Here is a 144179-nt window from a genome sequence, read left to right on the forward strand (position 1 = left end):
TTCATCGGTGTACCTATGGCATCATTGGCCGCTTTCTTGGTCCCTCATCCCCACCGTACCAAAAGCTCACCATTTAAATCAAATCGAGGCTGGTCAAGACCTCGGCCGACCTTGGTACTACGCGAGACGTCCTCCGTTGACTCTCCGTCTCACAGCTGTTACAACTTTATCACTTAGGTCTCCACGACCTCATTCACAAGATGGTCCAAATGCTTGCCCAGCATTCTTGACATAAAACAGTCCTTTAAAAATAGGTCATAAATACAGTTTCTAATGAATTCTCATCTTTCCACATTGTTCCACATCATTTCTCATTATTCCACATTCTTCTACATCAATTCACATTGCTTAATTCACATTCAATCATATGTATTCCCATAGTCCTTCATCCATTCTCATTCAATCACATTATATTACATCCCATCACATCTCATCCACTCTCATCTACCCATAGCCACATCACATTACATCTTATCCATTCTCATTCAATCACATTGTATTACATCTCATCCATTCTCATCTACCCATAGCCACATCACATTACATTACATCCATTCACATCATATCTCATCCATTCACATCTATCCCGATTCACATCACATCCATTTCACATCACATCACATCACATCCATTCACATCACATCTCATCCATTCACATCTATTTACATCACATCCACATCATATCTCAGTCATTTCATCCACATTACATCACATCCAATTCCATCCATATCTCTTCATATCCATACACATTCCATCTCATCCATCCACATCTATCTAGTCATTCACATGCACGTCTATCCACATCCATCCATTCATCCACATCCACATATATTCACATCACATCACATTTCATCCATATCTCATCACATTCACATCCACATCCATCTACATCACATCACATCTTATCACATCCACATCCACATTCATTTGCATCACACCACATCTTATCACATTCATTTGCATCATATCACATCTTATCACATCCACATCCACATTCATTTGCATCACACCACATCTTATCACATTCATTTGCATCACATCACATCTTATCACATCCATATCCACATTCATTTACATCACATCACATCCTATCGCCTATCCTCACATCTCATTCTCATCTCTTCATTCACATCCACATCCACATCCATTTACATCACATCCATCTCACATATCCTCTCATTCTCATCTCTTCATTCACATCTTATTCACATCTATTCACATTTGGTAACATTTTCTATTTTTGATACCGATGAGACTTTTCTAAATTTCTACCAATTGTTTGGCCTAGTTAAAAGTACTTTTTCTCGACAGATATTTTCATATTCTTTCTCAAATTCCTCAAGTGAATTCTATTCAATATTCTTCTTTTGAGTAAAAGATTCATGGGATTAACAAAAATCAATTCTACCCATATTTCCCAATAATACTAAAAATTTTCACTTTTGATAAATACTCATAATTTGAATCGTGCTAAAAATTCCTCTTTTTTCCATTTAATTTCTTGGATCTCAAATATCATGGGAATTCCTCTTTTTACATTTAAATGATTGAATTCCAAATGTAATGGGAATTCCTCTTTTATCATAAAATAAATTTATCTAAAATTTCTCTTTTCTTTAATAAAATATCCATTATTTTAATTTTACCAAGAATTCCACTTTTACTATTTAAATGATTGAACTCCAAATGTCATGAAAATTCCTCTTTTATCATTTAAATTTTCTCATGCATAAATTAAATTTATCTAAAGTTCCTATTCAAATTTAAATAAAAATATCCATTAATTCAAATATGCCAAGAATTCGACTTTCACTATTTAAATAATTGAATTCCAAATGTCATAGGAATTCATCTTTTATCATTTAAATTTTCTCATGCATAAAATAAATTTATCTAAAATACCTCTTTAAATAAAATATTCATTATTGTAATATAATAAAATTTCTCTTTTTTCATTTAATTACATGGATCTCCATTATCATGGAAATTCCGCTTTTTGCATAAAAATAGAAATACAAAAAATTTCTCATTTTTTTAATTAAATATTTATGCATAAAAACTAAAAATTAGTTTTTCATAAATGTACTGAAAATTATTATTTTAGCATAGGATGGCTAATCCTAGAATATTGTAGGAAGTCCTCTTTTCACATTATGTACAAAAATGAATTATGTATTAATTTCTAAAAAATTTTCCATAGCTCTGCTCCTATTACTAATATTTTTTAACATTTTTGAAAAGAATAAGACTTAGTAATATAATTATGATAGAATAACTATCATTAGATCTAAATCCAATTTATGGAATTAAATCATAAGTTTATCATAATTTTATTAGTATAAAAGCATAAAAAGCCATTTTCTTAACCTCTAGCTTCACAAGCCTAGAGTTTGATTTTTGAATTGAGAATTTATCAATGAGAAGCATTATTTGAATAGAGAATTGGTCATAGAAATGACCATTCTTTTGGAGAGAGAGAGATATACATAAAAAACATTCTAAATTAAGCATAAAGATAAACTTTTCTTAATTATTCATTAATTACAACTCTTAAGAAAAACTTGATTTGCATTATAAACACTTAATTAGAAACTTCTTAAGCTTGCGAGGGGTTGAGAAGTGAAAACATTGAGAATAGTAGAGAAAAACCATGAAATTACATCTTGCCTCTTGATTTTACTTGCTTCTCTATCTTAGAGAAGCCCCCAACCAATCAATTGGCTAGTGTGTTGAGAGGAAAGCTCCAAGGATGGTTGAAGAGAGAGAGAAGCTCCACTCTCTCCAAAAGTAGAGGATTTTAAAGGGATAATAAAAAAATATCATTATTTTAATAGCATGGTATAGCTTAAAGATAAGAATACAAAAGAATGAGGGTCTATTTATAGGTGAGGGAGGCCACTAATTGAGTCCAACTAAGTTCTAGAGTTTTCCAGCTCCAGTTTAGCTCCCATTTTGATCCAGTATGATCTAGGAGAGAGGAGAAATAAAAATATCATAATTTTTTTGATTTATAAACTCATTCACATGTGTGAAATAGGTACCAAGGTGTAAAAAATGTACCATTATTTCAAAATATCTCATTTTTTAGTAATATCTCATAGTTTTTAACTAATAAACCTTGTACTCAGTCAACTCTTCATCTTATGTGAGCATTTACTCATTTTTGGGTATTTTCTTTGGATTTATCTCATCCCCACACTTGGATTAATCCTATTGGCCCATAGGAACCTTAATTAGACCATAATCCAAAATTTTCAGAATCTTGACCCTTAGGCTAAGGTCTTTTAAATCATTTTTAATTGATTCCCAATGCACTTTGGAGAATTTATTTTGAACTTGTGTTTTTAGGGAATCCATTTGAGACACTAGGAGGATTTTTATATCCAAAGATATCTCAATTTTGGATTAACTCTCTCTAGATATTTTCTCTCTCTAGGCCAAAACAGGGTAAAACAAGATCTTTCTTTTATTTCAGAGAGGGAAATAATAACAAGAACAGAAGAGGAGGTTCTTACACCTTTACACCTCAAAAGCTGGAGGGAGGAATCTTACATCCTACCCCACTTAAAAAACGTGAGATGGCCTCATCTCGTAGGTGGAGTATAATCTCTTTCATCTTCTTCTTCTTCAATCACTTCTAGTGTTACTGCCTTCTTGGAAGTGGACGGCCGATTCGGAAACGTCTCTCTTTGACTTCCCCTATTCTGGCAGAGGTAGGGTTAGTTAGAGGGTCTACATCTTGGATTTCCCTGATTTTGGCAGAAAGGAACCTGATTACTCTGGAAGGAAGGAGCTGGAGTCTGGAACTTGATTACTCTGGAAGGAAGGAGGTCGAGTCTGGAATCTTGGTCCCTGATTTTCCCGCCCCAAAAACCTTCGTCCAAAAGGAGTTAGGCAATCCATACTGCGATGTCCAAATCCTTGACAGTTATAGCATTTCACTTCCTTGTTCAAGGGTGGAACTTCTGAAGTTGAATTCCAAGGGATCAAGTTCCGAGAAAAGGACCTTTCTTCCATTCTGAAACTTTCCATATTCTGAGCTTGACCTTGTCTCTTAGGCGGTGGAAGGTTGGAATCACCTTCTAGGGCTAGAAATCTTTTGAAAGATGATGGTGCTGGCTTCGGCGGGACCTTGACATCAAAGGCCTTGGCCAAATCCTTCGCCATCCGTACTGCTTCGGCCATGGAAACTAGCTTGGCATTCTTCACTAGGATATTCAAAGGCTAGTTCAGTCCCTGAATAAACCTGACCACCATCAGCTGTTCAGCGCTTGGCAAGTACTTGAGGAGGAGAGTGAATGCTTGATGATACACTTCAATAGTTCTGCTCCCTTGGGTTCACTATGAGAATTCGTTCATCTTGGTTTCCAAAAAGCCGGAAGGACAGAATCTTTTCCTTACGTAAATCTTAAGATCATTCCATGTCTGGGTATTCCGATCCAGATGGTTTGTCTCGTAGTGGTTTCTCCATGCCACTTTGGCTGTTTCTACTATCTTCAGCCTTGCAAGAAACATTTTACTTTTCTCGTTGTACCCGGTGACATCGAAGTATTCTTCCATTGCTTCGATCCACTTCTCCACAACCTCGCCCAAGTTTTCCTCTTTACCCTTGAAAGGTCCAGGCTGCGATCTATGAAGAGTTTTAGTATATCCAAGTCGAGCTCTTCCTCATCGAGTTGGGGTTTATCATTCCTACTACAACGACATGGATCCATGATCCTATCAATACGAAAATTCTTGTTAAGTCCCTTTTTTTATAATTCAAATCCGACTTTAGATCCAACTGATTCTGGGGTTTTTTAGATTGGTCAGTCCCCCACAGAATCTTGGGATAAAGATCCCTTCTAACAGAAGAACATACAGAACTCATTATCAGAGAATACTTCATTCATATTCTTAACACAGTTGGTCCATCAGACCGAAAATTCCATCTGAACATTCCTCCACGAGAATTTCAGTTATGCAGGTTCTGAATTTGAAATCCCTTAATTAGAGACTGGGTCAAGGTCAACAGTAGCAATCTGTCAAGCACAATCCACTAATCTCATAGTGATTTGCTGAAGTCACAATCATCATTCCAGTTACTATCATCATCACTGGGATTCGCCTAATTCATCCTCATTGTGGCTTTGTTAAACCTATCTTCTTTCAACTACATTTCAGGAATCATTATCTTTCAATCAGAATCCAAATCAACTCATCAATTCTTAACTAGAATTCTAAAATCATATCAACCAGCATTCAAATTCATCATCTGGATAGCATTTTCGCTTATAATTTCAAGGTCTTAGATTTACTTGTATATATTGTCTGTAAAGAGCTGCAGGTATACCCACGGTATATACGGGTAGTCACGGTCCTTGGAGTTATAAGGTAAATACCATCATATCTAAAGTCAGGGATTCCATACAATTGCGGTACTTCCATCTAAAGACCCAATTTCCAATTTATAAATTTTTCTTTTGAATATCAATTTGTATGAATTTCATCACACAATTACAATGTTTTATTAGTAATTCATAAATTTTTGACGTTTCTTGCTTCTCTGTTGATCCACTTTAGCCAATTCACTCTGATACCAGTTGAAAGATCCCTGTCCCCTCCGCGCAACGAATTCGGGGGTGCTAGCGATGGAAGTAGCACTTCTTACGCAGGGCAGAGCCTCTCACTCGGGGCCTCGCCACGGATATCCGGACAAGAGACTAATCCCTTGGTTCTTCCAAAATCGAATACGGAAAAACTTCCCTCGCCCAGGAACCCCGGGCGATTCCTCGAGGATATTTTTATTCTAACGTACTCAAGAGCCTAAACTAACTAGACTGATCTGACCGAACCCGTAAGTCACATGGTCAGATCAAGGAAGAAACTTGCACTTGAATCATAGAGACCAACGCTTTTTTCCTCATTGAGAGGCACAACCATTGATTCTTTTCCATAGAACAAGACTATCCGGAATGTGCTTCATCTATCGTACCATAACAGAATTGAGTCTCATTTTAGGGATCCATGAGTCTAGCCTAACCCCATCCACTCCCATGGGTTTGCCAACCGCGCATCCAGTGTAGTGATAGGATCCATTTAGGAATTTGGTTATATTTTGTCCCGAGTACCAGGGAAAAGAGTTCCCAGGCCCCCTAGCTGGTGCTTCATGCAAACTTCAAGATAGTCACACCACTTACACACCCAATTCACACAGATTCAGCTGCCTTTAAAACAATCTTTTAATGAAACCATAGTATCACTGATCATAATCCTCCAAAATATCCGGTTGAATTCTAATTTCCAATCATTCTTTCTTTGGTGTACTTATGGCATCATTGGCAACAACCAAAACGCTCACCACCTGTCCACTCAGGGGCCTTTTCAATAGTTCCTAGCTCATAGTACCTGGAAATATTTTCACTTATAGAAATCTAGATGGACTCTGCATTGAAGATCAGCAAGATCAACCAACAAATCCATATAAAATAGCCATGGACTCATCCGTTGAGGACTAGCAATGTAAATCAACCAGATCCATGCCTGAGTTCAAAAAACAACTCTAATATCTTGTTCCATTTTCTTCCTCAACGCACGCGTGGGGGCGACCCAGAGTCCGAGCACCGTATGGTTAGCACCCTCTAGGATTCTTCGCAGGTCACCTAACGCTTCACTCATAGGCCGCTTCCTTGGTCCCTCATCCACCGTACCGAAATTTCACCATTTAAATCGAACCAAGGCTGGTCAAGACCTCGGCCGACCTTGCTACGCGAGATGTCCTCCATTGACTCTCCGTCAGCTGTTGCAGCTTTATCACTTAGGTCTCCACGACCTCATTCACAAGATGGTCCAAATGCTTCCCCAGCATTCTTGACATAAAACAGTCCTTTAAAAACAGGTCATAAATACAGTTTCTAATGAACTCTCATCTTTCCACATTGTTCCACATCATTTCTCGTTATTCCACATTCTTCTACATCAATTCACATTGCTTAATCCACATTCAATCATATGTATTCCCATCATCCTTCATCCATTCTCATTTCTCGTTATTCCACATTCTTCTACATCATTTCACATTGCTTAATCCACATTCAATCATATGTATTCCCATCATCCTTTATCCATTCTCATTCAATCACATTATATTACATCCCATCACATCTATCCACATATATTCACATCTATCCATTCTCATTCAATCACATCTATCCATTCTCATTCAATCACATTATATTACATCCCATCACATCTATCCATATCTATCCTCATCACATCTCATCCATTCTCATCTACCCATATCCACATCACATTACATCACATCCATTCACATCATATCTCATCCATTCACATCACATCACATCTATTTCATATCACATCATATACATTCACCACATCTCATCCATTCACATCTATTTACATCACATCCACATCTATCCACATCATATCTCATTGATTCCATCCACATTACATAATATCCACATCCACATCCATCCATATCTCTTCACATTCATACGCATTCCATCTCATTCATCCACATCCATCTAGTCATTCACATGCACGTCTATCCACATCCATCCATACATTCACATTCATATCCACATATATTCACATCACATCACATTTCATCCACATCTCATCACATTCACATCCACATCCATCTACATCACATCACATCTTATCACATCCACATCCACATTCATTTGCATCACACCACATCTTATCACATCCATATCAAAATTCATTTGCATCACATCACATCTTATCACATCCATATACACATTCATTTACATCACATCACATCCTATCACCTATCCTCATCTCATTCTCATCTCTTCATTCACATCCACATCTACATCCACTTACATCACATCCATCTTACATATCTTTACATCTCATTCTCGTCTCTTCATTCACATCTTATTCACATCTATTCACATTTAGTAACATTTTCTATTTTTGATACTGATGAGACTTTTCTAAATTTCTACCAATAGTTTGGCCTGGTTGAAGGTACTTTTTCTCGATAAATATTTTCAGATTCTTTCTCAAATTCCTCAAGTGAATTCTATTCAGTATTCTTCTTTTGAGTAAAAGATTCATGGGATTTAAAAAAATCAATTCTACCTATATTTCCCAATAATGCTCAAAATTCCACTTTTGATAAATACTCATAATTTGAATGGTGCTAAAAATTCCTCTTTTTTCCATTTAATTTCTTGGATCTCAAATATCATGGGAATTCCTCTCTTTACATTTAAATGATTGAATTCCAAATGTAATGGAAATTCTTCTTTTATCGTAAAAAAAAATCTAAAATTTTTCTTTTCTTTAATAAAATATCCATTATTTAAATTTTACCAAGAATTCCACTATTACCATTTAAATGATTGAATTCCAAATGTCATGGGAATTCCTCTTTTATCATTTAAATTTTCTCATACATAAATTAAATTTTTTATCTAAAATTTCTCTTTAAATTTAAATAAAAATATCCATTAATTTAAATATGCCAAAAATTTCACTTTTACTATTTAAGTGATTGAATTCTAAATGTCATGGGAATTCCTCTTTTATCATTTAAATTTTCTCATGCATAAAATAAATTTATCTAAATTTTTTCTTTAAGTAAAATATTCATTATTTTAATATACCAAAATTTCTCTTTTTTCATTTAATTACATGGATCTCCATTATCATGGGAATTCATCTTTTTGCATAAAAATAGAAATACCAAAAATTTCTCATTTCTCTAATTAATTATTTATGCATAAATAATAAAAAATAGTTTTTCATGAATGTAATGAAAATTATTCTTTTAGCATAGGATGACTAATCCTAGAATATGGTAGGAAGTCCTCTTTTCACATTATGTACAAAAATGAATTATGTATTAATTTCTAAAAATTTTGCCATAGCTCTGCTGCTATTTCTGATAATTTCTAACATTTTTGAAAAGAATAAGAGTTAGTAATATATTTATGATAGAATAACTATCATCATATCTAAATCCAATTTATGGAATTAAATCATAAGTTAACCATAATTTTATTAGTATAAAATAATAAAAAGCCATTTTCCTAACCTCTAGCTTCACAAGCCTAGAGTCTGATTTTTGAATTGAGAATTTATCAATGAGAAGCATCATTTGAATAGAGAATTGATCGTAGGAATGACCATTCTTTTGGGGAGAGAGAGATATACATAAAAAACATCTTAAATTAAGCATAAAGATAAACTTTTCTTAATTATTCATTACAACTCTTAAGAAAAGCTTGATTTGCATTATAAACACTTAATTAGAAACTTCTCAAGCTTGAGAGGGGTTAAGAAGTGAAAACATTGAGAATAGTAGAGAAAAACCATAAAATTACATCTTACCACTTGATTTTACTTGCTTCTCTATCTTAGAAGAAGACCCCAACTAATCAATTGGCTAGTGTGTTGAGAGGAAAGCTCCAAGGATGGTTGAAGAGAGAGAGAAGCTTCACTCTCTCCAAAAGTAGAGGATTTTTAAGGGATAATAAAAAATATCATTATTTTAATGTAATACTGGTATAGCTCAAAGATGTAATATCATTATTTTAATGTAATACTGGCATGGTATAGCTCAAAGATGAGAATACAAAAGAATGAGGGTCAATGTATAGCTGAGGGAGGCCACTAACTGAGTCCAACTAAGTTCTAGAGTTTTCCAGCTTTAGTTTGGCTGAATTTGGAGAAGATTTGGACCAGTTTAGCTCCCATTTTGATCCAAGAGAGAGGAGAGATAAAAATATCACAATTTTTTTAATTTAAAAACTCGTCCACATGTGTGAAATAGGCCTACCTTAAAGACTCCCCCTCCTTACCAAGGTGTCAAAAATGTATCATTATTCCAAAATATCTCATTTTTTTAGTAATATCTCATAGTTTTTAACTAATATACCTTGTACTCAGTCAACTCTTCATCTTATGTGAGCATTTACTCATTCTTGGGTATTTTCTTTTATTCTTTGGATTTATCTCATCGCCTTACTTGGATTAATCCTATTGGCCCATAGGAACCTTAATTATTGGACTATAATTTAAAATTTTAAAAAAATCTTGACCCTTAGGGTTAAGGTCTTTTAAATCATTTTTAATTGATTCCTAATGCACTTTGGAGAATTTATTTTGAACTTCTGTTTCAGGGGAAACCATTTCAAACACTAAGAGGATTTTTATATCCAAAGATTTCTCAATTTTGGATTACCTCTCTTTATACATTTTCTCTCTCTAGGCCAAAACAGGGTAAAACAAGATCTTTCTTTTATTTGAGAGAGGGGAATAATTACGCGGTACTTCCATCTGAAGACCCAATTACCAATTTATGAATTTTTATTTTGAATATCAATTTGTATGAATTTCATCACACAATTACAATCTTTTACTAGTACTTCATAAATTTTTGACATTTCTTGCTTCTCGGTTGATCCACTTTAGCCAATTCGTTCTAATACCAGCTGAAAGATCCCTGCCCCTCCGTGCAATGAATTCAGGGGTGCTAGCAGCAGGAGTAGTACTTCTTGCGCAAGGCAGAGCCTCTCACTCGAGGCCTCGTCCACGGATATCCGGACAAGAGACTAATCCCTCGGTTCTTCCAAAATCGAACCCGAAAAAACTTCCCTCGCCCAGAAGGCACGGGCGATTCCTCCAAGATATTTTTATTCTAATGTGGTCAAGAGCCTTACCTAACCAGACTGATCTGACCGAACCCGTAAGTCACATGGTTAGATCAAGGAAGAAACTTGCACTTGGATCATAGAGACCAACACTTTTTTTCTCATCGAGAGGCATAGCCGTTGATTCTTTTCCATAGAATAAGACTATCTGGGATTTGCTTCATCTATCGTACCATAACAGAATTGAGTCTCATTTTAGGGATCCATTAGTCCAGCCTAACCCCATCCAGTCCCATGGGTCAGCCAACCGCCCATCCACTGTAGTGATAGGACCCATTTAGGAATTTGGTTATGTTTTGTCCGGGGTACCAGGGAAAAGAGTTCCTAGGTCCCCTACACCGGCTCTTCCTGCAAATTTCAAGATAGTCAGACCACTTACACACCCAATATGAAATTGCTTGTTTCACAGATTCAGCTGCTTGTTTCAAGATAGTCAGACCACTTATACACCCAATATGAAATTGCTTGTTTCACAGATTCAACTGTATTTAAAACAATCTTTTAATGAAACCATAGTATCACTGATCATAATCCTCCAAAATATCCGGTTGAATTCTAATTTCCAATCATTCTTTCATCGGTGTACCTATGGCATCATTGGCAACCAGAAAGCTCACCACCTATCCACTCAAGGGTCTTTTCAATAGCTCCTAGCTCATAGTACCCAGAAATATTTTCACTTATAAAAATCCAGATGGACTCTCCGTTGAAGATCACCAAGATCAACAACTGATCCATATAAAAGAGCCATGGACTCATCCGTTGAGGACTAGCAAGGTCAATCAACTAGATCCATGCCCGAGTTCAGAAAACAACTCTAACACCTTGTTCCATTTTCTTCCTTGACGCACGTGTGGGTATCTTCGGTGACCCAGAGTCCGAGCATTGTATGGTCAGCATCCTCTAGGATCCTTCGTAGGTCACCTAGCGCTTCACTCATAGGTTGCTTCCTTGGTCCCTCATCCACCGTACCGGAAGCTCACCATTTAAATTGAACCGAGCCTGGTCAAGACCTCAGTCGACCTTGCTACGCGAGACGTCCTGCGTTGACTCTCCGTTAGCTGTTGCAACTTTATCACTTAGGTCTTCACTCACGACCTCATTCACAAGATGGTCCAAATGCTTCCCTAGCATTCTTGACATAAAACAGTCCTTTAAAAACAGGTCATAAATACAGTTTCTAATGAACTCTCATCTTTCCACATTGTTCCACATCATTTCTCGTTATTCCACATTCTTCTACATCAATTCACATTGCTTAATCCACATTCAATCATATGTATTCCCATCATCTTTCATCCATTCTCATTCAATCACATTATATTACATCCCATCACATCTATCCACATCTATCCTCATCACATCTCATCCATTCTCATCTACCCATATCCACATCACATTACATCACATCCATTCACATCATATCTCATCCATTCACATCTATCTCGATTCACATCACATCACATCACATCCATCTCACATCACATCACATCTATTTCACATCACATCACATCCATTCACATCTATTTACATCACATCCACATCTATCCACATCATATCTCATTCATTCCATCCATATTACATCACATCACATTACATCTATCCACATCATATCTCATTCATTTATTCACATCCGTCCAGTCATTCACATGCACGTCTATCCACATCCATCCATACATTCACATTCACATCCACATATATTCACATCACATCACATTTTATCCACATCTCATCACATTCACATCTACATCCATCTACATCACATCACATCTTATCACATCCACGTCCACATTCATTTGCATCACAACACATCTTATCACATCCATATCCACATTCATTTGCATCACACCACATCTTATCACATCCATATCCACATTCATTTACATCACATCACATCCTATCACCTATCCTCACATCTCGTTCTCATCTCTCCATTCACATCCACATCCACATCAATTTACATCACATCCATCTCACATATCCTCACATCTCATTCTCATCTCTTCATTCACATCTTATTCAAATCTATTTACATTTAGTAACATTTTTTATTTTTGATGCCGATGAGACTTTTTTAAATTTCTACCAATTGTTTGGCCTGGTTAAAGGTACTTTTTCTCGACAAATTCTTTCTCGAATTCCTCGAGTGAATTTTATTCATTATTCTTCTTTTGAGTAAAAGATTCATGGGATCTACAAAAATTAATTCTACCCATATTTTCCAATAATGCTTAAAATTCTACTTTTGATAAATACTCATAATTTGAATTCTGCTAAAAATTCCTCTTTTTTTCATTTAATTTCTTGGATTTCAAATATCATGGAAACTCCTCTTTTTACATTTAAATGATTGAATCTCAAATGTCATGGGAATTCCTCTTTTATCATAAAATAAATTTATCTAAAATTTCTCTTTTCTTTAATAAAATATCCATTATTTCAATTTTACCAAGAATTTCACTTTTACCATTTAAATGATTGAATTCCAAATGTCATGGGAATTCCTCTTTTATCATTTAAATTTTCTCATGCATAAATTAAAGTTATCTAAAATTTCTCTTCAAATTTAAATAAAAATATCCATTAATTCAAATATGCCAAGAATTTCACTTTTACTATTTAAATGATTGAATTCCAAATGTCATGGGAATATCTTTTATCATTTAAATTTTCTCATGCATAAAATAAATTTATCTAAAATTTCTCTTTAAGTAAAATATTCATTATTTTAATATACCAAAATTTTTCTTTTTTCATTTAATTACATGGATCTCCATTATCATGGGAATTCCTCTTTTTGCATAAAAATAGAAATACCAAAAATTTCTCATTTATCTAATTAATTATTTATGCATAAATACTAAAAATTAGTTTTCAATGAATGTAATAAAAATTATTCTTTTAGCATCGGATGACTAATCCTAGAATATGTTAGGAAGTCCTCTTTTCACATTATGCATGAAAATGAATTATGTATTAATTTCTAAAATTTTTACCATAGCTCCACTGGCTATTATTGATAATTTTCAACATTTTTGAAAAGAATAAGAGTTAGTAATATAATTATGATAGAATAACTATCATCAGATCTAAATCTAATTTATGGAATTAAATCATAAGTTAATCATAATTTTATTAGTATAAAAGAATAAAAAGCCATTTTCTTAACCTCTAGCTTCACAAGCCTAGAGTTTGATCTTTGAATTGAGAATTTGTCATGAGAAGCATCATTTGAATAGAGAATTGGTCGTAGGAATGACCATTCTTTTGGGGAGAGAGAGATATACATAAAAAACATCCTAAATTAAGCATAAAGATAAACTTTTTCTAATTATTCATTACAACTCTTAAGAAAAGCTTGATTTGCATTATAAACACTTAATTAGAAACTTCTCAAGCTTGAGAGGGGTTGAGAAGTGAAAACATTGAGAATAGTATAGAAAAACCATGAAATTACATCTTACCACTTGATTTTGCTTATTTCTCTTATCTTAGAAGAAGCCCCCAACCAATCAATTAGTTAGTGTTGAGAGGAAAGCTCCAAAGATGGTTGAGGAGAGAGAGAAGCTTCACTCTCTCCAAAAGTAGAGGATTTTTAAGGGATAATAAAAAATATCATTATTTTAATGTAATACTGGCATCGTATAGCTCAAAGATGAGAATACAACACCGTTTGTGCATTCTAAAAGAAATATTCTAATTACTCCATGTACATATTCACCTATGAATATGCATGGATATCACTGATATTAATTATTAAAATTGATTTTTATGCATAGAAAGATGCATAATGGAAATTTTTTTCTTATGAAAGTGTTATTTTCATTAAATTTAATTTCTATGCATAGAAAGATGCATAATGAAAATTTTTTATTATTTCAAAAGTGTTATTCTCATTAAAATTGATTTTATGCATAGAAAGATGCATAAAGGATTTATTTTTATTTCAAAAGTGTTATTCTCATTAAAACTGATTTTATGCATAGAAAGATGCATAAAAGATTTATTTATATTTCTAACTGAGTCTAACTAAGTTCTAGAGTTTTTCAGCTTCAGTTTGGCTGAATCTGGACAAGATTTGGACTGTTTAGCTCCCATTTTGATCCAATTTGAATTTGGATAAGATTTTGATCCAGTTTGAATTTGGACAAGATTTGGACCGTTTAGCTCCCATTTTGATCCATGAGAGAGGAGAGATAAAAATATCTTAATTTTTTATTTATTTAAAAACTCATCCACATGTGTGAAATAGGCGTCTACCTTAAAGTCTCCCCCCTCCTTACCAAGGTGTCAAAACTGTATCATTATTTCAAAATATTTCATTTTTTTAGTAATATCTCATAGTTTTTTAACTAATAAACCTTGTACTCAGTCAACTCTTCATCTTATGTGAGCATTTACTCATTCTTGGGTATTTTCTTTTATTCTTTGGATTTATCTCATCCCCACACTTGGATTAATCCTATTGGCCCATAGGAACCTAAATTGGACCATAATCCAAAATTTTCAAAAAATCTTGACCCTTAGGCTAAGGTCTTTTAAATCATTTTTAATTGATTCCTAATGCACTTTGGAGAATTTATTTTGAACTTCTGTTTCATGGGAAACTATTTTAGACACTAGGAGGATTTTTATATCCAAAGATATCTCAATTTTGGATTACCTCTTTCTAGACATTTTCTCTCTCTAGGCCAAAATAGGGTAAAACAAGATCTTTCTTTTATTTCAGAGAGGGGAATAATTACAAGAACAGAAGGGGAGGTTCTTACACCTTTACACCTCAAAAGCTGGAAGGAGGAATCTTACATCCTACCCCACTTAAAAAACGCGAGATGTCCACATCTCGTAGGTGGAGGATAATCTCTTTCATCATCTTCTTCTTCAATCACTTCCAACGTTACTGCCTTGGAAGTGGACGGCCGATTTGGGAACATCTCTGTTTGACTTCCCCTATTTTGAAGCGGAGGTCTTGCATTACTTTGGATTGAAACTGAGGGTATATTAGAGGGTCTACCTTTGGGATTTCCCTAATTTTGGCAGAAAGGAACCTGATTACTCTGGAAGGAAGGAGCTGGAGTCTGGAATCTTGGTCCTTGATTTTGGTGGAAAGGAACCTGATTACTCTGGAAGGAAGGAGTTGGAGTCTGGAATCTTGGTCCCTGATTTCCCCGCCCCAAAAACCTTGATCCAAAAGGAGTTGGGCAATCCATACTGCGATGTCCAAAAACCTTGATCTAAAAGGAGTTGGGCAATCCATATTGCGATGTCCAAATCCTTGACAATTATAGCATTTCACTTCCTTGTTCAAGGGTGGAACTTCTGAAGTTGAATTCCAGGGGATCGAGTTCTGAAAAAAGGACCTTTCTTCCATTCTGGAACTTTCCATATTCTGAGCTTGATCTTGTTGTCTCTTAGGCGGTGGAAGGTTGGAATCACCTTCTAGAGCTAGAAATCTTTTGAAAGATGATTATGCTGCTGGCTTCGGCGGGACCTTGACATCAAAGGCGTTGGCGAAATGCTTCGCTATCCATACTGCTTCGGCCATGGAAACTGGCTTGGCATTCTTCACTAGGATATTCAAAGGTTCGTTCAGTCCCCAAATGAACCTGGCCATTAGCTGTTCTTCATCTAGCGGTGGCGAGTACTTGAGGAGGGGAGCGAATGCTTGGTGATACACTTCAATAGTTATGCTCCCCTGGGTTAACTCTAAGAATTCGTTCATCTTGGTTTCCAAAAGCTGGGAGGACAAAATATTTTCCTTAGGTAAATCTTGAGATCATTCCATGTTTGGGTGTTCCGATCTAGACGGTTTGTCTCGTAGTGGCTTCTCCATGCCACTCTAGCTGATTCTACTATCTTCAGCCTTGCAAGAGCCATTTTACTTTTCTCGTTGTACCCGGTGACATCGAGGTATTCTTCCATTGCTTCGATCCACTTCTCCACAGCCTCGCCCAGGTTTTCCCCTTCACCCTTGAAAGGTCCAGGCTGCGATCGATGAAGAGTTTTACGAACATCCAAGTCGAGCTCTTCCTCATCGAGTTGGGGGTTATCATTCCTACCACCACGACGACCTCAATCCATGATCCTATCCATACGAAAATTCTTGTTAAGTCCCTTTTTTTATAATTCAAATTCGACTTTAGATCCAATTGATTCTGGGGTTTTTTAGATTGGTCAGCCCCCCACATAATCTTGGGATAAAGATCCCTTCTAATAGAAGAACATACAGAACTCATTATCAGAGAATAACTCATTCATATTCTTAACACAGTAATGGTCCATCAGACCGAAAATTCCATCTAAACATTCCTCCACGGGAATTTCAGTTATGCAAGTTCTGAATTTGACATCCCTTAATTAGAGTCACTGGGTCAAGGTCAACAATAGCAATCTGTCACATCATCAGCACAATCCACTAATCTCATAGTGATTTCTGAAGTCACAATCATCATTCTAGTTACTATCGTCATCACTAGGATTCGCCTAATTCATCCTCATTGTGGCTTTGTTAAACCTATCTTCTTTTTTCAACTAGATTTCAGGAATCATTATCTTTCAATCAGAATCCTAATCAACTCATCAATTCTCAACCATAATTCTAAAATCATATCAACCAGCATTCAAATTCATCATCTGGATAGCATTTTTGCTTATAATTTCAAGGTCTTAGATTTACTCGTATATACTGTCTCAGTAAAGAGCTACAGGTATACCCACGGTATATATGGGTAGTCATGGTCCTTAGAATTATAAAGTAAATACCATCATATATAGGCCTCAAGCAAGTCAGGGATTCCATACAATTACGGTACTTTCATCTGAAGACCCAATTACCAATTTATGAAATTTTATTTTGAATATCAATTTGTATGAATTTCATCACACAATTACAATCTTTTATTGGTACTTCATAAATTTTTGACATTTCTTGCTTCTCGGTTGATCCACTTTAGCCAATTCGCTCTGATACCAGCTGAAAGATCCCTGCCCCCTTTGCGCAACGAAAAGCTTGATGAAACACACCTCACAATTGTGTACGACGTGATCGTAGAAAAGCTAAGGTGTAAACAATGGTTTGATGACCAACTTGAAGACAAGAAAATGGGTGAGGGAGATACGGTCCTCCTCTACAACACTAAGAATCACAAAAAGAAACTCAAATACATAGGATTGGGACCTTTCCTAGTCATAAAAATAATCTCGCAAGGTGTAATGCGCATAGAAACCCTTGACAGAGTCAATATGGCATGATATTTTAACGGTAGAAAATTGAAACGCTACTACAGCCCACCCACTCAAAATACATCAAAGGCCATTCACATCAAAAAATAAGAAAAAAATCAACATGAAGAAATGAAAGAATCGGGACAGTGCGAGAATGACAAGAAAAACTTAGAGGCAAACACATTGTAAGTAAACATGGCCCAAGTAGTGGACCTCAAAGAAGAAGACTGGGAAGTGAAACCCGCGCGGTTGTGGTTACGAATGACCACCCCGATAAGTTTCACACAAAAATTAGCGCATGACGATACAGGAGCTAATCATAATCTAATGTCTTATGGCACATGGCACTCCCTTGGGAGGCCAACATTAATGAACACCCCAGCGAGCATCGTCACTACTGTTGCTTCACACACGGTCCAATGTTTAGGTATGATTACAATTCTATTTTACATTGGAAATAACCCCTTGGAAGGAAAGTTTTATGTTATGCCTGCAGGAACAATGCGTGAAGAGATCCTTCTGGGCCATGAATGGATGGGACCCAACCAATGTCAGATTGATTGGGATGCAAGAGTAACTTGCCTCAGGGCAAGTTACAGTCCTGATGGATAGATGAGCCCGAATCACCCAATAACCCTCCCCAAATTCACCACTCTCTTCCACCAACCCCTATCATTCTGCTCCCCGACCAACATAAAACCATACCATCCAAAAAGAGGCCTCTGTCCCTCCTGAATACCCAATCGTCTCAACAAGCCTCATCTACACCAAGCTCTGCAACAACTCAAGCCCACAACAAAGAGGCCATTAATAGTGCTAACCCCGTTAAACAACTAACAAGCCGCATGTACACATTTGGCCCCGCTGTACCCAACTCAATAATCGTCACTGCTGTTGGGTGCCCAAGAAGACCCTTATAGCCCAAGGTTATTATGAGGGTGCTACGACTCTATGGATTCCCCAAAGATCTAACCAAACCCCAGCACGACTTGCCACTCGTGCCTCGTGTCGTCAACCTCCAATTTGCCAACCACGAGTCTGCAGAGTACAGGAGTCCCTCAGGCGAAGACCTACCAAGCAGCAAAACTAGCATAGCCACACGCCCCACCCTCACACCACAACAACCTACAAGTGGGTCCTTAAAACTCTCCTTGGAGCTCAAAAGTTCTATGAGGACAATTGGCACATCTAGTTACTACTCTCGTGATCCCAGCACTGCAAAAAATTCCAATGGCGGCCCAAGGTAGCCTTCGTTGTCACCACCAATACTACTATGTAGGATAAAGGAAAAGTAAAGATTCAGGAGGAGGAAGCCACATGCAACCCCCGCCCACTGTCTCCAAAGGCCATCCAACGGTGATATACCTTCAACCTTGGCTACTCCATCGGCTCTTATCATTCGACTCCCTCGGTGCAACCCCATGCAACTATTCGCGTCTCCAACCCCCATTACCTAGACGCTTCCTTCGATGAAGTGTCCAAGCTTTCGAAGGAGCCACTAACCTCGCCAAAACCTAATTGGAGTCGTCTTATCACCCTCGCAAATTGGGCAAGGAGTCAGTATAAATGACAATGGGGTGCTGGCTCTATAGCCTTGGGGTACAAAATCCATTTACAGGGTGCCTATCAGCCAAAAAAAAAAGAAAATAGAAAAAAAAAATCCACGACCATTCACTCTCTAAATCCATGGCCGTTTACTCATTGAATCCATGGCCATTCACTCTTTAAATCCACGACCGTTCAATCTCTGAATCCACGACCGTTTAATCTCCAAAGCCATGGCTATTCACTTTTAATCTACGAATCCACGGTCGTTCACTCTCACTTTCCTTACCCACAACCATTCACTCCAAAAAGCCACGGCTGTACCTCCACGAAGCCACGCCCATACCTTCGTAGGAAATCTATATAAAGGGCCCACCACCTTCATTTCACCCACTCTTCTCCCTTCACTCTAGCTAAACTCTTGCAGTTTTTCCTCCCAAGCTCTTACACTCTCTTGCCAGCTTTTTATCCTCATATTCATGGCAGCCCCCGCACAATCAGATTCCTCTTATGAGGTCCCACCTGTCGGCCACCACTTTGAGGAGTATGGGAAGCACCCAACTCAGCTATTCCACTTGGGTGAAACCCTCTTGAGTCAGATCAGAGGCCACACGATTCACAACCTTATGAAGAACACCCACAAGGTTGAGCACAAGGTGCTCTATTACACCGAACCTTGTTATTGTGCTATAGTAGACCCTACCATTGTGGCCCCCACCTGGAGCAGATAGGGGTTGGCGGCTTACCCACCCTTCTACCCAAGGGACCCGATCTCCTCAATTGCTTGTATTTCTTGGAGACATACGGTGCCAACTGAGCTATAGGGTAGGTTATTGATAACGAGGGCCATCCCCAAATCCACCTCAGCCTAGACCTCATTCGGGATGCCCTTCATCTTCCCCACATCAAACAACCCTATGTTCGGCTCACCAATGTCATGTGCCATGTATGTGATGCCTACTAGGGGCCGACCAAAAAGGATGGTGTGGAGTGGCAACACATCTCTTGCCCCCGAGCTTGAAATACCAACCAGAGCCTTGACCTTCCTCCTCCTCAACACCCCTGGGGGTTTAACCGCTGCAACATATCCACCCTAGCCTTTGTCCACCAAGGGGTCCAGGTCAATTGGGCACAATATCTCCATAAAGAGCTTCATTCAGTCTGCTCCAACCCCCAACAAAAGCTTGCAGCTTCCTCTCTCGTAAGAAAGGTGATCTACCATGCAGCTAGTTGGAAGGAGCTACGTATTTAGAGCATAGCTACCATTCCAACTTCTCTCCCATAACCTAGACCCTCTCCAACGTCTTTGCCCCGCAAACACCATCATGTTGAGACCCGACAATAAGAGGAAGCATGCAGAGGCAGGCTGCTGTGGCCGAAGCTTAGCTCAAAGCTGAACATGAGGATGAAGCCCAGCATAAAGAGCGGGAAGAGGAGGACATTCGCCAGACCACCAACTCTTCGATGAAAATCTCATCGAAACCCTAGCTCGGGAGGCCACTAACTCCCCTCTCCACCCTTGAATTTTCCCAAATAAGGCACTGCATCACCCTCGTCCTCTCAAAGACATACAATGGATACACTACGCTGGGTCCACGTGGGCCATTTTCGCTCCCAGGCCGCCTATCCACACATGGCGCCATACCTGACTTTGCCAAAGGTTTTTCTGACCTCACCCATGAGCTTGTCACCTTAATGATAGATTACATGCAATGTCAGTAGGAACAAGTGATAGCCACCCAATAACAGATGCTCCTGGCAAAGGTAGACCAGCAGAAACCCTCCAAGAAGCAACCATAGCCAACCAAAAACTACATGCGGCCCTGGAGGACTGAGAAGCCACCCTTGCCACCACGGCCACAGAGCTCCAACAACAACTCCATGTTGCTCACGAAGCTACCCACAAGGCCACCAAAGCCCTTTCCCTCGCGCACTGGGATCATACAATTCAATGATTCCCATGTGGCATACCCTTTTGGCATCTCCGATGATTAGGCAGAAGCAGCCCGCGTCTTCTTCTACTCCAAACATCCCACCCATGGCTCCGACAACAATGATGATGACAATGATGATGGCAGGGCAGGCCCTAGGAAGCCACCCACGATCCCCCCGCCCCCTAGTTTCCTTCTCATCATCCTCCACCCCCGCCGCCACATCACCAATCCCACCCAGGGCCAAAGCTCTCAACCCCCACACCACCCTAGTACCCATCATCATTCCTCGTTCGACACCCCCCCTCTTTCACCACAACCCTACCCCTTTTCCCCTCACCATCCTTAACACCCCCCCTCTTCCACCGCAACCCTACCCCTTTTCCCCTCACCATCCTCAACACCCCTCCCATTCCCTCTCCCCTTCCATTACCACCTCCCACCCTCCATCTTCACTTGGGCCTCCCCAAGCACTTCACAGATAAAATAATTATTTATTTAAGGAGTGGATTGTGCCATCTCTCCACCATACCTTGTGTATGGGCTTAAAAAAAAAAGCACATATAAACACACCCACACACAATATGGAAAAACAAGGTTATTTTGTAATTACTAGTTCATATAACAAGCAGATTTTTTTTCAAGATGTAAAGAATTGTTGGTATATCAAATGGTGCTCAAGGGTGGCCAATTATTTTGCAAGTTACTAGCTCATGACAAGCAGCTTTTTTTCAAGATGTAAAGAATTGCTAGTATATCAAATGGTGCAGCGGATTTTTTTCAAGAAGTAAAGAATTGTTGGTCTGTCAAATGGTGCAGCGGATTTTTTTCAAGAAGTAAAGAATTGTTGGTATGTCAAATGGTGCTCAAGGGTTGCTATAGTTATTTTGCAAGTTACTAGCTCACAACAAGCAGATTTTTTTCCAGATGTAAAGAATTGCTAGTATATCAAATGGTGCTTAACGACCGGTCGCCTACATTCTTCTCATATGAGGGAGTTTCACTCAAAACAATGTGGGTGTACTTATCTTACCACATATTTATACTAGAGTTTTCAAGAAAGAGTCTCCAGTTCTTTCTAGAGCTAGCTTCATTGTTAACAAGCAGTCATATTATGTTATCAGGAACAAGTTGCTTTGATCCATTGCTTCCAACAAAAGCACACTAGTTAATGGAGCAAAAGAGAAAAATCATAAAAACAGTGTAGCAAAGATCATATTGCCATTTATTATATGGATGGATTACTATAGGGTCCTCGGAATCGCTAGAGACGCCCCTGGGGAAGAAGTGAAGAAGGCGTTTCGCCAGCTGGCGCTGCAGTTTCACCCCGACCGCCATTCGCAGGCGCCCAAGTATCAGCAGGAGGCGGCCGCGCGCCGCTTCCGTGAGGTCTCGGAGGCCTATGAGGTCCTCAGCGATGCCAGGAAGAGAGCCATTTACAACAGGGAAGGGCGCGCCGGCCTCCAGAACCCTGGATTTGGCCATGGCGGTGGGCCCCACAGAGATTGGCATCAACAGCGTTATAACTCGGCAGGATCTGCCTCTGCCCGCGCCCGATGGAGTTTTCGTGTCACCCTCTCCCCTCTAGACATTGCATTCCATGCTGTCTTAGCCGGGTATGCTTTGATTTCCATTCTCTTTTTTTGTTTTTTTGTTTTTCTGTGTAAACATGGAACTTATTTCATTATCTACATAGAATAATATTCTTCTTGCATTCAATTTTTATGATTTTTTTCTTCTCTTTTTTTTTTTTTTGGTTTTTTGTTTTTTGTTTTTTTTGGGGGGGTGGTGTGGTGTTGTGTTTTTAAGCTATATTATTGCTAAAACATATTGTCTGGCAACCCATCGTCTTTCGCTTCACGCAGCCTTAGATTGCCTAGCGGATAGTTTGAAATCAATTTTAAAAGAACCTATTCCATCTCCAAGTGTGAATTCCTTTGTTTTTGTAATGGCTTCGCCCCCCCCCTCCCCCCCCCCCCCCCCCCCTCCAACTCCAGACCGCCCTAGCCCTCTTCTTAGAGGATTCTGTCTGCAGATATTACATAATTACTATGCTTGTCATGAAATGCAAAAGTTTCTATGGAATTGGGAAGTAATCTAGGATCCCATTTTATAAATTAAGTCATTGAAGAGCTGTCCAAAGTGTAAGATCTGTCACAAGAAATCCCGAGCGAAGAGTCAAGTGGAAGTCACCAATAGGATCCTTTGTTCAATTCTCAACTGAATGGTTGCTTCCCACGAGAGAGATTGGGATGAAAGACCGGTAGAAGCATTGTGGGTTTACTGGATTGCACATAAGGTAACCATAGGACTGACCCCCTTCCAACTAGTATATGGAAGAGAAGCCATCTTCCCGGTAGAGCTGGAATTACCGTCCCCTCAGTGTAGCCTAACTGAAAGGCTCTTAATAGTAGACTATTGCACCTATGGGTGGACATTGATGGGGGGTGTTGGAAATCAATGCTCCATCCTCGTCACTGTCATTGTGTGGGTGATGGGTTTCTCTATATTTTGTAAGGCCCCCTATGTGAGGAGTAGTCATCGTATTGAGCACTTGGGTGCCCACGAGTCCCCAATTTACACACTAGATGTTGGCCATGTGTGGCCGGATGGTTAGGAGATAACTTATGTAGACTTGGCACCATGCTAGGTAGGATGCATGTTAGTATTGGTTGCACTCTTGGATAGAAGTAGATCTTCCTGAGACACCTTGTGGGACTGGATGCCCAGATGACCTTAGATGGGTCTAGTAGAGTGTAGGTTTTTGTTATAATCTAATATGGAATCTAATACGGTTCTAGTCGAATGATGTAGTCGGTTTGGTCTATTTGGATCAGTCGTAAGGTGGTCGACATTAGCCAAGCTACAATACGACTAATCCTGGATTAGACTGTTTGTCCTTGTCCTTCCGGACAATGTTGAAAATTTGTCGGAGGTGGAGTCTAAAAAGGATAGCTACCCCTCCCAAGTCACGTACTTCATTGATGTGCGGGTCTTGTTGGAATGGATTCTTGCCCTTCGCATCTCATGTTGCCATGTGGCCGTCTATTATCCCACATAGTGGGTTGGGGTCAAATTAACCTCTCTATATAGGGCAAAATGCCCTTGGTCTTGTAAAGCTTTTATAGCTTTATTAACATGATTAAGACTTAATTAATGAACATAAGACAAATATTGCAGGAAAGACTGAGTTATTTGCATTGAGACAGGGGCCTTTCTTAAATAGAGGCCGAAAGGGTATAAGTGAAGAGACACATCCCTGGGAAGGGGTATGGCTCTTGAATCAATGGTTATGTCCTTTGGACTTAGGAGTGTGTCTTTTAATGAATAGACATGTCCTTTGATAGTGACCCATGTGTAACGGTGTGACCCTTCATAGGTGTCCTTTCAGTTAATACGAGATTAAGGAATAATTAAGGAGAGATTAAGAGAGTTAGTCACAATCGTGACATTTTCTCCCACTTAAAATAAGACTCTAGCTAAGAAGAGATGGTTGTCTTTGAAAGAATTTCCGACGAAGTTCTGGATATTCCTGTAAGTCTTCATCACTTTGCCAAGTAGAGTTGGAATCATCAAGATCTCTCCATTTAACCAAAAATTCAGTAGTGAGCTTCTGTTGTGTTTCTTTCTGTGTGACATCAAGAATTGTCTCTAGAATTAAGAGTATGTGTTCATCTTCGATTTCTGGAACATAATCCAAAATATCTAAAATTGGAAAATCAACTTCTTGAGCCAAGAAATATGGAAAGTTGGATGAATTCTACCCTAAGAAGGTGGTAACTCCAACTTATAACTGAGAGATGAGCTCTTCTTAATAATATGAAAGGGTCCATAATATCTTGGGCAAAGCTTTGGGAAGACTGATTTCATTGTCTTGTATCGATGAGGGGCAATATATAATAATACCAAGTCTCCTTCTTGAAATTCAATGTGACGACGACGCTTATTAGCTGTGCGCTGATATTACTCTTGGACGCTGACTATCTTATCCTTAATCTGTAATAAAATATCTTGCATTTCCTGAATAAGTTGGTCTGCCAAAGCCACTTTATGTTGAAGAACAAAGTTGGCAGGAATAAGGGGAGTATGGCCATAAGTTGCTTGAAAAGGTGTCATTCCAATAGCTGAATGATAAGAAAGGTAAATATTCTTCCCATGAAGCTAATTGAGACTGAACATAATGATGCAGCATTTCTTCCAGAATCTGATTAACTCGTTCCGTTTGTCCATCTGTCTGCGGATGATAAGCAGAGCTAAAGAGTAAATTTGTACCAAGAGACTTGAATATCGAAGTCCAAAAATGTCCTGTAAACTTTGGATCTCGATCAGAAACTATAGATTTTGGCATTCCATGAAGTTTGAAGATATACTGTGTGAACAGTACTGTAATATCTGAAGCCTGGGTTGCTTTCTTACATGGAATGAAATGTGCCATTTTAGAAAATCTGTCAATCACCACAAGAATCTGTGTATTACCTTTAGAAGAACGTGGCAATGAAGTGATAAAATCCAAACTAATACTTTCCCAACGTTCATTGGGAACTAGAAGTGGTTGAAGAAGACCAGCTGGAACCCTTTCATACGTTGGCACGAGAGACATGCTGTAGCAAACTTAATAACATCTTGCTTCATTTGAGGCCAATAGTATGTAGCTGTCAAAAGACGACATGTCTTGTTGATACCTGGGTGTGCAGTATAAGTGACCTCATGATGTTCTTTCACCAATACTCTTCGAACATGAGTATCATGAGGTACACAAATACGGTCCTGATAAAATAATAAACCATCCACTATTGTATATGCTCAAAATCACGATCTTTTGAATAACGGTCCTTGAAACTTTGAGATATATCCATTTCAACTGTAGAAATAGCCAAGACCGAAGCTGGCGGCATACGACTGAGGGCATCTGCAACCACATTGGTAAGACCAGGAACATACTCAATTGTCATATGAAAATTGGCTAAGAATTCGACCCAACACGCTTGCCTAGCATTCATAAATGGTTGCGTGAAAATATATTTCAAAGAATGATGATCTGTTTTCACCACAGAATCCGCACCAAGGAGATAATGTTTCCATGCACGATAGGCATGAACAATAGCTAAAAATTCCTTGTCATATATCGGGTATCTTACTTGAATTGCAGAGTGCTTATGACTGTCAAATGCAATAGCACGTCCTTGTTGCATCAAGACGGCACTAGTGGCAATATTAGAAGCATCCGTGTAAACATCAAAGGGGAGAGTAGGGTCAAGAATAGCCATGACAGGAGTTGTTGTCAAAGCTGTCTTTAAATTTTCAAGAGCTTGTGTTGCGGCTTCAGTCCACTTGAATGCAGGAGCGGACTTTAGAAGTTCTGTGAGAGGAGGAGCTATTTCGGAAAATCGATGAACCTTTTTTGATAGAAGTTGGTAAGTCCCAAAAAAGAACGAACGTCATGGATGTTTGTGTAACATGCGGAAGGTTTGGAGAAGATCGGTAACTTCAATGGTCAGAAATCAGCACTCTTTTCGCGACGGAATTAACGCACAAACTGAATGAAGATGTGCAGAAAATAGAGAGAGAGAGAGAGAGAGAGAGAGAGAGAGAGGACACAGTATTGGGTCCCAAATACCCTCTGTAGGGTCCCCACCACGGATGGTGTATTTGCTTTATTAGAATGATGTAAATCTGAAAAGAAAATACAGAAATCTTGACCTTTCTTGGCTGAGAAAACTTTGCCCTTGACCTGCAGTCCTTCACCCCTTTGCTTTAGTAACTCCTTGGCTTGTCTAGCCCTTGTTTGCCTTGGCTCTTGGTGAAAAATGAGATGAAACAATGGGATTGTGGGCTCCCTATTTATACTACTCCACAAATAGCAGTCGGCCAGCTTAAGTCCAGGCGGCTAGCATACTTTCTGTCCCACGACTGAATATTAGCATTTAATGCCAAAAAAATTCAATAAAAGCTGCGCTTTTCTTCCCTTGCTGGCTGGGCTTTATGCGCATGACTCCTTAGGGGCTGGGGCAGAGTCTTTAGGCTGATTGGGGACTGGGCAGCCTGTATGGGTTGCCCCATACTTGCCCTTACAGCCATAACCAGGCTGTACAGCCTGTATGCTTTCCCCTAGTCTGCCCCTAGGGCTGTCCTACAGCTCCTCCATGGCTGGTGGGTTCAGCCAGGGCCTTCCTGGCCCTCATGGGGGTGGTTTCACACCATCCCCATGCCCACACTAAGACTTGGGGTAGCCCTATGGGCTGGCCCCTTTGTTCTAAAAGAAAACCCTAACTAACTACACAGTGATCTGGCATCCGGTACCATACCAGGTACACAGAATCACTGACATCATTCCAGAGGGAGACTCACTACGCGGACTGGCACTGTTTCATGTGCAGGTCAGTGCACACCTGACCTTGGACTCATGTGCAGGACAATGCACACATGACCTCGGACGACTGAGATGGATCCCTGGCTGACTCATGGGCTCATATGGGACCAGTTCACCATCCCAGGTCCTGCACCTTCTGCACAGATATGTCTACGTGGCATCCAAGTGAGGGACGTACGTGACATCCCCTTCTGCTTAACTTGATGGAAGCTACATAGTCTCCATATAATTCGTCAATAACGCGGGATAGCAAACCGGGTGTCGGAATATTTGAGGAGAGAGAGACAGGACCTCTTGTTGAACTCATGCCGAAGTCTTTGGTGGTTGAGGACAAAGGAGACCATGGTATTGGCCTCCTCAATGAGCGGGCTGATCCATGGTAATGCCCTGATGTCCTTGAGGAGGTTGTTTAGGCCATGAGCCATACAAAAGGACACCGTGACATGTCCATACATACTTTGGAGAATAGCTCCCGCCGCCCTATTGGAAGGCTCCCCATCCGCAACAAAGCCCACTACATGCTCGGGGCCAACGATCTCCATGGTGGTAGCCCACTCCGCCGCAAGCACATCCGCGCTCTTCCCAGTGCCGGATGCATCATGAGATGAGATGAAGTACATCTCTCCGCGGGAATATGCAACCATGCCGTGAATACTCCTCTTGCGGGTGTCACTCCATCCATCCACAATGAGGGAGACTCCGTTCCTCTCCCATTGCCGCTTTGTGTTATCGGCCGCTTGCTCTACAATGCGCTTCTCCCTGTCGAGCAATGTAGTGCGCAAGCTCTCGGATGAGGGGGGCGTATAGGTTGAGCCATACTCCCCAATCTTCTTAACCATGACCTTGAAGTATTCCGACCTATTCAAGAAAGTAATTTACTAATGAGAAGGGGACTAGGATGATGAAAACATGAATGATGAATTGGCAATGATCGATTGCACTTACCTAGCCGCTTGAAAGGCAATGTGGTTGTGGAAGAAGAAGCGGGCCACCGCCATATCCACCTCCTCCTTCAACTTGGGGTTCCAATTCTCCCCAAGTGTAGATTGTCGCCGTGGGCCACGTAATGATTGAGAGACCGTGGAGATGGAGGGTGCCAGTGTCGTGGATGGAGTAACATTCCGACTTGATGGTGAAGGTGATGGTGTGCATGATCCCGATCCACCACATGACTCCATTGTAGAGGCTTGAGTTCCTCTCCCCATCGTCGTGGGATCCACGGCCACTCGTGGTGTCCTTCTTGTCGCTTGGACCGCTTCGTAGACGCTAAGCTTGTCAAGACGTTCCCGTCTCTTCTCGGGCGTGACATTCGTGCAAAACCTCACCTCATGCCCACTCTCATGCAAGAGGTGGGCTCGCACTTTGTCGGTGCCACCCGTTCGCCGGTACGGGCAAAGCTTGCATACCCATGGCCGAGAACCGCCTCCATGAACGGATGTCACCATGTCCATCCCGTTGTCCTTCTACGAGAAGCCCCGGCATGTGAGGAGGATGCCATGGTTGAAGGATGGCTTGCCTCTTGAGCCTTGAGGAATGAGAGAGAGAGAGAGAGAGAGAGAGAGAGAGAGAGCCTAGAGCCTTGGAAGTTGGAAGACTCGAAGAGTCAAGACTCAAGAGTCAAGAGGCTTGAGGGAGAGGTGAGAGCCTAGGCCCTAGAGCTTGGAACTTGGAAGTTGGAAGAGAGAAGATTCAAGAAGCTTGAGCAATCAGCCTTGAAAGCTTGAGCAATGAGCCTTGAGAGTTGTGAACTTGTGTGTGCTTGTAGCCTTGTAGAGGCTTGTTCTTATATAGATAGGCAAGAGAGAGAGAGGAAAGCCTCAAGGGCAAGAGAGAGAGAGAGAGGGCCAAGCCTCAAAGAGCCAAGGCCCAATAGCCATAAACGGCTAGAAGAGCCAAGGCCCAACAGCCATAAATGGCTAGGCAGGCGCAGGCAAGCGGCAGGCAGGCGCAACGGCCAAAAACGCAGCACCGGCAGGCGCAACGGCTCTTTGCCGTCCCCGCATAGCGCCGTCCCCTGTGAGAAACGTCCATCGGGGGACATCCGTCCGTCCCCGTCCCTGCGCCGTCCCGTTTCGCGATCCCGACGTTCCAAGGCTCCGTCCCGTCCGTCCCCTGTGACTATGCGTGAAACACATCGTGCATAGTCCAACTCGTAGGTAGCTTTAAATGCCTAGACACCTCATTAATCTTTTTCATGATGGGAAAAGGTCTGAAGCTCATGAAAGACAACTTTGGGCATCGCTTGCCCACCTGTTTCAACCTTTGCTTCATAATCCGAAGATAAACCCAATCCCCTTCCGAAAACTTCATATCCCTTCGGTCTTTATTGGCCTGTCGAGTGTAGGCCTCTTGCGCTTTAGCCAACCTGTCTTTAACTGACTCTAAAATCTCATGGTGAGACTCCGTCACTCTATTCGCTTGAGGTACTGAAGACGAGGTCCTAGTCAACAATGACTGGAAAGGTCTTCCAAACGCTGCCTCTTATGGAGTCCTGCCAATAGCTGAAGAAAAAGAATCATTCAAAACAGCTTGAACTAAAGGTAAATATGATTTCCACTTACCTTGCTGATCGTGGACATAACACTTCAGCACATCAAAGGCCAACTGGTTGTATATCTCTGTCTGGCCGTCTGTCTGTGGGTGGAATGCATTGGAAAAATTCAACTTAGTACCAAAATTATCAAACAATGCCCTCCAAAAATGACTGGTAAACTTGGCATCGCGGTCTGACACTATGGTCCTAGGAATCCCGCCAATCGGGTACCAATGCCGAATGAACAACTGGGCAACATCCTCGGCGGTCACATTGGCCCTGCAAGGAATAAGCATAACAAATTTGCTAAATCTATGAACAATAGTTAAGCACTGCGTATTACGCTCGCTTAGACTGGGAGGCAGATTCGTGACAAAGTCCATTGAAATATCTTGGAAAGGACACTCAATAATTGGCAAGGGCTGTAACAACCCTATCTTCTTTAGCGTCCTGTGTACTCCAGGGTGTCCAGCAGAAGGGGCGTCGTGACACTCCTTAAGAATCTTGGACCTAATGTCCGGGATCTGTGGTACACAAATTTTGTCATTACGGGATAGTAAACCATTCCGAATCATCCACTGGCCTCCTGCAGCCTGAATGGTAGACTGCTCAGTCATTGAGTCTTGGTCAATCAATGAGCTCCCGTTCTGGATCTTCTGCCAAAATGGACCAAAATAACTATCAGTCCTGCAAAGCCCTCTCAATGACTGAAATAAGTTAGTAGAAATCTCGGTGAACGACAAAGAATTTACCTCTCTAATTTGACTAAGCGCATCTGCAACACTCTTCATGGACCCTTTCCGATAACGGATCTCAAAATCAAAATCTTGCATTAACTCCGCCCAACAAGCTTTCCTTCCTCTCAAATCATCCGCATCACACATATACTTGATTGATTGATGATCAGTCAATACCACAAACTTGGAGCCATATAAATAATGTCTCCAAACCTTGAGAGCATGAATCACAGCAGAAAGCTCCTTCTCAAGGGTTGGCCAATGAGATTGAGTGTCGTCTAGCTTTTTACTTTCAAAAGCAACCGGTCTACCATCTTGAAATAGAGCAGTCCCGATAGCATAGTCACTGGCATCAGTTTCAAGAACAGAAGGCCGACTAGGATCAGGTAATGCTAAGATAGATGCTTCCTTGACTTTATCTTCCAAAAGTCTGAAGGTCATATCCAAATCGTTATTCCAAGTGATAGGCTGATTTGACTTACGTCCACGACCTTTCAATAAGTCGGTCATCGGTAGTGTGAGTTGAGAGTACTCATGCATAGATTTCCAAAGAAAAACAACAAAACCGAGAAAAGAACGAAGAAGTTTCACTGTTCGCGGTATAGGCCAGTCCAGAACCTTTTGAACTCGGTCATAGTCAATGCTCAATCCATCTCGAGTGATCTTGTGTCCCAAGTAAATGATGTCGGTCATAAAGAACTCACATTTACTTAACTTAGCATATAGTCGATTCTGTCTTAAAATAGATAAGACAATCGTGAGGTGTCTAACATGATCCTCAAGAGTACGACTATGTATCAAAATATCATCCAGGAACTTCACCACAAATTTTCCCAAATGTTCACGAAAAAGATCGTTCATCATTTGCTGGAAAGTGGCTGGAGCATTGGTTAACCCAAAAGGTAATACGAGAAACTTGTAATGACCATACCTAGTCCGAAAGGCGGTTCTTTCGACATGCCTTTCATGAATACGTATCTTGTGATAGCCAATATGTAAATTGATCTTTGTGAAATATTTCGCTCCTGCTAACCGGTCAATCAGGTCATTTGATCTAGGGAGAGGATAATGGTTCTTAATGGTCAGCTTGTTCAATCTCTTGTAATCTATACACATTCTCCAGGTATTGTCCTTCTTTCTCCTAAGCAACACAGGTGCACCCCAAGGTGATTTACTTGGACGGATCTGGCCCATCCTCAAATAATCTTCGAGTTGTTTAGCCAACTCATCTTCCTCAGCTTGGCTCATCCTGTAAGGTGGAATACTGACAGGATGAGCACCAGGGATCAAGTCAATACGATGATCTACTGCCCGTTCAGGTGGTAAACCCGATGACAGTTCCTTAGGAAATACGTCTTGAAACGAATCAAGTATCTTCTGTAATTCTTTGCTTTCAAACACATTTAATTCATTTACATCCAAGGAAGGGATGAGAAAGGAAGAAAGTGGAATCAATACACAATGGAAAGCGGTATACAAAGAAGAATCCATTATATTTCCAAAATCAATTGTATTTACAAGAGGTCCCTGAGAGGGATGAATACAATCACCTAAAATACTATACTAGGTGTTCCTATGCTGAAAAGAAAAAATTTGACTAGACCAATCTATCTGGACTTGAAGAGTCTTAAACCACTCAATCCCTAATAACATGTCTACATTTTCTAGTGCATTACATAGCATTCCAGAGTATCTTTGTAGCCCTGAATCTGGATTGGAAGCATCTCCACCTTTCGATCCCATACTTGCCTTCCCTTCCCGCAAGTAGGCGTACCTCATAGGTATGATTGCTGAGTGTCTTATCAAGACTCAATTTCTGCACAAGTTTGTAGTTAACAAAGTCGTGTGAGCTGCCATGGTCTAGAAGAATGTGAATCTTATGGCCATTCACTTCTCCATAAACGCGGAGAAGATCATGCAAGCCAAATACTTTAGAGTTGAACAGACAATCAAAACAAGTACTAGGGCGAGAAAGTACAGTAATTGACGTACCTGTCAAAGACAACTGGTTAGCCGCCTTTGGCTTGGGTCCTGCGTTTGTCTTGGCACCCTTTTGCTTTCGGCACTCGTTACGCATGTGTCCTTTTTCTTCGCAGATAAAACAACGTCCTTCCTTCTTGAGCTTTAAAGCCCTAAGGAGTCGTTTCTTCTTCGCTGGTGTCAAACTTGAATTCTTCGAAGGTTGGTCCGAAGACTTTCCTTCTGTCGTGTTAGCCATAGGTGTGGAGAACTTTCGTTTATGCTTGTTCCCCATGCTCGGTAACTGTTTTAGACTTGAAAGAAACCATTGTATCATCATAGATACGAGCTGAATGAATGGCCTCGTTCAATGTTTTACATTTGTTATTTTTAACCTGTAAACGGTATGAGTCTGGTAAACCAGCTACGAAGAACCCCAAAAGAGTAATGGGATCCATCTTTGTAGCTTTCATATGCAAGTCCCGAAACTTCTGGAGGTAGACCTCATAAGTGAGGTGCTGCGAGGTCATGGTCAAAGGTGAAAACCGGGCAACAACATCATAATCCTCCTCCTCCTTGAGGAATTCCTTCTTGAAGACGTCTTCGAATTGTGCTCAAGTTGTTGGCTTAGGGTTGAGTTCCTTCCACCAAAGCAAAGCTTTGCTGGACAGGAAACCTGCTGCTAACTGGATCTTTTTTCCATCATCATATGGATGAAACTGAAAGTGAACTTGCCACTTATGTAGCCATGTGTCCACGATCTCCTTGGTACGTTGCTTATGCTCGCCCTCGAATTGTTCCGGAGTAATGTTGGGGCCTAAAGCAGAAGCCAAGGTATCCATACCCGATAGAGTAGAGAGGGTAGTGGTCAAAAGAGCGATGCAGTTTTGCAAAGCTTGTATCTGGGCTGCGATTTGTGCCTGACGTTCCGACGAAGAAGCTTCGAGAGCTACTTTGAACTCTTGGAAATCTGATTTTGACACATAATCGTCAAAAAGATCGGCATCGGTATCTTTCGTAGCCGGCAAGCCTTCGCATTCAACAAGGGACTCCAACTCTGATTCTTGGGTCGACATCGTGAAGAGGGCAAGTGGAGAGAAAATTCGATCTTTGCACAATGAAAGTGCAAGGAAACTTGAGAGCTTGAGAGCTTGAAAACTTGAGAGATGTGTGTCAAGAAGTCCACTTAAGGGGGTTTATAAAGGTTTCCCTAAAAGCTAAAAATCCCCAAAAGCTATCTTTAGCTTTTGCTTTTGTGTTTTATATATATATATATATATATATATATATGTGGATATATATATTCTATTTTTTGAAAAAAATAAATAAAATAAAACACCTTTAAATCTTGGAGGGGAGGGGGGGTTTAAACGTTCAAAAAAAAAATTAATCTAAAAAAAAAAACGAAAGCCAGCCTGAAATGGCGAGTGCTTTCCTTGTTTTTTTTTCTCTTCCCACCTGGATTAGTGCCCTCGATTGAAGTTGCCGTCGCCAACTGCTGCCGGCGCCTGCTTTCCTGCCGGCGCCTGTGTGCGCATAGGTGGCATGCAGTGGCCTGCGCCACCCTTGCGTAGGTTTGGCCACAGGGCCGCATGGGCCTGGGCTCCTGCCTTGCTTGGCCTGGGCGCTGGCCTGGCCTGGCCTGGGTGCCTACGCTAGGTTGGTCGCCTGGCTGCGTTGGCCAAGGCGCTGGTCGCTTGGCTTCGCAGGCCTGGCCGCCTGGCTAGATAGCACTAGGTGCCTGGCCGCCTGTAGCTGTCGGTAGCCCAACGCCTGCGCCTACAACCATACATAAATACCCGGCCAGTAGTACAAACGACACACAGCGACAACCGGCGTTCTCTCTCGCTCTCTCTCTCTTACGCGTTCAACCAAAAAGCATCGTGCTTTTCGTTTTTTTTTTCCTGTTTTCTCTCTGCAGTTCGTGCGGCTACACAAACATCATTCCTCTTCTTTGCAAAGCAAACGACCCTACCATCTACCTTCCCCATCAACATGGGTTTCTTTGATGAAAGAAAAACACATACTATTCTGAAAACAACAGTATGCACAGAAAAACCAGCAAGCTTTTTTAACACATACCTTTCTTCGACCTCATCTTCTCTACCTACCGACTTGCTCGTTCATGAGGTATGCTCTGATACCATTGTCAAATCCCCATCGGATCTCCTCGTGATCGTTCCTGGTACGAGACTCGAATCCTGCAAACAAATGAATAAACAACAGGGGTGCAGGCCTGACTCACCTCCCAACCATGACAGCCGTGGGCAAGCCCACAGTCTCCCCACCGAGCGGCGAGCTCAGCTAACTAGGTTGACGTACCGACCAATCTCCTCCTCGCGACGTCCCATACCGCCACGAAGCTACCCTCGCGGGCCTCGAGATTGCTGCCGGCCTCGGTTGCGTAAAGCAGGTGCACGTTTACACTAGATCCAGGCTCCAAGACCATAGAGCTCTCACAAACTCGCGAGACTCTCTATATCTCAATAACTAACCTTGGCCACCCTTTTATAGGCTCTTGGCCGGTCATTGGGCGTCCACACTCGAGCGCCCGCCCGTCCATACTTGGGTGCCCAACCGTTAGTCTATCCCTAACTCAGCTCGTCAATCAGCTTGCCTAGCTCCAAGCTTCCCCAAGCCTCGAAACTAGTCTTGCGTGCGTGTAGCACACGATAGATACACACTGTGCACATGACACTGGGCTGCCTGGTGCACTCTGGTCCCATGGTTCTTGGTCTCTCTCGTCGTCGAAGCTCGCCATAGCAGGAAAATGCACTTCCTTTCCGGAACGCAATTTGACCATCCACTATCTGTGTGGGAGACGTTCGGAGGCTTCCGGAGGCTGAGAACCAACCGTCCTTCGAGGGAAAGGAGTCACTCCGAAAAGGGTAGTCCACCGGCGTCTCAAAAACAACCACACGAGCGAGAAAAAATTCTGGTTTCTTTGCTGAATCTTTGCACTTGAAGTAGGCTCTAATACCACTGTAACATGTGGAAGCTTCGGAGGAGATTAGTAACTTCAATGCTCAGAAATCAGCACTTTTTTCGCGACGGAATTAACACACAAACTGAATGAAGATGTGCAGAAAATAGAGAGAGAGAGAGAGAGAGAGAGAGAGAGAGAGAGAGAGAGAGAGAGAGAGAGGACACAGTATTGGGTCTCAAATACCCTCTATAGGGCCCCCACCACGGATGGTGTATTTGCTTTATTAGATCTGCCCCAGCCCCTAAGGAATCATGCGCATAAAGCCTTGATAAAGGATAAAGCTTTTTGTGTATTCCGCTTTTCATAAAGCGCATCTAACTTAACGCTCTTCTCTCCTGGCTTGAAGTCTATTTTACCGGTAGATATAGGCTCCTTTGTCTTCCTTCTCTTGCTTGTCCTGAAGAGGCTGCATCCGATTGAGCAGGTGTAGGAGTAGCCTCCTATAACATGCAACGGAAGTATTCGTAATTAAGGATCGTGGCACACACACCGCCTTCTGTATCTTGAGTTTCACGAGTTTAGCAATCCACTTTTATGACTTCAAACTTTAAGAGATTGAGAGAGAGAGAGAGAGAGAGAGAGAGAGAGAGAGAGAGAGAGAGAGAGACTCTGTACACCGTATGGGGTCTCGAATTACCCACTGAAGGGCCCCCTATCCCGTTACCGGAATAGTATTTGCTTTATTACTTTGGAGAGATTGACTTTGGACTGACGATAAGCCAAACGCAAGATCTCGGAGGACCAAGAGTCGGGTTGAACTGTACACGGCTGTAGAAGTGTAGGGTTTGAGCTGTTAGGGTTAGGGTCTGGAAGGCACTTCAACAGGAGGTGTGAGAGTGAGAGAGAGGAACACGACTGCTCATATATTGATTGTGATAAAATGAAGTACAATAGCCACATAAAAGATGTGACCTAATAGTGTGTTCACATGGTCCGGCCATAAATAGTGCTAGGTGGACCAAACCACTTATAAACCTTTATAAGTGAAACTAAGCTAAACTAGGAGAAAAAACTGTTAGAAGTCATCTCCTGTCTAGATTTATACACCAGGGCCTTTGTTGTGGGTGTGCTCGCCCTTATGAGGTGTTTTCCCATTTTTCCCCACTCTCCGCATTTTTCCCCTATTTTTTCCCATTTTTCTGAGGCTTGGGAGGGCTGCCAGATGATGCCGGGAGCACCCTAGTGCTGGCCGACTGGATCTTGATCAGTCGTGGGCTTCAGGGCTGCTGGCCGACTGGATTTGATCAGTCGTGGGCACCTGTTTTGCTGGCCGACTGCATTTATGCAGTCGTGGGACCTTTTATCAGTCGTGGGCTTTCTTTATGCTGGCCGACTGCCCTTCCCAGGGAGGTATATATAGGTCCTCAGCCCCCATACCTCATTTGTATCATATCTCGGGATCTTCTTGTGTATATAGAGCAGAGTTACACGCCTACATCTGTCTCTCTCTTGTGCTGTTTTTCTGCCTGCGTTTTTGCTCTTGTGTTCCCAGATTTGGTCATCATCTCCGCTGCATATTCTGACATGGTATCAGAGCCCTAGGCTCTAGATAGGTCTTGGGATTTGTGTAAGCAAGAGGGGGGCTGTTTTGTGGCTGATTGGTGGACTGTTTTGGGCTGATCGGGAAGAGGAGAAGCAAGAGGAAGGCGGGCTGATTTGCTGGATAGACACTTGCAGGTATCAGTTCTTCTTTGTTCCCACCAACCCACCCTTTTCAGAGTACATCCCCGCTATGGCAGATCTGTTAGAGATGGCCGAGAGACATGTGAAGATCCCGACACTCCCCACGTTCCCGGTGGACCGTCAATTGGACGAGAGCAACTACGGCATATGGAAGGTGATGATGGAATCCGTTTTGGAGTCTTACGACCTCGCCGATTTTGTCGTTGTTGGTGTTCCACGGCCGGAAGCAGAGGAAGGGGAGTTACTGTCGATCCGAAAGGACCGGGAGGCCCAGACGCAGATGTGGGATCGCGTCAACGCTAGGGTCCGTTCGTTTATTTTCCTCAATTGCACACCACAGGTAATCAATCATGTAAAGCACATGACGCTGGCCAGAGGTATATGGCAGCATTTGGCCTCACTTTACAACAGGGTATCGCCCATGAAGAGGATTTCCTTGGAAGTACAGATGCGGGTTATGAGCCCTGCAAAGTCGTCGACAATGCGGGAGCATATTAACAAGCTGCAGGCTCTTCAGCAGGAAGTTCTCTAGGCTGGGAAGGAGATATCGTCAGAGGACATGGCCATCACGTTGCTGTCACATTTGCCCTCTTCGTACTCAGCATTCTACTCGTCGTTGATTACCAGTGGCAGGCTCAGCACCATCACGTGGAAGGAGCTTGTGCCAATGGTCCTGGACCAGGAGGAACGATTCATGAACCCTCCTCAGGGTGGAGGTTCGGAGGCCTTTACTGGCCAACGGTCGAAAGGCTGTAACTCGGGCAAGGGGAAGGCTTCATCGGAGAAGTCTTCTGAGAAGATGTCCGACGCTGACCGCGAGAAGCTAAAGGCAGAGAGGACCTGTAATGATTGTGGCGAGAAAGGCCACTACTGGAGGCAGTGTCCCAAGCGGAAGACCGAGAAGGGTGAAGACTCCTCAGCAATCATGAAGACTCCGGCTTTTGTGCACCTGGAGGTGATGGACACCGATGCTTCATTTTCTTCAGGCAGGGAGGAGATTGGAGGACTCTCCGCAACGGATACTCGGGAGTGGATTCTCGATAGTGGTGCTTCCAGGCACATGACTCCTTCCCGTTCCGGTTTACAGGATCTCTGCAGGCTTTCTGGTCATATTCTTACTGGGGATACGTCCACTATCCCAGTTCACAGTGAGGGCAGGATGGAGATAGTTCCCGATGGCAGAGGGGGGAAGCACTCCTCCCAGGTGTTGTATGTTCCGGCACTTGGTTTTCATCTGTTGTCAGTGCATCAGGTTTGCAAGACTGGCCTACGGGTGGAGTTTGATGAGCATTTTGTTGCTCTCCGGGACAAAGCAACAGGCCAAGTGGTTTGGGAAGGTGGAGTGGAGAATGGAGTCTACAGGCTTTCAGCACTCTCTCTCCCAGGTCCTCAAGATTGTGATGAGTGGCAGTGTGGTAATAGCTACTCAGGTGTGGATACGCTGCAGGTGCGGGCTTTCCGGGGTTGCTGGCCGACTGCATTTATGCAGTCGTGGGACCTTTTATCAGTCGTGGGCTTTCTTTATGCTGGCCAACTGCCCTTCCAGGGAGGTATATATAGGTCCTCAGCCCCCATACCTCATTTGTATCATATCTCGGGATCTTCTTGTGTATATAGAGCAGAGTTACACGCCTACATCTGTCTCTCTCTTGTGCTGTTTTTCTGCCTGCGTTTTTGCTCTTGTGTTCCCAGATTTGGTCATCATCTCCGCTGCATATTTTGACAAAAACCTCCACTAACTGAAGTAAAAAGTGCTCGAGTAACCTACTGATGATCACTAGCACTCCCCTGGGTGCATACACATCATAAAACCCAACAAACCCCCTCTGGAGTGATATGTGATTACTGTACATCATCCACCAAAAGGAAACAAATTCAAAGCAGTGCGGAATGCTTCGAATTTCGGACGTGGTAATGCCTTGGTGAAGATGTCTGCCACATTCTGATCTGTAGGGCATAAATCAGACTGATATCACCTGTCTGGAGTCTCTCCCGAACAAAGTGATAGTGAATCTCAATGTGTTTCGTGCGAGCATGAAACACAGGATTCTTGGCCACGGCAATGGCACTCCGACTATCAGTATAGATAGGTGTAGGCTCCTCCACTGAAATATCCATATCAGTCATAAGACGACGCAGCCATACACACTCAACGGTAGTCGTGTAAGCTGCTCTGTACTCTGCCTCACAAGACGAAGTGGCCACTGTGGTCTGTTTCTTGCTTAGCCAAGAAATACATGAAGAGCCAAGAAAGAAACAATTCCCACTAGGTGTCTGGTATCAAAATCACCAGTCCAATCTGAATCGCTGTAAGCATATAGTTGCATGTCACCCCCCTCGGGATAAAGCAATCCAAGAGACAAGGTACCCTGCAAATACCGAAATACATGCTTCACAGCTTGCCAATGTGACAATCGCTGGCTGTGCATGAATCTGCTCAACTGAGATACGGCATACTGAATATCTGGCCGTGTAGTACACAAGTAAATAAGGCACCCAACAGCCTGAGCATATGTAGTGGCATCAAATAAAATACTGTCATCTTGTAGTGGCAGTTTCATCCCAGGCTCCATAGGAGTGCTAATAGGCTTGCAATCCTGAAATTTGAACTTCTTCAGAAGTTTAGCAACATACCGAGATTGCAACACCAATGCCTCTGTTATCCTGCACAAACTGTATGCCCAAATAGTAGTGTACGAGCCCCAAATCAGACATGGCAAATGTCTGTTGTAGTATCTCTTTAAAAGCTGCAATTTTGTCATCATTTGATCCCATGAGCAAAAGATCATCTACATAAAGACTGATGACCAGCAGATCTTTCTCTTCTTTCTGTACATACAAAGTGGCTTCTGATGGATTGCTCACAAAGCCTTGAGTGAGCAGGAAAGCATCTATCTTTGCATACCAAGCTCGTGGAGCTTGTTTCAAACCATACAAGGCTTTTTTCAGCCTGCATACTTTCCCTTCATGACCATGTTCTACAAAACCTATGGGCTGATGTACATAAACTTCCTCCTCGAGGTCCCCATGTAGGAAAGTAGTCTTGATGTCCAACTGATGAACAACCCAACCACAATGTGTAGCCAATGCAATGGCACTCCTAAGTGTCGACATACGGGATGTAGGAGCAAATGTCTCCTCATAATCAATGCCCTTCTTCTGTGCATAGCCCTTTGCAACTAGACGGGCTTTGTACCTGTCAATGGATCCATCTGCAGGTCTTTTCAACTTATAGACCCACTTAGTACCAATGGCTTTCTTGCCTTTGGGCAGATCAACCAAATCCCATGTTTGATTCTTTAATATAGAATCAAGTTCATCCTGCATGGCTTTGTTCCAATGCACATTGTCTCGTGCATCCACAAATGAATCAGGCTCATCATCATCCTGTAAACTGGCTGTTGCCATAACCATATTTAAATCCATGATGTGTGCGTGCTCATCCCTACGAGTACGGCCAGCAAGAGTAGTCTCTAGATGGCTGTCGTGTAATGTCCTCAAATACCATCTAGGTATGTGTCTGATCTGTGGAGCCTGTTTCCCCATATTTGGCTCAACTTTTGGCTCAATCTCTTGCTGAATTTCTGCACCATCTTTATGATTAACTGGCTGTCTTGCACCCTCATGAGTTGGATCACCAACTGTGGAATGAAACTCCATAGGTAGCAGGCCTTCAAACACCATTTTCAGCCTGATTTGCATCATAACTAGCCATGGATAATTCTGATTTTTCATAAAAAATTACATCCCGACTAGTGAATATCTTCTTGGACAGTGGGTCATATAACCGGTAGCCCTTGCTCTCACGGCTATTTTGTGGCTTTATCATCCAACTTCCTCCTCAACTCTTTGGGTATGTGTGCATATGCAAGACACCCAAAAGTACGAAAGTATGATACCGAAGGCTTGCAGCCATGCCAAGCCTCAAAAGGAGTAATGGAAACCAATGCCTTTGTGGGACATCGATTCAAAATATGACAAGCACACATGACAGCTTCCACCCAAAAGACATGTGGTAGCTTCTTTGCCTTTAACATACATCTGGCCATCTCCATGAGTGACCGATTCTTCCTTTCTGCAATCCCATTTTGCTGTGGAGTATAAAGAGCAGTATACTGATGCTTGATACCTCTACTCTCAAGAAAGGAATTCAACATGTGTGACACATATTCCCTCCCTCGGTCAGAATGGAGGGTCTTAACTTTGCATCCTGACTCTGTTTCAGCAAGTGCTACAAAGGCCAAAAATGCATCATATACCTGTGATTTCTGTGTCAACGGATAGACCCAGCATATACGAGAGAAGTCATGAATAAATGTAGCAAAATAGAAGCAACTCCCTAATGACTTTGTTTGCATGGGACCACAAAGATCACTGTGTATAAGTTGCAACTTTGCAGTTGCTCGTAGAGCCTGATCACGTGGAAAGGAAAACCGATGCATTTTTCCCAAAATACATCCTTCACATATGTGATCTGGAGGCTTCTCCATAAGAGGTAGGTCTGTCAACATGTTATGTCGCTGCATAAGCATAAGACTACCAAAATTTACATGCCCCATGCGAGCATGCCATAACTTCGCATCAACCATAGCTGGAAGGCGAACTGATGGCTATGGCCTGTACGGACAGCTAGGTGAACTTGCTCTGATACCAAATGTAGGGTTTGAGCTGTTAGGGTTAGGGTTTGGAAGGCACTTCAACAGGAGGTGTGAGAGTGAGAGAGGAACACGACTGCTCATATATTGATTGTGATAAAATGAAGTACAATAGCCACATAAAAGATGTGACCTAATAGTGTGTTCACATGGTCCGGCCATAAATAGTGCTAGGTGGACCAAACCACTTATAAACCTTTATAAGTGAAACTAAGCTAAACTGGGGGAAAAAACGTCCACTAACTGAAGTATAAAGTGCCCCAGTAACCTACTGATGATCACTAGCACTCCCCTGGGTGCATACACAGCATAAAACCCAACAAGAAGCACCAATGATGACCAATCTCAAGCCAATGCACTCTTCCCAATGGAATGAGGGAAGGCTGCAAATCTGAGGCTGAGGTGTGGGCTGAGTGGGACTGTTTCTAGGCTGTGAATAAATGCTGAAATGAATATGAATGCTGAGTTTAACCTTCACCAAAGTGTTGTAGCAAAACGATGAAGATATGTAAGCTGAAAACTGCTCCTATGCAGAAAACGCAAGGAATTCTGAAGGCTGAATGCTGTATGCTGATGCATTTAGGTTGATGAAGGCTGAATACACATGTGTTGATGCTCCTAGATGCTGAAGGATGAAACTCTGAGGACTGAGGTGATGAATGCTTCAATCGCTTATGCTCCTTGTGTTGAAGGCTCCAACGTTGAAGGCTTGATTGCTGAATTATGATATGAATGATGGAATGATGCAAAAGCATGCCTATTTATATGCACAAGTGTTGGTTGGTTGGCAATTAATGTTGGCCGACTGTAGCATAAAATGCTACACGACTTGTTCATGTCAAATAATGATATTTAAATGCTGTAAATTATGGAAAAAATGCTAATAAATATCCTAAAAATACTAGATGCTATTTCAAGGGTTTTGCAATGGTCTATATACAATGGATGAATGATATGCAATATGGAGAGTGCTTTCTAATGCAAACACTAAGGTTTCTATTGACTCTTCATGCATGAATGAATCTCTTCAAGTGGGTTAAGGGACTTGACTGATTGAATGACTCACTATGGTTGAGGAATGACCTACGTAGCTCGTGCCTGACATATCCTGGACTGAGGATTACAATGGGGTCACGACGTATGACAAATATCATCCTAAACGGTGCTAATACTGTACAATGTTGCACTGATGATGATGAGCCATCTTGTCACCATGCACTACAGTGCAGAGTGCATGTGACACCTCCCTGTCTCCTCCACAAGAAGCAGATTTGGTGGTTCTAGGTCCTTCTGAAATGGTGACTCCTTTGGCACGAAGATAGGCTTTGGCAGTTTCAACTCCTTTGGCTTCGATGGCTCTATCTTTGATGAAATCTTCAAACATTTGAGCCCTTCTTTGGTCCTGTTCCCTCTTGGCTCTCCAAGAAAGGAATTCTTCATCTCTGAGCAAACGCTTGAATTGTTGGAAGTCATGATACTTTCTCATGATATGGCCGCGGTCTCATGAGTAAAGGATCGATGACTCGGGTTCCCATCTTGAACTCTTGGATTGGCCTCGTAGTTGTTTCCTTCATTAGGTCCTTGGTTGCCCTCTACTCTTGACATGGTTCTGTCACCCCAAGAAAGATTCCTCGAGAGATCCTACTCTGATAACACTGTAAGCCCAGGGGGGCGTGCCATGCTAGATTCAACCACGTATCCAAGAGATAAAGATATAGAGAGGGGGAGAGAGAGAAGGGATTAGCGAGCTTTGCACAGTACACACACACCGAGCAAGGAACAAGCCCCGTCCCCTTTTAGGAATTTATTCAGGAACAATCCATGGGCTCGCAAGCTACGATCAATACAACAATGAATACAAAGGCAAACAAATATGCCGATGTAGAAACCCAAATCAAAGTCGATGTTGAGGCACGAGATTTTTGATGCTGAGCACACCATGGGGATGACCCACAAGAATCTCTCACCGGGCTAGTACCAGATCCAATATCCAAGTCCAATTCTAAGTTCAAAGCTGGGACACTAGGTACAAAGGTGGTATGTGTAGATGACAAAGTATATCACGATCGATTGTAGATTCTGATGCCCAAATTGGAACTGAGACAACGTGCAAAAGAAGGCTTGCACGGAGGCAAATGAACTAGGACAAAACTTTGAAGCCGTATGGCAGTCACTAGTTGGTACAAATCTGCGGTTGGCATAGTTCAATAGACGACGCACAACATGTAGTTGGTAGGTGGCGCAGAGGCGCTGACGGCAGCCAGTTGGTGGGCCAAGCGGCCAGACGGTTGCGCAGTTAGGTGTAGCAGCTTGCAAGTGATGATGCGCGGCTCCAGCAATTTGGTGATGCCAAGCGGTTGCAGTAGGTGGCGCAAGGGGCACTGTAGATCGTATAGTGCTAGCGGCAATGGGCACAGGTGGCTACAATGCTGGCAGCAGTTGGCGCTGTTTTGTAGGTGGCGAAGGCGGCTGCAACAGTTCACAAGTGCTGGCAGCTCAGGTGGTGGCTTGCGGTGTGACTCATAGGCGCTGAACAACAACGAACAGGGTGTGCTGATCTTGTACGTAGCAACCAATTCAGCGGCGACAGCTAGGTGGTGCAAGCGGGAGCTGAACAGTAGGTGGGCAGCGGCGCAAGACAGGTGGAGGTGGAGGCCAAGCGTTGAAGGCGTCTGGCGCAAACAAACTGTAGGCAGCGCACAGCTCCAGTAGTTCGGTGGCGGCAAAGGTGCAACCGTATAGCAGATTGGCGAGGGGCAGATCAACTAGTTCGTGAAGATGAGCCCATGCTCCATGAAGTTGTTGTGACGACAATGGTGATGAGCTCCAAGCTCCGATGATGGTTGCGACGTTCAATGATGATGTTGAGGATGAGCTCCACACCTTGTTGATGTTCCAAATAGAGAGGCTCATGCTAATTTTATAGTTGAGGGGCACCTTGCTTGTTGCCAAAAGCTAGCCAAGCTTTTGCTTTGCTTTTCCTCTTTTAACTTTTAATAAGGTATTTTTTTTTTCGGGAAAAAGATCCTTCAATTAGTTAAAGAGAAAACAGCCACAAAGGGCTAAGTACAACCACGAAGAGCTCAATACAAACTCGCCTCATATAAGGGCGGGAAACAAGTGATCATAAGGGGGAGAGATGCTTCTTCTCCGGCTGGCCGCTCTATGAGGAGAAGACTATCTCATAAAAGGGGGGGGGGGGGGGGGGGGAAACAACCACACGGGTGGTTTGTAGTGCCAAATGGGGTCACCGCCTCTATCAGTGAGGAAAGGGCCAGGCCTCCAAAGTCTCAAGAAGGCTTCCTGCCGCTTCCGCATGCGGTCAGAATCTCCCTGCAGCTTTCCCCACTGACCGCAGAGGGTGTGAATGATGTCGAGCCATATGCTCCTGATGGTCTCAGCCGGCGGAGTGTGGGTACCCTCGATGGCCTCGCTACATCTAGCATGCCAGATGTGCTAGGCTGCAATGTTACTGCGAATCTCCCAGCGCTGGCATGAGCCTGGACGCCAAACACCTGTAGGTGGGGCTGTGACTGGTACTACTGCAATACGATGGTGGGAGACCCGGAGGGCATGGCCTTCCCCATCCTCCTCGTAAGTCTTGACCACTCTAGCCTCGGTGGCCCAAGCGACAGTACCCCAAGTGATAATCCGGGTCGATGCTCTGTCCATAACAAAGATGCGGAGAGTCCGCTGCCAAATCTGCTGAGCCTTTGGGCAATCCCAAAGGCAATGTCGCTGAGACTCCTAGGGGTGGTCGCACCTCGGGCAAGCTGTTGGCCGCCCTCCTACTGCCAGCCAAGCACCCATTGCCAGACTCCTGTGTGCCGTCAACCAGAGGAACAGAGTGATCTTCCTCGGCCGAAAGCTGTCCCAAAGCCTCTTCCAGAAATCTGAAAGGAAGCGTTGTGATAGGCTCTAAGATTGCCAGTGTGTGCTGTTGTTGCCGGTGTGCCATCTATCTCCGACATCTGGATCCTGCGGCCGAGCCTCGCTGTATATGCAAAGAAAGGGACATCTAGAGTCTCCACCCGATCTGTGGGATCATGCCACGTCCACTCTCCAGGGTCCCACTGCAACCGCGTGAGAGGTCGGCACTCCCAAATCCATAACCTCCAAAATCTCTCTCTGGCCACCTTGGCCGGTGCTGGATCTATGTGCCATGCACTGGCCCGAAAACCAATCACCCTCGCAATCTCTAAAATCCTCCATGGGGTGCTCTGATCTCTCTTATTTGCCATGTAATCCAATAGAAAAAGTAGACAACTGTCCTCATTTGCTCCAAGACCGCCACGAGAATATCGTGTCTGGTGAACACGCCTAGCCATATCGGGGGGATCAGGTCTAGAATAGGAGTTAGCCACTCCGGAGGAATAGTTGAGTCAATGTCGATGTTGAGCCTGTCTCTACCCCGGATCCCTGTCAGGCCTCTTTCCTGCTCCTCTTGAGGTAACTGCCTGTGTGCAACCCAATCTCCAAGAGACCTCGTTGGTCCCATGCTCAAGGCGCCCCAGGATATGTGCGGTCGGCCCCTAGCATGTGGCCACTGGGTAAACAGATCAGGGGGTTCCAGATCAAAGGCTGCCGAAGCTGCTTCTTTGAGGCCACTGGAACAATCTGTCTGAGGGCTGGCTTGAGATGATCCCAAGCACGAAGTAGACTGGCTGCGAATCTGTCCTCAAAGGCAGGACTAAAACCACGGGCTTGATCTTTGTGAAGATCCATCTAGTGCTCTGCGGCCACGGGCCTCCAAGGCTCGGAGTGCAGGCTGAAATCCTGGCCATGAGGAAATCCTTCCAAGGCTCACCACCGGGTTGGAGTCCTCTGACAATCAACTTGCCCAACAAGGCACGACTCTGTATAGCTGGATCAATGAGACCTAGCCCCCCCTCTGCTACGAGGCTGAATGATCACTCTCCATGCCACCTTGGCCCTGGCTGGCCTCCCATCACTTCTGGCCCACAAGAAGTTTCGGATCAAATGTTGTACGTGGCCAATACAAGCTCGAGAAAAAGCCCAGCACGAGGTGATGTACCACATGGTGGCGAGCAGTGCCTAGTTCACCACCACCCGTGCTGATGGCCTTGGCCAAAATCTTGTAGGCCGTCCCTAGAAGGGTGATGGGTCTCCACTACCGAATCTCCAATCTATCACCACCCTCCTTGGGAATCAAATGTATCAAGTCCTCTGTGAGCCTCTCTGGCATGGCACCTATGAGCATAATATCATTGAAGGCAGCGCGAAGGCCACCTTCCATGAGGTCCCAATGGCAAAGAAAGAAAGAAGCAGGAAGCCCATCCGCCCCCGGGCATTTGCCCTTGGGTAATGCCTTCACCGCCTCTGCTAGCTTCTTTGCAGTGAAAGGGCTCAATAAGAGAGACTGAAGGGAGGGGGGAACCACCTCTCTCGTGTGTCTCGAGACTCTCGCGCGCGCATCCATCACCCGGGAGGATAATGGGGCACCAGTGAGGAGACCGGAAGAAATCCGTGGCGATGGCTCTCACCTGCGGGGGATCGGAAACAATAACTCCATCCTGGTCACGTAGCCTGCGAATACCGTCTCTCCTCCTGTGAGGGCCGGCTATCTCAAAGAAGTCTCTAGTAACTCTGTCACCGGCTTGAGTCCAGAAAGAGGCCTTGACATGGTATCTATACTCCACCCTCCTCTCCTCAATTTCATGCGGGCAGCTGCGATCTGACTCTCAATCCACGGGCTGTTCAGGGAACTTTCCTGAAGACGCTGTAAAGAGGCTAGGCCCCTCCTCAAACTCCTCTCTTGCTCCCGAAATCCCTCCAATCTCCTCTCGGCTGCCTCCTGTAAGAAAATATTGACCTCCCCAAGGCCCTCATCCAAAGTGCATGCTGCAGATCCTGAGGAAAAGTCTAGACCTGCCCATATCTGCTCAATTTGGCTACGAATCTCGGGGTCCTGAATGAGGCTGTCTGGAATCTTGGAGCTCGCATGTCTATCATGCCTCCATGGGTACTCTAGGGACAGAATAACTGGGGCATGATCTGAAAATATAGTGCCTGCCAGAATACCAACCATGCCTCCACGGCTGCAAGCCCACTTGTCAACATAGAACCTGTTAGAATTGTGCATCTCAGTGTTCTGGGGCTTCTACTATTTATTTGACATTTTATTATATTTCTCCTATTTATTTGTCCTGTGAGCAGTTGGCCAGCCCTAGAGGCAGTTGGCCAGCTCACTGAGGCACTATATAAGGAGTTCCCCTTTATTCACTTCTTCATCCAATCCACTTGCACATAGTTCAACATTCAGTTGCTGGCCATTGCCACTGTAAAGCTTTATTGCTGTTATAAAAGGTGATCTTGTCCAACTCTCTCTATCTCCTTTGCACTCTCTCATATGTTTACAGTTTATGCTTCCACACTGTGCTATCTCCTTCATGGTATCATACGCTTAGGTCTAGGCTGCTCCAAACCTTGCAAATCTGCCACTTCTGCTGTGTGTTTTGCCTCCATCACTTCTCCGGTTGCAGATCAGTTCATACAGTTGCTGCATTTTCAGTACCTTGCTGTGTTTCTGGTCGAGCCCTCTTCTGGTTGCTGTTGGCCAGCCCTACAGGCTGTGTTCTGCTCTTAAGAGGCAGATCTTGAAATGTTTTGGCTGCGTTTTCTCCTACAGAGGCTATCCGGCCAGTTTTGGTGGCTGTGTTTTCTTCTACAGAGGCAAACAGTGGAGTTGTGGCTGTGTTTTCTGCACCGGCATCAGATCTGGTGAGTTCTCTTGCATGTGGAGTTGCGAGACAAGTGGCTGTACATTTTCTTCTTCCTCCATGAGTCCCTGCCCTTCCGGTAGGAGGTTCCCGGTGGATCTTTGACTGTTTTGCTGCTGTCCCGCCTCTTTCTCTCTACGGTTTGAGAGGGGGCTGATTGTTCCTGGTGCCTCGCTTCATTGGAAAGCACTTGTTTGAGAGAAGTGTTTGAGAGTTGAGATTTGTTCTTTGTTGCTGTGGATATGGCTCCCCCCTGTACGAACAAAGATGACAAGTTGAAAGGACGCTCATTGGAAGCTTCAGATGCGGGTTTGGTTCATCCACAAGGGTTTGTGGGACATTGTTCAGGGCACTGAAAGGAAGCCTGAGTGTCCTCAAAACTCGAGGCGGTGGACTCAAGATCAGGAGGATGAATTTGATGTGGAATTACAAGAATGGGAGAATCGGGCCCAAAGGCGCATTCTGTGCTTGTGCGGACCATCACCGAGGAGGTCTCATCGGCAGTGCAAACTCTCTCCAGTGCTCATCAGGTATGGTCAAAGTTGGAGGATCTCTTTGCATGAGATTCATCAATGAGGGCAGTTACCTTGCAAGGGCAGCTCTACGGTTTGTTATTTCCTGAAGGCAATTCCATGCAGTCTTTTCTCATGAAGGCCAAGGTTATCCATGAGGATATTGCTTGTCCTCTTCTTAGCTGTCTGCTCTTATCCTCACCAAGCTTCCTCCGGACTATGATGTTATTTCTCGATCTTTGCGGTGCCAGGTCACATCCACACAGCTGGATTTTGATGACCTTAGCTCCCTACTTTTGGAGGAGGAGTCCGTTCTCATCTCACAAGCTAAGTTGAAGGTGTCAGTCAACAATTCTGACCAGGCACTTTCCTCAGTTCAAAAGAAAGGTCGGAGTCGGTGTTTCTCTTGCGGAAAAAGAGGACATCTGTCCAAGGATTGTTTGTCCAAGAAGAAGAAGGACAAGACCAAGGGCAAGGCTTCATCTCAAAGAAAAGGCACAGACATGACACAGGATAGTGATACAGATTCTAGTACCACTTCTAGGGCTCCCAGGGCGCTTCCGGCTCAGGAGACCCCAGATGGTGTGCTTCTCTAGTACACTTGCAGTTTCCCCCCGTGTGCTTCCAGCCAAAAGAGGCTTGTAGGCTTGGACATTTCCCAGTATGAAAGGGGTCTGGTGGACTCCAGGATGTCTAAATATTTGGAAAGTACAAGCTTTGGGAATGGGGGATTATCCTAGAATACAAAGGACCGCACTCCTAAAATTTAGGAGAGTTGCTATTTTTGGCCCAACTCCGATGGAAATTCTGTTCGCGTCATTACATCTGGAATTGAGCAGATACCAAGAGTTGGCAAAGTGCCTATGACAGAATGTCTACTAGTTGGGATATTTTTAGAGGTAAAGATTATGGGAGAACCCATCTCTTAGATTGGGACATGTGGCAAGAAAGTGGATCAAAGTGAGACAAGTGGCCTCACACTTGTCACTCTAGCTATTGTGTGGTTCTCCACTTGTCATGATAGCCTTCTCTTTCCATTTTCACTCATGGGAGCTCCACATCTATAAATTGGAGCCCTCTCTCTTCATTAATGGAGGCTCTCTTGCTGCACACTAGCCTCTACCACCGTTGCAGGCTGCCCTAATGATGGCTACTCTCTTTCTCTCTCTCTTGAAGGCTGACCATGAAGAATACCGGCTGTTGGGGACTGTTTTGGAGACTTCCATCATGAAGAAATACTGAAGGCAAGGGTATTTAATCATTTATTATGATTTCTAGCCAATGTATTGGCTGTACAAGCCCTTGTGCCTGCTGTACCAGCCACTATTGGTTGTACCAGCCCTTGTACTTGCTATACCTACTGTACCAGCTGTACCAGCCCTTGTACCTATTGTACCAACCACTGTACCTATTGTACCGGCTGAATGGAGAACTGAACCTATTGTACTAGCTCTATTGCATGAAGACCTGTGGTTTTGGGAGAAGAATCAATACCCACACGGAGGTATATGGATTATATTGTTGGCTTGGCATTTCTACTTGTGTTCCGGCTTGGTAGCCTCGTGTTGGGCTGTGTTATGGCATTTGTACATGGATAATCTGGCATGTCCTGTGGGGAGAGTAAGGCCCTCAAAGCTTGTACATGATATTATTCTACTTGGGTAATAAAATACTCCAAGGGGGGGGTCGGCCCATTCCGGCCTCTATGTGGTGTCACATGCAAAGCTCCATTTTCAGCATTTGTGGATGTTTTGTCCAGCTTTTATGTTTTATGCAAAGTGATGATGGATAGGTGTTAAGACTGTGGCCATGTTTAAGTGTTTTAATATGCATTGATGGTATCAACAAGTGTGTCAAAGGCCCTAGTCCCCCAGGTGCCGCCGCGAGCTACATTGGTTTAGAGCATAGGTTTCCTTGGGAGCAGAGGCTTCCTTCTAGCAATAAGGAAGAGAAAAGATCTCAAGTGGGGACCACACTTACCATCATTGCTGTTAAGCATGGCCAGCCGCTTCATAGTCTATGAAGCAAGAGCATGAGCAATAGACAGCTTGGTCTAAGGATTTATGAATTCACAAGATTTATCTTGGAAGCATGGAGTTGGCTTTATGTGCACATGTTTAGCACTCTTTCCATATGGATATTGTGGATTATATTATCAAGCTTATAGGCAAGCTATATGGAGATATATCTCAGGATATCTTAATGATATGGTGACGAGATATTTCTTTTGGCTTCATGACTAACCTGGCAAAGAAAAGCTAAGTATACTTAAAGTTTGCAAAGTTGGTGCTTTGGCTATTTACTCTATGAAGTGCTTTTGATGTCCACTAACCCTTGTATAGCCATGCAAGGAGAAAGGTGTTATTGGTTGCCTTGATATGGTTTCAAGGAAACATTGTTTATGGCTCCCTTTATTGGGATGGATTATATCTATGGAGATTTCTTTCTTGGACAAGATTTTGGGCTTCACAAGCAATTTCTATGGACGAATCTGTCCGAGTTTATAGAGAAGAAATCTTTGGATATCTCATGGATATGATGCTTTTATGGATAAAGTCCACCTCTATTCCAAGGTGTGTGGTTAGCACGGAGTATGTGGTAAGAGTTATGGTATACAGGTCTATGGATTCCTGGACTTCTTTTCTAGGGATTTGGATCTATCCTTAGGTTTATGGATTATTCTTTTTGGCTCCCTTTATTTGGGATGCATTGGACTTATGAAACTCATGGTTCACATACCCTGTGTGGTGTTCTCTTGTCCTACGTGCTCTCTTGAAGATTGTTTCTACCATGTGTGGGTGGAACAATAGAGAGCAGATGGAAGGGAACATGGGCACTTCAGAGGGTAGTGTTGAGCAAAACATACCGTGTGTAGTGTTCTCTTGTCCTACATGCTCTCTTGAAGATTGTTTCTACTATATTTGGGTGGAACAATAGAGAGCAGATGGAAGGGAACATGGGCACTTGAGAGGGTAGTGTGAGTTGGTGGCCGAAATGCCTATAAACTATGTACCAGAAATGCTTATGGAACACCAGGCTATCTATGCCTGCGAGTGATTGTTTTATCTTGTTACTTGAGTCCACCTCTCATCCAAGGTGTGTGGTCAGAGTACCAACATGGAGTGCAAGTGGTAAAGTGGACATGACATCTGGTTGGCACGGGGCTTATGTCTATGCCAAGGGTCATGTGGACCAATGCCTTGTTGGCTTATGTCTATGCCAAGGGTCATGTGGACTGATGCCTTGTTGGCAAGAGACTTATTTTGTCTCGCCCATTTACTTGGGACATGGATTATGATATCTGGACTTATGGGACTGATTTGTCTCGCCCATTTACTTGGGACATGATTATGATATCTGGACTTATGGGACTGATTTGTCTCGCCCATTTACTTGGGACATGATTATGATATCTGGACTTATGGGACTGTTTTGTCTCGCCCATTTATTTGGGACATGGATTTTTTTATTAAAAAAAGCCATATTAGAATCACTATCTCCCCATACAGAGGCCAAGAGGTTCATTGTTCATCTCACCATGCATGTGGATTCATGTTGGGCAATTCAATGAACACTCCACCATACATGTGGATTCGTGTTGCGATTGTGGAGTGAGTGTTTCATTGTTTCCACACCATGCTTGTTGATCAGAGTTGGGATTGTATGGGAGAACATGAGAACTGTTGGGATTGGGAGAAAGGATTGCCAGAACTATGGAGAACTAGCTTTTCTGTCACCATGGTTTGTGCTCTTGAATGGCACCAGTTTGTATCTATATGTATCCCGGGATCTCAAAGAATCCATCCTCGGAGAGTCTCAAGAAGTGATCTCTATAGAACTCACACTTCTTACCAATCTCTGACAGAGACACCCATGTCTGGTGTATGTGTAGCCTGAGTATATCTAACCAGATGATCCAGTTGATCTCCTGACGTGAGAGATCAAGGTATGGGGAATCCAGGCTATACTGAAATGGGGGGAGATGGTCCATCTGTATGCCATGTGCATGAAACCACTCGACTACCTCAGAGTACCATGCATGTGTCGGTAATGGTGGTGGCCGTGTTGCTGAGGAGGAGGGCAGTACAGCTCGTCTCAATCGCTCCCTCTCCCTTGCCGTATAATTGCATAGAGGAGTCTAGTGCTAGTCGTGAGAGGCAATCTCTGCCAAGCGTGTATACATGCTGAATATAAGTGACAGTCTGAAAAAGGGCATCTGTAACCAGTGGGGCCACTCTGTCTCGGACTGTCTGAGCCATGGAGAGCTGAGCTAGTAAATGTGATGCCAAGGTAAACATAAGAGCTCACCCCCTCGACCCGCCCTCCTGCTAATGTGAGGGTAGTGTGGCTCCTGACTGCGGGTGAGGAGTGGAAGATCATAACCTTGGGTGATACAAAAATGTGCATGGAAACTCATCATGGAATACTAGGAACATAGAAACATGAGAGCAACATCAGCTCCGAGTAGATGGTATACCACTCTCCAAAATATCAAGCATGGGACTAATGAGTATGGTCGACAGGTCTCCCTCAGCTATGTCACGTGGAAAGGTAGCTCAATGGTGGTGGAGCATGTCCTGGATCTGGAGCTGATGAGGTGATCGTGGGCTGATTGGGGGCCGAGGGCGTCGGGCACGCTGGAGTGCAGAGGCTCAGTCCAAGGTAACTCCTCTCGGGCGAGGTAGGTCTAGAGCAGCTCGTGGAGGGTCCAGACTCCACAAGATCCACTGTTGGTGTCCTCCACCTCCTGGGTCCGAAAGAAACCGGTGATGGCTGGGGTTCTTTTATTTTATTGGGTTTTTTAACTCTTTGTCCCCTCCAAACCATTGTCCTCCCCCCACATGGGGTTATGGAAAAAGGGCCTTAATAATACCTTGAGTCCTCTTGACCCCAAGTGTGCACATTTAATAAATGTTCTGCACATTGACCACCATGCCCAACGTTCGGATACGCTGTACAAATACATAGGGTCGTGACATATCCCCGTCTGGAAAGATGGCAGGCGTCCCCAATTGCATCCTGGTGATACAATATGACATCCAAGCGGAACCACATTGATAATGAAAGCTGCCTATACAGCAAAATATCAGCCATGTGATCCAACTGAAAGTAAAAAGTACAATATGGCAAGATCAGCGTCCCAATCTCTCTGAGCCATACATATGTAGCAACATTCACTGCAAACCAATGGTGTAGTAATAGTCCAAGTTGTATACCACTCTGAACCATCATAACCACAACATCCAATGGGACTAGTACACATATATCATAGAATTCCCATTAGCAGATGTACTGTTAGCTGTTAGTACCTTTGGCTGAGACAAAAGCTGCACCAAGCGACCTCTAGATGACATCTAAGCCTGTTTGTAACAAGGGAGCAGAGGTGCTACCCCCCTCTTGAGCATCAGGCAGCAATGCTCTAGACCTATGCTCTATTGAACCTGAATGAGCCGTAGCAAGAGTCGGCTCCAACTCAAAGGCATCAAGATAAAGTTGCAATTCCTGAGGTGAATTTGCTAAGTCACCCTCCTCCATCCACTTCACATCCATCGGTGAATAGTGTAATATGCAGCGGAAGTCTTTGTATTGGAGGATCCTGTCACACAAATGCTCACACTGTCTTCTGTATCCTGAGTTTCGTGAGTTTAGCAATCCACTTTAATACTTCAAACTTTAAAGAGACGAGAGAGAGAGATATGAGAACTGTACACCAGATTGGGTCCCAAATTACCCACTGAAGGGCCCCCTATCCTGATAACGAGATAGTATTTGCTTTATTACTTTAGAGAGAATGACTGTGGACGATAAGCCAAACGCAAGATCTCGAAGGATCAGAAGCCTGGCTGAACTGTACACGGCCGTAGAAACACCTCAATGAACTGATCTCGAGCCTATGCACACTTCCCAAGGGCATGAGGAAGGGCTGCACACTTGAGGTTGAGAAAGGACTGCGGTGGACTGTTCTAAGCTATGTAACTATGCTGTAAATGCTTATGAATGATATGTTACCTTCACCAGACGATTGTTGCATGTATGGATGATGCACAGAAGGCAGAATATTGTTGTAGAACTGATGCTGGACTGAAACGCAGATTGTAGACTGAAACGCAATGCTGGAAACTGCTGTAGATCTGTTGTACTGGGCCTGGAAGGGTGCTGTAGTCGCCTATGGGCTGTATGCTGCGTTAGGGTACAGATGGCTGCGCCTGATGGCTGTAGGAACTGTACTGCTGCTGAACTGCTGTGTAAGACTGTTGATTGAAGCAAACGCTGGTTCTCAAAGGCTGGAGAAGCAAACGCAGAAGCTTCAAGAGGGATGGATTAGTCTAGGTTGAAGGCGGGGAATGCTCCTAGTGCTGAGGAGGAAGGCACCTAGCTCACTGAAGACTGAATGAATGTCTAAGCCCTATGCAAGTCTATTTATACTAACTAGGGGTTGGTCAAGTTGGCTGGTCATTTATTTAATAAACTTTATGTTTATAAATGACATTAAATGCTAAATAAATACCATAAAATATGGGAAAAATACCAGATAAATCCTAGTAAATTCCCTAAGGCTTCTGGGATGTTCTAAATGATGCACAAGCATATGAATGCATATTATGCAAGATGCAAAGTGCTTTCTGATGCAAACCCTAAGGCTTCTACTAACTCTACATGCATGAATGATTCTCTCCAAGTGGGTTAAGGGACTTGACCGACTGATTGACCCGCTAAGGCTGAGGAATGACCTACGTAGCTCATGCGTGACTTATCCTGGACTGAGGATGTACAATGGGGTCACGGCGTACGACAAATATCATCCTACTGGGTTCTAATACTGTACAAATGTTGCACTGCTGATGATGAGCCAGTTTGTCACCATGCACTGAGTGCAGAGTGCATGTGACAAATAGTTCTTGAACTTCACAAGATAGCGACGGGAAACTTTACCTCGTACCTTTCTTTCCTTATGTGCCAGTATATGCTCTGGAATAAGAACCTCATCAAATTCCTCCACTTCCGGTTGAGCCTCATCTGATACATCGTTAGGCACATCCCCACGGAAAGGTCTAAGAAGACTCACATGAAATGCATTGTGAATCCTCCAGTGATCTGGGAGCTTCAAACTATAGGCTATCTCACCGATCTTTTCCGATACCTAAAAAGGTCCATAGTAGCGCATGCTCAACTTAGGGAATAAGCGTTGTTTACCCTTCATCTTCTTGAGCCTGGCTTTCTCAAAACGTAAAAGAACCCAGTCACCCACTGCAAACTCTAATGCATGCCTGTGACGGTGTGCTGCCTTCTTTTGCTTTTGTTGAGTTCTTTGGAGTGCCAACTTAACTCTCCTGTAAGCTTCATCCATGCTCTCCACATACTGGTCAGCTTGAAAGATCTTATCCTTTGTGTGCAAAATAGGTGGTACCTTCTTCCCTTCTTCCACAATCTCAAACGGCGCCTTGCCCGTTGAGGTATGGATGTTGTTGTTATAAGTGAACTCCACCAAAGGAAGATACTTTTTCCATTGTTGCTTGTGCTTTGACACACAGCACTCGAGAAGATCTAACACTGGAATTAGCCTCTTTCGACTATCCATCTGTTTGTGGATGAATCAATGATGAAAACTTGAGAGTTATACCCATGTTGTAAAAACAACCCTCTCCAAAATAAACTCGTCATCCATGGATCAAGGTCATTGATGATAGACGAAGACATGCCATGATACTTGAAGAATTGAAATGATGTGATCTACTTTGATCTTCTACCTTCAAAGGATCCATACGGACTCCGTCTTTGGATACGATGTGCCAAGAAATGTATTTCCTCCAAAAAGAATTCACTCTTCTTGCCATTTATGACCAGCCTATGCTTCCGGAGTTCCTCAAACATTGTGGCCAAATGTTCCCTATGCTCCTCTAAGAGTGAATGCACAATCATGTCATCAAAGAATGTGCTCACAAACGCTCGATGAGGTTGGAAAATCCTGTCCATCATCCTGTTAAAGGTGGCGGGTGCATTTGTCAAGCCAAAGGGCATGCCCAAGAACTCATATAGCCCAAAGGTGGTCCGAAACGCTGTCTTATGTACATCCTCGGGTCTAATGCGGATCTGGTGGTACCCGCTTTTCAAGTCTATTCTACTAAAGATTGTAGAGCCCTATAAGCGGTCCAAAATGTCATCGATCCTCGGAATAGGGAATCGATTCTTGATGGTATTCTTGTTTAGCGCTTTGTAATCTATACACATGCGCCAAGAACCATCTTTCTTTTGCACCAAGAGCACAGGTGAGCAGTGAGGAGCTTGGCTAAATTAGTCCCTTTTTCAACAACTCTTGTACTTGGGTCATGATTTCTTCTTGTTGGGTTGCACTAACTCGTTATGGCTGTCTATTTGGTGGGGTACTCCCCGGAATAAGATCAATCACATGATCTTTTGGCCTTTTCAGAGGAAGCTCTCCTGGCAATGACTTGGAAAAGCAATCTTGGTACTCACGTAGGAAATCGGTCCTGTCTTTATCTTAACATAGACAAATTAGATTGAGGTTCATCTTTTGCATCCTTAACAAAAACCAAGTACGCGGAAAGATGCTTTTCATTACTGATGAAATTGCCGAAGCCGATACAATAGGAACGGATTTCCCTTTAAGCTTTACATTCAAAATGTGCTCTTTCTCTCTATGAGTCAAAGTAATCTTCCCATTGTGCGTATCCACCTGTATTCTATGGCACCATGGCATACCCAACAAAACATATCACCTATCAAGTGGCATGATATAAAACTCCTCACTGTCAACATAACCTTGCACATGAAGCCTGAGCTTCCCAATGATAGGGGTAACGGGTTCTGCATACCCATGACAAGCCATGTTTGCCTCATACATAGGCCCCATCTCCTCTACATGGATCCCCAATTTGCGAGCCAAATCTGGTGAGATAAAATTGGCCCTAGCACCTGTGTCAAAGAAAATCAAAGCGGTCTGATCTCTGACCTTGCTCCATGCTCTACACAACTCTATCTCCTCACCACCTGGCTGTTCTCCAACAAGATCAAGATCTCCTCACCACCTGGCTGTTCTCCAACAAGATCAAGAACTAACCCTGTAGAAGGCTAGGGTTTCTTAGGCTTGGGCTCCCTTTAGTGTCACAGTCCTTGTTGGACTTACGCTTAGGACAATTGAAAGACATATGCCCCTCTTCGATACAGAAAAAGCATTTCTTGGCATCCAATAAAGCTTGCTTCTCCTTAGGAGTTATCTTAGGCATTGGTAACATTTTACGTCACTTCTCTGCAACCAGGTGCATGCCCTGACTTCTCAGTTTTCTTGCTAGTGCTTTTGCTGCCCTTAAATCTTGTTGAAACCCCAGTGAGTAACGCATTTGTTGTCATAGCATTCTCTATCATCTGTGACATATTTGTTACTCGGGTCTTAATGCAATAGTCACGCACTTTCTTGGGCAACCCACAACAATACTTCTCAACCTGCTCAGATAGTGGCATTGCACGATAAGAAGTAACTGGGAGTAAAGCTTCCCAAAACTTCTTGTTATAATCCTCCAGATTCTCACACTTCGATGCATTCAACTTATGCCACGTTGTCATTACATCCACCTCAAATGTAGATGTGAGCGCCACGGAGGAGAACACCTGTTTAAAGTGTACCCAAGTAGTTGGTGCTATGCCCTGCAAGAGAAGAGTAGACCACCACTGCAATGCATTGCCCTTGAGAAAAGTCGCAGCTTTTCTCACTTTCGAGGAGTTGGTGTAATTGCCACCAGAAAAAGCAGCATCAAATTGCTGTAAAAGGTAAGAGCCTTCAGCCTGGCTTTTGCCCCATTGAATGTGTCAAATTTCACTATAGCTCCCCCTTCCTTATAATCCTTCGCCTTACCCAAAGGCGTTAGATTTATCGTAAGGAAGTGGCTTTACAAGGTTGCTACCCCATGAAACCGGCCTTCAGAAATCTGACGGGCGGTGAAACAAACACTCGCACACAAAACACTTCGTCACCCATGGGAACCTGGAAAAGAAACAAATAGGGGGAGCTAGAGTGCTCCTGCAAATAGTACAAGGACACCGATTGGCCCCAAAATGTAGTGGCGTCCCTTGCGGTATTTCTTTACTTGATCAAATATGAGTACAAAGTACAACTTGTCGAATCCTTTACCAATAGGATTCCTTTTATAGCTTTTCACCCAAGACTTTCCCAATAAGAACTCTCGCTAATACAGCAAAGCATTCCATAGAGAAGGCACACCTGTACGATACCTCCATGCTTGAAAAGGTCTTCTCCATCGCTATCATGGATCCCACAACCTTTCCCAAACAGCAGTAGGTCTGTACCAAACCACATGTCCTTCCTATAGTCACAACTTGCATGTATCCTCGAGAAAAACTAGAACCTGTTCACATGAATCCAAAGACATAAGGTGATGCTCCTAGTGGAATAGAAATGTCTATGGGTCCCCCCACTATGGTTCTCTAAAGCTCGCCTCTGAGGACGCCTCGTCTCTGAAACCATAAGATCCCCCTAAACCCTGAATGTTCCATGAAATAATCCGCACATCAATCTCTGTGTGATGCGGCACTAGTGGAACTGCCCTCCACTCGGAGAGTCTTGGGTGAGGGTTTAGACAGGGAATAGCTTCAATCTGTGCTTGGATGAAGGCATGCCAGGTGGGCACTGATCCTGTCCTGTCCTCCATGTGACGTTACTCTGTCCGAGCGCCATGCTTTCCACATGAAACCAAAGACCTGCATTTGATAAACCATAGACCTGTATCCATAAACCATAGGCCTGTTTCCTCGATACCAAAGTCTTGTTTCTTCTCGAAAGACCAATGTCCTGTTTCCATGACAGATAAATCCACATATGCACCATCCAAACACGGTGCCAAAAACCTAGAGAGAGAAAGATAGAGGATGTGTCAAGCAATCCCTGAATACACATAGGTCCAAGATGAAGAGCAACACACATCTCTTCCAAGAACATCATCCTGTGCATATGTAGCTTGATCCTCTGCATCCTATTCTCGTAAACAAAACTTGCTTGCGAAGAGAGAGAGAGAAACCCCTTTGCTGTTCATCCCTCGGTGCCTCCTTCAGCTCGCCTTCTTCCAAAAGAGAGATAGAGTCGTGTTGTCCAATCCAACAGTCGCCTGGAGATGTCTCTGCTGGCTGCTTCCACACATGCAACCTGCTTGCATCCGCCTGACTCCTGTTGCTAGCTGCAACCCATATGCGCAACCACTTGGTCTTCCACACGTGCAGCCTCTACCTGAAACCTGCCCTGCTGCCCGATTGACAGCAGATAAACTCCTGCCTGACGCTTGCCTGGTTGCCCGTTGCTGGTTGCTCGTCTGGTTGCCTGCTTGGCTGCTCGATGCTGCCCATTGCTTCCCGGCTGTAGTCCATACGTAGTAGCAACACACCTGGCGGCGGCGGCAGCAGCAGCAGTAGCACCCAGCCATGCAACAGCAACAATAGCACCTGGCGGCAGCAGTAGTAGCACCCGGCCATGCAGCAACAGTAGCAGTAGCACCCGGCCATGCAGCAGCAGCAACCGCCTGGCCTTCCAAACGTACGCGCAGTAGCGCTCCAGGGGATGTGCCCGCGTAAACCATCCGGTGACCTGCTCTCGAATCCGCCACCCTTCGATTTATAAGGAGGCGATGCGCTTTCTCAAAAACGCCAAAAGCAAAGGTTAAAAATGCATGCTCAAAAATAATAATAATATTTTAAGCATCAAAGGTTATTAAACCTTATAAACAATAAAATTCCCTTTTCTCCCCTTTCACACTTGGGCTGGCCACCATCTACGAGTTTCCTTTTCATATCCAACTGAGGCCTGTTCACACTGTCCGTGCCCGTGCCCGTGCCTGTGCTCGTGCACGTGCCCACCTGCTTGTTGTCTAGAGGGAAAAACACAAGGTTGTAACATACCCCCCTCTTGAAAAATACCAAGCGTCCTCGATTGCACTCAATAACACAGTAAGCATCCAATGAAGAAAGAGTCCTCATACGACCAAAGCAATGCCTCTCCAGTGCATCTGGGTGATGAAACAATCATCTTGAACAATAAGGCTATACTCTCACATCAAAGTGACAAACCACTCTTGCTTGTTCCCTGCTTGAAAAGGTCTTCTCCATTGCTATCATGGATCCCACAACCCTTTCCAAACAGCAGTAGGTCTGTACCAAACCACATGTCCTTCCTATAGTCACAGCTTGCATGTATCCTTGAGAAAAACTAGAACCTGTTCACATGAATCCAAAGACATGCTTTCCACATGAAACCAAAGATCTGTATCTGATAAACCATAGACATGTATCCATAAACCATAGGCGTGTTTCCTCGATACCAAATCCCCGTTTCTTCTCGAAAGACGAATGTCTTGTTTCCATGACAGATAAATCCACATATGCACCATCCAATCACGGTACCAAAAACCTAGAGAGAGAAAGATAGAGGACGTGTCAAGCAATCCGTGAATACACATAGGTCCAAGATGAAGAGCAACACACATCTCTTCCAAGAACATCATCCTGTGCATATGTAGCTTGATCCTCTGCATCCTATTCTCGTAAACAAAACCTGCTTGCGAAGAGAGAGAGAGAGAGAAACCCCTTGGCTGTTAGCCCCTCGGTGCCTCCTTCAGCTCGCCTTCTTCCAAAAGAGAGATAGAGTCGTGCTGTCCAATCCAACAGTCGCTTGGAGATGTCTCTGCTGGCTGCTTCCACACATGCAACCTGCCTGCCATCCGCCTGACTCTTGCTACAACCCATATGCGCAGCCACTTGGTCTTCTACATATGCAGCCTCTACCTGAAACCTGCCTGGCTGCCCGATTGACAGCAGATAAACTCCTGCCTGACGCTTGCTTGGCTACCCGTTGCTGGATGCCTGCTTGGCTGCCCGATGCTGTCCATTGCTGCCCGGCTGTAGTCCATACGCAGCAGCAGCACCCGGCCATGCAGCAGCAGCCGCCCATGTGAATGGGAGAGATTTAGGGTTAGGTTAGATGTTCATGTGGGAGACATACACAGAGAGAACAAGGGAGAGAGAGAGAGAGTTGTGGGGATAAGTCAACTCATGGGAATGAGTGTGTGACTCCCCTATCACACATGTATATTGCACTAGGACACATAGTGCACTTAGTACATTAAAAGTACTAAGTGTACTATGTACTATAACTTATGGGCTTGTACACACTATAAGGGTGGGCATTATGCCTTTATCCCAACAACCTCCCACTTAAAGGCAAAGTGCCCTTAAGTAAAGGAAAAGAAAAATCAGCATGTACATGATAATATACAAGGCCATATCAAGGCTGAAACTGGCCTCATCCAATGCCCATCAAGTGTCTGCAATGAGCAAACCGCTCCGGAGGCAAACTCTTTGTCAACAGATCAGCCGGGTTGTCATCCGTATGAATCTTAACAAGCTGAATTTGCTTGTTCTCTATCGCCTCTCTGATGAAGTGAGACTTCACATCCACATGCTTCGTCTTTGCATGAAAGACAGGGTTCTTTGCCAACTGGATGGCACTCTGACTGTCACAATGCAACAATGGAATATCCCCTGTATATCCCAAATCAACCACTAACCGAGATAGCCATAATGCCTCCTTGCAAGCCTCTGTGGCTGCAATATACTCGGCCTTTGTAGTAGATAAGGCAGTGCACTTCTGCATCCTGGATATCCATGACACAGCACCTCCTGTGAATGTAAACACATAACCGGTAGTAGACTTCCGGTTATCTGGATGACCGGCATAATCCGAATCCGTGTAACCATGCACTAATGCATCCTGTTTGCCAAAACAAATGCACATATCCTGTGTGCCCTTCAGGTATCTCATGATACCTTTCACTGCTTCCCAATGCTTCTTGCCAGGGTTGGCCATGTATCTAGAAACCACTCCCACTGCAAATGCAATGTCCGGCCTAGTAGCAACCATGGCATACATGAGACTGCCACAAGCTGAAGCATACGGAATCTTGGCCATATCAGCCCTGCCACTATCTGACTGTGGGCTGTCCATAGCACTGAGTTTCACATATGGAGGCAAAGGAGTACTAGTCTTCTTCCCCCCGTCCATATTGAACCTCTGTAAAACTTTGCCAATATATTCCTTCTGAGACAAATACAACACATGCTGATTTCTGTCCTGAAGTATCCGCAAACCCAAAATGTGATTTGCATCACCCAAATCCTTCATATCAAAGGTTTGATGCAGCCTCTGCTTCAAGGCATCCATCTCTTTACGAGATTTCCCGGCAATCAACATATCATCAACATACAAGATGAGGATCAATAGACTGCCATCCAAAGCTTTCTTGGTGTACAAGCAGTGATCTATGTCACTTCTCCTGAAATGCTGTGATTTCATGAATGTATCAAATTTATGATACCATTCCCTTGGTGCTTGTTTGAGCCCATAAAGACTCTTTTTCAGCTTGCATACAAGCTTCTCCTTTCCACTCACTGCATAACCTTCTGGCTGTTGCATATATATCTCCTCATGGAGATCACCGTGAAGAAAAGCAGTCTTCACATCCATCTGAATCAAGTCCAGATCATCATGTGCAACCAAAGCTAACACAGCTCTAAGTGTGGTCATTTTGACCACTGGAGAGAAGATCTCCTCAAAGTCCACACCATATTCCTGCTTGAAGCCCTTAGCCACTAACCTGGCTTTGTATCTTGGCTTTGCATCAGGTGCAACTTTGAGCCTGTAAACCCACTTGCAAGGCAAAACCTTCTTGCCTGCAGGCAAATGCACCAACTTCCATGTTCCATTTTTGTGCAGAGAATCCATCTCTGACTTCATGGCACGCTCCCAAAGAGCCTCGTCTGCCCTCTGTAAAGCCTCCTTATAACATGAGGGCTCCCCACAGTCAGTGAGCATCAAGTAGTCAACCCCTGGAACAAACCTGTCAGGGGCTTTGGAGGGTCTAGTGGACCTCCGTACCCAATGACCATCATTTGCAGGTTGCTGTCCAGCCTGCATATCACCCATTGGTGGCTCCTGTTCCATGCCATAAGGCTGAAATATCATGCCCGGTATCTCCTCCAATTGTGGTATATCCATAGGGATATCTTCTGCCATCTCTGGCTGTCCATTTGGACCATTTTCAGCACCATTTAAGGGCTGGTTTTGCTGCTGTAATGGCTGATTTACAGCCCTTTGTTGTTGTCCATGATGTCCATCATCATCAAAGATGACTCTGCGAGGCTCTTGTTGCCTTGCAGGCTCCTTATACATGCATGTTTCATAAAAAATGACATCATTGCTGCGTATAATCTTTCTATTCACGGGATCCCAAAGTCTATACCCCATTTCACCTCTGTCACCATATCCTAGGAATATGCATTTGTGAGACTTAGGATCAAGTTTGGTGCGCATTTCCCTGCGTATGTGCACGTACGCAACGCAACCAAACACTCTCAAGTGCTTGTATGACGGAGGCTTCCCTGTCCATACTTCCTCTGGCACTTTCCCACCAAGCCTCGTGTTAGGTGACCTGTTTATAAGGTGAACGGCTGTCATAACAGCTTCAGCCCAAAAACCATGAGGTAACGCAGCATGTGACAACATAGAACGGACCTTCTCCTGAATGGTCCTGTTCGTCCTCTTTGCTGTCCCGTTTTGTGGAGGATCATAAGGAGTAGAGAGCTCCCTCTTGATGCCTTTAGCATCACAAAAGTCCTGAAACTGTTTGGACATATACTCTCCACCATTGTCGGAACGCAAAGCCTTTAGTGTTTTGCCAGTTTGATTCTCAACAAGAGCAACAAACTTCTGAAACACGGAGAATGTATCACTCTTCAAACGAAGAGGATAAACCCACACCTTGCGTGTGGCATCATCAATAAAAGACACAAAGTATTTTGCCCCTCCCAAAGAAAGCTGAGGCATCTCACATACATCTGTATGCACAAGCTCTAACTGAGCATCTTTCTGTCCAAGAGCTTTCTTGTGGGGGCACTGCAGTTGCCTGCCATATATACAATGCTCACAAAACTGAAAACTTGAAAACTTTAGAGAAGGCAAGTAACCCAAACGAGACAATTGCTCCATTCCTTTGACACTCATGTGTCCCAACCGGCTATGCCACATAGAAATTTCCGGCAGCTCGGTTGCATTTACATTAGCATGGTGACAAACACCTGCATGCATGAAGTAAAGAGTGTCCACCTTAGAGCCTTTGGCAACAACCAGTGAGCCCTTACAAATCTTCCACTTTCCACGACCAAATGTGGTAACATAATCAGTATCATCAAGCTGTCCAGTAGAAAGCAGGTTCTTCTTGATCTCAGGCACATGCCTGACATCATGGAGCATAAGCTGTGAGCCATCTGAAAACACAAGCCTCACATCACCTCTGCCAAGAATCTTGCATGCATGGTTATCACCCAAATAAACCACTCCTTCATTGCCAGCAATATACCTGACAAACAAGTCTCTGCAACCTGTGACATGAAAGGAGGCACCTGAATCAATGATCCACGAGTGCATACCATGACCACCTGTAAGAAGTGAATGGGCATCAAGTGAAGACGTAAATAGGACCTCATCCTCACTGTCACCTGCATGTGACACATTGATTTCTTCAATCTTGACTCCACTTTTGCCCTTTGGCTTTACATCTTTGGCTTCATCTTTGTCTTTGTCTTTGCCTTTTCCCTTTTCCTTTTGATCATTTTTCCATTTGTAGCATTGCTTTTTAATGTGTCCCTTCTTGCCACAATAATGGCATTCCAAGTCCTTTTTAGAGCGGGACTTGCTCTGTCACATGCACTCTGCACTCAGTGCATGGTGACAAGATGGCTCATCATCAGAAGTGCAACAGTTGTACAGTTGTAGAACCCAATAGGATGATATTTGTCGTACGCCGTGACCCCATTGTACATCCTCAGTCCAGGATAAGTCAGGCACGAGCTACGTAGGTCATTCCTCAGCCTTAGTGGGTCAGTCAGTCAGTCAGTCAAGTCCCTTAACCCACTTGGAGAGAATCATTCATGCATGTAGAGTCAGTAGAAGCCTTAGGGTTTGCATCAGAAAGCACTCTGCATCTTGCATAATATGCATACATATGCCTGTGCATCATTTAGAACATCCCCAAAGCCTTAGGGAATTTACTGGGATTTATCTGGTATTTTTTCCATATTTATTAGTATTTATTTATCATTATTTGCATTATTGGGCATTTATAAATATTAATTTTATTAAATGACCAACCTCCAGTTAGTATAAATAGGCTTGCCTAGAGCCTCTTTTGCTCATTCAGTCTTCATTGTGCTAAGAGCTCTCCTCTCTCTTGCTTTCAGCCCAAGACTAATCCAACCCTAGAGCCCATAAGCTTGCTTCTCCAGCCCTTGAGAAACCCTAGCTTCATTCAGCCCTAGGTGCTTGCATTCAGCCCTGAATTCAGCACTCAGTTCAGGCCGTGATCCAGTCCACAGTTCATCTTCAATTCAACGCCAGTTTGCAGCCTGTATTCACCTGCGTTTTTGCACAGCAGTACAGCAGCAGTGCTGCGTTTCTGTTCCAGCCGTACAGCAGCCCTGCAGTCCTCTGTTGCTCATGCGTTTCAGTCCACAGCCCTCTCCAGCCCTCAGCGTTTCTGTCCACAGCAGATTCCAGCCCTGAAGCAACAGTCTACAGCAGTTTCCAGCCTTGAAACAGTTGTTTGCATTAGTGTCCAGCCTTCTATGCATCATCAACACATTCAACAGTCATCTGGTGAAGGTAACTCAGCATTCATATGTGTTTTCAGCATTCTAACAGTGTGTAGAACAGTCCACCTTCTTCTTCTTTGAGCCTCAGGTGTGCAGCCCTTCCTCATGCCCTTGGGAGGAGTGCATAGGCTCGAGATCAAGTCATTGAGGTGTTTCTACAGCAGTGTACAGATCAGCCATACTCCGATCCTCCGAGATCTTGCGGTTGGCTTATCTACAGTCCAAAGTCATTCTCTCTAAAGTAATAAAGCAAATACTATCTCGTTATCGGGATAGGGGGCCCTTCAGTGGGTAATTCGGGACCCAATCTGGTGTACAGTGTTCATATCTCTCTCTCAACTCTTTAAAGTTTGAAGTAAATGAAATGGATTGCTAAACTCACAAAACTCAGGATACAGAAGACGGTGTGAGCATATTGTGTGACAGGATCAACCAATACAAAGACTTCCACTGCATATCACATTGGTATCAGATTCAGATAGTCCACACACACCGTATCCTAGGGTGGGGGCATCCTCGGATGGTTAGATTGCGTTCCGGCACGACCACCGACTTCAGCATCATGTCTACAGGAGAGAGTACTCATCAGCCGGAAGACGGAGACCTTGTTCTTCCGCCTACAGCAGACACCATAGCTCTTCTTAGAGCTCAGAACCAGCTACTCATGGAGCGTCTCCAACTCTTGGAGGCAGCAGCAGCACGTCCTTCTACACCTCCAGCAGCACCCGACTACATCTCCCTCTTCTTTCAGATGGAACAACAAAGGAGAGAGGACGAGGCCCAAAGGAGAAGAGAAAAAGAAGAAAGACGGGACTAGGAAGCCCAACGCAGGATCGACGAACACCGGCGTCAGGCTGACCTCGCCGCTCGGAAACACCAACGTGAGCTTGATCGAGAACGTATGCTACTCGAACACCAACGGGAAAAGGAGGCCATACACTTGAGGTATCAGCAGCTCTCCTCAGTCTCCCCAGTCATAGGTGTCACCAGCCAGCATCCCGCAGTAGCATCAACCACCATCATTCGCAGTCAACTGAATTTCAGCAAGTATGATGGTAAGTGTGATCATTCTTCAGTTAATCAATTTGTTCATCAGTTTAATGCTCATTTTCCATTAGCTAGGATCACAGACCCACAAGACAAAGTCCACTTAGCGGCTCCCCATCTCACTGGTGAGGCAGTCACTTGGTGGCAGCATTGGTCTAGTATTCATACTGACCAGGCCACAGGTGTCACCGCCTTTGACTGGGACATCTTTGTCCATGACCTGAAGACCAGATTTCTCCCGCCCCAGTACATGACCGGTCTGAAAGACGAGTTCTATGGACTCAGACAGAACGGTTCCCCAGTGCTTCAGTTTTCCGGTAAGGTTATTACTTTAGCACAGCAGTTAGGGTTATCTGAGCAGGCCAAGATGGAGCAATTCATTCGTGGATTGGACTCCAACATTCGGTTCACAGTTCGTAACTTTGAACCAAGTACATATGACCGGGCTCTGACTCTCGCTCAGAACGAAGAAATGAAGCTCAACGGGAGCAAGCCCAAGCAGACATCTCAGTCCAGTACCAAACCCCAGCAGCAGCAATCAGCTGCACAGTCAGGGAAAGGTAACGCATCTTCTAAAGATGCTAAGAAGGACAGCAGTAATAGCTCCAGTTCAGGGGGTAAGAAGGATAAAGAACCTAAGAAAACCCCTGATGAAAAGGCTAAAGCAGGCATTACTGGAGGTTATCTTCCTCCAGAGGAGCAAAAGAAGTATCAGTCAGAAAATAGATGTTTTTTCTGTCATATTATAGGGCATGGTAAGAAGGATTGCCACAAATGGCAAGCGGCACAAGCTGCCAAAGCTCCTTCTGCCACAGTTGCCACAGCTTCCCCAGCTCCTCCAGCCCCGCCTACTACCTCAAATGCAGTTCAACTTTTACCTTCCATGCATCCTATACCATCCGTGGTATTTGATGCTAAGCAGGAGGGTGAGAGCGATGCTGCTCAGAAGAGCCTTATCCGAGCTTATGGCTCTGCCCAGGGCCGACAGTTTGTAGTCCTTTTCGATATGGGTAGTTCTGAAGACGCCATCTCTCCCCAGTTGGCTAATAAATTGAACTGCACTTTAGTCCCATATCATCTGGATGTGGACGGGTTTACACCTGGTCTTCGCACCCACATTTCCCAGAAGGCACAGCAGTTTGCCTTTGAAGTTCAGAAGGCCTCATTTCAACGAGATTTCATCGTCTCCCCTCTGTTAGGGTGTGACATGATCTTAGGAATTCAGTGGTTCCGTTAGTATGAGCCTATTCCCGATTGGGGGCAGGACACTTTTACTATTTGTAAAGGTTTTCCTGAGCTTGTCATGATTCGTGGGGATAGAAGCATTCTTGGCATCCCATTGATTTCACATTTTCTCTTGTTGTTTCCCTCCCTCCCTCCCTCTCTCTCTCTCTCTCTCTCTCTCTCTCTCTCCTATTTGTCCAAAAGAAGGACAAGTCTGCACGCCTCTGTGTAGACTACAGGGCATTAAACAAACTCACTATCAAGAACAAGTTTCCTATGCCCAGGATAGAGTACATTTTGGAGCGTTTAGACGGTGCTAAATTTTTCACTAAGATCGACCTCAAGAGTGGTTACCATCAGGTCCGCATCTTTGAAGCTGACATTCCAAAAACAGCTTTCAGGACAGAGGGTGGTCACTACGAGTTCGTAGTCATGCCTTTTGGGCTTACAAATGCACCCGCAACGTTCAATAAGATGATGTCTAGGATTTTCGCAGTCCACATTGGGAAGTGTGTTTTCATATTCCTTGATGACATACTAGTCTTCTCAGCCACTGCGGAGCAGCATGAGAAAGATGTGGAGAAAGTCTTGCAACTTTTGCGAGATAATCAGCTCTACATAAATGCCAAAAAGTCTATCTTTGGTGTTAAGGAAGTTCAGTATTTGGGCTACATCATCGGTTCCGATGGGATTAGACTGGACCTCTCAAAGGTTCAGGAGATCTTAGATTGGGATATTCCTAAGACCGCCCAAGAAATCCGTTCATTCGTAGGTCTTTGTCAGGCCTATAGCACACATGTCATTCAGTTTTCCAACCTTGCAGCACCTCTGACCGACTTGCTCAAGGGGATGAAGACTCGCAAGCAGAAAGTCTTAGTTACAGGTAAGGCACTTGATGCATTCCGTGCACTCCAGAAAGCTGCCTCAGAAGCACCTGTATTAAAGTTAGCATCATGGGACGAACCTTTCGAGGTCATCACCGATGCCAGCAATGTAGCCATAGGTGCAGTCCTCCAGCAGGACAATAGACCCGTGGCTTATTACAGCAGAAAGTTGGATGTCGCTGAAAAGAATTATTCAGTATATGACAAAGAGCTTTTGGGTGTGATCACAGCGCTCAAACATTGGAAGCCTTTTCTTTATGGACAGGCTTTCACAGTGAAAACAGACCACCAAGCACTTAGGTGGCTTCAGACTATGCCAAGTGCCCAGTGGAGTGATCGACAGGCCAGGTGGAGTCAAATCTTCCAACAGTTTGGAGGTATGATTGAATACATCCCTGGTAAGCATAACCCAGTAGCAGATGCTCTCAGTCGAAAGTCCAGCATCCAGGCAGTCCAAGAAGCTACCATTCTCGAAATCACGGGGAAGGACTTAGATAGTATGAAAGACCAATATGTCGACTCCCCTGAGTTTGGTACTCAGTATAGTTTGGCCCTCACTTCTGAGCCTGGCCACTATTCAGTACAGAACGGTTGGTTGTTCTACAAGAACCGTCTCTGTGTTACTCGAGAAAAGCATTCTGCTCTTCTCCATGATGCCCATGACTCCTTAGTTGGAGGACATAGGGGTATCAACAGTACCCTCGAGAAATTAGAACGGTCCTTTTATTGGCCAAAGATGAGGCGTGATGTCTATGCACATGTACAAGCCTGTAAGATTTGTCAAAAAGTCAAGGTTCCCCATACAAAGAAGGCAGGTCTACTTCAACCTTTGCCTATCCCCGACGAACCTTTCATCGACATATCTATGGACTTTGTAGGGCCTCTACCAACATCCACTGGATCCCGTAACACTCAGTGTTTTACCATTGTGGATCGCTTCAGTAAGTTCTGCATGCTCATCCCATGCAAGCATACGGCCACAGCCGAGGACGTAGCCCGTCTGTTTCTCAAGCATTGGTATCCAATTTGTGGTTTGCCTAGCACCATAACATCAGACAGAGATTCCAAGTTTACCTCGCATTTCTGGAGGGCATTATTTGAAAACTTTGGAACTAAGTTACAGTTGTCTAGTGCATTCCATCCCCAGACAGATGGCCAGACAGAAATTTATAATCAGTTGGCCTTTGATGTCCTCAAGTCATATTGTCATGACCAGCAGTCCAAATGGGAGCACTATCTTCCGTTGGTCCAAGCTATCTTAAACGACACGCATTCATCCAGTGTCGGACGGACTCCATATGAAGCAGCCTTTGGTCGCCGTTTTTCTTCTCTTTTGACGAGAATGGTGTCTCCATCTTTAGAGGCTAATAAAACCACGGAAGCATTTTCCGAGATCATTGAGTCAGTCAAAGACCACTTGACCAAAGCTCAGGAAGCATATAGCAGACAGGCAAATAAATCTAGACGAGATGTCCACTTCAAGGAAGGGGATTGGGTCTATTTGCGTATCATGAAGCAGAGATTGAAACAAGTGGGCAAACGTTGTCCCAAGCTTTCATTCCGTAGTTTTGGCCCTTTTCCAATAGTTAAGAAGATAAGTGATGTCTCAATGAAGTTAAAGTTGCCTGCCAGTTGGACAATGCATGATGTTTTCCATGTTTCTTGGCTAGAACCATATGTTGGTCCAGAAGTGTTTGATGTTTCAGATGAACAGCAGCCAGACGTGGTAGACGAGGCAGAAGTTATTGAGCCTGAGCAGATCCTTCTTCATCGATGGAAGCATGGTTCCAGTCGACGGATTCGTCAGTTCTATACGAAGTTCCGAGATCGAGGTACCCACGAAGCCGTATGGCTCGACGAGGAGTTCTTCCAGGAGTACCCCCAGTTATTGGCGGACTACTTGGAAGCCATGAACCTGCTGCCAAGCTAATCAGGAGGGAATGTCACATGCACTCTGCACTCAGTGCATGGTGACAAGATGGCTCATCATCAGAAGTGCAACAGTTGTACGGTTGTAGAACCCAATAGGATGATATTTGTCGTACGCCGTGACCCCATTGTACATCCTCAGTCCAGGATAAGTCAGGCACGAGCTACGTAGGTCATTCCTCAGCCTTAGTGGGTCAGTCAGTCAGTCAGTCAAGTCCCTTAACCCACTTGGAGAGAATCATTCATGCATGTAGAGTCAGTAGAAGCCTTAGGGTTTGCATCAGAAAGCACTCTGCATCTTGCATAATATGCATACATATGCCTGTGCATCATTTAGAACATCCCCAAAGCCTTAGGGAATTTACTGGGATTTATCTGGTATTTTTTCCATATTTATTAGTATTTATTTATCATTATTTGCATTATTGGGCATTTATAAATATTAATTTTATTAAATGACCAACCTCCAGTTAGTATAAATAGGCTTGCCTAGAGCCTCTTTTGCTCATTCAGTCTTCATTGTGCTAAGAGCTCTCCTCTCTCTTGCTTTCAGCCCAAGACTAATCCAACCCTAGAGCCCATAAGCTTGCTTCTCCAGCCCTTGAGAAACCCTAGCTTCATTCAGCCCTAGGTGCTTGCATTCAGCCCTGAATTCAGCACTCAGTTCAGGCCGTGATCCAGTCCACAGTTCATCTTCAATTCAACGCCAGTTTGCAGCCTGTATTCACCTGCGTTTTTGCACAGCAGTACAGCAGCAGTGCTGCGTTTCTGTTCCAGCCGTACAGCAGCCCTGCAGTCCTCTGTTGCTCATGCGTTTCAGTCCACAGCCCTCTCCAGCCCTCAGCGTTTCTGTCCACAGCAGATTCCAGCCCTGAAGCAACAGTCTACAGCAGTTTCCAGCCTTGAAACAGTTGTTTGCATCAGTGTCCAGCCTTCTATGCATCATCAACACATTCAGCAGTCATCTGGTGAAGGTAACTCAGCATTCATATGTGTTTTCAGCATTCTAACAGTGTGTAGAACAGTCCACCTTCTTCTTCTTTGAGCCTCAGGTGTGCAGCCCTTCCTCATGCCCTTGGGAGGAGTGCATAGGCTCGAGATCAAGTCATTGAGGTGTTTCTACAGCAGTGTACAGATCAGCCATACTCCGATCCTCTGAGATCTTGCGTTTGGCTTATCTACAGTCCAAAGTCATTCTCTCTAATGTAATAAAGCAAATACTATCTCGTTATCGGGATAGGGGGCCCTTCAGTGGGTAATTCGGGACCCAATCTGGTGTACAGTGTTCATATCTCTCTCTCAACTCTTAAAGTTTGAAGTAAATGAAATGGATTGCTAAACTCACGAAACTCAGGATACAGAAGACGGTGTGAGCATATTGTGTGACAGGATCAACCAATACAAAGACTTCCGCTGCATATCACATGCTCCTTCCCCGTTCTTGGCTTTTACCCCTTTGCTGGGATCTCCCACGTGCATTCATTGCATTGGACTTTCCAACAGAATTGTTTTTCCTGTTCATCTCTTCTTGAAGAAGAGCACCCTCAACATCTGCATATGACAGCATAGCATGCGAATTGCTAGTGGCTGTCCTGAATGTGTCCCAACTCTCTGGCAAAGTGCATAACAGAAAAGTGGCTTTGAACTCATCGTCCATTGCCAACTTTTGATTAATGACCTGGCTGACAATACCATTAAACTCATTTAGATGGGCTGTCATAGACGCCCCTTCCTTCATCTGAAGACCTATGAGTTTCTTCAACCAATACACTTTGCTTGAGGCACTTTGTTGGGCATACAAGTCCTGCAATCTCTGCCACATTCCCCAAGCTGTCTTCTCTTCACGAATGCTGAAAAGTAAAGAGTCTGACACAGACAACATGATAGTAGATCTTGCCAGCTCATCCATATCTTCCCACTCTTCAGCAGTAAGAGAAGCGGGCATTACACCCCTTTCTTTGATAGGCTTGTGCTGCTTTTTCTGGAGCAACACATTATAGCACTGGGTTTGCCAAATATCATAGTTATGTGAGCCTTCAAGCTTCTTGATGTGAAGCAATGAAGAGCTCTCACCTGTGGTTGCCATAGCAATATGCAACCTGTCAATGCCTGACTCCCTGCAAGTGTGCAAACACTGCACCAAAAGCACACAAAGTGCTCACTGTTGTTCTCCCAAGCTTTATCTCCCACTGCGGAAGCACAAATGCAACTTTTCTCCCACTTTTTGTGATGAAATCACCAAAATCTGGTTGCTGCAGATTTAGGACAGCACCTTAAATGTGCTCTGTTGCCCTTCCAAAGTACTGTACAGCAGTACTAAGTGCTCACCAATGATGTACCAAACCTGTACCAACAAGTACAGCAGTTGAAATTGAACCTTTTCCTCACTCAAATCAGTGTACAGCTATGCCAAAACTTGCACAAAGCTGTGCCAAATCTGTACCAGCAGATACAGTAGCAATAAATGCTCTCCTGGCTGTCCAAATGAGTGAAAATCAGACTTTTACAGTCCCGAGCAAAAATTGGGCAAAAGCCCCTTGACTGCAAGCTGATTTCTGAGGATTCAAGGCATAAAAGTCTTGCTTGCTGTTTTGCCAAGCTTAACAAGCATAAAATCTTGAAAAGCCCCTTGATTTAAGATCAATTGCTGATCATACATGGTACATTGACGCACATGAAGGCATCCAAAGTCTTCACGATGCTTTCCCCTGGCCACATATACATCCAATACATGAAAGCCCCTTGATTTACAGGCACATTGAGTGCTTAACAGGCATCAACACATTATCCACAGCATCAAATGCGATTGCCTGCATGCAAATCAATCCAATCGGCACAAAAGCCCCTTGATTTGCACTGCAATTTGCTGCAAATTTTGCCCAAATGTGCGATTTCTCACATCATACAGCATGTATGACTGCTTAATTGCACAATTACATCAAAAGCCCCAAATTTCGACATCCAATTTCCTGCAAATTGATCTTGATTGTGACCAATGTCACCCAATTTTGCCAATTTCGCTCAAAATTGAGCAATTCGGCACCTGTACCTGCTCAATTGATGATTGTACTTGCTCAATTGCAAATCCCAAAAAAATTGAAGCAGAATACCTCGTAATTTCTGATTTTTGTTGCAGAAAAAGGGGTTGATGAATTTGGTGCTGCTGTATAGATGATGCTGCTGCTGGTGATGTTTGATTGCAGGTGCTCGTTGCTGATTGCAGGTGCTCGTAGAATGTGCTGTCGACAGCACAACTAGCCGTGAGACGTCACCTTCGCTAAAGCGCCGTCTACTTCGCCTAGTAGTTCGCTACGATGGACTTGCTCGGGACAGTCGTGAAGAGCCGACGTGTATTACGCCTTGTAGCGCTACACGATTAGCGCCTTGTTGTTCACTACGAGCTCGCCTTCACCTATCCGCCTGCTTCGCCTGTGTTCGCTCGCCTATTGGAGCTGTCGCTATCAGATGTTGCTGTTTTTCGCTTGATTGGCTGCGCCTGAGTGGATGGGCAGCCCACGCTACTGGCTGGATGGCCTTGACTTGGGTGATGGGGCAGCACTATCTGGCCACAGTGCAGCCTACGACTGGCTGTGGGAAACAAGAGCTATGCAGCAGAGAGATTCAAAAGGGCAAAGGCTGTGTGAAACGAGAGCTATGCAGCAGAGAGATTCAAAGGGCACCGGCTCTGATACCAGTTGAATGGGAGAGATTTAGGGTTAGGTTAGATGTTCATGTGGGAGACATACACAGAGAGAACAAGGGAGAGAGAGAGAGAGAGTTGTGGGGATAAGTCAACTCATGGGAATGAGTGTGTGACTCCCCTATCACACATGTATATTGCACTAGTACACATAGTGCACTTAGTACATTAAAAGTACTAAGTGTACTATGTACTATAACTTATGGGCTTGTACACACTATAAGGGTGGGCATTATGCCTTTACCCCAACACCATGCGTAGCAGCCGCTTGGCCTTCCAAACGTACACGCAGCAGCGCTCCAGGGGATGCACCCGCGTAAACCATCCGGTGACCTGCTCTCGAATCTGCCACCCTTCGATTTATAAGGAGGCGATGCGCTTTCTCAAAAACGCCAAAAGCAAAGGTTAAAAACGCATGCTCAAAAATAATAATAATATTTTAAGCATAAAAGGTTATTAAACTTTATAAACAATAAAATTCCCTTTTGTCCCCTTTCACACTTGGGCTGGCCACCATCTATGAGTTTCCTTTTTATAAGGAGGCGATGCGCTTTCTCAAAAACGCCAAAAGCTCAAAAATAATAATAATATTTTAAGCATCAAAGGTTATTAAACTTTATAAACAATAAAATTCCCTTTTGTCCCCTTTCACACTTGGGCTGGCCACCATCTATGAGTTTCCTTTTTATATCCAATTGAGGCCTGTTCACCCTGTCCCTGTCCCTGCCCGTGCCTGTGCCCGTGCCCGTGCCCACCTGCTTGTTGTCCAGAGGGAAAAACACAGGGTCATAACACCCCATGCAGTCATACCCATACTAGGGTCAACATTGCCAGTTCCCACCCCCTGCATACCATGCAATCCTGCTGACCCTTCCATGTTTCCAAACATGCCACTATGCATTCCCGGTTGTATGCCCCCATACATATTTCCTTGCATTCCAGGCTAAAAACTAGCACCAAAATTCCCTTGCATTCCCATATCTCCTTGAGGATAACCGCCGGGCCCTAGTCATAGTTTGGAACATGGAACCTCCACGAAAATAGCCTGGATGCAAAGTTGGCTGCAGAATAGGTGGCTGCCCGAAAAAGGAATTCTGTGGGTTAGCACCATAAGTGTTCTGCATGTTGGAAAACTATCCATGAGCAGGATATTGTGGGATAGCACCACTGTTGACCTGAGGTGGGTTCCTAGAACGCACCTTTCTTCTTCTTCTTAGGCTCAGAAGGGGCCCTCATAAATTCAGCAAACTTCTCACTTTGCGTGAGCTGCATGAGCACATCCACTGCCCTTGCCAATCGGGCTTTGAATTGGGCATCCTCTTCCTCTTACTTGGCATCTCTTCTGGGTGCGTTACATCCTCATAACGTGCACCTGCTGCAGCAGCCAGCCTATTCTTCTGCATGTGTATCCTCAAATTCAGTCCTCTCAAGAGTGGATGACTCCTCTTCCTCTTTGTCATAGTCATAGTCTTCTTCTTGATTAGACATCTTGCTGAAATTTACAGCAACGACTTTCCTCGAGACAACCACGAGCTCACCCCCTTGGGAAAGTTGGTGATGGTCCCGGCAACGGAACCTTGAAACCGGCCTTTAGTAGAAACCAAAGTGCGGTAGGTCCAAACACAGCTGTAAATCAACAAAGTGAAAAGATAAAAGGGAGCTAGAGTGCTCCTACACAAAAACCACGACGGCCCCAAAGCTTGGCGCCCCTTTTGGTATTTTTTTATTCACATTTAAGGAAGAGCTCAACTGTGTACAACATGGCCAAACATGGCTTATACATATGCATGTCCAAACTGCCAGTCCTCTGGTCCTCTTAACATAGAGGTTTCACACAGCCCTGCCAAGAAGGTACATCCATGAGGCCCTGTAAACGCAGCCAATTGACCCATGCATAAAACAGCCCAAGAACCCTTCCAAAACATGCTAGAATTGCCTTGTTTCCACCCTCAGAACTGCCAAACCCTTCCTCTCACAAAGGGCCAGAGGAGCACCTCTGAGACAGTCTCGAGCCAGTGAAAAGAGAGATTCTCACACCCTGTTCAGTCCTGTGTACTCCTGCAGTTCTGCACCTCCAACAGCCGCCTTCAGTCTCGCACCGCCTTCCACAGGAGAGAGAGAGAGAGAGAGAGAGAGAGAGAGAGAGAGAGAGCCCCTGTTCGGCTGCGTTGGTTGCAGTCTGCCCGCCTGCAATCCTGCGCATGTAGCCGCACTCTTGCAGCCGCCTGCAGTTCTCTGCCCCCTTCCAAAAGAGAGAGGAAAAAGAATGTCTGTGTGTTGCAGCCCAGCCCGCCAGCCTGTAGCCAAGAAAAAGCCAACGTGCTGCAACCCGACTGCTGCAGTCCAGCCCTGCGCTTCCTGTTGACCAGCCTGCTGGCCTGTTGCAAAAAGGGAGAGAGAGAGAGAGCGAACAGACCAGCCTTGTGCTTCCCTGCAGCCCGCCAGTCGCCAGGAGCGAAAAAACGTGCAGCTGCAGCCCGATTCCTCCAAAAAGAGAGAGTCCTCCAAAAATTAGGTAGGCCTCCAAGCTCCCCCAAATGGGCCACGATGCTCTCCAAAAAGGGGTTCTTTTATTTTATTGGGTTTTTAAACCCTTTGTCCCCTCCAAACCATTGTCCTCCCCCCACATGGGGTTATGGAAAAAGGGCCTTAATAATACCTTGAGTCCTTTTGACCCCAAGTGTGCACATTTAATAAATGTTCTGCACACTTGTGTCCTGCACACTGACCACCATGCCCAATGTTCGGATACGCTGTACAAATACACAGGGTCGTGATACACCGTTAGTGAGAAAAGGAAAAATTTGTGAGTGCCTTGCCCCAACAGGTGGTCAAGAATGGTTGTAAAAGATTAAAGAAATAGCTGGAAGAAAGATAAATCTCAAAATGTAATGGACGAAAATGTTGAGCTCTCCGTGATGTGGAGTATGCACATCCGTGTTAAGATGTGATGTGCACCCTCCCATTGTCATGGTGCCGTAGTCGATTGAGTTTGTACATGCTACCTGGAGAGTGGATGGTGGAACCTACGGCTCATAGCTAATGTCTATCTAACCTCATAGCTCACGGTTCATAGCTCACGTCTATCTAACCTCTTCCGAGGTTGAGATGTAAGGGTTAGGAGATGACATATCGAGAACATATATCTCCCAAGGAAATTTGTTGGAATTTGGTGTTGCATATTAGTGAGAGACAAGTTCTTCTTTCAACAATGTGTATTCGAGGGGAGGCATGGTAGTCCTCCAATTTGTGCTCAAGGGGAGGCTTGTAGTTCTTATAGATATGTGATCAAGTTGAGGCAAGAAACCTTCACATTTGTATGTTTGTATGATCCAAAGGTTAGTTTGTTTGGTGAATTGTAAAAGGTTGAAGGAGTGTCTAGGAGTGGAAAAGGTGTGGATGAGGATGAGTAGGTGCAGACACTTGTTGAGATGCCACACGGGTGGATAGGTGTCACTTCATGGTTTTGCATGGAGTGCTCTTTAGAGCTTTATAATCATGTACTTGGAGCTCTCACTAGTGTGAGAGATTAGCAATGAAAACTGTCATGTTGCTTTGAGATTGATCTTAAGAGTATGATTAGCTCATTATCTTAATGTTTTGAGGTTAGTTCTTTATTCATTTGCTCATCTTTGATTAGCCCTAATCATGGATTTGAGTTCTAGCTTGATTGATGCTAGCCATGTAGGATTGGCACTAAGGAAGATGGTTGATTTGTTTTGCAGCCACATTTGTGCTAGCCATGGATGTAATATCAAATTTAATCAAGTATCATTCAATTCGTCACTCACTGTTTGTTTTGACGAAATTGCTCCTCAGTTTAGAAACTGCTGAAGAATCCCCTTGTTAGTTTTCTTTTTTGAAAGTTTTACATGTGGATATGTTTTTGGTTGTTTGGTGAGTACTTATGGTACTCGCTAAAATCTAGTTGTACTGATGTTATTTTGCCATTTTTGCATCATGGTTATATTTTATGCCCCTCTTTAGAATGGTAGAGTCTAAATGAACCTCTAGCTGAAGATTACTTGTTACGATTCAGAATTTTTGCCAGTTGAAATAGGGAATGCGGTTCATGTGTGCTTGCCTCTTCTGTTACAAATGCAGTATATTTTCTGATGTTAAGTTATTGACATTTTTTTTTCTTTTACAGGATATTTATCATAGGTCTCACATATGGAGACTTAATTGGGAAAGCCATTTGGGATGAACGGAACGCAGGGGTAAGACTTCTCAAAGTATCTCTTGTAAGAGTTTCTGGTGGCAAGGTTAACATGGAACACACGCTATTCGGTAATAGTAACTGCATGCACAGGATTTCTCTACAGTGTGAGAAGTAAACAGCATGCACAAGATTGCTCTACAGAGTGAGAAGTGTTGTGCGGCCAGGTTATCATTTAGTATGTATTCGTATATAACTATATATATATATGTATTACATATATATGTATGTGCAAGCACCTGCACGTCTTATACACACAAACATACATGCATGCATACATACCCATCCATAGAATATATTCACACACGCATGCACGCATGCACCACACATGTGACAACATTTGTGTGCACGCCCGTGCACGCACGCATACACATTGGTGTGGCAGCATTAATTTACTATTGTGTGCCTTTTTTTTCATGCAGCTTGTCCTTGAATTTGGGTGAAGATAATGAAAAGAGTATACCATAACTGGTCATTTGTATGGACTTAATCTCAATGATAGCCAACTTGCTTTGATGTCTATATTGCGCTCCTGCTCAGCGTTTGTTTTAATAATTTCATTATCCCCTTTTCAGAAGTCCTTTAAAGATGTCATAGAAGCCAAGCAACACATGGAGAAGGAGAGGACATGGCCTGAAGAGGAGCAATAAGGACATCAAGCAAGTCAATCGAGAAGAATTTCTTTTCTTGGGCAACAATTTGCTTCCAGAAAATGTTAATTTTCACATTCTTGCAGTTCATGTACATTGATTATACATCATGCTTGTAAATATATTTAAGTTGTAACAAAAGTGTGCTCTTTCCATCTGCCATTTTTGTATGCTTTAGTTCATAATATAGCAAACACCACACACCCCGTCCCTCTTCTCACTCTCTCTCCCTCCCTCCCTCCCCCGAGCTCAGTTTTAGTAGCGGAGCACATTTCCATCTTCTTCGAACTCACTCCATCATCAAGAGGACGCTGCCCATCAGTTACAATCAGCCCATCAAGCCTCAAGTCAATCTTACCCTTTGAATAGACAGCATCGTCCTCCTAGAAGTGGGTAATCCTGCCAAGCTTCTTGTGTATACGATAAGATCAAACCAGTTACCATCTCAAGGTGCTCCAGCCCGATCGATTGTCACTGCCCCAGCTCAGTACTCCAACTAGCCACTTGGCACAAAATCCTATTGGGAAGGCACATCCATTGACATGTCCTTATGTGGTGAAGGTACATCTTCTAGCATGCCCTCCTACGATATTTCCATGACATGGATACCCACCCAACACAATCAACAATTTTGAAGAGTCCTCAAGCACTAGCCTAGAAAAGGAAGCAACCGCCACTCAAGCCAAAGATTCTCCATAACATCAATTGTGAAGACTCTTAGATACTTAGCTAGATACTTTTAGATACATAACATGCAATTGACAATTGTGAAGTCTCTTAGATGCTTAGCTAGAAACTTCCTCCCTTTGTGTCCATGTCCAGATGCATTTCTTCACCCTTGGTGTAGAACTAACTCAAGATTGAAAAAGAGCTAAGATACTTGCACTCGCGTCTCCTCTACAATAATATTTGAGGTGTGAAGTTGCCACCTCAAATTTTTCCTCCCAATATTCTTGTACAATTCTTTGTGATGTACTCAGTGGAGCCACACTTGAAACATTGATTGGTTAGTTTGGAACTGCTTTTTTGAGAGTCTTTCTGTGACACTCCTTTGCGAGAGAATTGTTCTTGTACTTCATGGCCTTAATATCTCCATCTTTAGGAGTCTCCTTTTTGTTGTCGTCAAACTTTCTATTGGATTCTAGACTCGAAACTCTCCCCCTCTCGAGAGAGTAGTAGCTATGTCTAGTCCGTCGAGAGATCATGGGGATGGAGTACATGCACATATGCATGGAAGGATGGTTTCAAACCATCCCCAAAACACTAAGCTTGCTTTGACTAGTGGATGGGAGCATGAGAAGAAGCTTTCGAGATTGGACCAGATAGCTTACTATTGGTTTATGCAAGATATGATTCTGAATATTCAAATTCCATGCATTGCCCAGAAGGGTTGTCAATGATTGAGATGTGAAGTTCACATCCTGCTTTTGGATCGCATTCTTCGAAGTTGTGGAAACCTCTCTAGATGTTAGTACTACCTATCATCTTGAAGACTGATGAGGCCAAACATGCAGCCATTCTTTTCAAGTATAAAACGACTCCCCCTTCATATAGCAATCCACAAATTTTTCTTGGAAGCTAGGAGAGTACACTTTGCTTAGATTTCAGTGCAGTACTTGTTAGATTGCATTATCAAGTGCTAGAGTAGTCAATTATGGTGTAAGAGGTGGGGATTTGGAGTTTGTACAACCTTGGAAAGCTCATGGACTTTTAGAAGAGGAAGAGGTCAATTCTTTTGTCTCGTGGTCACACTGTACAATATTTACACAAGGTATAATTGCTCATAAATTATAGTTTCCTTACCATTTTACATAAAAAAATAGTAATTTTAAGTTAAGTTAAATTAAAAGATATAATTAAATAATACCTGCACATTTGCCTAGACCATAGACCTCTAAGGTCTATTCTTTGTCCCTTTTTGCCTTAATTTAATGCCTAGACCTTAGTAGAATCTTAGAAGACACATTATGAAATCCTTTTCATATCTTGGACCTAAGTAAAATAGATATTAGATAGTCTTTTTTTTTTCGAGAAAAGATCCTTTCATTAGTTATATTAAAAACGCCCGTAGGGCTACAAAAGATCTCGCCTGCTCATAAGAGAGACAGAGCAGTGAATACAGCATGGCAGCCCGGGAGACTCTCCCTAGGTGCTGCAAAATACAAGCATCAGTACAAAGAACTGAGAGGCTAAATCATACAATAGGGGGGGGAAAGAGCAAACAGGTGGCCTGTAGTGCCAACGGGGGGATCCCGTGGGTAAGGTGTAGAAAGGGCCACAACGCCAAGTGGTGTGAAAGGCCTGGCGCCGTAAGATCGCCTCATCCGAGTCTCCCCGGATGCGATCGTACTGTCCTCGCAGGGTGTGGATCAACTCCTGCCGAATCCCCCGTACAGTCTCTGCTGGTGGCTCCAATCTCCCCTCAAAGGCTGTAAAGCACCGGGTCCTCCAGGTAAACCAGATGGTGAGACTGCTGAGGAGCTCCCATCGTAAATCCCTCTCCTGTGTCCAGCTGGCGGACGAGAAATCCAGTGCCGGAACCAGGCGAGGCTGGCCCCTAATAAATCTGATGGCCTGACTACCCTGCTCCATCTCATAGCCCATAGCAGGCCCTGACAAAGTCGACCAAGCAGCGGCACCCCACGTAAACATACCCTCTGGAGAGAGGGGGGCCAGAATACGCAGCATCCGCAACCAAATCTGCTGTGCCTGAGGGCAATCCCAAAGGCAATGTCTCTGTGTCTCCATAGGGTGGCCGCATCGGACGCAGGCCGCCGGAAGACCGCTGTAAACAAGCCAAGTACCAACTGCTGAGCCCCTGTGGGCGACCAGCCACTGAAAAGTCGAGATCTTGCGGGCCTGTTGACTAGCCCAGAGCCGAGCCCAAAAATCCTCCAGGAACTCCTGTGCCGCTGGAGAGACCGTCCTCCTCGCCGTCAAAATATGTCGCCCCAGCCGAACAGTATACTGGAAAAAGGTGATCTCTGTGGCCTCAAGGGATGCATAAGGATCATGCCACTCGTACTCCCCGGGGTTCCACTGTAGCAAGGGGCGCGCTGCATATGCCCATATGCGCCAATCCCGGAGCACATCAGCAGGGTCGGGATCAATATGCCACTTTCGAGAAGCGGCGGCCACTACCCGAATCCTCTGCAAGGTGCACTCTGCAACCAAAGGCGACTCCACCTCCACTCTCTGGAGTCTGCCCTCATCCTGAATCTCATAGTAAACGCAACTGCCATCCTCAGTGCAGGCTCTGACAGCAATCAGGATCTCCAACTGTGTAAAGGCTCCCATCCACCGTGGGGCCACTGGCTCGAGAGGCGTGAACCACTCCTCTGTGAGTGCCTCCTGAATATCATCCCTCATAATCAACCTCCCTCTGAAGTGACTCAGCCTCTCCACCTGGATCTCCTCTGGTAGACTGCAGAAGGCCTGCCAGTCTCCAAAACTATGAGCTGGGCCTGCCGCTAAAGGCCCCCAGGCTAGCCGAGGCCGAGAACCCAGCATATGACCCTGCTCTGTGCGAACCGCTGGGCTCCAGATGAGCGGCTGTCTGGCCCGCTTCTCAACACAAGAAGGAGGTCGCTGAGAGAGCCCCGGTCTCAGCAGCTCCCAAGTTCTCAGGATACTCAAAGCAAATCTGTCCTCCCATCCTCTACTAGTGAGGCCTGTCCTCCTCATCTCTATAAAGATCCAGCGAATCTTTGGTGCCCAAGTGCCCCCAGCGCCCGAGTCTGTAGAGCCGCTGCAAGAGGAGCTCTTTCCAAGGCTCAGCGCCTGGAAGCAACCCCAGAACGATAAGCTTCCCCAATAAAGCTCTACTCTGATTGACTGGATCTATAATGCCCAAACCTCCCTGAGCCAGCGGAAGTGTAATAACTGCCCATGCAACCTTTGCCCGAGCTGGCTGACCGTCCCGCGCCCAGACCACAGAAAGTTCCTGATCAGCCTCTGTACCTGGCTGATGCAAGAGCTCGAGAAGATCCAGCAAGACGTAATGTACCACATGGTCCCTAACAGCACCTGATTTGCCACCACCACCCTCCCAGCCAAGGATAGTCGAGCTGTACTCCAATACAAAAGCTTCTTCCGAATGCTCAGAAGAAGCGGGGCAATCTGCTGCTCAGGTGACAAATCTAGGCCAATCTGGCATCCCAAATACCGCACTGCTGTGCCTGGAGGAATCCATCTAAAACCGGGGTCCGGGCTCCATGCCGGAGTGGGAGCACTACTGATCCAAAAGGCCACTGTCTTGCGCCAATTGATCAATGCTCCCGAAGCTGCACTAAAAACCTGGAGCGACTGCTCTGCCCGAAGAAGATTGGCCTCTTGGCCATGCAAAAATAAGCCCGTGTCGTCTGCAAACTCAGCATCAAGCAGGTCCTCCCCCTGGACTGGGAGCTGAAGTCCTCTCAAACCGACCTCCTCTGCTGTCAAATACATGCTCATAGCCTCCGCAAAGAAGAGAAAAAGAAAAGGGGCGAGGGGACACCCCTGACGGACTGATCTGGTCAGCTCAAAACTCGGCCCCCGTCCTCCTGCAGTCAACACCTGGCTACGAGCTGTGGAATACAGAGCCGCCACCCCTCTGATCCATCCTGGCTCAAAGCCCAGGCGAAGCATAGTGCCCTCTAAGAAACCCCAATCAACTCTATCGTATGCCTTCTCAAAATCGAGAAGCATCACGACCAAGTCCTCGCCAAGAAATCTAGCTCGGGCCGTCGCCTCCCAGAAAGTAAAGATGTTGTCAAGGATACTGTGCTCCTTGACAAATCCTGTCTGAGTAGCGTGAATCAACTCCCCAAGGAACGGCTGGATCCTCAAACTCAAGGCCTTTGCTAAGACCTTGTAGACAGTATTGAGGATCGTAATAGGCCTCCAATGTCTAATATCATCTGATACTCCCTCCCCCTTGGTTATAAGATAGATCAAGCCCTCTGAAAAGCTCTGCGGCATCACCCCAGTGTCCAAAACATGCTGAAAGCCCCTGCGGAGGCCTGGCCCCAAAAGGTCCCAATAGCGCATAAAAAAGGCCGGCGTCAGTCCGTCCTCCCCTGGGCAACTATGTCGCAGCAGCACCCTCAAGGCCTCGGCAAGCTCAATCTCTGACAGAGGTGCACCTAGAACTGTACGCATACGGTCTGTGACCCTCCTCTGCACATCGGCCCACACAGTCTGTCTGCAAACATCTCGATCCTCAGTGGCAGGTTCCGCTGAAAGTAGGTCTCTATAGAATGCAGTGGCAATGGCTCTGATCTCCCCGAGCTTTGTAGCTACCGATCCATCCGGTCTACTGAGCTGGCGGACTCCTGCTCGCGCATGACGGGGCCCAGTGATCTCAAAAAACTCTCCAGTCACTCTATCGCCAAGCTGCGTCCACTGAGAGGCCTGACGACGATAGTAAAACTCATGTCTCTGCTCCTCTATCTCTCGAACCTCCTGGCGTGCCTGGCTCAGCTGGGACGCCACCCACTCACATGCAGGCTGCTGCTCCTGAAGGCGCTGTAGCGAAGCAAGGCTGCGTCTCAGCCGATGTTCCCGCTCGCGAATCTCTCCCAACTGTGTCAAAGCTGCAGCATGCAAAAAAGAGCTAAGATCGATGAGTCCCTGGGCACACTAGCCCGCTGCATCCTGGTCAGAGCACTGACTATCATGCCAGATCCTCTCAATGTCCTCAGCGAGACTGGGATCTGTAAGTACCCTCTCTGGGATCCTCAACTGCAAGCTGGGCTCCCGTGTCCTCTCCTCCAATGTCAAGATAACTGGCGCATGATCTGAAAATGAGGTGCCAGCGAGAATGCCGATGGAGCCCCCTCGCTCCCCTAACCAGTCGCCCACATAAAAGCGATCAATCCGTGATAGATTAGTCCCTCCCTGCCGGCGATCCGACCGGGAGAAACTAAGATTGTCCTGAGACCGGGAGAAAGCCCCATGCTGCCATGCATCAGTGATCCTCAGTGACATGCATAACCGGTCCCAAGCTGCAAGCTCCGTGCCGTGCACTGTAACATGACTGCCTCCCACCCTATCTGCCAGGTCCTCAAGCATAGTGAAGTCTCCCCCGACACACCAATGTGCGGCCTCTGGCAATGCATCCGTAACCTGGGTCCAGAACTCTGCTCTGGCACTAGCATGATTGGGCGCATAGACGTTGAGCACGCCCAATAGCTCATCATGCATCCTCAGAATGACATACTGTGCTCTACCAAGCACAATGATCCCTCGATCCACAATGGCCTGCCGCCATACATCTGCAATGACCATGCATACTCCTCCCTGTCCACCCAAAGGACCAAACCCTGTAGACCAAAAAGTGTCCCATCTACCAGGCATCACCGAACCATATCTCCGGATCCTGCTCTCACCCAAGTGGTGCTCCTGCATCATCAAAATATCAATGCTGCCACCAACCAGGCATCTCTGAAGCTCCTGCCTCAAGCAACCATGATAGCGTATAAAATGTGCTCCGCCAAGGCCCTGTACATTCCATGAGATGATCCTCATGGATGCCCTGCTGAGGTGGATGCTGTCTTAGCCGTACGGCGGGCCTTCGCAAGCGGCTTGGATGGAGAGTAGTCCCCATCCGAGCGGCTGCGAATCTGCCCACCCGGTGTGCTGCAAGAATCCCGGATCAGGCGCCAGTGGCTGTGGCCCATGGCGACTGCCTCCCGCTCTGACAAAGCAACCTCGTGTATACACACATATCCAGGGTCGCGTGCTAAGTTTGCCACTATGCGAACGACCAAATGCCAAATCCCTGAGGTATCCACACTCCCGGGATCCAAGAAAAAATGAGCCAACTCCCAAAGTCGGCCTATCACATCTGTCACCTCCAGATCGCTCATGTGATGAGAAAACTCAACTGCCTGAGTCTTCAAAGTGCTGAGAGCGAGCTCTAGAGTCCACTCTCGGTCGCTCGCAAGGGCCACATAGAGGGAACGAGAAGGCCACCGCTGAGTCTAGTGCCTCCTCCCCGCGGGCCGAAGTTATCACTACATGAACTCGGATGGGTGCTGGCTCATGGGGGCCCTCTGCTCCAAAAAGCCGTGTGAAGGTATAATCAAAAGCCTCCGAGCGCTGTCTAATGCCAAGGCGACTCAGCCGACTGCGGATAGATGAAATCCGTGAAGCCCTAATCGGCATAGGTCTCCTCTGTGATGCTCGAGCGAGGTCAGTGCGCTCAGCGCTCTCCGGACTGCAGGTGAACGCCAGGGAACTGCCAGGGCCTCCCGGGAAGGTGAGGCGGGCGGAGGGGGAGGAGGGGGAGGCGAGGGGGGTGGAGAGGGAGCCGCTGCCGAAACCAGAGCGGAGGCGGGAGGAGGCGATGGTGGAAGCGAGGCGGTGGGGGGGGACGGGGGTGGGGGGGTGAAGGAGGGGGTGCTGGCATCTCCTGGTCCTCAGTCGTCGCCGCGGGGGTCTCATCCTGGAGGGGAGAAAAGCTGTTCCTCACGGGAACCCAGTGAGGCTGAGACTGTGGCTGCTGCTGCAGCGGTCTCTGGACGTGCTGCTGTGGCTGTCTCCCTCGGCGGCGCCCCTGTCCAGGCTGCCACTCCGAGGCCTCTATGGCCTGAGCAGGTGTCCCGGAGGCAGCCTGCCGAGCCGAATCTGTGGGCGGGCCATCAGTAGCCTGCTGTGGTGGGGGTCGGGGTCTCCTGCGAGGGCAGGCCTTGGCCAGATGGCCGACCTGTCTGCAAATGAAGCACTGATTCGGGAGCCCCGAGAACTCCACTCTCTGATCTATCCATCCCCCCTATCCTAGGTAGCTGAATGACCTTAGGAAGGGAGGAGATGTCAGACACCAACACTCTGACCGAAGGTAGCCCAGCTGCTCTGGCCACCACTGAAGCAGCTGAGGGGCCAGTCTCTAGTACCGAGCCCACCAATGCTCCGAGCCTGGGGAGGAGCGGAAGATACTCCCGGCGGAGTCCAGGGAAGCAAACTGTAACATGAAAAAGGCGCTCTCCCCGTTCCGCCGCTGCTGGGTCAAATCCATGCTGCCAAGGTCTGAAGAAAGCCCGAGCACCCCTGATGTCAAGGGGACTCATGGCAAGGACCTTGGCAACACTCTGGGCGGCCTCGAACTTGATCTGGTAATGTCCACGGCCCAATAGCTATACATCCAGGATCTTGCCCACATCTGCAAGAAGGCGGGCCTGAAGAAGATCCCGGATCTCCCCTCTGTTGGGGCGAGTGCCGACTATACGGCAGATGGTGGAATGTGCCTGGAGGCGTTCCACCTCTGCGGCGAGGCTCGCTTCCTCTTCTGGCGAAAGAGAAAGCCTGATGGGGGTATCCTCAGGGGTGGTCGAGGGGGCTGCAGAAGAGTCCCTCTGAGGTGGGGCGGGAGGAGCCTCCATCAGAGTCTGAAGCTGTGGCGAAGGCGGAGCGAATGCAATACCTGCACGAACCGAGCTGCACGCGAAGGGCGGAGAGGGAAGGCGGGAGGATTAAAAAAAAGAAAAAAAAGGAAAAAAGAAAAAAAAAAGAAAAAGAAAAAGAAAAAAAAGAAGAGCGGGGGGGGGGGGGATAAGGCGACGAAGAAACAGGGGGGGCGGGAGCAACGCGAAAGGAGAGGCGGTGGGGGGGAGAGAGGGCTGGCGGAGGGGGGGGACGGGGCGCTGACGAGGGGATGGGGCGTGAAGGCGAACTGAAGGGGGGGGAGCGTAGGCGCAATGAAGTGGGTGGGAGCGAAGGCGAACTGAAGGGGGGGGGAGGGGGAGCGTAGGCGAAATGAAGTGGGGGGGGGGAGCGCAGGCGAAATGAAGGGGGGGGGAGTGAAGGCGAACAGAAGGGGGGGGAGCGAAGGCGAACTGAAGGGGGGGGGGAGGGGGGCGCTTCAGCGCGAGAGAGGGAGAGAAAGCGAGGAGAAGGGGGGGCGCGATGGCGAGAAGAGGGGGGGCGCAAATGCGCTGGTAGGCGGGGGACAGGGCACGAGTAAGGGGAGGCGAGGGGCGAGCAGCGCGAGCAGGGGGGTGACGGCGGGAGCTTCAGCGAGCAACAACTGTATATAGATATTAGATAGTCTATTCCCAACAATAGGATAATTTATTGATTTATTAATTTATTAATTCATGGAGAAGCCTTAGGCTAAAGATTGGTCTAAATGCTTTATTTTGAGAGAAGCCCAAGTCTAGATAAGCCCTTAGGTTAAATTATGAGTAAAGGGATGTAATTAGAAGATTTATTTTTTTTAAAAAGAATTTAAGGCTTGCCCTAGCCCTAGAGAGAGAAAATAAGACTAGGGTTATAGAGAGAAAATAGCATTAAGGTGGAGAAAAATACCTTAGTTCAAACAGGATTGATACTTAGAATTCTTTTTGAGAATTAGTCCAAAGAATTCTAGAGAGAGAAAATCTTAGAACGAGAATTCTAGAGAGAAAAAGAGAAGTGACCTTCTGAGTAAGTAGGCTTAAGGATAAGATTAAGTTAAAAAACTCTTAAAAATAAGTTATATCAAATATGGTTAGATTAAGTCAACCTTTTCCAAGGAAAGCATAGTTTTACAGAGAGAAAGTCTTGAATAACTCTAAAGTAAGAGATTGAGAGTACCTTAATCAAGGGCAGGGTTATATCTCAAAAGAAAAGTCTATATAACATTGAAGTGGCCAAATTAAATGACTTTTGATGATGAATAAAAACCAGGATTAAAGGAAACAACATGAATAGTAGGGATTGATATGCTAAGTGACTTGAAAAATCTACATGGAATAATTTTTAAAGGACCTTTGAGGAAGATAATTCACAAAAGATCCCTAGAGATTTTTGACATAAAGTTAAAACCCGAATAGGAGAAATAGGACAATGACCTTGGAATGACTCTTATATAAAAAGAACCTTAGAATGACTCTTATACGAAAAGAACCTTAGAATGACCATCTTTGTACACAAATGACCTTAAGTAAAGTTGACTGGATTAACTTGTAGAATCGAGACTTGGAAATGATCCCAAGAAGGAAAGAATCTTGAGAAGACCTTGCCAAGATATGTTGTGGCTGGAGAAATTTGGCTTGCTCAGAGTTTTGACTAGAGAAATGTGATATCTCATCGAGCTTGTGATGGTTTACATTTCCTCCGACGAGAATATGGTATATATTATTTGGAATATTGCTAAGGTGCTTGGAATACTGTATTCATGTGTTGCATATGTTTGTTTGTGGAAGCCTCTAAAGGTACCACATAGGTTTATGGATTACCTTGTGGGTATCATCCATGGGGTATATCACATGAAGGCAGTCGTTCAAGACCTTGACGCCTCTTGATTGAATGTCGGTGTGCTCCTAGCATGATTCGTGTGAGGACACGAAGAAACTTTGGAGTGAAACGGATAGGGTAGTGCCTGGTGGTGGCCTAGTATACATGTTGGTAGACGTACGTGGCTCCTGACTGTTGGATAAGTGTAATCCCAACTCCTTAGTCCAATTTAATGTGTGGTGGTTAGGCTAGTGGTCAGTGTGGTTGGTGTGTAAAGCTTACAAATGGTTGGTGCATATGGTTCATGCAACTCATGCAACTAAAAATAGGGTAGAGGAGTCTTTAAATAAGGTACAAGTCGTGATCAAGTGTTTATGTAAGTTTGGTTCATGCCTAATCATAATTAGTGATTAGTGTCTTCTTGTGTTAATCTCAAAGCAATTTTCTGCATATACCAGTTTTTGTCTCTCATATTCATGATGTTTTGTACATTCTTTGATCCACCTTGAGTATGTTTTGATCTATCTTCATAATTAGTGTCTTCTTGTGTTAACCTCAAGAAGACACTAATCATAATTAGTGTCTTCTTGTGTTAATCTCAAAGCAATTTTCTGTATATACCAGTTTTTGTCTCTCATATTCATGATGTTTTGTACATGCTTTGATCCACCTTGAGTATGTTTTAATCTATCTTCATAGTCAAATTATCATATCCAACATTTGGTATCAGAGCTTGACCCAATTAGGTTTAGTTGATTAGCAAAAAACCCTAATCTATTTCTTAATCACCATAGCCAGTTTTTCTCTGTTTGAACCACATGCTGTAGATTGCTTCCATGCTTGCATGTGAGGTGATTATATCCCAAGATTTTGATATAGCCTTGTTGCTTTGGTCCCACGCTTGCCCTAAAACGGAGATCACAGCCCAATTTCGTTGCAGCTTCGTGAATTTGCCATCGCTATCAACGCAGCCCATTTTCTACTAATCGAATCAATTCGGCGTCGTCTCAACGAATTCGCCTAATTCCTCTAAGGTGATTCAAGGTTATCATCTGAGGATTCAGCATACCAAATCTTGAAGCATTTGGTCAACCGGAGTTGCTGTACGGAGCTGTTTTCCAGTCGCCTATTTTTTGCTTGTTTTGCCTCCAACAACATGGTGATTATTATTTTGATTTATATTGATGATATTTTTATTATTTGGGTTTAAATCATCTATATGAGTAAGTTATCAACATCAAGCATCATATTTCATCATCATGAGCTCCAAATTTCCCGACAAATTCAACGGAACTAGGTTTCATACCTGGCAAATCAAGGTGAAGGGCTACCTCATGAAGAAAAATCTGTGGAGTACGGTCAAGCCACTTACTGAAGATGAAGTAGGTATTTCTGCTGCAGTTATAAGAGGTACAACGGCTGCACTTCAAGCAAAAGATGAGCAAGCACTTGGTATTATCATTACTGCTTTAGAAGATGATTTTATTCATTATATTGATAATGTTGAGTCAGCTATGGAAGCTTGGGAATTACTAGAACGTACTTTTGGTGCAAAGGCAAAGCATTCCAAGATCAGTTTGAAGATGCAACTCTTTGATCTAACCATGGAGAGTAATGAAAATTTAACAGCTGTGATTAATAGGTTGAAGAGCTTAATGACACAATTGGTTTATGTTAAGTCTCCTGTTCCTGAAGAAGATGCTATTGCTATTTTGCTTAAAAGCTTACCTTCAAGCTTTAGGCAAATTGTGACGGTACTTAAAGAGAAGGAGCCAGTCCCTTCCTTGGAAAGTATCATAAATTCTTTGCAGGAAGAAGACAAGAAGATTACAAAGGATGTGATAGATCCTTCTGCATATACTGTTACTATGATATCGGCAAAGAAGAAGTGTACTATTTGTGGTCGTACAAATCATCTTACTAAGGATTGTTTCTCCAAACATCCTTGTGAGTATTGTGGAAAGACGAATCATCCATCCTCAAAGTGCTACCAAAAAGATCAAAAGCTAGCAAAGGCACATAGTCAACCAACAGGAAGAAACAAATCTTTGTTCTAGTCTTAGTATAAAAGATGTAGATGATGAGTATGCTTTTTAGATTATGTCATGTATGTGGTTGAGTCAAGACTTATGTTGTTCCAACTTGACGAGTTGTAGAGGAGAGTACACCACCCCATGTTGTTGTTAAGGGGGGACTCTTACTCATTATGTCAAGGAGGTATGTTAGTTTTGTTCATGTTCTTGTAAGAAGTTGGTCTGTGGTGGTTGGTGTGTAAAGCCTACAAATGGTTGGTGCATATGGTTCATGCAACTCATGCAACTAAAAATAGGGTAGAGGATTCTCTAAATAAGGTACAAGTCGTGATCAAGTGTTTATGTAAGTTTGGTTTATGCCTAATCATAATTAGTATCTTCTTGTGTTAATCTCAAAGTAATTTTCTGCATATACCAGTTTTTGTCTCTCATATTCATGATGTTTTGTACATGCTTTGATCCACCTTGAGTATGTTTTGATCTATCTTCATAGTTGAATTATCATATCCAACACTGACATCAGTACCTGGAGTGTCAGCCAATAGAAGTGACTCCTACGAATATTCAACACTTGTGTAGAGGTGGATGTGAGACATTCTATGGTTCTTCTATGATCATGGTGGTTATGGCGCATTGGTGTATACCCTCCTTGCACGGTTGTGGTGCAAGGAGATTTATGATGATGGTGGTTATGGCGCATTGGTGTATACCCTCCTTGCACGGTTGTGGTGCAAGGAGATTTATGATGATGAGGTGACACTGATATGTTACTTGGATATTTGTTATATGATGTGTGACATGAACATGTGATATATGCATGATGCGTGTGCGTGTGCGAACGCTTGTTTTTACATGGTGTGTATGAGTAAAGTGGCAATGTTCAATCATGGGTGCATTAGTTCACACCGACTCCATAGGTCCATTGTGTTAAAATTTGTGGTGCCATTGAGGGCAAGGTATGAGTAGAGGACCAGGATTAGGAGAATTCAACCACATCACACTTAGAAATTATCCCACATGAGCACATTTGTAAGAGGTGTACCCTCCTCATATAAAAAGGGTCATTTTCAAGCAATGAACACAAGCTGCTCTCAAGTCCTTCTATGAGTACAAGTTTCCATCTTGTAACCTAACTAAGCTTGAGTCAAGCTTCATTAGTTCATCATTATGTTTGTAATTAGCCTTCATCCTCTATAGGATTAGATTAACTTAATCAATGTGATTAGGGTTAGCTTTCTTAGCCTTCTGCCTCCAAGAAGTTCAGGTGTGAACAGAGCTAATCACGGGCACTTTTTACCCTATGTTGGCAAGGGGTTTTTTCCCTTGAGAACATACCATTAGTGTGTTAGCAGCCACGTTAGCCCTAGTACTAGGGCTGTTAGATTTTTACTCCATTCACTCATTATCTCATTCGAGTACATTCCAGCTTCGTTATCATCTCTATCACTCTCTGAGCTCATGTGCGTGTTTTGTTTGTGCGTCTCTGTAGAGCATCTTCTTTCACATCCAAAATTGGTATCAAAGTAGTGTTGTCTTGAAGACAGTGCCTAGGGTTTAGAGTTTGGCTTCTCAGCCAATAGCTCTTAGTTGCCAAACACTATCCAGGTGCAAGTTTCAGAGCTTTCATTTTGTTACTGCGCCTATTGATCTTCATCTTATTGGCGCCACCGCTCGTTTTGGGTAAGATTAGATCTAGGGTTTTGCCTTCTTTTGTACATTGGCGTTATTTTTGTTAATACTACAGTAAATTCAAGGCTCACCCCCGCACTCGCTCTTCACTCAACTTTCATAAGAGGTTTGCAGATGGTACTACTCTTGTCTGCTGCTGTTGTTTAGTCATTCAACTTTCTTTTCACATTGGACTTCTACGTCCGTCAGCTTTAAACTGTCAACTTCTTAGCATTCTTCTTGAGCATTTGACTTTTGCATAAGTTGATTTTGCTTGGTTAGAGCTCATTTAACTGCATGAGTCAGTATTGCCTTATCTGTAGATCAATCCTTTGCTTTTCGCATTCCATTTCTGGCTTTTAGTCTTCAACATTCTTTCGCATTGGACTTCTACGTCCGTCAGCTTTGAACTATCAACTTCTTAGCATTCTTCTTGAGCATTTGACTTTTGCATAAGTTGATTTTGCTTGGTTAGAGCTCATTTAACTGCATGAGTCAGTATTGCCTTATCTGTAGATCAATCCTTTGCTTTTCGCATTCCATTTCTGGCTTTTAGTCTTCAACATTCAGCGCTTTGCTCTCCATTATACGTGTTTACTTTCAGCACACTCAAATTACACATCTGTTGACTCTGACTTGGTGCACCACGTCACCTTCAAAATTGTTAGACGACACGTCAGCAGACTTGCTGACTTCATGTTAGCTTCGGATCTACTGATGTCATGTCACCTTTAGAACTGTTGACTCCATGTCAACATCAGGCGTGCTGAATCCACGTCAGGTTCAGATTCGCTGATGCCACATCACTTTTCGAACAGTTGACTCCATGTCAGCTTCGGACCTGCTGCTGACAACACACTAGATTTTGACACGATGACTCCACGTCATCGAACTTGCTGATGCCACGTTAGCATCATCAAACTTGACGACTCCACATCAGCTCTTCAGATCTGCTGGACAACATGTCGTCATTGGTCTTGGTGATTCCTCGTGAGCTTCGAATTTACCTCTATATCAGCATTGGGCCGGTTGACTCCATCTGAGTATCAGATTTACTGATTCTACGTCAGCTTCCGTCTTGCCAATTTCTCATCAACTTTGTATTTGTCTCTGCTTCCATCTTGTTGATTCCACATTAGTTTCCGGTCAGCTAATTCTGACTTCATGCTTCTCCATTCGATTCCACAACTTTCTCTTCTAGGGCAAGTTTTCACATCCCTCTATAGACATTTGAATTCCTTTGAGTCCTTTTGCAGGTACTCCTTGCGCGGTAGATAGACTTCTGTCTGTATATTCCTTTGCTACGTAACATGTCCGGAAACACCCATGAGTTGTTCGACATGCTATCCATTGAGGACAAGTTGGATGGAATCAATTATCCCATGTGGCTATATATGATGTGTCATGTTCTGGTGGCTATATATGATGTGTCATGTTCTAGTGGCTATATATGATGTGTCATGTTCTGGTGGCTAAATGTATCTAGTGATATCCTCTGGCCTACTGGGCCAGTATCCTACTGTTAGTATGTCTAGTAGATTTGATGTTGGAACCAGTGAATTTGGTTCTAGTGGCAGTGTACAGCCTGCACCTATTCCTCCTACACCAGAACAACTTAGATGGGATACCAAAGATGCACATGCGCATGCACTTATTGCCCGCTCCTACAAACGACAAGTTATTCACATTGGATTATGTTCCTTTGCTAAGAGTGTATGGTATGTACTTGCGTCTTTATATCACATCTGCAATGAAGCCCAAGTTTCTATCTTCAGAAAAAGCTTGACTTGGAGCATCTGACAGAGGGTGAATCTATGGATGCATTTCTGACCCATGTCAAGGATATGAGGGAACAATTGATCAATATTGATGAGGTTAGTTCGGAAAGTTCTCTTGTCTCTATCGTTCTCAATGGTCTGCCTGAATCGTATTAGGGATTTTCTATCACACTCTGTCTCTTGAGAAAGAAATTCAAAATTGTATACTTTTGATGAGTTGGTGGCTCTCCTGCTTCAGGAAGGGAAGTCTCGCTCCAATTGGAACAATATGCTTGCCTTCGATAAAACATTTGCTGCCTCCCATCGTGGCAAAGGCAAATTTGGGGTTCCACCTCATGTTAAGCTTAAGAGCAAAGCACCAGCCCACTCAGATAACCCTAAGCCCAAAGAGGAGCCAGCTCTGAGAATAAGAAGAGGTGCAATTACTATCAAAAACCTGGTCATGTTTTAGAGGATTGTCAGAAGCAGAAAGAGAGTGAAAAGAAGAAGCAGCAAAGCAACAGGAGAGTAAGGACTTGTTGCCACTACAAGTGACACTGCAGAGGAATAAAATTTTGCACATGATGGCTATGCATGGATAGTAACATGCAGCGATCTGCTTGCCTCTTGTCTGTTTTTGTCAGATTTTGACTGGTACTTTGATTTCGATGCCACTAAGCACATTACTTCATGCAAGTAGCTATTTTTTACCTTCAGAGATGCTCTGTTAGAGGTGGAACAATTTTGTGTGCTAACAATGCATCCTATGCCATCAAAGGCATTGGCAATGTGGAATTGACTCATGCTCTAGAGATCCTAATACTCTTGCTGACACCTTGTATGTACTCGAAATCCGCAAGAATCTCATTTCTGCCTCAGCACACCTTGCTAAAGCTGGCTTGAAGATTCAATTTTCTGATCATTGTTGTTCCATTCATGATAGAAGTGATTCTGATGTGCTTCTCTTGTCTGGTACATTGCGCAATGGCCTATACAGGCTTGATATGTATGATAGGAGTACTGATCCTCATGCAGATGCCTTGACTGTTTCCATGCCACAGATTCAATGTGACACAAAGCTTTAGCATGCTTGGTTTGTTGGTCACTTGAATTTTCCATCTCTTCTACGGTTAAAATATCAAGCTATGAGCTACCGCCTATGTAGCTCCCCCAGAAGTGTGTATGTGAGGGAAGTATACTTGGAAAGATGCATTGTCATTTCCGAAAGATGGCACTGGTCCGTGCTACTCGCCCATTGCAGCTAGTGCATAGTGATCTTTGTGGTCCTATGCAGGCTTCCTCTTTCGATGATCGACATTTGTACTTCATGACTTTCATTTGATACTACACACGCTTCTGTTGGGTGTATGATCTGAAAGTCAAGTTAGATGCCTTCTCAGCTTTTTGTCAATTTCTTTCTCTTGCTAAAAATGCTTGCAATCATAAGTTGACATTGCTTACCGACAGAGGGGGGGAATATTTATCAAATGCCTTTACTACTTTCATGATGTCCCATGTCATTTCTCATTAGTGTATTACTCCTTATACACCACAACACAATGATGTAGCTAAACTTTGGAATCAAACACTCATGGAAATGGCTAGATGTATGCTTAAAAGCAAGGATCTACCTTCTAGATTTTGGCTTGAAGTGGTCATGTGTGCCAATTACGTAGTACCAGAACTGCTATCCAATTAAGGCTTTGAAATCTATGACACCTTATGAAGCTTGGAATGGTAGAATTCTAGTCATTACTCATATGCATGTATTCGAAGTTGCATTGATTGCACATAAAGGTTGAAATGTGCATCAATCAAATACCAAAACTACATTTTTGATGGCAAAGCACTATATGGCTTAAACATGCTCCTCGTGCTTGGTATCAAAAGATACATGCATACTTGCTCTCTTGTCTGTTTCAGAATAGCCCCACACTGAAAGCACTATTTATATCTGCAAAGAAAGCGATCATCTCCTTATCCTCAATCTTTATGTGGACGATCTCCTCATGACAAGCTTTGATGAGAGGAACATTGTAGCTTTCATCTCGCTGACCTGCAAAATACATTTGATGTTTCCGACATACATTTGATGTTTTCGACATGGGTCTTCTGCATTATTATTTTGGTATCTAGTTTGTTCCACCTGAGGGGGGGCATCATGTTATCTCAACAACGAAGATACATTCTCAGTAGCTCTTGGAACGCTTTCAAATGATAGACTGCAAAGAAAGCGATCATCTCCTTATCTAGTTTGTTCCTCCTGAGGGGGGGGGGGGGGGCATCATGTTATCTCAACGAAGATACATTCTCAGTAGCTCTTGGAACGCTTTCAAATGATAGACTGCAAAGAAAGCGATCATCTCCTTATCCTCAATCTTTATGTGGACGATCTGCTCATGACAGGCTGTGATGAGAGGAACATTGTAGCTTTCATCTCGCAGACCTGCAGAATACATTTGATGTTTCCGACATGGGTCTTCTGCATTATTATTTTGGTATCTAGTTTGTTCCACCTGAGGGGGGGCATCATGTTATCTCAACGAAGATACATTCTCAGCAGCTCTTGGAACGCTTTCAAATGACAGATTGCAAAAGTGTTTCTACTCATGTGGAACATGGTCTTTGAATGTTAATTGAGGATTCTTTTGAGCCTTTTGATGTAGCCACCTCTTAGCAAGTTGTCAAATGCCTTATATATCTGTGCAATACCCGTCTGGATGTTTAGTATGCAATGTCTAAATTGAGTAAGTTTATGCATTGTCCCAACACTTAGCATTGGCAAGCGGTGAAGCGTGTCTTTCGCTATCTTCAAGGCACTCAACACTATGCATTGTTTTACAGCAGTGCGTCCTTTTTATGCTTGTTTGCATACACAAACAGTGTGACTGTGTAGGATGTTCTGACACAAGAGTGTCAACAAGTGGATAGGGTTTCCTTTTTGCAGCTCATGCACATCATGGCTAAGCAAGAAGTAGCTGACACTAGCCACATCGAGTTGTGAAGCTAAATATAGGACATCATTCACAACTACTATGGAGTGTGTCTAGCTCTGCCATCTTTTGGCTGATCTTAGTATCAGACAACATTCTGCTACCACCCCCTTTAAATTGCAAGAGTGCATTAGCATTTGTGTCTTCTTCCTCTCCAAGAAGTTTAGGTGTGAACATAACTCATCACGTGTACTTTTTACCCTATGCTGGTGGCAAGGGTTTTTTCCTTGTGAGAACACACCCTTAGTGTGTTTAGCAGCCCCACGTTAGCCCTAGTGCTAGGGCTACTAGAGTTGTACTCCACTCACTCATTATCTCATGTGAGTACATTCTAGCTATCGCTGTCGTCTCTGTCGCCATATTCTTTCACATCCAGCAAGCTTTCATCGCCCCACCATTGATTAGGGTTTCATAAATTTCATCATGGTATTAGAGCCTCCCTCTCTCCCTTAAGCTTCTTCAACTCATTCTATTTAGTTTACCTCAACTCATTAGTGGGTTTAAGTCACTAATCATTCACTAATCTTAGTCTTATCCTCTCATACCCCTTGTGGCTCAAATTTCCCTGGCTCAATTCTCACTCCACAGGCCACCATTGTCTCAAACTTCAAGAGGATCTCTCTCACATCTAGATTCCTCACGTCATTGGAGGATTTTGTCAGATTTGCGCGCTGCAGCCAGAAATCACTGCTTTGGAGGCGACTGAAATTTTGTGCCACTGTCCCTATAGGCTTACAATTATCCAAAACCATCTTAGGGTAAGCTTAGTCATAGCTTAGGCTACCCACAACCCAAAGATGAGCTTAGACCGCTGACCATGGGTTAAGCCAAAATCTGCAAAAAACTAGTCAGTGTGAATCATCATTTTGTGCTGATTTGAGCTGCCATTGAAGAAGTTGCTAGGCTTGGGGACTCTCACTCAACTAAAGGAAATATGGATGTGCCAAAATCCCCATCAAATCTTCCTTATACATGCTCAATTTGATCGTCCACTCTCTTGACCTCTTAATCTCTATGATTAAGACTAGGATCATTAAAAGCTAATTAGCTATTTAAACAAAAAATTGGAGTTGTGAACTTTATAATTGGGATGCATCTTGCACTTTAATCATTCATTTGCACTCATCATTTGCATTTTGTCTTAAGCCAAAGGATAAAAAATCACTATCATTTGTAAGAGATTAGATACTGCCATTAAAGCCCAAACAAGCTCTTGTTATTAAGACCTTCTCATCATGACTTCATCTAGCATTGCTTCACATGTCGAGAGGTTCACACGGGAAGGGTTTCATACTTGGGCCACACAAATGAAGTACCTCCTTATACACAAGAAGCTATGGGGAAGATAGTTAAGGAAAATGTGCATGCTCCACCAAATGATGAATAGATAGAAAAGGATGAACAAGCAATGTCACGTATCGGGCAGCACTTGGGAACTAATCTTATTCACCACATTGACTCCCAAGATCATGCCAAGGATGCAAGGGATACATTGAATCTAGTATTTGGAGCCAAAGCAAAGAACTAGGAAATCCATCTTAAAATTGAATTCTATGGGTTACAAATGAGCTTTAGTGAGTCAATAGCACAATTCATTAGTAAAATGAAAAACATCATGACCCAACTTAGCATACATGCTAAAATAGGAGAAAAATATGCATTAGCTATACCCTCAAAAAGCATGCCTAAGGAATATAATGCACTTGTGCCCACTTTGAAAAATTTGCCAGATCCAACCTTTGAAGAGTTGATCTCTTCCCTACTTGAAGAGGAGAAGGAGACGAAGCAAGGAAACATAACCATCGAGCAAGAACTCTTCAACAAAAGCACTATGAAGTGTCACCAAAAGCACTATGAAGTGTCACTCTTCATAGTGCTTTTGGTGACACTTCATAGTGCTTTTGGTCACCAATGAGTAGACCTAGTCCTTTGTATTATGTTTTCTTTCACACCTAACCACATGAGAGTAGCAATTTATGCACCTAGGGGGTGATTACATCTTGTATTATGTTTTCTTATCACACCTAACCACCTGAGCGTAGCAATTTATGCACCTAGGGGGTGATTACATCTTGTATTACCATGCTTGACCACCTTGGGTAGCATGTTGCACGAAGGGGAAGTGATGGATATTTTGTAATTCACATCCAACCACCTTGTAGTAGCCTATACATCATGGCACCAAGGGAGGGTGTTAAAATTTGTGGCACCATTGAGAGCAAGGTATGAATAGAGGAACATGATTAGGAGAATGTACCCTCATCACATTTGGACATTATCCCACATGAGCACATTTGTAAGAGGTGTACCCTTCTCATATAAAAAGGGTCATTTTCAAGCAACGAACACAAGCTGCTCTCAAGTCTTTCTATGAGTACAAGTTTCCATCTTGTAGTCTTATTGAACTTGAGTCAAGCTTGATTAGTTCACTTAGTTTATCATTATGTTTGTAATTAATCTTCATTCTTCATAGGATTATATTAACTCAATCAATGTGATTAGGGTTAGCTTCCATATCCATTGATTAGGGTTTCATAAATTTCATCACATTGGTGGGCAAAAGGCTAGACCCATTAGATTGGATGGGGCTAGTCTAAGCCTATGGATCTGGTCGAAGTAGAAAAAGGACTAAAACAATAGAAAGTGGGGGATCGAGTGGACCTAAGAAGCATGTACTTTCAAAATGAAATAAATTTGTATTATTAGAACTAGAAAAAATTGGGATGAATAGTTAAGTTAGAAAATCATAACAAGGATAGAAGGGTTGTCTTCATAATCGAAGAGTTAGGACATCTTGTTGAGCCTTGGGGAGCCACTTGATCTAACCTAATTTGTGAGAATTATGAAGGGAAAACACTTAGTGGAATCGTTCACCTTTCCTATGTAAAGATTGTTCCACTCAGACTGAAGAGAGGAGCTGAAATAATAGCCTAGCATAGGTGGGTGGTCAGGTGGACCCAAGACGCGCGGGTACTTTTCAAGTAAAACAAATTTGTGCTATTAGAATGAGAAAAACCTAGGACGAATAGTTAGTTAGAAAATGATAACAAGGATAGAAGGGTTGTGTTCATAATCAAGGAATCATGATAACAAGAAGGATAGAATGGTTACCTTCATAATTGAGGAGTCATGGCATCTTCTTGGCCTTGGGGAGCTACTTGATGTGACTTGCTTGTGAGAATTATGAAAGGAAAATACTTGGTGGAATCATTCTAAGGAGTGTTCTAGTCAAACAACTGAGAGGAGCTAACAGATGCCAAGCATTAGGCCATTATGAGATGAGGCCTCGAGTGAGTCTCTCTATCCTTAGTGTGATTCCACTGGAATAGATAGAGGAGGGGTACAAGTCTCACATAAAGCAACCTTACCTTGAGTTTAATATCAAATAAGGAAATTCTAAGGATTTCATGTACATAGTTGCTTAAGATTAGTAGGAGAGGACATACCAATTTTAAGTTTGCTCGGCCTAGTGTGAAAAACTAGTTACTTATATACAAGTCAATTTTGATACTAAGCGTAGTAAACATTCATTCCCTTTATTGTGAGGTCTTCTCTTCTCCATCTTGCTTACATGTTTTTTATTGAATCTTGCTTTCTTGATGCATGCTAGATAGGTTGTATGCTAGAAGAAGCTAGAGAGTAAACTAATGAGACTGATGAACTATGTGGAGAAGGGGTTGGCCGTGTATCTATATAGGCATGTATACATGGGGAGGCCTTGACATGACTGTGTAGGTCCATGATCATAGTCGATGTCACTGTTTGAGGTGTAGACTTAGCCCATAAAGATATTGTATGAGCTACATAGGTGTTTTCCCACCTCCCATAGCCATCCGAGCTCATCTTGGGCTCTTTTTGGGCCCCACAATGTCAAGGCAAGGTGTCCAAAAGTAAAGTTTTCCCAATCCATGTGTGGACCATTATGAGATAACGGTCCATTATAGCATGTAGCATGTTTGGCAGTGTGCCAAATCTAATCCAAACTATCTTGCCTCATAGGCCACCTTCTTTCCGTGTGAATATGGGGATGCTAGGAACCCAAGATAGCTCAAACATGGCTACTCCTCCTAATGGGGGATGTAAAAACATGGGATAGTTGGTGCCCTAGATAATACAACATGAGGGTAGAGCATTGATATCCAACAACTCCCCTCAATGTCCACCTGTCTCGAAGGTGAACTACCTCTGTTGATGCCGAGTTGATGTAGATGTCACTCCTTTTGATCCTTTCTAAGAGCCTTTGTGAATATGTCTGCATAGTTCTCTGTCGTGGTGGAGAGTAGTAGAGACCCTCTCGACCTCCTTGGATGTAATAAGCTCGTGCATAAAGTGATAATGAATCTCAATGTATTTCTTACAAGCATGAAACACATGATTTTGAGAAATGGCCATGCAACTTGGTTGTCATATTGCAACAATGCACCATATAATTTGGGTATAATGATTCATTTTTGACACATGTGCAAGGAAAAGGGGTTCCTTCAAGGAGGCGCCTATTTCACATGTGTAGTGGAGTTTTAAACTAAAAAATATTGTGATATTTTTATCTCTGCTCTCTCTTGGATCAAACCAAATCAAAAGGGAACCAAACTAGGTCCAAATCTTGTCCAAATTCAACCAAATTGAACCTGGAAAATTCTAGAAATTAGTTGGACTGGTTAGAGGCCTCCCTCACCTATAAATAGATAAGGCCTTTGTAAACAAATATGAGAAATATACTATGCCAATATTATGCTGAAATAATGATAATTTTTACTATCCTCTAAAAATCCTCTCCAAATTGAAGAAATTGGAGCTTCGCTCTCTCTTCAATCTTCCTTGGTGACTCCATCAACATACCAAACCAATTGATCGGTTGGGGGCCTCTACCGTAAGAATCAAGCAATTTGGAAGGTAAAGAGTGGATTATGATCTTTTTTCCATAATTTCTAAATGTTTCTCTCTTCTCAACCCCTCTCAAGATTGAGAAGCTTAATTTGAATGGCTTTTGAATACTATTGAAGTTCTTTGATGTATTGTAATAAAGAAACACATAAATTTTTATTTATGCTTAATTTTAATGGTTTTTAAGCATCTCTCTCTCTCCCCCAAAGAAAGGTCATTCCTATGACCTATTCTCAATCCAAATGAAGCTTTTCATGAAGCATTTCTCTAATCCAAAAGTAATTTCTATGCTTGTCTAATTGGAGGCCAAAATAATGGCTTTTTAATGCTTGTATGATATTTATTTCATAGAGAAATTATGAATCAATCCATAATTGGATAATGATCCAATTAGTGGTCATTCTAATCTTATTAATAAAATTAAACTTCATTCTTTCAATTAAATTAAGAATTATCAATAATAGCAATGGAGCTATGGCAAACCGACCACTGAATTGGTGGGATTCCTTTATAAGGATTTGATTGGGTTTTTTCCCGGGTACTGAGGAAAAGAGTTCCCAGGCCCCCTAATCGACGATTCATACAAAAATAAGGCACACCACATACACCAATATGAAATTGCCATTTATAACAGATTCGACTGGCTTTAAGACAATCCTCGAATAAAATCATAATATTTTCGATCATCATTTTCCAAAATTCCAAGTCCATTGTATTACAAAAATGCATCATCTGAACTCTCCGTTGACGCCCAGCTGGCCAACCAACGAGATCCAGTATCAAATTTTTGTTCCAAAAACCTTTTCTTTTTGTCCATCAAATATCTTCCTCGATGTACGCCTGGGTGTCCTGGCAACCGCGAGCCCGTGCATCGCCTGGTTAGAACCCTCTAGGATCCTCCTTAGTTGTCCTAGCACTTCACTCAGGGACCGCTTCGTCGGCCCTCGCCCATCGTACCGGAAGCGCACCATTTTAACCGTACCGAGGTTGGTCAAGACCTCGACAGGCTTTGCTGCATGACGTCCCTTGACGACTCCCCGCCAGGTGTTCCAACGAACCTCTTTTAGGAAAACATAAGCCAAATGTTTCCTTCAACATTCTGGCATAAAACAGTTCATTGAATGAAAAACAAAGTTTCCAATGCAAGTGAGATTCCAGTTTGAGATTGGTTCCAAAAGATTTTCTTTTTCCCACATAAATTCAATTATCCAAGATTTTCTTTTTCCAATTCAATTCAATTATCCAAGATTTTCTTTTTCCAATTCAATTCAATTATCCAAGATTTTCTTTTTCCCACATAAATTCTTAACCTTAATTCATTAGGCACAATTATGATGGAAATTCATCTTTTGACATTAGAATTTAATTCAAATCCATCTTTTCTCAATTATCATGAAAATTCATCTTTTAACTAAAATATCAATACCTATTTTTTTGAATAAACTTAAAATATTTCTTTTTCTCATTTTAATGAGTGCAATCCAATTATCATGGGAATTCCTCTTTTCCCTAAATTAAATCTATTAAAATTCTTCTTAAAAATTACATAAAAATAATCATTAATTCCTTTAAGCTAAAAATTCCACTTTTCTCATCTAAACATTTGAATTCCAATATAGTAGGAATTCTTCTTTTATCATTTAAACTTATCTATGCAAAAAGATAAATTTAATTAAATTTTTCTCTTTAAATTTAAATAAAAATCTTCATTAATTACTTTACATTAGGAATTACACTTTCTTCATTTAATTAACTGGATTCCAATATGGTGGGAATTCCTCTTTCATCATAAAAATTCATCTATACAAAAAGATAAATTTAACTATATTTAATCTTAAAAATTAAATAAAAATCTTCATTAATTACTTTGCACTAGGAATTACACTTTTTTCATTTAATTAATTGGATTCCAATATGGTGGAAATTTCTCTTTTATCATAAAAATTTATCTATATAAAAAGATAAATTTAACTATATTTTCTCTTAAAAATTAAATAAAAATCTTCATTAATTCCTTTGCACTAGGAATTATACTTTCCTTATTTAAATATTTGAATTTAAATATGGTGGAAATTTCTCTTTCATCAAAAAAGTTTATCTATACAAAAAGATAAATTTAACTAAAATCTTTCATAAATTATACATTATTTTAGAATTCCAATTTTATTCTCTAAATCATTGGAATACATGGATTTCCAATGTCTTGGGGATTACTTTTTTAACATAAAAATAAATTACAAAAATTTCTCTTTTTCCTAATTTACTAATTATGCATAATCATAAAAATAAATTTCTTCATGATTACAATGAGAATCATTCAATTAAACTAGGATGATAATTCCTAGAATATGGTAGGAAGTCCTCTTTTTATATTATGAATGAAAATATTTTATGTGTTTATTTTACAAAAAATTTACTATAGCTCCACTACTATTATCGATAATTCTCAATTTAATTGAGAGAATGAAGTTTAATATTATTAGTATGATTAGAATGACCACTAATTGGATTATTATCCAATTATGGATTGATTCATAATTTCTCTATGAAATAAATATCATAAAAGCATCAAAAAGCTATTATTTTGGATTCCAATTAAACAAGCATAAAAATTACTTTTGGATTAGAGAAATGCTTCATGAGAAGCTTCATTTGGATTGAGAATAGGTCATAGGAATGACCTTTCTTTGGGGGGAGAGAGAGAAATGCATAAAAACCATTAAAATTAAGCATAAATAAAAATTTATGTGTTTCTTTATTACAATACATTAAAAAATTTAAATAATATTCAAAAGCCATTCAAATTAAAGCTTCTCAAGCTTGAGAGGGGTTGAGAAGAAAGAAACATTTAGAAATTATAGAAAAAAGACCATAATCCACTCTTTACCTCCTAAAATGCTTGCTTCTTTAGTCACTGTAGAGGCCCCCAACCAATCAATTGGTTTGGCATGTCGTAGGAGTCACCAAGGAATATTGAAGAGAGAGAGAAGCTCCAATCTCTTCAATTGTATAGAGGTTTTCAGAGGATAATAGAAATTAAGCTTAGTTTAGAGTAATACCGGCATAGTTTAATTCACAGATAATAATACAAAGGAATGAGGGTTTATTTATAGAAGGGAGGCCACTAACTGAGTCCAACTGAGTTCTAGAATTTTCCAGCTTCAGTTTGACTCGATTTGGACAAGTTTTGGACCAGTTTGGCTCCCTTTTTGATTTGGTTTGATTTAGGAGAGAGGAGAGATAAAAATATCTATTTTTTTTTTGTTTTAAACTCATCTAAGCATGTGAAATAGGCACCTCCTTAAAAGTCTCCCTTTTCTCTACACGTGTCAAAAATGCATGATTACTCTAAAATATCTCATTTTTTTATTAATACACCATAATTTTTAACTAATAAACCTAGTACTTGGTCAACTCTTTATCTTATGTGGACATTTACTCATTTTTGGGTATTTTCTTTTGTTCTTTGGATTTATCTTGTCCCAACACTTGGTTTAATCTTATTGGTCCATAGGAACCTTAATTGGACCATAATCAAAATTTTTTCAAAAATCTGGACCCTTAGGTTAAGGTCTTCTGAATCAATTTTAATTAATTTCAATTGCACCTTGGAAAATCTATTTTGATTTTTTATTTTAGGAGTATTTTTTTTGATATTTGAAGAATTTATTTATCCAAAAATATCCCAATTTTGATTTACCACTCTCTAGAATTTTTTTATCTCACTAGGCAAAACAAGAAAAAAATGATATTTTCTTGTATTCAGAAACATAGAATGATTACAAGGGATTGAAGTAGAGGCTTAATTGATATTTAGGCTGAGGAGGAATCTTACACCACCAATACAGTGGTCGGGTGGTTGGCTAACCCATGGGCCGGATAGGCTGGATCGGAGGATTCCTGAGAAACAACTAGATACGATTAGTTATGTCATTTACTTTAAATCCTGAGAAGACCTTGTTCTGTGGGAGGGGATCAGCGGCTGTGCCTCGTAAATGAGGAAAAAAGCGGTGATTCCATGAACCAAGTGCAAGTCTCTTCTTGATCTGACTATGTGACTTCAGGTTTGGTCAGATAAGTTTAACTAGTTAAGACTTTGACTCGTTAAAGTAATTCCCCATTAGAAGATTTTTGCCGAATGTGCACTGTATACATCCCCAGGAGCCGGCCGAATATCGGCGGGCCATGATATGGTTATGGCAAGTTGGGAGTTAGTTAATGCTGGTGGGTCCAGAAATAGCCTTGCCTCTGAAGATTGAGCTACACAACATGGAAGTTCAGGTGAAAGGAAGCTTAGCGTATGTCACACGTACGAACTAGTGGTGCTAGCTGGGGAAAGCAGTTGTTGGCAACAACCAATGTTTTTGAGAAACAGAATGGGATTTGGTACACACATGTATGCATCATGCTTCTTCCCACATCACGCTATGATTTTGGTAGAAGTAACCCCAAGGTAATGTCAAAGAACATTTTTGATGTATACAAGCATGGGGGTGAATGTTTTATGTGATGCATTCTCCAATGCTGTATTCTCTATTATCATATACCTCCTTTTACCAGTACCTGAGGTTTGTGCCCTAAACATGCAAATAAGTCATTCTATTCCCACTCTATGGGGTTCCAATGTTTTTTTATCTTCATTTACATACACGGTGACATCAAAAGCCAATAATTTCACCAAAATATTGTACTATCTTGTAAGTGTTTTTCCAAATACGAGTGTTTGGAACTTGGGGCGCTCAAAAGTTGAACCGTCACTGACAGTGGCATCACTTCATTTGCATGAGGATTTCTTCTTATCATAAAAAAAATTAGCACCATGCTTGTTATGATTCTTTTGATTATGGCCCGTATTGTCCTGAAGTGCTTTGGAAGGGTATGGTCGGCTTTTGGAGGATAACTTTTGATGGCAAACGCTCCAGACTACTACTTTGATTACTTATCCCACCCTTGGCATGGGACTTAGTCAATGTATTTGAAAACAAAAAAAGGGTATCCATCTTAGTTGTTGTACTCGATTGTTGAGTGAAGATGTGTAAAACCATAATTTGTCATGGAAGCCATGTGAATTGCCACAGCACTAATTCATTTTATGCACAGTAGTGTTAAAGGTCCTTTACAATGTGAGCTCCTTCAAATGGGGCCTAGTGTTGGACGAAAGTCCTCCTTCTGTCCAATCCTTCAAATGGATCATACCCGATTTTGGGCAGACCTACACTCCGGGATTCCTCCTTGGGACATGCTTGGGGTTCATGCATTTGACACTACACAGATATGTGCATTGGCATAAAGTAGTAATAGTATAATCCCAAAGTGGCTTAACTGTGAATTGATTTGGATATTCCCCTAAGATATTTTTGTTATTGCACCTCTTTTTTTTGTTTTTTTTTGTTTTTTTGGAAACAGCTGGGATGCAGCATCATAATGCCTGCGCACTGATTCATACGATCTTTCATAGGCCTTAATTTTCCCTTTAGTTGCCTGGAGACCTTGATAAAAAATTAATGAAGAATCAATCTTAAGATAAAAATCATTTTGCATGTAGTTTATGCGGTCCCCCCCCCCCCCTTGCATAGATAAATCTATTAATGCTTTGATTTGATGTCTTGAGCCTCCTTTCATTTTGATGGTTAAGCAAACTTGTTGACGAAGAATCTCTTGTGTGCTAGTGGAAATTGTGTGTAAAGCAAGCTCTGATGCCAAATACCAAGCCTCCACTTGGCAAGCTTGTCGTGGCCTGCGGCCCTTGGTGAGCTTTGCCATGGACTGATCTCTTTTCTAAACTTGATTAAGAATATAATTAAGAAGTTACAGAGCCAAGAGCCTGATTAGTGTGGTCATGGAGGGGAATGGTCGAAAGGGTAGTGGAAGATATTGCTGAGATTTCAATGACCTAGAGGAAGAAGTCACCGAAGTAGCCAGCCTCCTTGAATGTTGAATTGGACCTAGCTCCAAAACAAGGTAACCATGTAGGATTGTTGGGGGTTTTGTGACGTGTAGTATAAGCATGTAGTGTTTGGGATCATGTGACTAGGTCTTGTCTGGGCACTTAGTCTTGTCGTCTCATCTACATGGTAATGTGTGACATACACCCATTGCCTGCCCAGTGGAGAAATCCTTCCCCAATGTAGGAAAAAAGTTGATGATCACCTTAGTGTGGATAAAAGGGTCCAATTTGCACACTTGGTATTTAAACTTTTCAAAAAGCCAATCAACTCGTTGCTTGCAAGAAATGTTAACATCCAAAGGGTATCCTAAATGTTTGAAGATGCACCCTCTTTGAATTCAGGAACATCGAAATTAATGATGAGGAAAACCATTTTCGAAGGTGGTGTTGAGCTTGGTTTTACTAACATTGCTTCTAAACACAAAGAATTCACTAAACACTAAATTCTTGCAATAGTTGAAAGGCATTGTGTGTGTTCATCCCTGTGATGCTAACCCCCCACACGATCATCCTGCATTTGCTTTCTCGAGCCACCCCCAAGCTTGGGGGAGAGAGATGCATGCACCACCTTAGCATGAGGCCTTCAGCCCTGTTAGAATTCGTGGTGCTCATGCTAGATCAAGTATGTGGAGGAGAGGGACTCACAAAATACAAGAAAATATCTTGCTTATTAAGTTGCTGAAATACAACTAGGCTTCTTGCTCCATACCAAAATGCCTTCTAGCTCCACCTTTAAATATATTGTTTTATGTGATGCATTTTCCAATGTTGTATTCTCCATTCTCATATACCTCCTTTTACCAGTACCTGAGGTTTGTGCCCTAAACATGCAAATAAATCATTCTATTCCCACTCTATGGGTTCTAATGTTTTTTATCTTCATTTACATACATGGTGACATCAAAAGCCAATAATTTCACCAAAATATTGTACTATCTTGTAAGTGTTTTTCGAAATACGAGTGTTTGGAACTTGGGGCGCTCAAAAGTTGAACCATCAATGATAGTGGCATCACTTCATTTGCATGAGGATTTCTTCTTATCATAAAAAAAATTAGCACCATGCTTGTCATGATTCTTTTGATTATGGCCCGTATTGTCCTGAAGTGCTTTGGAAGGGTATGGTCTGCATTTGGAGGATAACTTTTGATGGCAAACGCTCCAAACTACTACTTTGATTACTTATCCCACCCTTGGCATGGGACTTAGTCAATGTATTTGAAAACGAAAAAAGGGTATCCATCTTAGTTGTTGTGCTCGATTGTTGAGTGAAGATGTGTAAAACCATAATTTGTTGTGGAAGCCATGTGAATCGCCATAGCACTAATTCATTTTATGCACAGTAGTGTTAAAGGTCCTTTACAATGTGAGCTCCTTCAAATGGGGCCTAGTGTTGGACGAAAGTCCTCCTTCTGTCCAATCCTTCAAATGGATCATACCCGATTTTGGGCAGACCTACACTCCTGGATTCCTCCTTGGGACATGCTTGGGGTTCATGCATTTGACATTGCACACATATGTGCATTGGCATAAAGTAGTAATAGTATAATCCCAAAGTGGCTTAACTGTGAATTGATTTGGATATTCCCCTAAGATATTTTTGTTATTGCACCTCTCTTTTTGTTTTTTTTTGTTTTTTCGGAAATAGCTGGGATGCAGCATCAGCACAATGCCTGCGCACTAATTCATATGATCTTTCATAGGCCTTAGTTTTTCCTCTAGTTGCCTGTAGACCTTGATAAAAAATTAATGAAGAATCAATCTTAAGATAAGCATGTAGTTTATGCGGTTCCCCTCCCTTGCATAGATAAATCTGTTAATGCTTTGATTTGATGTCTTGAGCCTCCTTTCATTTTGATGTTTAAGCAAACTTGTTGATGAAAAATCTCTTGCATGCTAGCGGAACTTGTGTGTGAAGCAAGCTCTGATGCCAAATACCAAGCCTCCGCTTGGCAAGCTTGCCGTGGGCCTGCGGCCCTTGGTGAGCTTTGCTATGGACTGATCTCTTTTCTAAACTTGATTAAGAATACAATTAAGAAGTTACCGAGCTGAGAGCCTGATTAGAGGGGTCACGGAGGGGAATGGTTGGAAGGGTAGTGGAAGATATTGCTGAGATTTCAATGACCCAAAGGAAGAAGTAACCGAAGTAGCCAGCCTCCTTGAATGTTGAATTGGACCTAGCTCCAAAACAAGGTAACCATGTAGAATTGTTGGGGGCTTTGTGACATGTAGTATAAGCATGTAGTGTTTGGAATCATGTGACTAGGTCTTGTCTGGGCACTTAGTCTTGTCGTCTCATCTACATGGTAATGTGTGACATACACCATTGCCTGCCCAGTGGGGAAATCCTTCCCCAATGTAGGACAAAAGTTGATGATCACCTTAGTGGATAAAAGGGTTCCATTTGCACACTTGGTATTTAAACTTTTCAAAAAGCCAATCAACTCGTTGCTTGCAAGAAATGTTAACATCCAAAGGGTATCCTAAATGTTTGAAGATGCACCCTCTTTGAATTCAGGAACATCGAAACTAATGATGAGGAAAACCATTTTCGAAGGTGGTGTTGAGCTTGGTTTTATTAACATTGCTTCTAAACCCAAAGAATTCACTAAACACTAAATTCTTGCAGTAGTTGAAAAGCATTGTGTGTGTTCATCCCTGTGATGCTAACCCCCCACACGATCATCCTGCATTTGCTTTCTCGAGCCACCCCCGAGCTTGGGGGAGAGAGATGCATGCACCACCTTAGCATGAGACCTTCAGTCCACCTCACAACTAGACTAGCACCATGCATGTCCTGCACCTCCGTGGTACTAGCACATTGGCTCGGCATCTCTCGTTGACTCACATAAGGCATGTTCAACACTAAGTTATGATCCCTCCTCATCCTTATGAGTCCACTCTAACAAACAATAAAGTTTTTCAAAACTTATTATAATAATCTTTGCAAGCTCTCATCAATCCCTTCAACACTTATGAAAGTAAAACCACTAGTAGAGATTTATGCGATCATTGGGTGCATAGTTATTTGGCTAGCTCTACTCGAATGCCTGAAGTTAAAGATCTCAGAGACACACGTTGAGAGAGAGAAGAGAAGAAGAGAACTTTTTAACGTCGTAGGAAACTATCCCAAGAGACCAAATTGATCTATCCGACAAGATTTGAACTCAAGAGACCTTTGAGAGAGAGAGAGAGAGAGAGAGAGAGAGAGGTTCTTTTTTATGATTACCAGAATCCGGTCAACATTACGTCATCTCCATAGTATGATGCAAGCATATTTCTTGCATCATAGATAAACATTTCATTGCCATAAAGCACTTGGATCACAACAAAAGTGTTCTCAATAATAGCCACTAATTGTGCTAGTTAGTAAATGGTGCACGATGCTCGCTCTTGCCTTTGACCGTGATTAATTATTTCTTAGGCTAAGGTGAGACGTTACAATTGGAGATGCTATGCTAGAGTAGTTGTGGAGGAGGGGAATGCTTTGAGGGTGACTGAAGACATTGTTGGGGTCGACACGTGTCTTGATTTCAGCAAGCCGGAGGAAGTTGTCCCCAAAGTAGCTACGGCCCCATGTCGCGTCAGCCTCTTCGAAGGTCGAGTTGGCACCGAGCTCGAAATCAAGGTAGCCCACGTAGGCTTGCCGGGGGTCCAGGGACACGTAGGGTGCCATGTATGCATGCAGTGTCCGGGACCAGGCCAGGAGGGTCTCGTCCGGGCGCCCGGTCTCGTTGTCCCAATCTGCATGGTACTGTATGACGTACCAATTGCCTGCCCGGTGTGGAAAGGCGATCTGGTCTGCAGGTATCCTCGCCATCACCCCTTGGTAAGGCTCTAGAAGCAAGCTGCCCAAGCTTGGGTTGGCCTCCAACAAATCAAACACACCATCCCACGCTTCCTTTGAGATGGGCGCTTGCACGTAGTCGGACTTTGCTTTGAAGTAGTTTTTGTCTGTGTTGAGCCTCTCTGTTAACCCTAATGGGCTCCCGGCTCTCCCTACATTGGCCACAGCTTCTATCCATGTCCCCTCATCGCAATCATCGGCTGTCAATCCTAGCTGTGGATAAATCTCATTCATCAACTCTACCGTCTCATTAATTCCCCCCATGTAGTAGCCATAAAACAACCCACTCAGATTGCTAGACACACTAGCTCCACCAGTGAGATACACTACTATTTGCATGTCTTCTGGAGCTTCAAATGGGGCTACAGTTTGCCAGTCATAGATGAGCTCACTGAGAAGGGTTCTGTTGGTTCTTAGCACATTAAACGCAGTCACTCTAGAGGCTACAGGCACAAGACGGAGCCTCCATGCAACCACTACACCCCAGCTGCCTCCACCGCCCCCTCTCAGAGCCCAAAAGTAGTCTTCACCCATGCTTTCTCTGTTAAGAAGCTCACCATTGGCATCCACAAGCAATGCATCAAGCACATTGTCTGCAGCAATACCATGTTTCCGAGACATGAAGCTGTAGCCGCCCCCACTGATATGCCCTCCTGCACACACAGTGGGACAAACCCCAGCTGGGAAACCATAGTCGGAAGTAACTTGGGAGATGCCATAGTAGAGCTGGCCAAGGGTAATGCCAGCTTGGGCCCAAGCGGTTTTGGAGTCCATGTCCACCTCCACAGTCTGCAGGTTCATCAAATCGATGACCACGAAAGGGCTCTCAGCAGTGTAGGATAGGCCCTCGTAGTCGTGTCCGCCGCTACGGACACGAAGCAATAATCCACTGTTGATGGTGCAGTTAACTGCGGTTTGGACTTGCTGGGCGGACTCGGGGAGGACCAAAACAGAGGGGACGGGCGCCCCGGGCTCGCTGAAACGCAGATTCTGAACTGAGAAGTCGAGCAAATGGTAGAATGTGGGTGCGTCCGAGCTACGGGTGGTATAGTTCTGCACACCTCCATTTTGCAAGCACTCTGGAAAGCTGGGCTCCTCAACAAGAGGAGGAGGAGCAGCAGCAGCTGTTACAACAAGAAAGGAACGTGTAAGAACGCAAAAGGCCACCACTACGAACACAAGCGGAACCACAGATTGAACACCCAGCCCCATCTCATTAGCTCCAGAACTCTCAGATGGTTTGTGAGTCACGAGCTACAATACCCCGTCTACTCCCAGAAACGACTCACGAGCCCGGACACGAGCCAACACGAGCTCCTTGTGCTGTTGAGTAAACTATTGCACGTGTCGGTAACTTGGCGAGCATGCTCCGACGTTTACTCGTAGGAAAGGGGGTGTTTATTTTTGCAAGTGAGGTACCTTGTTTTCTAGGAAAGTTGCCCTTCTCCAAGAAAGGCAATTTTTTTTCTTTGCCCTTCGTTGACATTAGAGTTACCTTTCTAGGTAAAATACAACCAACAATACTTAAAACTATTGCGTGTAGCATAAATATTGTCTTTCTAGATAAAATACAATCAACAATATACTTAAAAAGATTACATCTAACATAAAGATTGTATTTTTAAGCAAACGTACTTAAAATACAACCAAGAAATCTCATGAATTGTACATCATCAAATCATCAATCCATAAACTCACCATCATCCAGGTCCAACATAATCTAGAATCTTAGAAACCAAATCATAGAAGTAAATATCACAAATGTTTCAATACAATAGATCATTACCAAAAGCTCATATGACCATCAATGTCATGAATAATGTCATCAATAATAACCACACATCAAACAAGTCATGAATATGAAAAGCTACCTTCTTTGCACTATTCAATTGTCATCACATTGACATTGCGATGGGCTTTTAGAGCATCCCACGTTATATATATTGCATCCCAATCCACCTCTAATGCATCTTTTTCACCATTGTATGAGAGAAACATGAGCTTATTCAAAGTTTCCAAGGATAGTCTGTTACGACCATTAGACTTGATATACGATTCATCTTTGAGAAACCTCTCTCAAAGAGAAAGTTTCCAAGGATAGTCTGTTACGACCATTAGACTTGATATACGATTCATCTTTGAGAAACCTCTCTCACAATTTGAGAAACCCAAATTTGGAAATCTATTCGTTGAAATTTGATGTTGTCTTTAAAGTTGAAATTTATATATTTTAGTTATAAATCCGGACATTTGTACACATTTAGTAATCCAAGTTAAGGGTTGAAAAAAATAATTTAGAGGCACATTTTTTTCACGCGACATCAAATATTCCAATAAAAAATCATATTAAAAAAAGAGAGATTTATGTACTTTGTCCTTCTTTTTCGTCCACCTGTCCTCTTGGTCGCCATCGTTGGTAGCCAGTTGATGAGACGTGTGATGGGAGTTGCATGATTGCACCAACTGCAGCCTTGGCCCACCACGTCCGACTCAGTGGCCACCATAGAACGAACGTACTCACGCCCGATCTTGTTTGCCAACTCCCTTAGGACTCTCTTCCATCATGGGATCAATGGCTAGGAGAGGCTCATAGCCCCACTTTTGTGGCAGCCATTGGGATTCCTGCTACGTGCGCCATTTTTGTGTGTGCCTAATTTCTAAGTAAACGAGGTAGAAAAGTATACATGCATCCATATATATAAATATAGAGATATATACCACCTAGTAAACGATGTAAAAAAGGTATAAAAATATATATATACATCTATATATTATACATGTGCATATATAGATATATATATGCACATGATTTCTAATCATGTGCATATATATAGATATATACATCTATATATTATACATGTGCATATATAGATATATATATATGCACATGATTTCTAATCATGTGCATATATATAGATATATATTTATATTTATATATACTTTTGTACATCTATATATATATAGATCTATATATTATACATGTGCATATATAGATATATATATGCACATGATTTCTAATCGTGTGCATATATAGATATGTATATATATGCACATGATTTCTAATCATGTGCATGATTTCTAATCATGTGCATATATATAGATATATATTTATATTTATATATACTTCTGTACATCTATATATACATCTATATATTATACATATATGTATATCTCTGTATATTCTAATCAAGCGCTATACATATAGAGATAAACATGGTATAGATATATATAGCGCATGATTTCTAATCATGTGCATATATATAGATATATATTTATATTTATATATACTTCTGTACATACATGTATACATTTGTTATGTAGTCATCATTTGTTAAGGTCCCTGCAGATGCCACTTTCTGTCATGGCAGTTGTTGGGATTCCTCTCAGTGGGTCGGTGATAACTATCGCTAGGCCCAACGTGCACCATTTTTGGTGTGCCTTATATTTAAAGTAAATGAGGTAAAAAAGTATATATATATATAGCGCCTGACTTCTAAAGTAAACGAGGTAGAAAAGGTATATAAGTATATATATACCTATAGAATATAGACAATCCAGACATATGCTACGATGTTTACTTTAGTCCTAGTCTACCATATGTACTTAACAGTCTCCAATTATCTTGGTGTAACTAAAAAACTTATGTGGTTTAGCCATGATGATCTACATGCATGGTGCCTTACAGCATTGGAGAGTGGATTGAACTCTCGTGGTGATATTTGGTCCATCTAGAGTTTGCACGTGGATGAAACTCTCACATGACAAGTAGGACAAGCTTTACTTACTTATTATGATGTTTAAACCATTCACAATACATTTGAGATGTATTCAAGATGTATCCCTATGTTAGCATGTAAGATATTTGAGCCATTTGAGATGTATACCTATATCACATGTAGGTCAGTTGGTAGTAGTCCACTAGTTGTCGTGTTTTAGTGGGCAGATTGACTAGCACACTAGGCTGCCCAAGCATATGCTATGATGTTTACTTTAGTCCTAGTTCAGCATGCATAATCCTAGTTTACTATGCATAGCCCTAGTTTATTATGCTATGATGTTTACTTTAGTCCTAGTTTAGTATGCATAATCCTAGTTTACTATGCCCAATCCTAGTTTAGTATGCACAACCCTAGTTTACTATGCATATGCGATAATGCTTCCTTCCAGTTCTAGTTTAGCATTATGCACAATCCTAGTTTACTATGCAGATTGGCATGCAACAATATATTGTGTTTAAAGATATATGCATAGATGGTGTTTAAAGATATATGCATAGAGATGATGTTTAAAGATCAACATCCATGGGTCAAGTGGACTATGATTGTTTCTTGCTAAAGCGGCATCCATCTATCAGGTAGGTTCTGCTTTCTCGTGGTAGTCTTGCAAAATTTAATGCAAAACTTAATGATACTCTTTGAACAAATGGGCCATAATTAGGATTTCGAGAGTGTTATAGTTCTACCATGAAAGCGTTAGTGCTTATGTAAATGTTGATCTATCTATAAATGTTGATCTATCTATAAATGTTGATCTATGCTTTTGCTTCCAAGACGGGTTGTGTATCTTTGAATCATTTTCCAAGGTGGATTTACAATGTGGTTTAATATTTTTGTAATTTCATGTGCATATTGTGACGGGAATTTTTTGTTCATGGTTTTGATGATGCAAGTTTGGCATGAAACGTGTGTGTGTGCCCATGCTCATCTACATCAGCTCTGCTCTTTTCCATTTGGAATTGTATGTCGACATTGGGTTGGGTGCCAAATTTTTTTGGATCTCGACGGACTTCTATCATGCGATCTTTTTTCATGGTTTCTACATGCCGTCAAATGGTGTTTCCTTTTGTAAATATCTTGTGGATTTAGTTTTATAGGAATTTAAGGTTTAGTTTTTTTAAGAAATCCCATCCTTGGGAAGAGGCTTTGAAGTGTTTTTTTATTTTTTTTAGAAAGCTAAAGTTGGATAAAGACTAAGGCTATCTAAACTTTATGATTTATTTGTAAGGGAAGAAGAATCGGGTTTTTTTTTTTGGAAGAAGCAGCGTGGAGAAGGAATAATAGAAAGAAGGCTTTGTTTTCATTAAACACAAGCTTTGGAAATCTTTTTTTTTTCCTATGCACATATATATGCGTGAAAGAGAGAGAGAGAGAGAGAGAGAGAGAGAGAGAGAGAGAGAGAGAGAGAGAGAGAGAGAGGGAGGGGGTGAGAGAGAGGGAGAGCTCCGACTCTTGCACATAACAAAAAGAATCATCGTCATCATCACCATCAACATTACATCTTCGACGTCGACGAAGGGGACTGATTATAGAAGAAGCCACGATATTGCCTTTACAAACATCATCTCTAACACTTGATTCGTGTGTGGCTACTTGGCTAGTGGGAGGACTTAAAGCTCTTGCTTGTGCCTTAATCGGGGTTCAATTCAGGCACTATTTTGGTATGGTGTTCACAGTGTGGTGGCTGTTGTGGGCTCCATTTTCCGGAATCCTAGAAATCCTCTCATGAGAGGGTAGGGTTTTTTAAGGAGTTCAAGTCCAAAAAGAATGACCTTTCTTGGAGTGTGTTTATACATAAGAAAGGTTCATGCACACTTGGAACTCTTGTGTAGAGGCTTGTCTTGACATCGTTTTTGGGGGACTACATAAGGGTAGGACACTATTACTGGTGTGGTGTTCATGAAGACTAGTGAGGGCAACCTTGATGCTTCCGTGAACACAATTGATGCATTCACACAGATTCTCATCAGAAATGTCACATTTTTGGTGCAATGAATGTGGAGGCCTCTTTTCATGATTAGTATCAGTGTCTGATGATTTCTTTATCATTTTTCTAGCATGGATGGTGATGTGTTTTACCCCAATGGATGTGTTTCTTGAAAAGTATATACATATGAGTGTGAAAAAGAGATGGAGTTTTCAAGAACACATACAAAAGTTTGAATTTTGGCTTGAAGATGATGCTCAGGATTGGTGCTTTTCTTTGCCCCAAGCCATTCGTCAGGATTGGGATGCTCTGGCACAAGCTTTCTATATGAGTTTTAGGCCACTGAGAGCCTCATAAGTTGTGGATAGAGATATAGAATTTGTCTCAAAAGCACTTACGAAATCTATGCAAGATTTTGTGGTAAAGTGTAATCATTTTGAGCGAGTGATCGCTCAAGGACAACAAGGAGCGGGCCTAGCCTGCTACTCCTAGCGCCCTAAAGGCTACCTTTGTGAAGTTAAATAGCTTTATTGATGGTTTGGAAGCAAGTTTTGAGGACAAAGTCCATCCACTCCTCAAATGCAATTTGAATTGCTGAGAGGAGAAAGAAACATAGATGTAGTTGGCTTTATGCTCTCCACCATCTTCGAAACCGGCTCCTACACAAATGATACTAGTTATTGCTACTCAAGGTGAGAATAACATGAATCATTTGGTTAAGGAGTTTGCTAACCTTCGAGTTCAATTATTATAGTAACAACAACCTAGAAATACCCAACCTAGAGGGGGGGTAGCTCAATGGAGTGTTTTCACTGTCAAAAACATGGCCATATGTGTCGTAAATGTCCAAGGATCTCGAAGGCCAATCCATATTCTATGCCAAGATCTAATTATTTGGACATGTCTATTTAGGAGATAACTTTGGGAAATGCCAAAGCTATCATACAAGAAGAAATCAAGAAGGAAGATCAGATTGGGTGATTTTAAGCTTGGTAATACCATTACGGACTGACTTAATGGGGGATCTACGAACACTCAAGGTGGACATGAATCTTGTTGAGAAATGTGGTGCCAAAGAGCACAAGGAAGAGGTAGGGAGGGAGTTGAGTAAGCTAAGAAAGTCCAAATCATAGCATGCAGCCACATGATCAAAGGGATTTATCCCACCACATTAATGTACAAGCCCAAGGGGTACATGTAACTCCTCATATAAAAGCGGGCCATTTCAAGCAATGAATTATATCACTTGTAATTTATTTTCATAGGATCCACTATCACACATTTACCAAAATTGTAAGATTCCTCCCCAGCCCCTCAAGATGTCCAGTTTCTTCCCCTGTAAATCAATCCCCTTTTTAGAATAATAAAAGATCTTGTTTACGTGCTTTGGCCTAGAGAAAATGCTCGAGAGAGGTAGCTCATTTTTTAGATATCTTTGAAAAATATCCACATGCATTAGAAATAAATTATAATTTGCTTAGCCTAAGGGTCTAGATTTTTTAAAAATTTTGGATTAAGGTTATGAGGGGCCAATAAGATTAATCCAAATGTAGGGAGGAGACAAATTGAAGAAATAAAGAAAAACCCCCTAAAAATGAGTAAATACTCACATAAGATGAAGAGTGGACTAAGGACCAAAGGAAACATTAAAAAATAAAATTGACACCTCAGAGTGGGGATTCCCCCTCATGAAGGAGGTGCCTTTTTTCTCATCATTGCTCCCCATTTTAAATCAATAAAATGAGATATTTCATCTCTCCTCTCTCCTATTTCAAGTCTAGTTCCAAAAAGTAAGCTGAACTGACCCAAAAATGGTCAAAAATTGACCAAACTAATCATCTAGAAAATTCTAGAATCAGTTTGCTTGGTTTGAGGCTCACTTTTTCCTATAAATAGAAGCCTCCCCCTTATAATTTTTATGCATTGTTGCTCTACTCCTTCCCAGAGTCAAATACATTGAATTCACTTGATAATTCAATTGTTTTTGACTAAATCCTCTCCAAAAGAATTGGTGGCCACTCTTGATCCAAACAAGAGTAGAACCCTCAATCCTTCAAGCCAAAGGAAAGCTCACAAAACTCCATGTAAGCTAAAAATTCTACTTTTTAATTTCTAATCTATGGTTTTCTGATTTCTTTACTTTTTTTAGTTGATTAAAGTGAATCTTGATGTTATGCCTTGATGAAAAGGCCACCCCCTTCTCTTCCTTTAGAATTCAGCCTTTCTTTATCCTAAAATGAGTAACAAATTAATTGATGTAAACTTTTCTTATTGTTTACTTTAGAAAGTGAAAATTGAGTAGATTAGAGTACTTTACTTCAAATTGGGATTAATTTTAAATTAATATTAGAATGTAAAAATTGAGAAATGGTCAGCCATACAAAGGAGGTTATGGTAAAATTTTCTTAAATTTTGTGGAAAATAAAGTTTAGCTTTATGTTATTCTAAAAGAGTAATTCCCACCGTTTATGCATTCTAAAAGAAATATTTTTATTTACTCCATGTATATATTCACCTATGAATATGCATGGATATCATTGATATTAATTATTGAAATTAATTTCTATGCATGGAAAGATGCATAATAGAAATGTTTTTATTATAAAAGTGTTATTTTCATTAGATTTAATTTCTATGCATGGAAAGAAGCATAATAGAATTTTTTTTATTATAAAAGTGTTATTTTCATTAGATTTAATTTCTATGCATGGAAAGATGCATAATAGAATTTTTTTTAATTATAAAAGTGTTATTTTCATTAGATTTAATTTCTATGCATAGAAAGATGCATAATAGAAATTTTCTTATTATAAAAGTGTTATTTTCATTAGATTTAATTTTTATGCATGGAAAGATGCATAATAGAATTTTTTTATTATAAAAGTGTTATTTTCATTAGATTTAATTTCTATGCATGGAAAGATGCATAATAGAAATTTTTTTATTATAAAAGTAATATTTTCATTAGATTTAATTTCTATGCATATGCAAAAAAGATTTTTTTTAAAATTATAAAAGTGTTATTTTCATTAGATTTAATTTCTATGCATGGAAAGATGCATAATATAATTTTTTTTATTATATAAAAGTGTTATTTTCATTGAATTCAATTTCTATGCATGGAAAGATGCATAATAGAAATTCTTTTTATTTTAAAAGTGTTATTCCTATTAAATTAATTTTATGCATAAATAGATGTATAAAAGGATTTTCTTTTATATAAAAGTTTTATTTCCATTGAAGTTGGATTTTATGCATAAAGAATTTTTATATCAAAATTAGATTTCTCTTTAATTCTATGTTTAATTTCTACGAGTATTTGATAAATGAATAAGTAAATACTCTAAGAGAGAAAATAATGATTAATTTATTCCTCATCAAAATTCGTGATTAATTTAAAAATCAAGTGAATATTTAATGAATGAAATTCAATAAAATAGTAAACTGAAATATCACCCCCTTTTCAGGAAAAACCTTATCATACTCAAACCCTGAATCAGACTATGACCAAGACCAAACTCTTTGTCAGTTTAGAGGAAAGAAGATGTGACCAGTTTAGGAAAATACACTCCAATCTCCCGCCAAACCTAAAACTAAGTTTGAGACCCTTTGAATTGATCTGTGGATCAAGTTACAGAATTTGAGGAATTCTGTTATGGAATTCACAATTATGATAAGAAGTTTTGGGGATACTGATTTATGATATACTCATTGTATTCAAAAGAAAATCAAACTGAAAACTTGCATAGAAACCGTGTTTTCTTAAAGGACTGTCTTACGCAAGAATGCTCGAGGGAGCATTTGGTATATGTGTTTTTCTAAGGGAAGTTTGGTTGCAACAGCTAGCGGGGAGTGTTCAAAGGACAGCTCACGTGGGGCAAAGCCTTCCCAGGTCTGTTGACCAGCCTCGATATGGCTAAAATGGTGCGCTTCCGGTACGATGGACGAGGGCCGATGAAGCAATCCCTGAGTGAAGTGCCAGGACACCTAAGGAGGATCCTGGAGGGTTCTGAATAGGCGATGCACAGGCTCGCGGTGCTTAGGACACCCATGTGTATGTCATGGAAGATTTGTATGATGGACCAATGATTATTGTAATCTGTTACTAGATCTCATTTGCTGACCAGCTGGGTCTCAACCGAGAGTCCACAGTGATACTGTTTTTTTAAGAAACAAGGATTGGATGGAAATTTTGAGTTATGACATCTGTAATCAATAACTGTATGTCAATGGATTGTTTTATAAGTTAAAGTTTAAAGAGGAGTGTGTGCGTATCTGTATTCGAAAGCAAAAATTAAGAGAGGCATTCAATTATGGGTGGGTGAGTAATTGTCTGGTTCTACCAAAACTCGAGTAGTTAAATAAAAACCTGAAGACTTCTCAAATGAATAGATCAACGGCTGCGCCTGATTCAGTTAGGAAAAAAGCGTTGATTTCTTCAAGTTAAGTCTATAATAGTTTTCCTTCTATCTGGTTTAATCATGTGAAGGTTAGTTTAGTCTCTTGACCCCGTTAGATTATTGGTTATTAAGGAAATCAAAAAGATGGAATTGTCCCCGTTTTTCGGGCAAGGGAAATTTTCTCGGTTTCGGTTTCAGAATGACCACCAAATTATTCTCGTGTCCGGACATTCGAGGGCGAGGCCCCGAGTGGGAAACTCTGCCCCACGCAAGAAGAAGCTACTTCCGCTCCTAGCAACCGGGAATCCGGTGCGCGGAGGGGGCAGTGGGATCTCACAAAAATGGGCTTCCTCGTAAGATAACAATCATTGTCATCATCATCAATATCCATCAAATGCCATTGTGTAACCCTTGTTGAAAAAGCGACCAAATGAGCATGCCAATGTGTGTGAAAATGAAGAAGAAATCCCTTGTAAAAACATCACAACCAAATGATTATGCAAGCGTATGTGTACATAAACAAAGAAAGAGTGCATTTCAAGCATCAACGAAGCAAAAAAGAAGCTACCACCCACTACCCAATTCTTAAACAAAATTTTGTGGAAAAGAAAAAATCCTACTTCCTACAAAAAGCATTTATAACTACCCTCTGGCATTGATGATGTAGCTAAGGTAGAAGAAATAGCCAAATTTTTGTTACCTCACTCTTAGAAGAGACCTCTAGACCTCAAAGATAGGTCAAGTCTTTATCAAGGGGTGGACCTCACTCTTAGAGATGAGCTCTAGGCCTCAAAGATAGGTCAAGTCACCGTCAAGGGGGGGAAGGGCTAAAGTAGCACATGAGTCAAAGTTGCTCACAGCACATAGGGGAATGTAGAAATAAAAAGTCAAACAACATTTTGTAACCGAAATTCAACCACCTTGAGTAGCCCAAAGATTTGGCACCAAGGGGTGGTGTTGAGAAATGTGGTGCCAAAGAGCACAAGGAAGAGGTAGGGAGGGAGTTGAATAAGCCAAGAAAGTGCAAAGCATAGCATGCAGCCACATAAGCAAAAGGATTTATCCCACATTAATGTACAAACCTCCTCATATAAAAGGGGGCCATTTCAAGCAATGATTATATCACTTGCACTTATCTCAAGTTTCTCTATGTGTCCAAGTTAATCTATCTTGGAGTCTAATTAACTTGAGTGCAATTTAATTAGCACACACTTATCATCTCATGAGTTCACTTAGGTATCACCCACCTTAGATTAATCATGTTAATTGTGTTGTCATTAATGCAGGATTAGTCTTGATTAGGTAGATGTGTTGCTAGTAGGAGAGCTTGATCACAATGTCATCCAAGCAATGGTGCAAAGGAGTCCACAACAAGGAGGCTTAATCATTTATAGAGCTTACATTAAAGGAGGAGTGGCTGTGAACATCATGAGTCAAGATACCATGGAAAATCTTGGTCTTTGTTGCCATGAAGCTTCTCTATTTTGTATCAAGTTGGCTAAGAATTCTTATGTGCAAGCTTTTAGGGTGATTAAGAAGCATAACATTGATATATGTGGTATGTAAGTTTCTTCAGATTTTGAGTTATTCCTGCTAATGTGGATCAAGTAGCCTAACCTCTTACCTTGGGATGAACTTGGATGCGATAAGTGATCATAACCCAAAAGTGGAGGATGGGAGATATTTTGCCTATGCAATGTGGTGGACCATCAACATTTGCAGTAGACAAGACCAAGAGTTGGAGGAGGAGGAGACCACCTATGATAGTGGAGAGTATGACACCAATGCTATAATCTCTTCTTATGATAATGAGGAAAAGGATTTACTACTCAACTCAGGGGGGTAACTCATAAATATGTAAGTGGACACATGGATTCAACAGAAGGGATTTTTAAAATCCCTTTTTTACACATTTTTTACATACAGAAGGGAACTATTTAAAGGGGTTATTCACAGGTTGAATAGAAAAAGGGTATGTTTTATTCATGAAAAAATCATTGATAAGGGATTTTTAAAATAGGCCTTGAATGCACGTGATATAGAGGGTTTACTTATAGTGAACCCCCGAGCCACTCAGCAAGATTTCGATGGATGTATTTGGGGTTTATCTGGTGGGGCATCAATATTTGTAGCAAACAAGATAAAGTAGGAAAATCCCATTCCCAAGTTGGTCGTGTTTTTCATTTTTGTGTGCTTTCTGTGTGAAAAAATATTAAAAGACTATGCAAACTTGTTAGGAAATATATGATATATACTATGAAATTAGGAGCCCCCATGTGCCACACTGTTATTTTAATAGTCCAAGAACAAGATAAAAGAATGGTCCTAGGGCCATTCTAAGGCTGTAGAGTAAAGAGAAACCCTTGTAATTTGGTGCTTTGTAATAAAAGTAGAACAAACCCTATATGCAACACATTTAAGTTCGATGGGAGTTTGTGTGCAATCAACCATTCTAGCACTAATCTGTACCTTCAAATAATAAGTAAAGTTTTAGTTCGAATAATAGAATAAGTTTTACTCTGGATGCTGCTACATAGGTCGCTTAAACTATGTGCTTTATCTGGCATTAGAAGACGTAAATATGAGTGCATGCTTGCTCAAGACTCTCTTAAATTTAAGAACAAAAGCGTGTATTAATAGAGGAATGGCCCTAGGACCATTTTGCACCTCTAATTGTTTATAATGGGAGTGGTACAAGATGAGAAAAATATGAAAATATAAAATAATGTGAAAGGAGACACCAACAAACGATACACCATGCATGATGGCTACTGATCTTGACACTTAAATTGGTATAAACTAGAATGATTCAAATAACAATAGGCCATGCATGATAGTTACTGATCTTGACACTTGAATTGGTATAAACTAGAATGATTCAAATAACTTGCATTTGTAATCAAATTTGAGACTTATACATGAATAATAAAGAAAAGAGGAAGACCAATAAACAAGATACATAAGACTTGAGGCTCTAGCGAATAACATTAAATTATTATTTCTGGTGAGAAATGTACATTGTCTCATGGGAGAGTACACAATAGAATTACATTTCTGTTATACAAGTGAAGGGATACCCATTGAGATTTTGTATGTCAAGATGGGTCTTTTGGCTTGAAATATTTAATACTTTTATGTCCAAAGAACCTTTTCTTTAATTACCTCGCCTCCATAAATATTCCTCTAATACAATCTTTGTTTCAAGATTAATCTTTGTCTAAAAGACATTGTTCTGTGTGTAGTGTCTCTTATTTATGAGCATATAACCACTAACACAGCCAATGGATAGTTGTGGTTTTTAAGAAGCCTTGAAGTTCCTTCGGTGTCTGATTCCACAGCTTTGGAAATACAAGATAGGAACCTAGCATGTTCCACATAATTTGATACGGTGTGTCATCAAAAATCAAAGTGTTGTCTCCATCCAAGTCTTGAAAATATGTCATAGCCAGTGGGAAAGAAGTAGTATCTCGCCACTCTATAGGAAACCTTGATTTTGAGCTGGGTAATGAGCAAACTCATGGTCACTTTAGAGTCTTGCCACTAGGAATTTATGATGGAATCCTTGGAATGGATTGGTTAATTGCAAACAAAGCTAGCATTCATTGTAACCAGGGGAGTATCACTTTTGAAAATGAGCATGGCCAAGTAATATCTGTTCAGGGGATCACAAGAAAACCTAAGTCTAAGGTAGTCAAGGCAAAACATCTTCTCAAGGGGACACGTAAGGGTTAGCAAGTTTTCTTAGTCAAACTCAACAAAGTCATTGAACCTAGTATGGAGACAGAACCCTCTTGGCTCCAAGAATTCTCTGACATTTTCCCTGACGAGCTTACAGGGTTACCGCCTCCTCGAGAAGTCGACCATGAAATCGAGGTGGTCCCTGGAGCTCAACCCGTCTCAAAAACTCCCTATAAAATGTCCCTTCCTGAAGCCATTGAACTTAAGGAGCAACTTTCCCAACTCATTGAACAAGGATTTGTACGCCCCAGTAGCTCTCCTTGGGGAGCACCTGTTCTTTTCCAAAAAAAGAAGGACGGGACTCTCCGCCTCTGCATAGATTATCGAGGGCTCAACCAAGTCACTGTCAAGAATAAGTATCCTATCCCTCGCATCGATGAACTTCTTGACAGGCTTCATGGGGCCAAAGTCTTCTCAAAAATAGATTTGAGGTCTGGTTACTATCAGATCAAAGTCAAGGAAGCAGATATACCCAAAACAGCCTTCAATACCCGTTATGGCCACTATGAGTTCACTGTAATGTCATTCGGGTTAACCAATGCTCTTGCAACCTTCAACCGCCTAATGCAAGATATATTCCGTCCTTACTTGGATGAATTTGTGCTTGTTTTCTTTGATGACATCTTAATCTACTCCAAATCAATGGAAGAGCATGAGGAGCATGTGCGTAGAGTTCTGCAATTGCTACGCAGACACAAACTCTATGCCAAGAAGAGCAAATGTACCTTCTTTGCTCATCAAATTGAGTATCTTGGATTCATCGTCTCCAAAGATGGCATCTCAGTAGACCCTGCCAAGGTCAAGGATATTCTAGAATGGCCACCCCCTAAATCAGTTCGTGAAGTTCGTGGATTTTTGGGAATCACGGGTTGGTATAGGATTTTTATCAAAGATTATGCCTTGGTAGCTGCACCTTTGACGGACCTTCTTAAGAAGGATTGCAAAATAGTGTGGTTGCCAATCTATCAAAACAGCTTTGATCAGCTGAAAGTCATTATTACTTCTGCCCCAGTCTTAAAGCTTCCTGATTTCTCCAAGGAATTTGAAGTGGCTACCGATGCTAGTAGTCTAGCACTTGGTGGTGTCTTAGGCCAAGAAGGAAGACCAGTCGCTTATACTTCCCGCAAGCTGAAGCAATATGAAGCAAACTATGCCACCCATGATTTGGAGCTCTTAGTAGTTGTTCATTGCCTCAAATTATGGAGACATTATCTCTTGGGAGGCAAATTCCAGTGTAACTGACCACAAAAGTCTAAAGTGGATCTTCACCCAGCCTAGCCTCAACATGCGGCAAAGGAGATGGATTGAAATTCTACAAGAATATGATTTCGACATCAAATTCCGCCTTGGGAAAGATAATGTGGTAGCAGATGCACTTAGCCGCAAATCTTTCTTGAATGCAGTTTCAATGCCAAATAATCATACTGGTCAAGGTGGAAGAAGTCTCATCTCATGATCTAGATTATCAGAGGATGAAAAAATTAGTAGAAGAAGGGGGACATTCAGAGAAAGAGAAGAATCTAATCAAGGGATACTCCACTCATGAAGGAAGCCTCTACTTCAATCACAGGCTATGTATCCCTAAGGATCCTGCTTTAAAGAAACTAATCCTCCGTGAAGCTCATGATAGCCCTGCTGCTGCAGGACACCCAGGTTATGCAAAAACATTAAATGCTATAAGAAGGAGCTTTCATTGGGCAGGCTTGAAAAATGATGTGCTTCGGTACTTGAAGCAATGTCTCTCATGCCAAAGGATCAAAGCTGAAAGGGTCAAGATGCCTGGAAAACTTCAACCATTAGATATTCCCCAAATGAAGTTTTAGTGCATTAGTATGGATTTTGTCACAAGTCTCCCCACTGTTCAAGGAGGATATGACTCCATTCTAGTAGTAGTGGACTTACTTACCAAAGTAGCTCACCTTATACCAGCAAAGAAGACCTTCAAAGCTTCTGATGTTGCTCGAATATTCATCAAGAAAGTCCTCAAACTTCATGGTCTCCCAAAAAGGATAGTAAGTGATCGGGATTCTGACTTCACTTCAAAATTCTGGCAGTCTTTATTTCAAGCCCTGGGAACTCAACTTTGCTTTAGCACAGCTTACCATCCAGAGACCGATGGCCAGACTGAGAGAGTCAATCAAGTAATTGAAGACATTCTCAGAGCATATTGTGGACGGGAACCGAGAAGGTGGATTCAATACCTTCCTCTGGTAGAATTTGCCTACAATACATCTTATCATCAAAGCATAGGAATGTCACCATTCAAGGCACTCTATGGGCAAGAATGCATGTCTCCTCTAAATTTCTCTGATCCAACCATAAGAGTTGAGGCATCCAGGAAAATGCTCGAAGAAATGGAGGAACAAACCAAGGCAATCCAAAAAGATATTAAAGCTGCCCAAGATCGACAAAAGCTTTATGCTGACAACAAGAGGTCTGAAAGGATCTTCAAGGAAGGAGACAGAGTTCTTCTACGAGTCCGACCCAAACGAAGTTCTCTATCACTCGGGAAATATAAGAAGCTCAGCCCTAGGTATTGTGGTCCTTATACAGTTATCAAGTGTCTAGGTAAAAGTGCCTATAAACTCCAACTCCCAGCCCATATTAAAGTCCATAATGTATTTCATGTAAGTTTGTTAAAACCATATGTCCCCAGTCTCGATCATATTCTTGATGATGAACAAGTTGTAATCCCTACTCAAGGAGTCCTTGAATTACAGCCCAGTAGCATCATAGATTCTAGGGAAAGGCAACTCCAAAATAGAACTCTTGTAGAACATCTAGTTCAGTGGAAAGATTACCCTGAAGAGGATGCAACCTGGGAAGATGAAGCTACACTCTTAAAGGATTTTCCCCAATTCATGACGAGATGAGGACATCTCGATTTCTTTAAGGGGGGAAGGATGTAACGTACCCATCTTCACTAATAAAGAAATGTCCATGTAATTATGAGTTTTTATTAATGATTTTATTATTTGAGTCATTCCTACTTAGAATCTTCAAATTCTGAGCCCAAATTTGGAATCTGCACGCGATTTTACCCTAATATAGGATTTTACAGCATCCAAAACGGACACCGGATCAAGCCTATACGCTAATTTCAATCATTTTAGTTAAAAAACGGCGACCTTTAAACCTTAATAAATGCACGACCGCACGTCCGATTGACGAACGGTCTGAACCCCTGCGACCAAGAGAACCTAATTCATGAAGATAACAATTTCAACACAATTTATCGAATACAACATCACATAATTCATAACTTCATATAATTTTTATGTCGTCATTTTAAGAGGAAAAAACACCATTCATTAACACTAATTTAAGGAAAATCTCTTCTTTTTTAAAAATTAACCGAGCTAACCTGGCCACCGTTTCCTTGAGGGGCTTGAAAAGGGAGAACTGGAGCCGCGTTGGGCGCATCTTCCCCCATCTCGTTGTTACGTGCTCCTCTTGAGGCAATATTTTTTCATCTCCGAGATGAGGCCATCTTAGGCGTTGCCTTGTAGAGCTCGCTGCTGCGATCGAAACGCTTCAATCGGATCTGAATTCCGAGCTCGTTTGCTCACCGTACGAGCAAAAGAATATGGCGCACGAACCCTCGCTTGAGTCAAAAAACCCTTACTAAAGTCTACGCAAAGGGGGGGGGGAATTGTGAGATGTCCTTAAGGGCAAAGGCAAAAATGTGGAGAGGGCTGGGAGGGGTTGCTACAAGCCTCTCTATAAGTCTATTCACACGGGGAGGGGAGGAGAAGAGTTAAGGACACTGGCCCTTAGCAAGAGGAGGATGGAGGAAAATTGGCTTATCTGAAAAGAGCCAAATGAGGGGGTGTGAGAGGGGTGGCTGCAAGGGCAGCTGTACTTGCAGCAAGTACGCTACGGAGGGACGGACGGCGGCACAACAGGGCATACGCTACACAGAAATGCGTGCCGTCTGAGGAGCACCCCGGGGGTTTATATAGCAGAGGGGTGAGGGTACGGGCGCTGCGCAAAGCAAGGACGAAAGGACGGTGTACCTTCAAAGGCTATGGATATGTGGCCTGCATGGGTCTAGGGGAAAGGTACGGTGTCGGTTGTCCGGGAAAGGAGTGGTACGCATGTACCTTATCTGGTCTGGGGCAGCATGGGTGTCCACCTAAGGGTACGCGTGGACCATACAGTGGGCGGCCATCCTTTGGTCCTTGGGCGGTCATTGTACGGGCACCCTAGTAAGTTTGTACGGACCAAATTTTTGGGCGGGGTATCCAGATTTGGGACGCCCGCCTCGATTTGCGTGCCGGACCGCCCCGGGGGGCGAAAATTTTTTTTGTCCGTTATGCATTATTTTAATATTCATGAAGACTATTGCTTGGCTGCTTTAGCAAATTATACTGAAGCAGACATGGGGTGGGTATAGCAAGGAGTTAACAAACACCTCCTAGTTGATTTTGGAGTCCAGGATTCCGAGTAGCTACTTGGAAAGGAGATGTTAAGGGACATGTTCAATGAATCTAGGGCATATGAAAGTCAATTGCCTTCTGATCAGGAGGCTACAGTAATTGCAAATGGTCTTGGTTTGGCAGATATGTGCAAATATATAGCACCTACCATACATGAAGATAGTAAGTCTATGATCCCTTTGTGGACAAGCAAAATGATAGAGGGTGATAAAAATCAACAGGTAATAGTACCGAAAATTTCTTAAGCTATTAGTATTTGTTTTATGTGTATTTTGTAGATTAAGTGTATTACATTGCTTACAGGTTTTTGTATCTGATGATGATTTCCTGAACATAGCAAGAGGCTCAAGATAATCCAGTGCTAGAAGTTCAAAATTAACAGGTCATCAAAAGGATGTTGGTCTCGCTGAATATATAAGACATTTGAATCATCAAAAGGTGCATACACTTTATGACACTTGCTTATAATTGATAGTAAGTTGACTTGAATCATGATGACTACAATTTTGATGCACAGATCATTATATTTCATAAAGAGTTCTCAAAAGACAATGCAAAATTTCCTTTATTCACCTTTAAATAATGATAAAGTGGTGCTGGTGGAGAAACAATTTGCATTGCGGGTGTTTGGTCAGGGGCATGGATGTCAAGCGCTAATATGCCCCTACTACCTGTCATACATAGCCCAAGCTCTTGCGGTAGGAACAAATGAACCAAACACATTGCCTCTTTATGGCAAATAATATCTAATGAGGACAAGAAAGAGCTGATTTGTTCCTCCAGAACTGTTGCCTCTAGAGGTGTAACTACCAAGAATAGATCTCCCAACAGATGAAGAGGAAGAAGAAGGAAGACCACCAAAGAAGAGAAAGAGCTGATTTGTTTCTCCAGAACTGTTGCCTCTAGAGGTGTAACTACCAAGAATAGATCTCCCAACAGATGAAGAGGAAGAAGAAGGAAGACCACCAAAGAAGATGAAGCCCACCTCTTCATCAAGGCCACTAGATCAATTGTAAAGTATGGTGTATGATTATACATTATATGCTACAATTATAAATAGAACAAAATTAAATGTATGGATAAATTAGACTCGAAGTATTGAGATTCTTTTAAGTCTTATTCTTCTTCTTTGTGCATCATTTCTACAACTGCTATTGAGTACTTGAATGTCTCCATGTGTCGATGTTGTATTAATTAAAAAGGGAACTAGCATGATCAGTAAAGATGTCTTTTTTGAACAAACCCCCACGGGCGCAAAATTATTTTTGGCTGATGAATCATTAAAGCTTCCATACATAAGTATCTCAAATCATCAAAATCTTCATTCTAAAAAGGTTTACATGCATCCAATCAAATATTCATGAGAATTAAATCATCGAAGCTACATAACACATAGTCCCCAAGCACTAAATTTCATGAGCATAGATAGAAACATGTCAAGTATGCACACAATTGGATGGCATACTATTTTACACAGCTTTGTATCTAGCAAGTATGCTGAAAATTGAATGGCATACTATTGTATATAGCTTCGTTTACCTCAGGGGATAGGAAAAATAGATTTTTGTTAACTGGGTGTGGGTACATTGGAAATTTTATTGCTCATACAAGATGTGTTGCTCTATCAAGGCCCTCCGACTTATAATCCCACAACTCATAGGTTTGCTCGTCTTTAGGTGCATAGAAGAACCCTTTCACAGTAAAACAACCTCGTGCAATTGCATTCCCCCATCCGTCCTTTGTAGGTCTATTGCAGAGATCTTTCTCTTTTGTGAATTTCAAAAAGTAGAAGTCTGCATTCTCTGGATTTCCTTTTTTAGTTGTCACTCTGCGAAATTGTCTCCTACAAGAAGGACATCACTAAGGGTGTCATGGTGTCCTTCATAGGTGGCCTCCTCAATGTTTGCGATGTTAACATCAATGTCAACATTGTCTTCTTCAATGCCATCTACCAATGGTTCAAGGGCAATGGAGTCCCAGCTATGAATATGAGACTAATTGATGCACCTACACCATAAGTGTTCCATACAATTACTACAATAACTTGATAACCGATGCACCCTCCGATGCACCCTCAATGCTATTGGATCGTGCTGAGAGTATGTAGAGACTAAATGTAGGGACCTTGTGTTTGCTACAGCCTTGACATTCCATGCCTCATCCCTATCTATATCACCCAATTTTATCTCCCAAGAGACTCTACTAACGTACCGAGCTTATGATTCATATGTGGACCGGGCTCCAGTAGTGAGTGTTCTGACAAAAACTTTACGACATCAGTTATTGGAGCTTAGCACCATTAGGGTTGTGTTGTTCATGAGTTAGTGCTCTCTTCACACAGCCCTTGCACCATCTTGCTCTCTCTTTCCATGACTAGAGCCAAAGAAATTCCAAGTCATTTGCAAACCTGTGATGGCAGTTTACCTTGAAACAAAGTAGAAAGGCCTTTTTGCTTTGAATTGAGACGAAGCACCATCACACCAAACCCAATGACATTGTAGGGGAATACCATAGTGTAATACCCAATTATAATGTAGCATGAAACAATGTTGCACACAAAATGGGTATCATGCTTCTTATCAACAGAGATATAAAAGTGTATTGTTTTGTGGATGTCACTGTGAAAGTATGTAATATGCACAAATATGGATACTTGGCTTAAATACCTGTGCGTTGAATGTATCTCATTTTTCTCCTTTAAAAGAGTAATTCTCAGCAAAGTCTACAACAAATATTACCACATCTTTAGGAAAATTGGACAAGCATTCTTTATATTGCTCAGCTTGCCACCTGTACACAAAATTATGTTTGATAAACTTTCTGAGTTGGTCGTCGAACATTTGATTTAGTGCCTTGCATGAAATTCCCTTGTGTATTAACTCTTTCCTCTTATTTGTTTTGCCATCATCAATGGTTCCACAGTCTATGTCCTGAAAGATCTTCATGGTGAGAAGTTGACCAACATATGTAGATTCAGCTGGACAAACTGCTATGTTTTGAGAAACACAGATAGTGCAACTCCCCATAAAACACTTCAAAGCATGGAAAATAGTACCTTCAGCTTTGGGACATAGGATGGACTCCCATGCACTTGTCATGCTCTTGTAGGACTTCTCTGTAGCCTTGCACACCCACCTGCTGTGGCTGAGAACCCACATTACAAATGACACAATCACATTGACATACTTTGCCATGCAACCCAAAAGTAGATCCTCTAATCTGGTTCAAGGCATCTTTTAAGAATGACATATGAACATGTGTGCTGCAACAAGTGTATCGATCCTTAAGCTTGCGCACAAAGAATGGCTTTAATTTCTCAAAAGCTCGTTGATGAACTGGTGCCTGTGCATGCATCTCCTTAAACAACAAATATACTTCAACCTAAAATGCAAAACCATCATTTAGCAAGTTAAACATTTGGTTTAAAATTGGTTTGTAGTTATAGGTTTCTAGGTGTATGCAGCTGGTTCAGCAACCAGTATCTTATTGATTTAACATCGGTATTATATTGTTTCAAAACTAGTGTTGTCTAAAGTAAAGATGATCTTTACCTTATATCTAATGCCTGTTTCATAGAGCTAATGTTCCAAATCGTATCATACCGGTACAAAACACTGGTATGATATGGCCACCCCAAGTTCTCCTTTTGGTCTTTATCGGTATCATACCAGTGTTCAACAACCGGTATAATAACGGTTATAAAATTTGCTAAATACAGAGTACATTAGAGGGAGACCATGCTCTTAAGCCAGTATAATAGCAATGTTTAATCGAAAGCTGGTCTTTTCCCTATCAGTAGTGTTAGTTGTATACAGCTATCATTCCACAACTAGTATCTAATTGGTTTGGGAGCGATATGATATTGGTGAAAATCTTGTTAAGCTTGTTTTTTTGTTTTCTGAAAGATCCCTATCCCCACCACACAACGAATTCAGGGGTGCTAGCAGCGGAAGTAGCACTTCTTGCGCGGGGCAGGGTCCCTCACTCGGGGCCTCGCCCACCACGGATATCCGGACAAGAGACTAATCCATCGGTTCCAAAACCAAACCTCCTAAAAAACTTCCCTCACCCGAAAAACACAGGCGATTCCTCCAGGATAATTTTACTCTAACGTAGTCAAAAGCCTTAACTAACTAAACTGATCTGACCAAACCCGTAAGTCCCATAGTCAAATCAATGAAAAGATTGCACTTGGATCATAGAGACCAATGCTTTTTTCCTCATTGTTGAGAGGCACAGCCGTTGATTCTTTTCCATAGAACAATTTTTATCCAGGATTTATTTCATCTATCGTACCATAATAGAATTGAGTCTCAATTTAGGGATCCATCAGTCCAACCTAACTCCATCCAGTCCTTGGGTTAGCCAACCTTGGTAGTGATGGGATCCATTTAAGTCTTTGGTTAGGTTTTGTCTTGGGTACTAGAGAAAAGAGTTCGTAGGCCCCCTAGCCAGATATTCATGCAAACTTAAAACTAGTCACACCACTTACACACCTAATATGAAATTACCTTTTTCACAGAATCAGCTATCTTTAAAACAATCATTTAATGAAACCATAGTGTCACTGATCATAATCCTCCAAAATATCTGGTTGAATCCTAATTTCCAATTTTTCCTTCATCGGTGTACCTATGGCATCATTGGCAACCAGAACACTCACCACCTGTCCACTCATCAGGGGCCTTTTCGATAGTTTCTAGCTCGTAGTAACCGGTAATATTTTCACTTATAAAAATCAAAATGGAATCTCCCTTGAAGACAGTAAGATCAACCAACACCATTTAAAAGAGCCATGGACTCATCCCTTGAGGACCAGCAAGGTCAATCAACCAGATCCATGCCCGAATTCAGAAAACATCTCTTACTCCTTGTTCCAATATCTTCCCTGACATACGTATGGGTATCTTTGGCGACCCAAAGCCCGAGCATCGTATGGTCAGCACCCTCTAGGATCCTTCGCAGGTCACCTAGCGCTTCACTCATAGGCCGCTTCCTTGGTCCCTCATCCACCATACCGGAAGCTCACCATTTAAATCGAACCAAGGCTGGTCAAGACCTCAGCCGACCTTGCTACGCGAGACGTCCTCCATTGACTCTCCATCAGTTGTTGCAACTTTATCTCAAATAGATCTCCACGACCTCATTCACAAGACGGTCAAAATGCGTCCCCAACGTTCTTGACATAAAACAGTCATTTGAAAACATGTCATAAATATAGTTTCTATAACGAATTCTCGTCTTTCCATATTGTTCCACATCAATTCTCATGTATTCCCATTCTCATCACATCATTTTCCATCTCATGACATCTTTTCTCATTTCTCCGCATTAGATCTCATCCACTTGCATCTACCCATATCCACATCTCATCACATCATATTCGTTCACATCACACATCACATCTATCTCCATTTACATCACATCTATCTCCATTTACATCACATCACATTCATTCATATCCATCACATTCATTCGTTTATATCCACCACATACATTCTCATAACCATCCCATCACATACATTCTATCCACATTATATCACATCACTTTTATCCACATCATATCACATCACTTCTATCCACATCATATCTCATCACTTCTATCCACATCATATCTCATTCATACACATCTCATCTCATTCATCCACATCTGTCCAATTGTTCACATGTACGACTACTCACATCTATCCATACATTCATATCTATCACTTCACATCCACATATATTCATGTCACATCACATTCTTTCACACAGACATCCACATCCATTCTTCACATACACATTCACATCCATTCTTCACATACACATTCACATCCATTCTTTCCTTTACATCCTGATTCACATGACATCACATCTCATATATTCATTCACATCTATCTGATTCACATCACATCTCATCACATCTATTCACCTCACATCTCATCACCTCTATTCACATCAAATCCATCCATCCATTCATTCATTCACATCACATCTCATCACATCTATTCACCTCACATCTCATCACCTCTATTCACATCACATCCATCCATCTAATCATTCACATCTATCTGATTCACATCACATTCTCATCACATCTATTCACATCACATCTCATCACCTCTAATCACATCACATCCATCCATCCATCCATTCATTCACATCCATTTGATTCACATCACATCTCATCACATCTATTCACCTCACATCTCATCACCTCTATTCAAATCACATCCATCCATCCATTCATTCACATTCATCTGATTCACATCACATCTCATCACATCTATTCACCTCACATATCATCACCTCTATTCACATCACATCCATCCATCCATTTATTCACATCCATCTGATTTACATCACATCTCATCACATCTATTCACCTCACATCTCATCACCTCTATTCACATCACATCCATCCATCCATTCATTCTCATCACATCTCATCACATCTATTCACCTCACATCTCATCACCTCTATTCACATCACATCCATCCATCCATTCATTCACATCTATCTGATTCACATCACATCTATTTGCCTCACATCTCATCACATCTATTCGCCTCACATCTCATCACATCTATTCACCTCACATCTCATCACCTCTATTCACATCACATCCATCCTCTCATTCATTCACATCTATCTGATTCACATCACATCTCATCACATCTATTCATAGAATTTAAACATAGAATTTAAGAGAATTCTAATTTTGATATAAAGATTCTTTACGCATCTATTTATGCATAAAAATCAACTTTAATGAGAATAACACTTTTGAAATAAAAATAAATCCTTTATGCATCTTTCTATGCATAAAAATCAATTTTAATGTGAGAACAACACTTTTGGAATAAAAATAATTCCTTTATGCATCTTTCTATGCATAAAAATCAACTTTAATGAGAACAACACTTTTGGAATAAAAATAATTCCTTTATGCATCTTTCTATGCATAAAAATCAACTTTAATGAGAACAACACTTTTGGAATAAAAATAATTCCTTTATGCATCTTTCTATGCATAAAAAGCAACTTTAATGAGAACAACACTTTTGGAATAAAAATAATTCCTTTATGCAACTTTCTATGCATAGAAATCAATTTTAATGAGAACAACATTTTTGGAATAAAAATAATTCCTTTATGCATCTTTCTATGCATAGAAATCAATTTTAATGAGAACAACACTTTTGGAATAAAAATAATTCCTTTATGCATCTTTCTATGCATAGAAATCAATTTTAATGAGAATAACACTTTTGGAATAAAAATAATTCCTTTATGCATCTTTCTATGCATAAAAATCAATTTTAATGATTAATGTCAGTAATATCCATGCATATTCATAGGTGAATATATACATTGAGTAGTTAGAATATTTCTTTTAGATGCAAAAATGGTGGGAATTACTCTTTAGGAATAACATAAAAACAAACTTTCTTTTCCACAAAATTTTAGAAAATTTTGCCATAACCTCCTTTGTATGGCTGCCCATTTCTCATTTTTAACATTCTTTAATTGATTTAAATTAACCCAAATTAGATGTATAGGACTCTAATCTACACAATTTTCAAAAATCAAGAGAGTAAACAATAGGAAAAGTTTAATTAATTTGTAGTTAAATCTTTTTAGGATTAAGAAAGGCTAGAGTGTAAAGAAGAGAAGGGGGTGGCCTTTTCCTCAAGGCATAGCATTTGAATTTAATTCAATCAACATTAAAACATGAAAATCTCAACATTAAAACATGAAAATCAAGAAAACCATAGATTTAAAAATCAAACAAGTTAGAAAATTTAGCTTACATGGAGCTTGTAAGCTTTCCTTTGGCTTGAGGGATTGAGGGTTCTACTCTTGTTTGAAGCAAGAGTGGCCACCAATTCACTTTGGAGAGGATTAAGCCAAAAACAATTGAATTATCAAGAAATTCAATGTAGGTGGCTCAGGGCAAGAGTAGAGTAACAGTGCATAAACACCATTAATCTTTTACAAAGGGGGAGGCTTCTATTTATAGGAAAAAGTGAGCCTCTAACCAAGAAAACTGATTCTAGAATTTTCCAGATGAGTTTGGTCAATTTTTGACCATTTTGGGTCAGTTTAGCTTACTTTTTGGATCTAGTTTAAACAGGAGAAAGGAGAGATGAAAATATCTCATTACTTTTGAGTTTAAAACTCCTCCACACATGTGAAATAGGTGCCTCTTTCATGAGGGGAGATCCCCACATTGAGGTGTCAAAAATGCATCATTTCCTCTAAATATCTCTTAATTTTTAACTAATAAACCTTGTACTCATTCAACTCTTCATCTTATGTGAGCATTTACTCATTTTTGGGGGGTTTTTCTTTTATTCTTCAATTTATCTTATCCCTACATTTGGATTAATCTTATTGGTCCATAGGAACCTTAATTGGACCATAATCTAAAATTTTCTAAAAATCTAGACCGTTAGGCTCTAAGGTCCTTTTTACCTATTTTAATTAATTTTAATTAGTTCTTTTTGAATTTATGTTTTAGGGGAAACCATTTTAGACACTAGGAGGATTTTTATATCAAAAAATATCTCAATTTTGAATTACCTCCCTCTAGACATTTCTCTCTCCAGGCCAAAATAGGGTAAAACAAGATCTTTCTTTTATTTCAGAGAGGGGAATAATTATAAGATCAGAAGGGGAGGTTCTTACACCTGCACACCTCAAAAGCTGGAGGGAGGAATCTTACATCCTACCCCACTTAAAAAACGCGAGATGTCCTCATCTCGCAAACTAGAGGACAACTCTTTCTCTTAAGATCCAATTGATTCTTGGGTTTCTTATAGTCTAGTGAACCCAATAGAATCCTGGGAAAAATATTCCTTATATAGAACTCATCATCAGATAACAATTCTTTGAGATCATATCATTCATATCTTTAACACAATAATGATCCATTAGACCGAAATTTCCATCTCATGGAAATTTTCAATTATACAGATTTTTAATTTGACATCCCTTAACTTGATCCACTGGGTCAAGTGTTAAGAGTAGCAATCTATCAGCACAATCCACTAATCTCATAATGATTTGATGAAGTCATTATCGTCATTCCAGTTACGAATATCATCAAGGGACTCGTCCCATTCATCCTCATTGAGGTTTTGCTCAGCTTATCGCTTTTCAACCAAAACTCCAGAATCATCATTTTTTAATCAGAATCCAAATCAACTTATCAGTTCTCAACCAGAATTTTTAAAAACATATCAACTACATTCAAATTTATCATCTAGATAGCATTTTTGCTTATAATTTCAAGTCTTAGATTTATTTATATATACTGCCAGTAAAGGTCTGCAGTTATACCCTCGGTATATACAGGTAGTCTCACGGTCCTTGGAATTATAAGGTAAATACCATCATGTCTAGGCCTCAAGCAAGTCAGGGATTCCATGCAATTGCGGTACTTCCATTTGAAGACCCAATTACTAATTTATGAATTTCAGTTTTAATAATAATTTGTATGAATTTCATCACACATTTCTAACTTTTTACTGTTACTTCCGAAATTTTTGACATTTTTGGCTTCTCGATATATACACATTAGCCAAATCGCTCTGATACTAGCTGAAAGATCCCTAACGCCATCGTGCAACAAATTCAGGGGTGCTTGTACGGGGCAGGGTCCCTCACTCGGGGCCTCATGGATATCCGAACAAGAGATTAATCCATCGGTTCTTCCAAATATTCACCTCACATCTCATCGCCTCTATTCACATCACATCTATCCATTCATTCATTCACATCTATCTGATTCACATCACATCTATTCATAGAATTTAAGAGAATTTTAATTTTGATATAAAGATTCTTTTTGCATCTGTTTATGCATAAAAATCAACTTTAATGAGAATAACACTTTTGAAATAAAAATAAATCCTTTATGCATCTTACTATGCATAAAAATCAATTTTAATGAGAATAACACTTTTGGAATAAAAATAATTCCTTTATGCATCTTTCTATGCATAGAAATCAATTTTAATGAGAACAACACTTTTGGAATAAAAATAATTCCTTTATGCATCTTTCTATGCATAGAAATCAATTTTAATGAGAATAACACTTTTGGAATAAAAATAATTCCTTTATGCATCTTTCTATGCATAAAAATCAATTTTAATGATTAATGTCAGTAATATCCATGCATATTCATAGGTGAATATGTACATGGAGTAGTTAGAATATTTCTTTTAGATGCAAAAATGGTGGGAATTACTCTTTAGGAATAACATAAAAACAAACTTTCTTTTCCACAAAATTCTGAAAATTTTTGCCATAACCTCCTTTGTATGGCTGTCCATTTCTCATTTTTAACATTCTTTAATTGATTTAAATTAACCCAAATTAGATATATAGGACTCTAATCTACATAATTTTTAAAATTCAAGAGAGTATACAATAGGAAAAGTTTAATTAATCTATAGTTAAATCTTTTTAGGATTAAGAAAGGGTGGAATGTAAAGAAGAGAAGGGGGTGGCCTTTTTCTCAAGGCATAGCATTTGAATTTAATTCAATTAACATTAAAACACGAAAATCAAGAAAACCATAGATTTAAAAATCAAACAAGTTAGAAAATTTAGCTTACATGGAGCTTGTAAGCTTTCCTTTGGCTTGAGGGATTGAGGGTTCTACTCTTGTTTGAAGCAAGAGTGGCCACCAATTCACTTTGGAGAGGATTAAGGCAACAACAATTGAATTATCAAGAAATTCAATGTAGATGGGCAGAGTAACAATGCATAAACACCGTTAAGCTTTTACAAAGGGGGAGGCTTCTATTTATAGGAAAAAGTGAGCCTCTAACCAAGAAAGCTGATTCTAGAATTTTCCAGATCAGTTTGGACAATTTTTGACCATTTTTGGATCAGTTTAGCTTACTTTTTGGATCTAGTTGAAACAGGAGAGAGGAGAGATGAAAATATCTCATTATTTTTGAGTTTAAAACTCCTTCATTGTGAAATAGGCTCCTCCTTCATGAGGGGAGATCCCCACACTAAGGTGTCAAAAATGCATCATAAATAGGCTCCTCCTTCATGAGGGGACATCCCCACACTAAGGTGTCAAAAATGCATCATTTCCTCTAAATATCTCTTAATTTTTAACTAATAAACCTTGTACTCAGTCAACTCTTCATCTTGTGTGAGCATTTTTCATTTTTGGGAGGTTTTTCTTTTATTCTTCAATTTATCTCCTCCCTACATTTGGATTAATCTTATTGGTCCATAGGAACCTTAATTGGACCATAATCCATAAATTTCTAAAAATTTGGACCCTTAGGCTAAGGTCCTTTTTACCTATTTTCAATTAATTCCAATTGTACATTGGAAAGTTCTTTTTGAAATTCTCTTTCAGGGGAAACCATTTTAGACACTAGGAGGATTTTTATATAAAAAAATATCTCAATTTTGAATTACCTCCCTCTAGATATTTTCTCTCTCCAGGCCAAAACAGGGTAAAACAGGATCTTTCTTTTATTTCAGAGGGGAATAATTATAAGATCAGAAGGGGAGGTCCTTACACCTGCACACCTCAGAATTTGGAGGGAAGAATCTTACATTTTTGATCAGGTATCTTACTAGTTTAACACTAATCTCTTACTAGTTTTACATTATTTTTCTTGGTT

General features: G+C 42.2%; 1 protein-coding gene and 1 pseudogene across 2 annotated transcripts; one reads left to right on the forward strand and one right to left on the reverse strand.

Annotated features, from left to right (window-relative positions):
* The first annotated feature begins 22514 nt into the window (after nucleotides 1-22514).
* LOC147620874 (chaperone protein dnaJ 72-like) lies at nucleotides 22515-81089 on the forward strand. Of its 2 annotated transcripts, XM_086825140.1 has the most exons (4): nucleotides 22515-22998; nucleotides 80216-80285; nucleotides 80707-80762; nucleotides 80860-81089. In XM_086825140.1, the coding sequence occupies exons 1-3, from the start codon at nucleotides 22619-22621 to the stop codon at nucleotides 80725-80727; spliced, it is 471 nt and encodes a 156-aa protein (XP_086681266.1). In that variant the 5' UTR covers nucleotides 22515-22618; the 3' UTR covers nucleotides 80728-80762; nucleotides 80860-81089. The 2 variants fall into 2 exon arrangements, with proteins under 2 accessions (XP_086681266.1, XP_086681265.1); XM_086825139.1 differs by lacking the exon at nucleotides 80707-80762 and having other exon boundaries at nucleotides 22520-22998.
* A 32535-nt stretch (nucleotides 81090-113624) lies between these two features.
* LOC147620875 (berberine bridge enzyme-like D-2 pseudogene) lies at nucleotides 113625-115468 on the reverse strand (annotated as a pseudogene).
* Nucleotides 115469-144179: the final 28711 nt, after the last annotated feature.

The sequence above is a fragment of the Cibotium barometz genome, chromosome 31, assembly GCF_041138505.1.
Source record: "Cibotium barometz isolate CiBa-2024 chromosome 31, ASM4113850v1, whole genome shotgun sequence".
NCBI classification, from domain to species: Eukaryota; Viridiplantae; Streptophyta; class Polypodiopsida; order Cyatheales; family Cibotiaceae; genus Cibotium; species Cibotium barometz.

Excerpts from the sequence above, each read along its gene's own strand:
- LOC147620874 (XM_086825139.1), top strand. The coding sequence starts at position 22,619 with ATGGATTACTATAGGGTCCTCGGAATCGCTAGAGACGCCCCTGGGGAA. Across the intron at positions 22,999-80,215 it reads TTCCATGCTGTCTTAGCCGG|GATATTTATCATAGGTCTCA; the intron begins GTATGCTTTGAT and ends TTTCTTTTACAG. Across the intron at positions 80,286-80,859 it reads GGGATGAACGGAACGCAGGG|AAGTCCTTTAAAGATGTCAT; the intron begins GTAAGACTTCTC and ends TCCCCTTTTCAG.